The 142,199-nt window shown below is 47.8% G+C and overlaps 3 protein-coding genes and 1 pseudogene across 4 annotated transcripts; all 4 read left to right on the plus strand.

Annotated features, from left to right (window-relative positions):
- Window positions 1-12,074: 12,074 nt before the first annotated feature.
- On the plus strand, window positions 12,075-89,150 carry CORO1C (coronin 1C). Its single transcript, XM_052654316.1, has 11 exons — window positions 12,075-12,204; window positions 39,296-39,495; window positions 62,304-62,426; window positions 76,447-76,576; window positions 80,156-80,337; window positions 82,048-82,167; window positions 83,043-83,147; window positions 84,514-84,659; window positions 86,851-86,908; window positions 87,008-87,253; window positions 88,317-89,150. Exons 2-11 carry the CDS (start codon window positions 39,301-39,303, stop codon window positions 88,434-88,436), a joined length of 1,425 nt encoding a protein of 474 aa, XP_052510276.1. The 5' UTR covers window positions 12,075-12,204; window positions 39,296-39,300; the 3' UTR covers window positions 88,437-89,150.
- Window positions 13,812-21,360, plus strand: LOC128062114 (translationally-controlled tumor protein-like; annotated as a pseudogene).
- A 158-nt stretch (window positions 89,151-89,308) lies between the features above and the next one.
- SELPLG (selectin P ligand) lies at window positions 89,309-118,912 on the plus strand. 2 transcript variants are annotated; one of them, XM_052654314.1, is made up of 2 exons: window positions 89,309-89,426; window positions 117,260-118,912. In XM_052654314.1, the coding sequence occupies exons 1-2, from the start codon at window positions 89,321-89,323 to the stop codon at window positions 118,525-118,527; spliced, it is 1,374 nt and encodes a 457-aa protein (XP_052510274.1). In that variant the 5' UTR covers window positions 89,309-89,320; the 3' UTR covers window positions 118,528-118,912. The 2 variants fall into 2 exon arrangements, with proteins under 2 accessions (XP_052510274.1, XP_052510275.1); XM_052654315.1 differs by lacking the exon at window positions 89,309-89,426 and adding an exon at window positions 103,185-103,312.
- A 13,793-nt stretch (window positions 118,913-132,705) lies between these two features.
- On the plus strand, window positions 132,706-137,818 carry TMEM119 (transmembrane protein 119). The gene is given in 3 exon segments (XM_052655083.1): window positions 132,706-132,767; window positions 136,933-137,622; window positions 137,624-137,818. Coding segments are annotated over 2 exon segments (873 nt in total). The 5' UTR covers window positions 132,706-132,767; window positions 136,933-136,944.
- The last annotated feature ends 4,381 nt before the right edge of the window (window positions 137,819-142,199 follow it).

Here is a 142,199-nt window from a genome sequence, read left to right on the forward strand (position 1 = left end):
GTCTTAGTTGCTGCACTGAGTCTTAGTTGCAGCACGTGCGATCTTAGTTTTGGCTTGTGAGATCTAGTTCCCTGACCAGGAATCAAACCCAGGCCCCCTGCATTGGGAGGGAGGAGTCTTAGCCACTGGACCACCAGGGAAGTCCTGACATCGTGTGACTTTCAAGGCTGAGTTATAAAAAGCATTGCAGCCTCTGTCTTGGTTTCTTGAATCTCTAAGTCTGGGAAAGCCAACCACCATGTCCTGAGGACACTCAGTCAGACCTGAGGAGGAACTGAGGCCTCACACCAACAGTCCCCCTGTTTGTCAGCCATGCATGTGGACCAATTTGGGAATGGAAGTGGGGTCTCAGGCAAGCCTTCCACTGACTGCAGCCCTGGCTTTCACCCGACTTCAAACTCATGAGAAGCCCTGAGCCAGAACCACGCAGTGGAAGCTTCTTCCAGATTTCCAGTCCACCAGACATGATAAATGATATTTCAGTTTTAAGCCAACCTGTTTTGGGCAATTTGTTTCACAGCCATAGGTAAATAATATGCTGAACCAAAGACCAGAGCATTCTTTAGACACATGATGGAGAGTGCCATTTTTTTTTCCTTTTTATATTGCCAGATTGTCAGCACTGACTTTGACATGTAATTGACCTGATGATTGAAAGTGGCCTCTTGATAGGAGCTCCAATTAGCTCTGGAGATGTGGAGTATATTGGAAAGTCCCATATGTGACCAAAGCTTCCCAGGTGGCGCTAGTGGTAAAGAACCCACCTGCCAATGCAGGAGAATCAAGAGACGCTGGTTTGATCCCTGGGTCAGGAAGATTCCCTGGAGGAGGAAGTGGCAACCCACTCCAGTATTCTTGCCTGGAGAATCCCCATAGACAAAGGAGCCTGGTGGGCTTCAGTCCGTGGGGTCACAAAGAGTCAGACACGACTGAAATGACTGAACACGCATACACACATGTATGTGATCAACAGCCCTTTCCAGGCTGTTCCCATATGCAGATTGGTTTTTGATTTGTGGTCTTGAGCCCCTCCAGGAAAAGATGTTCACAACTTGCTTCTGTGCCCAGCTAAAACTTCTAATAACCTGAGTTGCACAGCAGAGAAAGCCCAGGCTGTTGTCAGTTAATTGCTCCTTGCTTTCTCTGGATTCTCAAAAGCTTTTGAAAGCGTCAAAGATAAAAACATCCGGCTCACGAGGACTGTTTCACCAGAGGACATACAACTCGAATAAGGGTTATTATGAGCAAAGTGGCTTCCATGCCTCTGACTCATGTGCTCTGAAGATTCCCCACATGATGTACAGACCTGGGGAACCTGCCTGAGCACTTGGAGAAATACCAAGGGCTGCATTCATTCGATCATTAATATGCTCAGTAAATATTTATTCAGCATCTCAGACACTGTCGAGACGATTCAGAGGCGTGTAAGTCATGGTTTTTGTGCTTAAAGTCATTCACAGAGACAGCAAACGGTGTAAAAAGTCCATAGTTTTAACTGGGTACTGGGTTCAAATCCCAGCTAACCTGTCCAACAAACTGTGACCCCGGACTGGTTTCTGCCCTTCTCTGAGCTTCAGTTGCCTCTTCTAAAAGGAAAAGATGATAGTAGTATCTGTTTGCAATGGTTTGAGGTTTACATGAGATATGCCTATGAAACAATTGGTTCTGGACCTAGAACCTGGCATGAATTAACAAGTACTGAGTTTTTTAACGGTTGGTAGTAAAAGGTCCCACAGGGCCTCGAATGAGCTCACATCAGGAAACACGACAGACTCATATATTTTTAATTTTATTGAAGTATAGTTGATTTGCAATGTTGTGTTAATTTTTGCAGTGTAGTAGAGCCATTTGGTTATACATCTATATATAACATGTATTCTTATTCATATTCTTTTCCATTATGGCTTATCACTGGATACTGAATATAGTTCCCTGTGCTATACAGTAGGACCTTGTTGTTCATCCATCCTATATATAATAGTTTGCATCTCCTAATCCCAAACTCTTTATTCATCCCTCCCACTGCCCCGTGGCAACCACAAATCTGTTCCCTGGATCTGTGAGTCTGTTTCTAATGAGTACTGACTTCGTTACTCTTGGTAATACAGTAATACAATGCCTCGAATGAACCCACATCACAAAACAAGACAGATTACTATTTGAATCCCGACTGTGTGACTGCACACACATGCCTGCAGCAGTCGGAGCCTCTATTCTTGATCTGTTGCTGCTGCTAAGTCGCTTCAGTCGTGTCCAACTCTGCGCGACCCCATAGACAGCAGCCCACCAGGCTCCCCCTTCCCTGGGATTCTCCAGGCAAGAACACTGGAGTGGGTTGCCATTTCCTTCTCCAATGCACGAAAGGGAAAAGTGAAAGTTAAGTCGCTCAGTCATGTCTGACCCTCAGCGACCCCATCGACTGCAGCCTTCCAGGCTCCTCCGTCCATGGGATTTTCCAGGCAAGAGTACTGCAGTGGGGTGCCATTGCCTTCTCCAATTCTTGATCTGTAGACTAGGTCTAATCAATGCACCTTCCCAGCTTATTGTGCAGATTAAATAAGACAGTGTCTGCATATGGACACTCAGCACACAGACCTGTATTGTACAGTAGCTATTTCTGTAGCTACTGTAGCTATGATCAGAAAAGCAAATTATTGCAATGCAGTTTTATAATTGCTGTAACCAGGTCTTTCCCATGGTTCTTGAGGACTGGGCATGGATTTCTGAGGAACCAGTCTGTAACCCATTTGTGTAGCTAGGAACTGACAGAGCAAGTCCTCACTTGACTCTGGGGCTGGAACTCTGGCTGCAGAGGCAGGACCCTCGGTGGCGGGCAGATGGTCCTGGAACTTCCAGGAATGATGGAGCTATTACGAGAGTTTGTCAGACCACGGTCCACAATTCTGCTCACCATCACCTAGCTAAGTGAAATTAATCAATGCAGTCACGTCTTTGAGCCTCAGTGTCTTCATCCATGAAGTCGTGTTAATGATGACCGTTGGCATGCACTGAGTGCCAGCTACGTGCTGGACCTTGTTTTCAGTGTTTATATTCATTAACTCACTTAATCTTCATAATAGCCCTATGAAGCAGCGGCTAGTATCACATTCCCATTTTACAGATGGGGAAGGTGTGGCACAGGGAGGTTAGCTCTTTCACTCATAAGTGGCCTGGCCAGGATTTAAACCCAGGCAGTCTGAGTCCTCAGCCAGCGTTCTTTTAACTCTGTGTGTGTGTGTGTGTGCTCAGTTGCTAAGTTGTGTCCAGCTCTTTGTGACCCCATTAACTGTAGCCCGCCAGGCTCCTCCATCCATGGGATTTCCCAGGCAAGAATACTGGAGTGGGTTGCCATTCCCTTCTCCAGGGGATCTTCCCCACCCAGGGACTGAAACTGCATCTCTTGCGTCTCCTGCATTGGCAGGCACATTCTTTACCACTGTGCTACCTGGGAAGCCCTTTTAACTCTGCAGCTTTATTTAAAAAAAAAAAAAAATAATATTTAATATAACATCCACATTCCACCTACTTCTCACACTACCGGGCTTCCCTGTTAGCTCAGCTGGTAAAGAATCCACCTGCAAGGCAGGAGACCCTGGTTTGATTCCTGGGTCGGGAAGATCCACTGGAGAAGGGATAGACTGCCCACTCCAGTATTCTTGGGCTTCCCTGGTGGCGCAAACGGTAAAGAATCTGCCTGCAGTGCAGGAGACCTGGGTTAGGAAGATCCACTGGAGAAGGGAATAGCTACCCACTCCAGTATTCTGGCCTGGAGAATCCCATAGGTGGAGAAGCCTGGCAGGCTACCGTCCATGGGGTCACAAAGAGTCGGACGTGACTGAGCAACTAACACAGTACTATTGCCAGGCACTGTTCTAGGCACCGGGAATACATCAGCTGGAAGAATTTCTGCATCCTGCAGACACAGAGGAAGAACTCCCTAGACCCCTACATCACACGGTTCCTTCCTGCTACCAGCAGTTTGGGAGGCAGAAGCATCTGTGTCTCAGAGCATTTGCTCTCCCATCTCAGCCTCCCTTTGGGAAAAGCCATTTTTCTCGCCTCTCAGAAATGGAGGGACACTTCCTTGGGAAAGAGAGATGATCCTCCATCCAGCTTTTTCTGCTGGGAAAGGTAGCCGCTGATGGGGACTAACATCAAAACCTGTAAAGAAAAAGGAAACAAATCCAAACCACTTAACAGGGGCTCCTGTGGCCCTGAGAACCGCAGGCTGGTATCATGTCCCTCTGCATGTTCAGGGAGTTCTGATTCTGTATGAGAGCACAGTACCCACTAAGTTCCAAATGCAGCCCTGAGACAACAGTGTTTGGGTACGGGGTATGGGGCGAGAAGAGTGCAGGTGCTGAGTTAGGAAAAATTTTTTATTTTAGCTGCACCATGCTGTATGGCATGTGGGATCTTAGTTCCCCGACCAGGGAGTGAACCTCATCCTTGCCAGTGAAAGCACGGACCCAACCAGGTCCCAACCAGGACCCATGGTCCCTGGTCCCAATCACTGGACTGCCCACGAATTCCTGCAACATGATTCTTGTTTTGTTTCTGACTGCACCTCACACCATGTGGGATCTTAGTTCCCCAGCCAGGGATCGAACCTGCATATCCTGCATTGGAAGTGTGGAATCTTAACCACTGGACCACCCAGGGAAGTCCCCTTCCTTCAACACGATTCCTGATTCTGCAAGATGGAGTCATAATCTCAGGTTTCCTGCTGAGCAGAAGCCTCAGTTTCTTCTTCTGTAAAATGGGCAAATAATGGGCCCTATCTCCTAGGTAAGCTATGAGGATTAAATGGGATCTTTCCTGTAAATCCCCTGGCCCAGCCAGACTTAATAAAGTTATGTGTTGGCTTCCCTGGTGACTGAGACAGTAAAGAATCCACCTGCAATATGGGAGATCTGGGTTTGATCCCTAGCTTGGGAAGATCCCCTGGAGGAGGGCATGGCAACCCTTTCCTGTATTCTTGCCTGGAGAATCACCAAGGACAGAGGATCCTGGTGGGCTGCAGTCCATGCGGTTGCCAAGAGTCAGACAATGCCTGAGCGACTAAGCACAGCACAGTACATGTTTGACTCAAGGTTTCTCAATCTCACCACTCTTGACTCCTGGGACCTAAGCCTTTTTTGTTGTGGGCTGGGATGGGGTCTGTCCTGTGCACTGCAGGATATCAAGCAGCATCTCTGATCTATACACACTAGATGCCAGTAGCACCCTCCTAGCTGTGACGACCAAAAATGTCTCCAGACAATGCCAGATGTCCCCGGGGAGGAGGTGAGGAGCAAAACTGCCCCGAGCCTGGTTGAAAACCTCTGGTCTAAGCCTTTCTTGTTGCTATTATGAACATTAGTTCCCTTCTCATGTGAGGCTGAGGCACCTGATTTGCAAGCGGAGGCCAGGTTGAGCTTTGGAAGCTGCAGCTCTTGCTGCTGCAGACTGCCTGGGCAGTTTGCAAGGTTTGTAATAAACCTCAATCTCAGTAATGAGATTGACGCGGATGAGTGATTTTTTTTTTTTTTTGACCAAAATTCATTTAAATTTTGGAAACTCTTTACAGGAGCATTGTCTAGAGAAATTGTTCCAGCTGGGGTTCTGCTGAGGTTGTCAGAGGGTGACACTGGGCTTGGAGTCTGGAGAGAACACCTTGAATTTATAGAATTTCTCCTTTCCCTTTAAAAAGGTAATGTTTTTCAAAATTTATATCATTGAATGAACTTTGCAAAAGAAGTAGAAAACTCAAAACAGGAAGTGCAAAATGGAAACTCACCCGTAACTGGGATCCTGTCACTCAGAGATAATTTCTATTGCAGTCTGTGTAAAGAAAATTACCAGCCAGTATCACTGATGAGCATAGATGCAAAAATACTATTACAAAATGTGTGTTTTATAAAGACAGGACATACTGTTTCCTGACCTGCCTTTTTCATCTAACAGCGGCTGGAACATTTTCATGTATCATTAAACAACAAATATTCTTCCATAAAATTTTTTTATTTTTCCTGCTTGAAAACCTCCTGTGGCTCCTGGCAGCCTGGAAATAGTCAGGATTCACAGGAGGAAAAGGATGAAGCCACACTCCTTGACTCATGTTGTCCAGGTGTTACCTGGACACATGGAGGCAAAGACCATGGACCCCATGAAAGGAGAGGGCAGTGGTTGGGTTCTGGGAAGTCATTTTTGCCTCCAGGGTGAGGCGCAGACATTTCTGGCTGCTGTGTATCGTCTCCAGTGCCTAGCCCTGTCTGTCTTTCTGATCGTGTCCCTCATTCATAGCCTTCTGTCCAGTTCCTACCCTGGAGTGTATTGATATTAATCCATCTCGTCTCACTGTTACCCTGGAGGGTTGTTTCCCTAGCAGACAGTGGTGTGATAAGCATTCTTCTGCATAAACAGTTAATCCTCATTATTTGTGGACTCTATATTTTCAAATTCAGCTCCTCATTAAAATTTGTGACCCCCCCAGAAAACCATACTCGCTGTCCTTTATTAGTCATTCGTGGGCATGTGCGCATACAGAGTGGAGAAAAATTTGAGTTACTCAATGCACAGGCTGCCAGCTGAGGTTGAAGGAGGTAAAAGCTCTGTCTTCTTGTTTCAGTTCGTACTGTAAACAAGTATCCTTTCCCTATAAATCGAGTACCACATTTTTAGCATTTGTGTGTTTTGGCATGATTTTGCTACTTATAATGGCACCCAAGTATAGTGATAAAGTGCTGTTTAGAATAACTAAGGACAAGAAGGCTGTACGGTGCCTTATGGAGAAAATACATGTGTTAGTTTCATTCAGGCATGAGCTGTGCTGTTATTGGCTGTCAGTTCAATGTTGGTGAATCGACCCCGTGCGCGTGTGTGTGCTCAGTTGCTCAGTCGTGTCCAGCTCTTTGAGACCCCATGGACTGTAGCCCGCCAGGGACCTTTGTCCATGGAATTTCCCAGGCAAGAAGTGGGTTGTCATTTCCTTCTCCAGGGATTCTTTCCAACCCAGGGATCAAACCCGCATCTCCTGCATTGGCAGGCAGGTTCTTTACCACCGCACCACCTGGGAAGTCGAATAAACTACACACACACACGCACACACACACTCACATATATATATTTCAACAATGTACATGTTAAATAAGATATCTTCAAACAGAAGCACACATAAAACCATGTTATATATTGATTGGTTGGCGAACATGTGACCAGAAGCCTATAGTTACCTAATATTATATTTCTCCCAGAAGCAATGATTCAATATTCACTAATTTAGTGTGTGTGCTGACTTTATAGAATATATCTCTTGAGTAATGAGAGTTGATTGTGATTTTGCATGTCACCATGATTATTGCCTTAGGTTAAATTTCTGAGAGTGGAATTACTGAGCCCACATGGAATGCCTCTACTGAGGTCTTTTCAGTTTGTATCAGTTAGTTCTTACTGCATAACAAACCTGTTTCCACCTCTGTAAAACACTGCTTTTTAAAAAGCCATATTACTTCCTGTCAGCTTATGAGGAATCAAAGAGGTAGTGTCTGGCAAGTTGGTTAACTCTGGGCCTGGTGAGCAGTATGTGCTTTATAAGTACAAGCTCCATCATAGCATTTACTTGTATTGAAGATCTGTAGCAGGTACGCTCCCAAACATAATCATAGGTTAATGTTATTTCTCCCCATTGAAGAGATAAGGAAGCTGAAGCCCAGGGAGGTAACACGACTTGTCCAAGATGTCCGAGCCAGGAAATGGCATGACCAGTCATTACATCAAAGTTTCTACCGTCAGCTCAGTCCAATAGGGCTGTTGTGCATGGACTCATTATGATGGCCTAAGGCTGAACCCACAGTATCTCTGAGGTCTGCCTGTACCATATGACCCAGCAGTTAAACTCCTGGACATTTTTCCAGGAGAAATGAGGGCCTGTGTTCACACAAAAACCTGTACATGAATGTGTATAGTGTTCATAGCAGCTTTATTCATAACAAATGATCTCAAACAGGAAACAGCCCAGATCTTCTTCAGTGGATAAAGGGTTAAACAAATTCTGCTCTCTATGGAATATTACTTAGTCATAATAAGGGACAAAAGAAAAACGAAAAACTAACAACAAATAGTAATAAGGAACAAACATATAACAGTCTCGGTGCATCTCCAGAGAGTTATACTGAGTGAAAAAAAGCCAGCCCCCTAGGGTTGCACAATATATGAAATCATTTGCCATTCTTTAAAAAAAAATATTTATGTACTTTTTGGCTGCACTGGGTCTTTCATTGCTGTGAGTGGGTTTTCTCTAGTTGCAGCAAGGGGGGCTACTCTTCATTGTGGTGCACAGGTTTTTCATTGCAATGACATCTCTTGTTGCAGAGCATGGGCTCTAGGGCCCAGAGGCTCAGTAGCTGTGGGATATGGGCTTAGTTGCCCCTCAGCATATGGGATCTTCCTGGACCAAGGATCAAAGCTGGGTTCCCCGCATTGACAGGTGGGTTCTTAATCAGGGGAATACCAGGGAAGTCCCATTTGTCATTCTTAAAATCACAAAGATTACAGAAACTGAGAACAGATGAGCAACTCGAGGTTAGGAGGGAATGGGGGCAGGAGGGAAGTGGGGGTGGCTGTAAAGGGGCAATGGCAGGGGTCTTCCTGGTGGTGGAAATATTCTGTATCTGGTATCAGGATATAGATATCCAGAGTGTGAGATTATATTCCAGTTTTGCAAGATGTTACCACCGGGGGGAGGGCTTCCCAGGTGGTGCTAGTGGTTAAAGAACCTACCTGCCAATGCAGGAGATGTAAGAGACACTGGTTCGATCCCTGGGTCAGAAAGATCCTCTGGAGGAGGAAATAGTAACCCACTCCAGTAGTCTTGCCTGGAGAATCCCATGGACTCAGGACCCTGGCAGGCGAGAGTCCATGGGTTGCAAAGAATTGGACACAGCTGAAGCGACTTAGCAAAACACACACCACTGGGCCCTAGAGCCCATGCTCTGCAACAAGAGATGTCATTGCACGTGATCTCTTTGAATTATTTCTTATATTTACATGTGTACTTACAATTATCTCAAAATCAAACATTTAAATTAAGAAAGGCATTCCAGACTATTATATATAGAATGGATAAGCAATAAGAACTACTGTATAGCACAGGGAACTATATTCAATGTCCTGTGATAAGCCCTAATGGATAGAGTATGAAAAAGAATGTATATGCATGTATAACTGAATCACTATGCAGTAGAAATTAACACATTATAAATCAACTATACTTCAGTAAAATACATTTTTGAAGAAGACATCCTATCCATTGCCAATCAATGATTCCTTGTTCTATTTTGCAGAAGGAAGCACTCCAAGCAGTGAGAATCAAAACTGATCAATGGAGGGTGAATTTTAATATTCCCCAAGTTTTGTCCCCTTCTGTCACTCAAGCAGGGGTCTTGCCTACTGAGATTATTCCAGTAATCTGAGATTACTTCCAGTCTTTCATTTAATTAATAGTTTTATCATTTGTTAATGCTTCCATAGGGCTAATCCAGCTCAGCTTCCATGTTGCCCTGGCAACCTAAGACTAAGGTCCCCATTTGCTACTAAGAGAAACTAGAAAAAAAGATTTTCTTAGGAGCTTCCAAATGCAGGTCTCACAGTTCTTTCTTCTTCATACATGAGCTGGCATGTGTATCATGTAGGATATGGGACCATTCTTCTTTTTCCTGATCACTGAATTCATCTTCATCTAGCATCTATCTTTTCAGGCTACTTCAGAAATCGCCAGCTTTTGAGAGCAGAAGACACAAATCAGTCATCTTACCTGCACCTAAATCTCTCCATCTGGGGCCAACCTGGGCAGACCCAAGGTTTCCTTTCGGACCCATGAAGAGGTTGCTATGGATTCAAGAACAATGGGATGATTTTTTTTTTTCCCCCTCAAAGAGTTACACAATTTTCCAGCTGCTTCTGGAAGCAGCAGCTCTCCACTGAGCACATTTGGGTCAGGTGTGGGGTGAGGTGGGGATGTGGCATTGCTTCTGGCTTTGGTTACTTTCTGTGCAAGAATCATCTTCTTCACCCTAAGGATAAAACTGGAAGACAAATGCCTTGGGATCCTTCTCAGTATATTTCATGGTTGTGATATGGTGGTGTCATCTGTGGGGAACTGATGTCCTAGGAAATTTTGCTTTAATTTTATCATTTATAGAACTGGGAGATGGGAATCAACACATTTTAAATAACTTCTGCATGCCAGGCACTATGCTGGATGCTTTGCCACGCCTTAATTCATTGAATCTAAACTCCTGAATCTTCAAAACCATTCTCTGAAGTAAGCACTTGGATGAGTCCCCCTATATAAAGGAGGAGAGCTGGGTGCAGAGAGGGGAAGTGACTTGCCTGAGGTCACACAACTGGTAAGAAGTGGAGCCTGGATTTAGAGCCAAGTCTGTCAGCATCTAAAGTCCATGTTTTTTCTATTCTGTCATGCTGCCAGAGAGGCATTTTAATGTTTAGCGAAATGACTAACTGAGGGCTTATGCCAAGTCAGTCTCTTTGATAAGTGTATTACTAACTGGGACCTCATGGAATCCTTCTTAAGGTGCGTCTATTATCTATCTCTATTTCACTGAGGCTTAGGTGGGCCAGTGGTTAAGGCTGTGGGTCCAATGTAGGGGGCGCTGGTTTGATCCCTGGGGAACTAAGATTCCATATGTTGGATGGTGCAGCCGGCCCCCCCCCCCCCCCCCCCCCCGCCCCAAACCCTGAGGCTTAGAGAGGAAACATAATTTGCTTTGATAGCTGTTTTGGTTCAGGTGGACCATGCTTTACATAACACACACTTCTGTGGCTGATACTGAAAAATTCCTCATTGTTAACTGCAAAGGTGTTTTGCTTTGGGAAGTAAATAGCCTACCCCATCAGAAGATCTGCTTTGTCAGTCCAGTTTACCAGGCCTGAAGATTGGCTTCCCCAGATCTTGACATTTCAGAGCTTGGTATTTGAGAAAGGGACTCTGGCTATCAAGAGGACAGCTTCACGCTACAGATCAGGAAATTCAGGTCCAGGGAGATGAAGGCAACTGCCCCAGGACACACAGCCTGACGGCAGCAGAGATGGACTCGAAGCCCTGCGCTCTGACTTTTTTAGGCCTGGGTCTCCCAGTTATTAAGTCAGGGACTTCGGCCAGGAGAAGAGAGGGAGGGGCCCTGTAATCCTTCATTTCCCCACCTGCGAAATTGGTCAAGATAGGCCCTCCTGTGTAGTGGTGGGGGATACGCGGGTGTGGGAGTCCGGGGGCCGCCACCTTGTGCTAGCAAAGTGACAAGGTGTAGTGGAATGAAGATCTCAGCCTCAGGAGTTCCCAGAAGCGGTGGGAGGGTGTGCTGGCTGCAGAGGCGGAGCTTCGGGAGCCAGAGGCGGGGATTCGAGGGTTCTGGGCGGAGCTTGAGATTTAAAACAGTTAGATGGGCCCTGGGCGGGAATTCAGTCGTGTCCGACTCTTTGCGACCCCATGGGCCGCACCACGCCAGGCCTCCCTGTCCATCACCAACTCCCGGGCGGGAATTGCGATGCCACAAATGAGGGTTGTTCGCCCGTGGGCGGGGCTTCTAGAAGTTGGGACTGCGTTTGTGACGCAGAAGGGACAGTTCTGAAGGGATGGGAGGGGAGCTGGGCTTAAGGACCCAAGAAGCCGGCGAAGGGTTCGGATGGGGCAGTGGGCGGAGCTTAGAGGAGCTGATGTTCCGGTTTTAAGGGACTCTGGGGGAATTTTTGAGGAGCCAGGGAATGTGGCTCGGCCGAACCAAGCAGGTCAGTGGGCGGGCTCTAAGGTCGCCGCTCCCTATTCTGAGGGGGCAGTGGGCGTGGCTCTCCGGTCACTCCGAGGGCTAGTGGGCGGTGCTTGCGCTTGGGCACCGCCTTCTTCCAAGGCCTACCTGCATCCCTCGGCGCGACCAGAGGAGGCGCTAGGGAGAGTGAGGCGTGGAACGCGGGGTGGGAAGCGGGCTTCCCCTCCCGGAAGTGGGCGTGGCGTGCCGCAGTGCGGCGGCCCTGGTTGGGCGCGGCACGGCGCGGGGCGGGGCCTGCGTGCGGCGGCGGGGGCGGTGGCGGCTGTCCGCGCCCCTCCCCCGCGCAGCGCTCAGTGCCAGGCGGGAGGCGGTAGCGGTTGGAGGCTTTGCCGGGCTTTGCGGTGGGGACTTCGGCAGCGGCGCCTCAGGCACCTCGGCCCTGGTGAGCTGCGCGCGCCCGGCAGGGCCGCTTGGGAGCAAGCGAGGCGGGTGGACGGATCTGTCCTCTCAGCATGTGCGGGCGCCGGCTGACAGGAGCCGGCGGGGCGTAGGGCAGGGCCCGGTGGAGCGGACAGGGCTGGGTGGGCGCGCGCGGCGCGGGTCCCTGGGTCGGGGGCCCGCCCTGGCCGATGTGCAAGGGGCAGGGGTCGGGGCTGCTTCGGGAGACTTGGGGTCCGGCGGGGCGGGGAGTTGGGGACCGAACCGCTCGGCCTGAGGAGAGTAAACCCAGGTCGCCTGTGGGGAAGAGGCTGCTCAGGGGAGACTTTTAGGGGTCCGGAACCCTCCTGGACGGGTGAGGAGCCGCGTGAGAATGGGGCTACCCCGGGAAGGTTTGTAGGGGTCAGGGCTCCGCCGGGTTGGGTGGGGTCTTGGGTGGGGTGGGGCTGCGAGAGGCCAGGGCGCTGAGCCCGGGGGCGCCAGGCCTGGGGGCGGGGCTTGAGCCGCCCTGGGGAGCGAGGAGGGGGCGGGTGCCAGGGTCCGGGCTCGGGTGGGGTCTGGGGGAGCTGGGTTCTGCTTGGGAGAGGTGAGGGCGGCGGTCTGGCCTCGGGGTGCCTGCTTTGGGGTGAGAGGCCGGCAGTGGACCCTGAAGAGCTGGGTTGGGGGTCGGGAAGGGCGGGGCAGGGCTGGGTTTGGAGTGATGTGGGTGGGGGCGGTTTGAGAGGAGGCTGAGCCGGGCGGTGGGAGCCGAGATCTGGGACTGGCGGGGGAGGGGCGAGGGGGCAGGTTGGGAGAGGAAGAATGAGGCAGGAAGGCGGCAGGGTCGGGGGCCTGGAGCGTCCGCGTGCGCTGGGTGATTCAGAGCTAGGCTCGGGTGAGAGCGGAGCAGCTGGCGAGGGACGCAGTTAAGACGGAGCGCGGTGCAGGTGGGGCTCTGCTGCGCCTAAATGACTGAGGATGAGCTCAGATGTAGAGGCTGGAAATACGGGAACCGAGCCCTCCCGCCTGTCCACACAGGCGCGCACACTCTGCTCTCCGTCTCGAATGATATGAATGTGTTGGGGGCAAGTGGCCGGCTGCGGGAAGAGCAGAGAAGAAAGGGGCTTCCTTTTGCAGGAGAGGCGCTGGCCCTCCCGTCCTTTTTTGGGAGTGTTCAAAGGGTTTTGATGGCTGGAAAAGGAAACGTAGGCTTTACTGCATCGCGGTTTAGAATCACATCCTATATTTGGCTTTAATGTAGGCTGTCCTTGTTTTGTGGTGTCTGAAGTCCTTGCTCTACATGTTGCAAACGTGGGATTCAGGGTAAGAAGCAAATTGCAAGTCGCTCATCTTCCCCAGGGGAGCAAGATACAGAGGCCTTTCTTTCGTATAAGACATTTAAGCAGAATTGAATATAGTGCGTGTTTGTAAACTGGTTCTGGGGAACGAAGGTATTTACTTTTGGAAATGGTTACAACAAAATAGCAGGCCCTCTCACTTAAGCCTTCCTGGCCAGGGTTCCATCCTCAAACAGCACTTGTAGGGCTGGTAGTCACTCTATAATAATACATTTCATTGTCCTTATCTGGCAGAACTCTCTCCGGACACCAGCCTGCTAGAATAGACAGAAACATGATTAAGTATAAGCAGTTGCTTTGTACCGTCTGCTGTTCAATTGTGAAGGCAAATAGATATCTGTTTATAGGACTGCGCTTTCTGCACTGCCTGTAAAACTGAAGACATGGGAAGACTCTATTTTGGACTTGATTCTATGTATTTCAGAAAATTAATTTAAAGGAAACATTTTTTTTTTTTTCTTTTGCCTTGGAGGTACATTTCAAATTCACAGCACCATGTTTGGATATGAAGCCTAATAGTAACTCTTGGGTCTGGGAGTTTGCATAAATAAATAGGAGGAGAAAGTGAAATAAAACTGGGAATTGTGTTGTATATTAGGCCTCCCGGTGCCATGTTCTGTGGTGGATGTTTGTCGTGTGTGTTGGGGATTGAACAAAGATTGGTATAAAGGTTGGGTACATACCTTTTTGACAGATCAGGAGTGTACCCTGTCTGTGTTTGTTTTCAGTTATTTGTGGAAGGTACATTAAAGCCTGATGGATTCTGATGGACACATACTAATGAGAGATCACTGCACAAAGTATTACATTTTTCATGATCATTTGTGTCTTTGCATGCAGATTGTGCTAATCAAAGGTTATGTCTATTACTTTATATATAGTTTGGGATCAGATTCAGGGTTGACAGACAGGACTTTTGATGTGTATGCTGCTTCATTTTTTTTTTTTTAATTAAGGTGTAATTGACATGTAACATTGTTTCATGTGTACAGCATAATGATTTGATATTTGTATACACTGAAATGATCACCGCAATAAACCTAGTTACCATTTGTCACCATACAAAGTTACATTTCTTTTTTCTTTGTGATGAGAACTGTTAAGATTTAGTCTCTTGACAGCTTTCAAATATGCACTAGGTTATTGACTGTAGTCACTGTGTTGACTGTAAAATCCCATGACTTACGCATGTTTTTACTAGAAGTTTGTACTTCTTGACTCCGTTCACCCCTGACATATAGCCCTTTTTAAATACTTGGATTTTTTGGTTTAAGTTTTATGCTTACCACAGCTGTCGCTGTTGAGATTCACTCCACCCATGAAGAGAGTCACTCAGATACCTACGAAATGGAATGTACAAAAGGAGAAGCGATCAGTTCTTAGTTATGTCACTGGGGGTGTGGAAATTCATTTCTGTAAGATGGCAGATTATTTCTTAATACTTTGTTTTGTTGCAAACAGTGTTTTAGAAATATTATATTAACCAAGTTGTTTTACCTTTGATTTCTTTTTCAGAGGTGGAACAATAAAAAATTTGGGGTGCTATTTTCCGATGCAGGGTACAAATCCAGGTTTGTTTTCCTTTGGATTCATCCTGTTCCTGAGTTATAAGAACTCTTTTCTGACATGTGTATGTCTTTTTAAACATAAGATGCCTTTTCTCTATTAAAACATGGAAATACTCATGAATATTTTAGTATGACCTAGTACCCAGAATGTTAAGTAATAGAATCTCTCTGGGTTTTCATTGCCCTAGTTCAGATCCTTTAAAATGAGTGAACAAGATTCTACACTCCTTTTGAGAGCTTATTTTGTATTTCAGTGGCACATAATGCAATCCTTTTTGTTTTATAACTACTTTATGGAGCTATAATTCACATATCATACAATTCACCCATTTAAAGTGTAGAATCCACTGATTTTTGGTATATCCACAGAGTTGGACAGTCATCATAACAATTTAGAATATTTTCATCGACCCAAAAGAAACCCTGTACCCATTAACAGTCTTACCCCCATCCCTCAATTCTTCTCCCTCCCCTGCTCTAGACAACTACATATCTACTTTTTGTCTCTATGGATGTCCCTTGTTTTGGACATTTTCTATAGGTAGAATCATACAATATGTGGTCTTCTGTGTCTTTTATTAAGCATAGTGTATGGAAGGTTTTTCTCTGTTGCAGCATGAGTAAGTACTTCATTCTTTTTCTAATAGTTGAAAAATACTCTGTTCCATTGCTTATCCATTCATCAGTTGATGGACATTTGGGTGTTTCTCCTTTTTGACTATTATGAATAATGCTTCTGTGAACATTTGTGTCCAAGTTTCTGTATGGACATATGTTTTCCTTTCTCTTGGGAATTACTGGGTCATCTTGGTTACTCTGTGTTTAACTCTTAGAGGAACTGCCATATTTTTCCAAAGCAGTTGCACCATTTTACAGTCCCACCCGCAGTGTATAAAGGTTTCGATTTTTCTGCATCTTTGCCAACACTTGTTATCCTCTGACTGTTTGATACTAGGCGTCCTAGTGGGTGTGAAGTGGTATCTCATTGTGGTTTTGATTTGCATTTCCCTCTTGTCCTCTGGGATCCGTGAAACCTTCCTTAGTCCTCGAAGGCAGACATTGTCCCTGTCCTCATACCTCAGACATTCATCACTCCCATCTGCTACAAGGAACTGTATCTGAACTTGAGCTCACAGTCTGAAAGGCACCTTCCTATAGAAGGCAGAATGTGAGAGAGAGATGCACATGGAAGGCAGATCGAGATTTGCTTGCTCACAGCACGCTCTCTAGTGCTGAATGATTATTTTTATTGAAGTTAACTGGAAAGATCCTGAGGTCAGTGGGTTTGTTTCTCTGGTTATTATTTATACCTTTGTTGTCTATGTCAAAATAACATAAAGTACAGAGGTAATTCCTCTCTGCCTTTCTGGCAGAGTCCAGCTCTTACCAAAAAATTGCTCAGATGTAAACTGAGTGTTTGAAACATTTTCCTGAGGGCAGAATATTCTCATCCAGGCTCTTTCCCCCTGATAAACAGTGATGACTGGCTCACAGCCTTCTCAGCAGGGCAGATGGCCAGGGAGCACATTTGGTTGGTATGATTTAGCCACACCAAGCGCAAGCAGGCTTACCCTGATGGTGTTGAGTCAGTCAGTCAGTGCTGGAACTGCTCGTGTGCACCCCTCATGGTGGGTGAAAATTGAGTTTTAAAGGCGCATACTGCCTTCCTTTTCACTTGCTCTTGCTTCTCTCAGAGCATCTGATTAACGCTTTAATTAAAAATACTCCAATTAGTATCTTCCTAAGAATTAGAAAAAAACCAGTTGGCCATTTGAGGTTATGTTTTCTTTTTTGTGTGGTCACTGAAGTGATTGGAGTGGAGTGAGGTAAATTTCTAGGACTTCCTTGGTGGTCCAGTGGTTAAGAATCTGCCTTGCAGTGCAGAGGTCATGGGTTTGATCCCTGGTTGGGAAACTATTAATAAGATCCCATACGCCAAGGGGCAACTAAGCCGAGGTGCCTCAACTACTGAGCCTGTGCTCCACAACTAGAGAGTCTGGAGCGGATCCCTCATGACGCAACAAAGATCCCGTGTGCTACAACTAAGACCTGACGCAGCCAGATAAATAAACAAATGCTTTAAAAAAATAATAATAAATTTCAGATTTGTTCTTTGTCTCATCAGGCTCAATGAGCTATCTGTTTTTACATTGTTTCTTGCTCTGAGAGTTTTGTCTTTAGAGAAATTGAAGCAACGAATAATGCAGACCTTTAGAGCCAGACTGAGGGGGTTTCACTCTCTACTCCTGTTTTTAATAGCTGCGATTTTGTCAATTACCTGACCTCCCTGAGCCTTAGTTTCCTCTTCTGTGATACAGAGATGCTAACAGTACCTTGCTAGGTTTTGAGTAGACTCTGAATAAATTTGTGTTCCCTCGGTCTTCACTCTTAAATGTCTGTTAATGAATGGAATTGGGGAGAATCAATGAGGGGAAGTTTAATAACATTTTATTTTTGATGTTAAGCTATTAGTGTATGGATTCTCACTCCTACCTCTGCATTTTAGACTTCATATCCAACTTGAATCACTGGAGAGGAAAAAAGTGTTTAATTTTAGGATAGGAAGGTAGTGTTAAAAATGAGACAGTTTTTGGCCATCCATCTGAATTGGAACTGTCTATTCAGACGAGCTTCTCTTATGCAGGCCCTAGGCTTGTATTCAGTCTGTGTATTTTAAGGAAAAAGGTTTAGCTACTGGCAAAAAGATTGGTCTTTTTAGGATTTGGAAGGAGATTGTGCTGCAGTGTGTGAGATGCTCACGGGATGGAGTACGATGTGAGTGGCAGTGTTGTGATCAAGTGTAACGTTCTGTGTGGGAATAGAGCCTCCGTTGTCTCATGGGATGTTAAATTAGGCCTGTCATTTGAATCTTACATTAATGACAAAAATCATTCCTTCGGTTTGCCATAGTCAAGAGAAATCAAATTAATGCGGAGGTTGGGGGTGAAGGTGTACTCTAAGTGGAAGTAGAAACGCTTGTGTTTTGCATGACTGAAGGTGGGAATTTCACAATACATATTTTTCCCCCTTTGGTCATGCAATTATCTCCATTTTAAAAAATTATGAGTAATAGATCGTAGTTTTAGCTCTGGTAGGTCACTGTCTTTTGACAAATGTATCATTTTAGTGGGTTTGGGAGATTATTTCTCAGGCCCAGAGGTCCTCAACTTGATGCCCGTGAGGTTCAGCTCGGTCAGTCCAGCTGCCTGGGCTCCAGCTCCCTGGTGACTCTGAATCACAGCTCGAGCGGAAAGTACCTCGCTGGCTTGTTCCTCATCTGATGACCAGGGGACTGTGGTCACGGGCGTTTGAGAGACTTGCCAAGATCAGGAACTTGACTGTCCCTCCCTTCTGCCTCCAGCTCCTTTCATGGATGGTGTAAGTTCATTTTTGTAATTGGTGGTGTTGATTTATACTATAGTGTGGATTTTTTTTTTTAACAGTGTGAACCCCGATGGGCTTTCCTTGATTTTTAGTCCTTGACACAATGCAGCAATTCCCTCTTAAGCTTCCACTGTGGTCTTTTGCCAAACTTACACACTGAGCCCCCTCACTGTCATTCACTTCAGTTCATCATCCAGATTGGTAGTTAGCACCAATTTCTTTTTTCCGCTTCTCATCTGCAGATTGTACATGTATTAAACTAGGAAACTTGGTCCAGATTTTCAGGGTTTCTTTTTAGATGTAGTTTGGGGAAACGTGAAAATACTTGGATTCTCTTGGATAGCCTTTGGTAGACGTCCTAGTTTCCATGTAAAGCTCCTTGACACTATTTTATTGACCCCTTTTTGTATCCTCAATCTTGTAATCTGACCATTATAGTATGTAGTTATGGTAAGGATTTATCTTGGGTGTTTCAAAGACCAATTAATATTGCAAAGGTCAGCCCCATTAGGCCATCCATACATGAAAGGGCTCATTTAGACAGGAACAAGATCTGACGGGTACTGGAACTACAGACAGGTGTAGTGAAAATCCCATGGGGCTGGCAGAAGTTGATCATTGCTTCCCATTGTGGTCATTATGTTTCTGGGGAACCAAGGCAACCTGGGCAGGTGGCCATTTGGTGGAAGAGCCTTTTTGGCCCCATTGTGAACTCCTAGTGTGTCCCATGTTCTGACAATTGCTGAGGTCTTCATCCTGTATGAACAAAGCCATAGTTTTTTCAGTTTTGTAAATGGCCGTAAACACACGTGGGAAAGAAAGTGTTGGGAGAGTGAAGCCTTTGGGGGTGTATTTTCCACTCTTGACATTATCAGGTTCTTGACAAAATTCACAGGCTCCCCCTCTGTAGGATGAATGTTTACTCACCATTATTTGCTTACTGCACATGAAAGATACTTAAATTCCTTTTCATAATGGTCAAGCATTCTTTTCTAGTTAAAGACTCTAATTCCTTTCATTCTTAGGAACTTAAAGAATTGAGGCCGATTTATTAATATAAGAACTCAAGCGCTGCCTGAGCGGTGACTGAGAAACCCATGTAAACTTGAGCTATCGTCTCCGTTGAGCAGAAGGATTTATTAGGAGACTAGTCACTTTACAAGCTAGATGATAAATTAATTTTGTGGTTAGTAGTGTCTTTAGTTTAACATTTTCATCCTAGTTTTTCTTGGCAAGCAGGCGAGAGGCCAGAGCCAACAAGTGTTGGCCATAGCTCTTTGGGGCGATACTTAATAAGATGCGTGTTGTCCCCTTAGGCTCCCTGTCTTTTGTGTGAACCGCTGTTGCTTACAGTGTTACAGAGGAAAAGGGAAATTGGAAGTGTGTATGCTTCTTTATTTTAACCCTGCGATGTCCTTGACCTTTTGCGGTATAGAGCTATCTTGCATGCCCTGGGCTGAATTACAATGTCAAGTGGAACAAGTGATATGTCTTACCTGCAAAGGATAGTTGTGAGTCACTCGTTCCCTGACCCTGAGCAGTTCAGCTGCAGCTTCTGTTCTGGAGGCAGCGTGTCCATTCAGTCCCCAGCCCAGGACTGGGTTGCATTCCCAGTCTAACTCAGTTATTTGGAACCGAGAAGGCATTTTTTGGGTATAGATTCAGTGTTAAAGCAGTGGGTAAGTTCCCAGCCTAGACTGAAGAAATCTGTTTAAGTCACAGCACAACTTTTAAAGTGTTAGTGATGATAGCTGAATTCCAGGCCTTGGGAGCTGGGAGTCGAGTAACGAAGGAACCCAGCTCTCCCCGGTGCCCAGCCCATGCCTGTCTGTGCAGGGACATCCTGCAGCCTCAGGCCACAGCAGCCCTCCAAGTTCAGCTTGCTTCTCTCTTGACTTGAAGCTTCCACTCCCCTGTTCAACTGATCTCCTTTAAATAGTAGTGGCAAAGCAGGTGGTTCAAATGCGTTTCTACTAACTAATGTGCTTCTGGAGGGCCACAGTTCCTACGAGACTACCACTGTTAGTGCGAGAACAACTGTGGCCCTAATTGTCTTAGCTTATTTTGTTCATGTCTCTTGCCCCTCTTAGAGATCCAGTATTACTATTTTTACAAAGGAGATTCCTTACTGATAAACATCATCTCTGTGAAATGTTGGCCTGTAGTCAGTGCAACAGAGTTTCAAGGGAAAGGTTGAGGGAATTTGAGCGGGCTCAGGCAGAGCCCATGTAGGAGGCAGCCCTGGTTCCTGGAATTGGGAAGAAGCCTTGTCTGCTTTGGAAAGGTTCCTTCTGGAGAGCAGATGATGACATACTCTCCCACATCCACAAGACCTGGGAGGTGGTGGACCGGCTGTGTCTGGAGGTGGAGGGGAATATGGTCAGTAGGACAGAGGGTAACACTGACGACTGGCTCGTTGGTGGCTATGCCTCTGCTGAAGTCCCCAAGGGCAAAGGTGCTGAAAACACAGTAATCACTGGTGTTGATATTGTCTGAACCATCACTTGCAGGAAACCAGCTTCACAAAAGAAGCCTACAAAAAGTACATCAAAGATGATATAAAGTCAATCAAAGGGAAACTTGAAGAACAGAGACCAGAAAGAGTAAAACCTTTGATGATAGGGGCTGCAGAACACATCAAGCACATCCTTGCTAATTACTGTCAGTTCTTTTATTGATGAAAACATGAATCCAGATGGCAGGGCTGCTCTGCTGGACTACTGTGAGCATGGTGTGGCCCCGTATATGGTTTTCTTTAGGGATGGTTTAGAGATGGAATATGTTAATACACTTGGCAGTTACTTTGGGTCTGTCACCTGTCGTCATAACTGGCTGGCTGCTGCTTTTCATTCACACAGCACCAGGGCTTAGACAAATGGGACTGATGTCATCTCAAGCTCTTCATTTGTTCTGAACGGTGATTTATTTGGCGCAAAGGCATTGTTTTTAAGAAAACATGTCATGTACATTGTCTAAAAATAAAATGCATTTAAACTCAAGAAAAAGAAAAGTTCCTCATTGAAAACAGTGAGTCTGCTCAGCTTTTTTTCAAAACACTCATGATCCTTTTTTTTTTTTTTTTTTTTCCTCTCTTTTCATTTGGGAACCGCAGCTTAAAAGGGTTTTAAGTTTTAGCAGTGACTTGGATTCTGGATTCTTAGAGTAGTGGTAGATCAGGTCAGGGTAATAATGGCTGTAAGTTGGGGTGACTTGTGCTGGCCAGAGCTGTGTGCTAGTCTCCACCTGTATTTCTAATTCTTTATAAACTCTTATCACAAAGCCCCTTCTTTCCTCAAACAAAGGGAAATAATTGATCTTTCCTTTTTGTTATTACCTCTTTAAAGGGTTTGGATTGTTTGGTTTTTAAAAACATCTTCAACATTTTATGAAACTAAGTATAATAAGGATTAGGGACTTGATTTTCCTGGTGCAGGTAGAAAAGACGTCTTCACAAAGTGTTAATGGCAGGCTTAATGTTTTGATTTACTTTTAAAATGTGTAATAGTTGTAAAAATACATTACAAGCTTCCTCTAGCCCCCAGGTATACAATTCTTGATGCTGAATTCTCTGTGTGGGGCCTGAGCCCTTTGGGGGTTGAAAGGACAGGGCGGTGGAGAGTCAGTGTCTCTGGGACACTGGGTTGAGGCCCTGCCCTTGGGTTTACGAAATAGCACTGGGCTGACTCAGGGCAGGTGTAACAGGGGAAGAGTAATGTTGACGGATAAGGCAGATGACCCAGATTGTCCAAGGTCATGAGAACAGAATACACGTTTATACAGTGCATTTGAGTAAAATGGAAGTATGGTTTAGCTATGGAGTTATAAATGTAGATGGAAATGTAAGTTATGGGTGTCACTAACGTTACTGATTTCTGTGCTAATAGTAATTACATTTTGAGCTAAACGAGTAGAAAGTTTAAAACAAGTAAGTGTGGAATTATTATTTTCCAGTTTGTGAAAGTGAACACTGGCACCACTATATGCCATGTTCCTCGAAGGCAGAGAAGTCTCACGTTTTTTGTGCCTTCATTGCCCAGTCCACTGCCGTGTGCCTGGCATACAGTAGATGTTCAGTAAATGCCAGTCAAATAATTGAACTTCAGTTTTGCATGTTATACTTGTGCTAGGGATTGTTAGTCTTCCTATTTTGCTAGAAGATGAAAGGAATAGAGGAAATTTTCTGTGGTGTAGAAGGACTGCTGATTGTAAACATTTGCTGGTTAAATTATCTCATGATAAGCTAGTCATCATTTTCATTTAAATGTGTTAGCATATATATACACATTTACTCACGGAAACATGTTTTATCTGTGAAGCAAATTTTGGAGTTCTAGTTATTTAAAGCATGAATTCTGATGAACTAATTTATTGAGTAAATTGAAAGTACTGGTAGCATGGAGTTCTTAGGGCTTTGATTTGTGGTTTGGTTAGCAACTTTGGGGCTTCCCAGGTGGCACTAGTGGTAAAGAACCTGCCTGCCAGTGCAGGAGTCACAAGAGGTACCGGTTTGATCCCTGGGTTGGGAAGATCTCCTGGAGTAGGAAATGGCACTGCACTCCAGTATTCTTGCAACTCTGACTTTAGAAAGAATCTGAAGAAACGTCCTAGTGGGAGTGTGCCTTTGGCTGGAGAGTTTTTGTCAAAACAGGTATGGGAAGAAACCTGATGTGTACCAAGGTGAGGATTTATAGTTCAGGTAGCCCTCGAAAAAATGGAGTTTCCTTTCCTTGTCTTTCTCCTTCTGTCCAGTTTCCTGTCCTTTAATATACTCGCTGTAAAGTGCCCACAGTGGGCACTGCAGGGCCCCCAGGCCAGCCCCAGGGAGTCACAGGGCAGGTCTCAGCTCATTTCAGTGGCTCCTAGATCTCCAAGAATTTAATGTGCTTGGGTTCATTTCACTTGAAAAATTGACAAGAACCAAGTACATTAAGGTAGGGTGAGTTGGGCACCCTTCCAGCTGTTGAATCATTTAGGAGTTCATTTGTGCAGTTTTAAAATTTGAAAATCCGTAGGCTTTGGTTTATATCCTGTTATAACATGTGATCACAAAAAAAGAATCATTTTGTAGCTGCATTTTTGTGTGTGTTAGTTTGGCCATTTTTAGAGGTTCCTGCAAACTAAAGTTTGTTATAAATGTAGTTTTTTAGACAAGTACTGTTAGGGGGTGGGACACCTCTGGTCTTTCCGCTGGCCTTCTACTCAAAATGCTTAAAGGATTCTTCCTGTTTTCATTTGAGGCATTTGAAAATTCTCTTTTAGTTACTATTATGTAGTCCAATTAATTTAACATAAAGGATTAAGGGCTATGATTTTCTTTTCAAATCATTATCCAGTTTGGAGGGAAATTGGATTTGGAATGGATGAGGTTACCGTTTCACCAGCTAAGGTTGGTAAAAGCTTCTAGTAATAGAGAATTCACTCCCAAAATACTTAGCCCAAATGAAAGCTCATTTTGCTTCTGAAAGTGAGCTTTGTCTCCATTTCCCTAGAGGTTATTAGGAGGTTTCCATTTTATTAGTAAAAGAAGATGTGTGACATTTCCCACTTAAAGAACTGAGACCTTCTAAAGGTATTGAGTGGAGGCAATGGCACCCCATTCCAGTACTTTTGCCTGGAAAATCCCATGGACAGAGGAGCCTCGTAGGCTGCAGTCCATGGGGTCGCTAAGAGTTGGACGTGGCTGAGCGACTTCACTTTCACTTTTCACTTTCCTGCATTGGAGAAGGAAATGGCAACCCACTCCAGTGTTCTTGCCTGGAGAATCCCAGGGACAGGGGAGCCTGGTGGGCTGCCGTCTATGGGGGCGCACAGAGTCGGACACGACTGAAGCGACTTAGCAAAGTATTTATTTGATAGTAATTACATTTTCCCTAGTGATGTTACATTTTACAGTTTCTTGATTGTAGACACTGATATTCTGAGTTTTTTGTGTTTCCCCCCTTTAGAAGAGAGGTGTGCTGATGAGGAAGTAGTTTGTAATTTTACCAAAAAGGATTAGACAAAATGATCTGTCCAGAGGTGCAGCAAGACTTCAGGAGTACAGGCGTGCTCACGCTCAGTTGCTCAGTTGTGTTCAGTTCTCTGCAACCGCATGGGCCGTAGCCCCCCAGGCTCCTCTGACTATGGGATTTTCCAGGCAGGGATACTAGAGTGGGTTGCCGTTTCCTTATCACACTTCACAGATAGAGTCTTTTCACAAAGTGGAAGGTTTGTGGAAGCCTTGCATCGAGAGAGTCTGTCAGCACCGTTTTCCCAGTAGCGTTTGCCCACTTCACGCATGTGTTCACAGTTTGGTAATTCTTGCAATATTTCAGACTTCTTCATTATTATACTCGGTATGACGCTCTGTGATCAGTGCTCTTTGATGGTCCACTGATGTTTTGGAGCATCACGAACCACACCCATGTGGGTGGTGAACTTAATCAGGGGGTTTTCTAACTGCTCCACTACCTGGCTGCCCCCTTGTCCCTCTCTCCTTGAGCCTCCCTATTCCCTGAGACACAACAGTGTTGAAATTAGGCCAGTTCATAACCTTGCAGTGGCTTCTAAGTGTTCACGTGAAAGGAAGAGTGTTAGGTCTCTCACTTTAAATCAAAAGTTAGAAATAATAAGCTCAGTGAGGGAGGCTAACAGACTTCTTGGGCCAGTTAGTCAAGTTGTGAATGCAAAGGAAAAGTTCTTGAAGGTCGCTGGTGAACCTGGAATGATAAAAGAAAGCAAAGCAATCTTATTGCTGATATGGAGACAGTTTTGGTAGTCTGCAGAGAATACCAAACCAGCCACAGCATTCCCTTAAGCCAAAGCCTAATCTCGAGCAAGGCCCTAACTCTCTTCAGTTCTGTGAAGGCTTAAAGTGAAGAAACTGCAGAAGAAAAATTTGAAGCTAGCAGAGGTTTCTTCATGAAGTTTAAGGAAAGAAACTGTCACTTAACATCAGAGTGCAAGGTGAGGCAGCAAGGCCTGATGTAGAAGCTGGAGCAAGTTATCCCGAAGATCTAGCTCAGATTATTAACGAAGGTGACCACCCTAGACAACAGATTTTCAACATAGATGAAGTATTCTTCTAATGGAAGAAGATGCCACCTAGGACTTTCATAGCAAGAGAGGAGAAGTCAGTGCCTCGCTTCAAAGCTTCAGAGGACAGGCTGACTCCGAGTGGCTAATGCAGCTCGTGACCTAAGGTGAAGGCAGTGCTCGTTTACCATCCTGAATATCCTAGGGCCCTTAAGAGTCACTCTAAATCTACTCTGCCTGTGCTCTATAAATGGAACAACAAAGCCTGGATGACAGCACAGCTGTTTACAACGTGGTTTCCTGAATATTTTAAGCCTACTGTTGAGACCAACTGTGCAGAAAAACATTCCTTTCAAAATATTACTGCTTGTTGCTGACATACTTGGTCACTCCAGAGCTCTGGTGGAGAGGTAGAATGAGGTGAATGTTGTTTTCCTGCCTGCCAACACAGCTTCAGCTCTCTAGCCCATGGATCAAGGGGTAGTTTCAACTTTCAGATCTTACTATTGAAGACATAACGTTTTTGTAAGGCTATAGCTGCCATAGATGGTGAGTCCTCTAATGGATTGTGGCAAAGTCTATTGAGAACTTTCTGGAAAGGACTTACCATTCTAGATGCCACTTGGATCATTCATGATTCATGGGGAGAGGTCAGAATACCAACATTAACAAGAGTTTGGAAGAAGTTAATTCCAGTCGTCATGGATGACTTCAGTGGAGGAAGTAACTGCAGATGTGATGGAAACAGCAAGAGAGCTAGAACTGGAGCCCCAAGATGGGCGTGGATCGCTGCCGCCTCCGGATCGGACTTGGGCGGAGTGGCTTCTCACGGGGGAGCAAAGAAAATGGTTTCTAGAGGTGGATTCTGTTCCTGGTAAAGATGTGAAGATTGTTGATATGACAACAAAGGTTTTATTTAGAATATTACATCAATTTAGATGATAAGGCAGCAGCCGAGTTTGAGAGGATTGAGCCCAATTTTGAAAAAAGTTCTGTCGTGGGTAAGATGCTGTCAAACAGCTTTGTGTGCTGCAGAGAAATCTTTCGTGAAAGGAAGAATCAATTGATGTGGCAGGCTGTTGTCTTAAGAAATTGCCATAGCCACCCAGCCTTTCGCAACTACCACCCTGATCTGTCAGCCATCAACCAAAAAGGATTATCACTCACTGAAGGCTCAGATGATAGCTGGTTTTTCAAAAAAGCAATGGTATTTTAAAATAAAGATGTATACATTGTTTTCAGACATTATGCTGTTGTGCGCTCAATAGACTATGTGCTCACTAAGTCGCTTCAGTTGTGTCTGACTCTGTGACCCTGTGGACTGTGGCCCGCCAGGCTCCTTTGTCCTATGGATAACGTGAACGGAACTTTTATATGGACTGAGAAACCCGAAAATTCTTGTGACTCACTTTACTTTGAGATGTGCTTTGTTGCAGTGGTTTGAACCTGAACCTGCATAATCTTTGAGCTGTGTACACCTGTGCACTTTCCTGTCTCTATAAAATGGCTGAAAATTCTGGAAACAGGGAGATTTTTTATTTTAAACAGTGTTAGTTTTGTTTTCAAATAACTTGTTCAGTATGTTTACCTTCAAGCTCTTGGGGCACCTCTGTGGGCAAACTACCTTAATTTTAAAGCCACAGATTGTTACTAATCTGAAAAGTCATGTAAGTAATTTAAATATTTTCCCCTAGCTTTTGCTGTTTTCAGATACCCTGCTTATAAAGAGAAGGCTCTTGGGAACTCCTCCTAAAAGGTGGTTCTTCACCCTGAATTGACTCCCTGCCCCACGTACTCTGCGTCCCAGCAGCACAGTGACTTTGGTGTGAATATTCGATCGCAGGGTCTCCTCCTGGAGACTGTCAGCTCCATGAGAGCCTGGCCGGTAGCATCATGCCAAGCACATGGTCAGAGCTCAGTAAATAGTTGGTGAATAAATGCATGATGAATGACTGGGATTAAAGACCTCTTCAGCATTCACAGTCGAGCATGTGTGTTATGAGTATAACCCTATGGGTGCTGGTACTCCATTCTCCTTGAATTGTGTGTGTTTTATGGGGGGATGTAGATTGCATCCTAGTGAAAGAAACGTTCTGTATAGACTTGGAGGCTTTAGGTTAACACGTTTGATGGTAATTGTATTAATAACAGCCCCATAGAAATTCTTTCAGTTCTTCCACTTGTAGATGAAGAAACAACCAACCATGGGCCTGAATTGATTTAGTGGTTAGGTGACTGTGCCAGGATAAGTTTATCTTGCATCCAGGCCAGAGTTATTCCTACTCTGCCTCCCTTGAACCAGGGTCAGGAGTGTGTTTATTTGATCACTGCTTGCCCAGGGTATATGGTATTAAAAAGGGAAGACGGCAGTTCTTCAGTTGAAGGAGATTAGTGTGTTTTTTTGACATTGCTACTTTTTCCTATGGCTAGCCTTATGAGGGTCTTCATAAAAATGCCTTTAAAAACCCACAGAAAGATCTGGGAGTCCGATAATTTCATTTCCTGCTCTAAGTATATTGCTAAAGAATTATTAAAATTTTATTCCAAGAGAAACTCCATCTCAGTAGTGCATACAGACTTAGCAAGTTTGAACAGTCATACACAATGTGCTTTCCCCCAGCTGTTGATAAGAAAAGTAGGTCAACAGTATAGAAAGAGCATTTCAAAACACATTCGTCATTAATTTTTAAGTGAGAGTGCTGGGCCAGTCATGTCGGTAAAGGTTCTGCAATTGGGATGAGCACTCTTGGGATTAATTTGGCTCTTTGAAGAGGGAGGCAGAACCAAGCTTCCGAGCCTGGTCTCCTGTGGGGCACTTTAGGGAAATGCTTCAGCTCAGAGGATTTTATTTGGTTCCATTGTGTTGTCTGGGCAGGCGGCACCTGTCTCTTCGATGGGGGATTCTTCAGCGATCCTTTCTTAAAGCTCCAGGGAAGCATGGCGTGGCATGTTTATGAAAATGCTGATGATAGCTGGGAGATACAGGGCCTGTAAACATGTCACCCTTATATGTGACCTGGGGGAGACCTGCCCTTCCTTTGATAAAGTAATAAAAAAAATTCTGCCATCGAAGAGCTAGAGATGGCCCTCGCAACCTTTTTAAAGTTCTTGATTTAGTAACTAAAATTCATGGCATGTCATTCTTCTTCATTTTAAGGGAGTTCCAGCACAGACCTCTTTGGTTGATGAAGGGTCTTTCTTTAAGACAAGCATGCGAGCGCTGAAGTGGGATTTTGAGGTTTCGTATTTAGGATCTTTTTCTGTCGCTCTTTTGCTGTTCACGTCATGCTCGTTTCTTTTTTAAAAGTTGCAGCCTTATGGAGTGTGTTGACGGTCAATTGTGAGACGGCTGCAGCCTGCCTCGTGATTTGGCGCAGGTCGATAGCTTGTTTGGGCTCTTGTCACTGCATTTTTTGCTGTCACTCTGAGCTGCACTTCCTACTCTGGGGCATCGGGGAGCGCCTATACTGATTATCATTTTAGGAACTCTTTGTAACTCTTTGTAACTCTTTCCTATGAGTACAGAGTTATAAACTGTAAAAGTAGGAGTTCTCTTCTTAGAAAGCTTTGAAAAGAGTAAACCTGTTCTTCGTAGCTCACCTTTTAGAAAGTATTCTTTTTTAAAGAATGATTGATCTTATTTTCAGCTTGTGTTAGGTCTTGGTTGCCGTGCAGGGTTTTCTCTAGTTGGGGCACGCGGGGCTCTCTCTAGTTGTGGTATGTGGGCTCTTCACCGCGGTGGCTTCTCTTGTTGTGGAGCACGGGCCCTAGGCTCGTGGCTTCAGTAGTTGAGGCACTCAGGCTTAGCTGCCCCAAGGCATGTGGGATCCTCCAGAATCAGGGATCGAACCCATGTCTTCTGCAACGGAGCAGCTCCCAGGGAAGCCCAGAAATTATTCTTGACATGTAGATCTCCAGCTTTTTATACATGCCCGGCTCTTCTCTTGGACAGTTGAGCACAGAGTCCCTTGACGTAAACCTAAGGGTTTTCAATCAGAAGCAAAGATGGGTTTCCTTCGGCATGCCTAATGTGCTGTGTCGCTTGTCTCAGTGTATTTAAATGCAAACAGCCAGCTTCTGTAGTTTATAAAGTGTGAGCCAAGTGTCATTTCCTATTTTAAAATGGCACCAGCAGGCCAAGTGGAACTGTGAACTGTGGAGGCACCGCATGAAGGAGTTCTGAGAGGCGTTGCTGGCTGACGTGGGAAACCCAAACTGTATGTGTGTGTGGAGTTTATCACTGAAAAAGTATGAAAGTTCAGGGGGTGAGAAGTTGAACTGCCCTGTACTTTGTGGTTTGAGGTCATCCTGTCTCTCTCTGAAGTCCTTTATCTTTGGGCAAGTCACGCAGTGTCTCTGGACTAAAAATGAAGGGCCTGGAGCTGATGACCCTTTTTACTCCAGGCTTCTTCTGTGGGGCCCGGTCTGGATACTTCTTGGTAAATCTTACTTGAATTTCTTTGTATTTTCTTTCCAAGAAGCATTTAAAAACCAAAATGTTGTAGGATTCTTGGGTCAAAGCAAAGTGCACTTATTGTTGGTATGCCTCATTTGTGGCATTTTATCTAGAACCTGAGTGGATGAGGGGATATCAGTGTTTGGAAAGCTATAATGAGTGAATTTTCACCCATTACTTTTGCCGTTTTTTTTAAGTCTTTTATTGAATTTGTTACGATATTGCCTGTTTTACGTTTTTTGGCAAAGAGGCCTGTGGGATCTTAGCTCTCAGACCAAAGATGGAACCCACACCCCCTGCATTGGAAGACAAAGTCCCAACCACTGGACCTCCAGGGAAGCCCTGTCACCATTCCTGGCGTCATGATGAATTGAACCAACATCAAGGCTGTTCCATAGTTGCAGTCAGTTGTCTTAAGTGGTCAGCAGTTTTTCTAAAAAAAAATTTCCAACATCTCTGGAGTGCAAACTTTCACCCTTAGCTGCTGTGTGTGAGGACTGTTGTGTGTCTGTCTGACTTTCTGCTGTGCTTTATATAAAGCAGACTGTTGCATGTGGTCTTTTTCTTCTTCCTTTGTAAAACAGCTTCTATTAAAGTAAGTAAATTAGGCTTTTTTTTTTTTTTGGAGGGTCTCATAAGTGGATCTCATAAGGGATTGGATGCAATAAAAGTAATTTGTTAGGTGAACTCTTCAGGTATCACTGGTGGGTTTGGTTTAAGGAAATTCAAAAAAGCCGAGCCATCTCATATCCAAAGGTGATGAATCTTGAATTTTTGTATTTAATCAGAGTACCTCCCGTATTTGCTCTTGGTGTCTGCTGTCTTACGAATGTACATCCTACATAGGCCTGCGTAATACCTTTACAACTTCTCACAAAGACTTTTTAACTGTTGGCACTGCCATTTAAATAGCGGATTTGGGGACCCTTGTTTCCTCCTCTGCTGTCCTGCTTGCCGCTTTCTATTAAATAACGTGTCTGATCTCTCCCCACATCTAAAAGGGCCAGAAAAACAGCAGCTCAGAGGGAACATGTCCTTTCCCTGTTGGGACACTCTGGAGTCTTCCTGTGGTTGCTGCTGCTCAGCCTCCTGAGGTCTTGAGTGATCTGGACTCTGGAATGGTCTCGGCACATGTGCCGAGCAGGATTTTGCTGCTAGTAGGGGTTTTCCTGTATGTGTTCCTAGCAGGATGTGCTTCCTTTCATACACACCATAGAAGTGCATCTGCTGGAATCTTTAAAACAGATAACTTTTCAATAAACAGGAAAATGTCAAAATTGTGGTCCCTTTTTTATGAGATTGATGGAAGCAGAGAGAATGGAGAAAAAAATGTAGTAACATTTACTCAGGTGTTTGAGTGTGTTTTATTTGGTGCCATTACAGTATTATAAACACCCTGTTTTGTCTACGTTTCCCCTTGTAAACACCAAACACATTTCTTTTATGGCCTTTGAAATAAATTTTCTCTGTTAACTTGACTAGGCATTACCGCAAGAAGCATGCCTTTACACTCTCGACGAGGTCGATGATGATCAGCTGATTGTGAGATGGAAGTTTTCTTCTGAGAATGATTTTTAGCAAACTTTGCTCTGATGCCTATAAAATAGGTCCTTAAAACATGGACCTTATTTTTCACAGTTTGTTCTTGGTTAAAATGTTTACCCAACATGTAAAGAAAATTTTAATAATTTTTTGTTTCCTTAGCTGAACTGTTAAGTATTGTGGGCATTAATAGTCAGCTTGTAGGTTTTCTCTTTTTAGAGTCTTTCTTCGCAGACCAGCTTGCTGTCTGTATTTCTGGCTGTGCTGGTCTCAGTTGCTGCGCTCGGGCTCTCTCTGGTTGCGGGGAGCGGGGGCGCTTTCGGCGGCAGCTCCTGTGCTTCTCTCCGTGGTGGCCTCTCTCGCGGCTCCCAGGCTCTAGCACCCTGGGTTTCAGCAGTTGAGGCGCACAGGCTTAGTTGCCCCCAGCATGTGGGCTCTTACCAGAGCAGGAATCAAAAACCCGTGTCCCCAGCATTGGCAGGTGGATTCTTAACCACTGGACCATCAGGGAAGCCCTAGATTTTCTTCGTGAAGCTGAAAACAAGAACATATTATCTACTGATTAGAAATTTGTGTGGGAATGTAAATTGGTGTAATCACTATGGAAGATGGTATGGAGGTTCCTCAAAAAGGTAAAAATCGAACTACCGTATGATCCAGCAATTCTACTTCTGAGTATTTATCCAGAGGAAACTAAATTATTGTCTTGAAAAGGTATCTGTACCCCTGTGTTCATTGCAATATTATTTACAATAGCCAAGATAATGGAAACAACGCAGATGTGTGACAGATAAATGGATGAGAAAGTGTAGTGTTCTGGAATATTATTCAGCCATTAAAAAGAAGGAAATTCTGCCATTTGTGACAAGATGGATGGATCTTGAGGGCATTATTCTAAGTGAAGTAAATCAGACAGAGAAAGGCAAATACTCTTTATCACTTACATGCTGAATCTTAAAAACGAAAGCCAACACAAAACCCAAACTCTCTAGGAAAATAGCACATTTGGTGGTTGCCAGAGGTGGTGGGTTAGATGGGTGGGTGAAATGGGTGAAGGGGTCTAAAGATACAAACATCTGGTTATAATATAAATAAGTCCTAATATATAGCCTGTCGACTATAAAAAGGATAAATGAATTAAAAAGAGGCTTGCCATGATGGCTGCTAAACAGTCAAAGACTTAACTTTTAGTCTGCTTGCTTGGCTTTCAATATCATCTAGAAACTTGGGCAGAGGAGATGTGTCTGTGAGAGTGTTTTATAGTTGAACCTGTGCTCTCAGCCTGTTCTTACAGTCTTTGTCTTTCAGAGATTCATCAGTTTTTATTATAATGAAAATCATTCTAGAACAGTCCCAGTCATACTGGAAATTTGGGCAGAATGATCAATTGCTTATTATAAGGCCTTACGTAAGGTTCATAATTCCCAACATTTTGTGAAAATTAAAAACCACATTGCATTTTTTCTATCTAAAATCAGTTTATTTTGAAATTTGTAAACATTGATTTGCTTAATGATTGCTACATTGTCTCCCTCTTTATTACCAGAGGCTCCTTAGTTACTGTGATCATTGGAAAGAAAAGGCCCTATGCAGTTCAAAGAACTTGACTTGAAAGACTAATGGGCAAGCAACCTCTCCAAGATTGAACTCTGATAAGATATTTGAAATTGAATGTATTCTATCCTTGGACTTTGTGTATTTGTTCAGGATTGTTTCATCTATTCTTTTTAATATAACTGAAAATTAAATTTACTTATAAAATGCCTTCATTTGGGGGATGCTTTAGTTGTGTAATTTGGGATATGATATTTAATAAAAGAACACCTAAGTTTGATGGTATGACACTTGGGAAATTTATAGCTGAACATTTAAAAAATTGGTGGAACACTAATGTGGTTTGATACTACTGGCTTCTTTCTCAAGAAGAGGTTTGTTTTTCTGTAGTAAACACCATGCTGACGTGGGAGAATATAAAATTTTGTAAAGGTTAGTTGATAACTGATGCTAGCTCATTAATGTGAAATCATACTTTTGGCTCATAAATTGGCAGAAAATTGACTTGGTTTTTTTCCCTTGGGGTAGGGAAACCTATTAGCAGGCTCTGAAGTAACAGTTGCAGACATTTATCGGACAGTGCTTACTATGCTTCAGATGCTATGCTAGGAACATTGCATATTTTTAAAAAACATTTTTATTGAGAGATAATTCACATAGCAGACAGCTCACCCTACTTAAAGTAAACAGTTCAATGGTTTTTAATATATTCACAAATATGTACAGCTGTCACCACAAATCATAGAATATTTTCATCACTTCAGAAAGAAAGGCTGTACTCTTTAGCTATAACCTCCTGTTCTGTGATACCCCTTCCTCCCCGACAGGTAATCACTAATTTGCTTTCTGTGTCCATGGGTTCGCCTATTCTGGGCCTTTGTGTGAATAGGAATCATAATATATAAGCTTTTGTAATTGGCTTCTTAGCATAATAAGGTTTATTTAAGTTGTAGCATGTATTAGTATTTTTTTAAATTGCCAAATAATATCCCTTTGTGTGGATATATGCCATTTTGTTTGTCCATTCATTGTCCAGTGGGTATATCGAGCATTTGAATTGTTTTCACCCTTTGGCTGTTGTGAATGTGCTGCTTTTAAAATTCTTGTTCAAGTATTTGTCTGACTACCTGTTTTTAGTTCTTTGGGGTAAGTTCCTAGTTGTGGAATTTCAGGGTCATAGCGTAATTCTTTTGAATCATTTCAGAACTGCCAGATTGCCCTCCCAAGCAGCTGCGCTGTTTTACATTCCCACTACCTGTGTCTGAGGGTTCAGATTTCTCTGCATCCTCATTGACACTTATTCTCTGGCCCGATTCTAGCCATCCTGGTGGGCGGAAAGTGGTATTTCAATGTGGTTTTGATTTACATTTCCCCAGTGACCAAAAATATCCAGCATCTTTTTTCCTGTGGTCATGTATGGATGTGAGAGTTGGACTGTGAAGAGGGCTGAGCGCCGAAGAATTGATGTTTTTGAACTGTGGTGTTGGAGAAGACTCTTGAGAATCCCTTGGACTGCAAGGAGATCCAACCAGTCCATTCTGAAGGAGATCAACGCTGGGATTTCTTTGGAAGGAATCATGCTGAAGTTGAAGCTCCAGTACTTTGGCCACCTCATGTGAAGAGTTGACTCATTGGAAAAGACCCTGATGCTGGGAGGGATTGGGGGCAGGAGGAGAAGGGGACGACCGAGGATGAGCTGGCTGGATGGCATCATGGACTCGATGGACGTGAGTCTGAGTGAACTCCGGGAGCTGGTGATGGACAGGGAGGCCTGGCGGGCTGCGATTCATGGGGTCGCAGAGAGTCGGACACGACTGAGCGACTGAACTGAACTTTGTTGTGTTTATTGAACATTTCTTTTTTGGAAAGATCTATTTAAATCCTTTGCTCATTTTGAAATTAGATTATTTGTCTTTTTTATTACTGAATTGTAGGAACTCTAAACTAGAGACAAGTGCCTTATCAGATATATTATTTCCAAAAATTTTCTCCCATTCTGTGAGTTGTCTTTTAACTTTCTTGATGGTGACTTTGAAGCACAAAGGTTTTTAGTTTCAACGCAGTCCATTTAGTATACTTTCTATTTTTGTTGCTTGTGTTTTTGGTGTCATATCTAAGAATCCTTTGCCAGATCCCAGGTCATGAAGATTTACTTCTGTTTTCTTCTAAGAGTTTTAAATTTTAGCTCTTAGAGTTATATCTTTGATCTATTTTGAGTTAATCATTTTATATTATGTGAGGTCAGGGTCCAGCCTTTTTTTTTTAAATCATGCGTTTATTATGAAAATATAACACATTTACAGAAGACTTGGAAAATACGGAACAAAGTTACATCTAGTTCCGCTTCCAGCTTCTTTTGTGTCTGTTCTGCGGTCTCAGCACCATTTGTTGAAAAAAAGAGGCTTATTCCCCACATTGAATCATGTTGAAATCTGTTGATCAAAGATGTAGAAAGAACTTTCAGTTCTATTCCGTTAACTTATATGTCTGTCCTTGTTCTGATTTTGTCAGATACTTTTTCTGTGAGATGGTCATGTGATTTTTGTTTTTTATTTGATTGACACATGTTACATTGATTGATTTTCAGAGGTCACACCAACCTTGCATGGTGGGAAAAGTCCCACTTGGTCACGGTGTAGATTCCTTTTCACATGTTGCTAGATTTGGTCTGCTAGTATTCTGTTGAGGATTTTTGCATCCATATTTATAAAAGATATTAGTCTAGTTTTCTTGGGATGTCTTTGTCTGATTTTGGTATTAGAGTAATACTGGCCTCATAAAGTTAGTTTGGAAGTAATTGGTGAAGAACTGGTATTGATTCTTTAACATTTGACAGACTTCTGAAGTCTGTCAAGTCTGTGAAGTCATCTGGACTCAGTGTGTCAAATACCGTTTTTAACTCTTATTATGAGGTATCATCTCTTTCATAGATGAGGAAACTGAGGCTCAGAAAGGTCAGCGGCAGAAGTGGAACATGAATCTGGGTTACCTTGTGTCGAGGACCAGGATGGTGAAGATGGCCGGTCTGCTGTGTGCTTGCCTCTGACTGTATAGGGCGCTTCTGCTGTGGTCCCGGTAGCAGGGGCTCGGCTATGGTCACGTCACCTTTGTGTGTGCTGTGCCCGTTTCCAGGCAGAGACTCTGACCCTGCAGGAGGTTATGACTTGCCCTGCTGAACCCCGACCAGGGAGGTCAACGGCATGCTCCGCACTCACAAGGCTGCCTGACTGGCGAGTCCGCCCCGTTCCCTGCTCCTCTCTGTTGTGTGCAGTGTGAGCAGCCGTACCACACGTGGGCAGCTGAGCCCAGATGAGGTTCGGCCTCGGGTGTGGATGGCCTGGCCCTGACAGCGCAGCACGGCCAAAGCCCTGGCCTCCCCCTCTCTGCTCTGTCGCTAACACTCTGCTCCATGGTTGTAGCAAAAGAACCTCTCACTCTGACTTCCTGTACTTGGGATGGAAATTTGTGTAACATATGTCACTCTGTGTAATACAGAAGTGACTTTTAAAGGTATTTTAGTATGTCAGACACCCAGCAGCTTTGTGAGATGTTTTCTAGTGAAGACATTCAAAGCATATTTATATTAATATTCATATTGTTGGTGAGATTAGATGGTATCCTGGCCTGTTTGAGTGAAGAGGAAAAACTGTCTCCATTTTTCAAGTTAGAGGGCTTCCTCACGTGTCTGTTCACGCTGACTGCTGGCAGCCTGAAAAGCTGACCCAGTGCCTGCGTGGGTGGAGGGGCTGGGTGGGTGGAGGACTTCCCAGAGGGCGGTGAGAGCTGATCTGGGGGGCAGGAGAGCGCCGTCTCGGCCTGGCAGCCAGTGTTCCTGGACCTGCTGGGACACCGGGGCTGGAGGCTCCCCTGTGCAGCCCCAGGCTGTCTGGGTGGCACTTGCTGGCACCTCTGCTCACTTGTGCTGTGCTGTCCTGTCCGGGGCCCCCGTGTGGCTTCTGGGGCAGGTGAGGGCAGCGCCTGGCTCTGCCACACGGGAGGAGCAGAGCTGGGTGTCTGGCTGCTCCTAACTAGGCTGTTGGTCAGTTTTCCCTGCAGCCCCCCTCCGGCCCCCAACACCAGTTTCCCTTCTGAGCGCTGGGCCTGGCGTCCTTCTGTGAGCTGCTCCTCCGAGACCTCCGCTGTGGGGAGAGCGCTCACTTCTGCCAGCTCCACGGGCTCAACAGCATTCCTCTTGCACAGGCTCGTGGTCCCGTTTGCTCTCTGTAGGCTCCTTTCCAGTGTCTGCTTCTCTTTTGGCGTTTATACCTGTGTTTATTCCTTTACTGTCATTTTATTAGGATTTCGGGAAGGAGTGGAGAGAAATGCCATTCATGAATTTCTTTTGTAAATTACCTTGTCCTGTAGTTCACGTGATTTCCCTTTGGGATTTTCATGTTTGAAATCTGTAAAATCGTTACTTAAGCGGGATCAACTCTTTGGCACACAGCGCAGGTCTCCCTTCCTCTGTGTTAACTGCACTTCTGAAATGCCTGCTGGACAGCCATGGCGGGGGTTCCGGCTTCTGCGGCTTGTGGAGGTGGTTGGGGAGGGAAGCGGACCCTGAGACAGGCTGACTGTACGTCGGTTTTTGTATGGATGTGCTTTTCTTTAGTTTCACCACCTTGTGGAAGCTGTCTTGTCTTCTCCAGCTTGAGATGAATTCATTCTGTTGCATGGATGGAGGGCCCTGGCCAAGTGGGAGGAAATAATTTACCGTCTCCTCACCGAGGGCTTTCGGCATCTGCTCTTCCTGGTCAGCTGGGAAGGTCTGGCAGCAGCTGCTCTGAGGAACACGGGTGCTCAGCAGCCTGCCAAGGCTTTGTTGCCTCAGCCCAGCCACATGCCCTGGGCTTCTGCACTTAGCAGTGGGCCCAGAGCCATGAGGAAGGGAATTCAAGGGTGGGGGCTGGTGGTAATTAGCGGCCGCCCCACATGTGTCCCATTTGGCACGCGTGGACAGGTATTATTTGCCCTCTTCTGTCCTTGGGGACAGGGGGACCAGTGTTCAGCTGAGTTGTGAAGGTTTGCCTGTGTTCCATCGTCACTTGCGTTTTCCGGGGGCTCCTTCCTCCCTGGCCAGCACGAATGGAATGTCCTGTGTTAACGGACAGGAAAACGACACTGCGGTGCAGCCCAGGAGGCCTCAGTCAGGCGGGGCCTGCTGCTCCTCAAGCCTGACCGCTTTCAGGGTTGGACAACCCAGTGGAATTTGGGGTCTGAAATGACCCCTGAGGAAGCCCGGGAACACCGGCTTGGTGTCCCTTCCTGTCCCCAGGTCCTCTGGGCTCCTTGGGAATTGGCTGTGCTGAGTGGTCAGCTCTGACATACTGGTTTCCTTTCCCCTCCCTGATTTTTTCTTTCCCTCTGCTCACAGCTGCTGGCACGATGACCCCAGGCCTTTCTCCATCATGGCAGCTTCGTAGCCCGGCCCCTTTCTGCCTAATCAATCTGGTGTGCTAGCGGCACCCCTCTTGTCATCCAATTCATCTCCACTTTTCATGAAAGCTTTTGCCTTGCTTTTTCTCTTCCTCAACCTGGTTTTGGCCCCATGATAGCGCAAGTAGTCAGACTCCAGGTAACAGCACCAGAGATGTGGTTCTTAGTTGCTCTGACTGTTCTGCTTGTGTTGGAAGCCTCTTGAAGGCAAGGGCGGTTTATTTGTGAATTCGCCACTGCTCATAGCTGGTCTTGTGGAAACATTCGTGAGGAGACACTGTTCTCAGATGGCAGAGTGCTGATGTCTGGGGAAAATGCTTAAAAGCGGAAAAATTACCTTGGCAGACTGAGGAAAAAGCCACAGCATCATAATTTGGGGGAGGAGGGGATCCCTCAGCTTCAAATCAACCGAATGACTTCGCTTTGGAGTCCCCTTATCTGTAAAGGGGTGGGGATCATAGTGGATTGTCTTTCCAGTCCCACCCAGCCCTGAAAGGCCACTTTCCTTCATTCTTTACCTTGATCTTTCTCTTAAAATTAAAACTAATGAGCTGTTTCTGGATCTCGAATTTGGAATTTTTCATTTCTTTGTAATTTTTTCCCTGACGCATTTTGCAGTTTTCTCTGAGTACGTGCTGCTAAAGGAAATTTGGGTTTGCCATTTGGCCACCATTTAGGAGAGCAGACAAAATGCTATACTGTTGTGTTTTTTTTTTTTTTTTCTCCTGACTTGGAGCTCTTCATTTCTAAAAGTGAATTTTCTCTCAGGGGCATGATTTTAACTTACTTTTTGTCCTCCCACAGACACGATGAGGCGAGTGGTACGACAGAGCAAGTTTCGGCATGTATTTGGACAAGCAGTGAAAAATGACCAGTGTTATGATGACATCCGGGTTTCTCGAGTGACCTGGGACAGTTCCTTTTGCGCTGTCAATCCCAGATTCGTTGCCATAATCATAGAAGCGAGTGGGGGAGGAGCGTTCCTTGTACTCCCTTTGCACAAGGTAAGTCATCTGACTTTCCATCCTGTGAGATGACACCCTCCAGTAATCTCTGTTTAGCCTGTAATGGATTGATTTGGAGACGGATAGTTCACTAAGCATTGTGTGATTTCTGGGACCATTAGACTCTGATGTAGTTGAGGTTAAGTTCCACACGCTTTACTAACCACATCAGTTTTTCTCTGACAGAGAATCATTAAACAGAATGGTGAACTCTGTTCTGGACGTGCTCTCTATGGATAGGAAAGATTCTTAGGGTGATGCTGTGAGCGTGGAGAGGCACAGGGACTTAATGATTTGGTTAGTAATCATCCGCTTGCCTTAAAAGATTCCCAAAGTGCAACTTTAAAAGCAGTAATGTTTTTAAATGGGCAGAAATTGTAAAAGATATATAAGAAACTCGTGTGTACGTGTGTATGTGTGAGTGATCATGAGGACTGAGACTTCTTGGTTTTGTTTTGTTTTTGAATGGTAAGTGCGATGAGAGCCCGAGAAAATGTCCTCAGACAATGCAGATTGCAAGTCTGTGCAGGAGTAAGTTTCAGCACAGGATCTAAACAGCGTTCACAAGTGGTAGAAATAAAGGCTCTCTACTGAAAGTGGGTCCATGTGATTTTCAGCCTTGCTGGACTTCCTAGTTCTCCCTTCTGACTTCATCCTTCCAGAGAACCCTCTCCAATATGTGGGAGCAGATAGGCGGTTTGTAACTTTCTGACCATTCTTGAAAATTGTAGATGAGGTCTGTGCGAGCTTTAACAGGAAATCCCAGAATTGCAAATAATGGGGGGGTGCACAGGCGGGAAACACTGAAGGGAGAGCCTGGAAAGAGTCATTTTCTGATTAGCTTTTGGGAGGAAAATAGGTTTGGTGAGCCCTGAGCCCTCATGATAAGGACGCAGAGGCTGGGTCACGTCACAGCTGTTTCCACTCTGCTGGGAACAGTGGGTCTCCCTGAGCCCGAGTCATGCCCGTTAGGGGCGTGTCTCCTCTTGATGGGCCGTGTGATTCTGAAATGGTTACGGTCCGTAAATTTCTGTCAAAGTTTGTTTCCCATTGTATTTTGGTGTTTTTTTCTTAGGAAGACTTTTGCTGGGAAAGCTTCCAGTTTTTTTTGACTTTTCATTCTCTCAGATGCTCGTGACTAAACTTGTTTTATTTTAGCATCTGATCTGCACCTCGGTGACTGGATTGATGTGGTATTATACAACAGAACCATCTCACTACAGAAACAGGACATGGATGCCTTTGGGGAACAAATCTGATATATGTCTCCAAATGTACTTTCTTATTGGCAAAGTTGTCTATCATTTTTTAAAGAAGACTCTTTTCGTTAAATTGAAATTAAATTTTGTACTCAGATACTTTCACTTTTGTGGAGAAAACGTCTGCTTTGGTGGTGAATAATTCATTCATTTCAGTTCAGCCGCTCAGTCGTGTCTACCTCTTTGCGACCCCATCGACTGCAGCACGTCAGGCTTCCCAGTCCATCACCAACTCCTGGAGCTTGCTCAAGCTTGTGTCCATTGAAGTCGGTGATGCCATCCGACCATCTCTGTCATCCCCTTCTCCTTCTGCCTTCAATCTTTCCCAGCAGAATAATACATTACCCTGTTACAACTGTACTTACCTGATTTTGGAGTGGGATTTGGAATCTGATGCCAGTAGTGCATTTGATTGCCACGACTTTTTAGTTGATTTGTCTACCAAGAGCAAGGAGCACTTGAAAACTTGACTTTCAGTGGTGTCTTAATGGTGGCTAGCTAAGAAGACACCTTAGCTTGTTAACCAAGATCAGGCTCTGAGGCACCGCGATCTCTTTTGAGTTCAAGAGGATAAATTTAAGACTTTGGTTTTTTTTTTTTTTGCTTCAAAGAAATGGAACAAGCCAATTAAGAAACCCAAAATCAACTTCCAAGTGGCTAATCTTCCCCTGAGTTCAGACAGTTCTCTTCAAGTCCCACATCCACAGAAGGCTTTATGAGTCCACCTTAGCTTTCACCAACCATGGGAAGCTTAGGGTTCTGCTTATACCATGTAAGGGAGACTCGTGTGCAGGTCCAAAGCCAGCTGGATCCGGTGCTTTGATTTTTAACATGAAGTGGTCAATAAGTAGATTTTACCATTTTGTTCTTTAAGCAACTGTATAGGAATTAGGATAGAATAAGTTGCTTCAGAAATTATCATGTTTGAGCAAAGTGGTGGTTTTGGAGGCGCCTCCAGGGCCTGTCTTTCCCAGGCTTGTAATAGCATTCTGTGTGGCTTTGGTCCTTAAATATTAATTTGTGTTGGAGGAGGTGACATTGGCATAAACTAAGCCCAGTGACACCCATTGGAAATAAAGCCAGTACTTGGGGCTATCACATTTTATAATCAGTGGGTTCACACATACTCTGGGGTTTTTGTGTATTAAAGCATGTGTGTTGCGCCCTTAGGATCAGCGTGGTGTTGAGGAAGGAACACGGGCCCGGGAGGCAGGAGCCGGGCGCTCAGTGCTGGCTCGGTCACTGACTTCTGGTGGGGCCTGGATTCCTCACTCTGTCCTTCTCTCCCGTTTCTCTGTCTGGAACGTGAAAGGCTCTGTATTATATGAAAGCGCCTTTCTGCTTTGGCAGTTCCAGATGATCTCGGAAGTATTTCCTGTCTCCCGTGGCACTCAGTGTTAATATGCGTTCTCATTTGGCTACCCAGAAGTCAGCAAGGGAAATGCTGTTGTTCCTTTTTTCCCTGCTTAGTGCCAACACGTAACTTTGCGAAGTAGGTGCCTGTTTACTCCTGGTTGCTTTTCTACCAAAGGCAAGGCTGAGCCAAGCAAAGAAAAGTAATCCTTGGCCCCTGTAGATAGTCCTGTGTCTCAGGAGCTCTTGAAAGGCTCTGCTAGGATGGCAGGGCCTAGCCCAGAGGCCTGGAGTGTCAGGTAACACTCCCCTTTCTTTTCTTCCTAAGACCCTGTCCCTTAACTACTTACTACCTGTGCTTTTAGAAAATAGAACTCTGCTCCACATTGTCAGGAAACCTACATTTCTGCAGGCTCTGTAGGGCCAACTGCCCCTGGATATCTGTTTCCTTTTAATTTTGGTTTAATAGTATATATTTGAATGAGGATCATAAGTTTTACGTTTTCACAGTGATGGTTCATTGTTGGATGTGCACAGTTGGTTAGGTGTGCATGTGATCAGTTGGTCTGATCGTCTGTAATCTCTGTCCTCCAGGAGTGCTGTGTCTACCTTTTGTTGTGGTCAGTTTCCTGCCACCCTCACCCCACTCCCCTGGAGACTGCTGGTGCTGAGATGTTTGTCTCCCCTTTAGAAGGGCAGCCTTGAAGGAGGAAAACACTCAGGACCCTGAGTGCATGTTGAACCCTTGATCCTGAACAGGATTCTGCCCTGGAAAAGAGGTCCTGCGACTTCAGTGTCTTGGCAACTTTGAAACAGTTTTATAATGAGGTGCTGCTTTTGTTTAAAGGGAAGGGAAAACCAAATTCCCACATGTAATATGAAGCGATGCTTGAAATGAAGATTGTAGGAAATGATGCTCTGGGTGTGTGCTGGACTCCTGTATGTGAGGATGGCAGTCTAGGATTTCTCTAAACATGAACCTAAGGAGATGCGTATGCTTTCAAATAACTATCTCAGAGATTTCTGGTAATGTGTGTTGCCCCCTGCTCCCCACCCGCCACGTCCTCCCCGCATGACCTCTGCCACTGCAGTTTTTACCCCTGGTTATAGTCAGCCAAGCTGGTTTTGGCAGTGTTTTGGGGGTTTTCTGTCCATATTAATATTGAATATGTGTGTATTGATCTTAAGATGTATTGTGACTCTTTCTGAAAGGCTCCCCATTTTAAAACATGGTCCCTGTGAGTTTCTCTTCAAAGTTAGTGTCAGCAGTACACTAACTGGTGTACTGGGACTTATTGTAGCCTCATGAGGCTTGTGGTTAGAGTCTAGGAGAATCATGGTCTCTGTCTTCCAGGACTTTAAAAATGGAAAGAGTATTAGAGACAAATACATTGATGTGTACACAGCAAGAGGTAAGCTTAGGAATGAATATGTTTATTTAAGTGTATTGGTTTATGAGGTTTTTATCCAGAAGATTTTATAGGATTTTAAGGGGTCACTCACTGCCAGGGGATTGTGGAAAGTACTGAGCCCTGAGGTGGGGCAATTTAGATGAGCACACGTGATTCAGGGTTTCTTCCTAATGGTTCCATCAAGCTGCGGCATGCTGTCCTGTCATGACTTCTCAAGGTGTGGCCTAGTACATGTTCTTGTTCTTTGGTCTTTCAGAGGATGAATAATAGCATTCTTGCCGAACAGAAGTTGGCTCTGTGGTTTTGGCCGTGGGGGTTTTTTCCCCACAACTGCACAAGCTGCCATGTCAGAAGCATAAAAGTCTGGCCCGCTGTGCGCTCTACCACGTGGGCCTGAGCAAGCCTTCCTCAGTGTGGGAGCCACACTCAGGACGTGGGACGGAGGCATTGCCTTCCCTCTTGTGAGCCACTGTGGCTTACATGAGCACGGCAGTGTTTGTGGGTAGGTGTGTGCATGCACGTGTATACACACACACTAAAGCTGCCGATCACAGAGAACCTGGAAATCCTAACCTAAACAGGGGTTGAGGAAGTTGGTTAGACTTCTTTGCTCGCGATCTCTTATCCACTTGGGTGTAGGATGCACAGTGGAGGGCTCCTGTCTTCCTTCCTCCCTGGACGGTTCTTACTTGGGAGGATTGACATGATTGCTGATTTCTTCTTCCCAGCAATTGCCTTGGAGAGCAGGTGTGCTCTTGGCCATGCCAGGGTGGATGTGGCTCAGTCTTTGCTAACCTTCTGGGCCTCTGTCTCCTTTCTCCTCTTGCTCCTCTGGTGTAGCTGTGTGCTGCCTTCTTATACATCGGTATGTTTCTCCCATATATTTTGTGGGAATCTTTGGGATCTTGCTTTATTTATGTCCGTGAACTATCTTTCCAACTCATTTGTAGCCCTTTACAACTGGAGTTTTGTGAAAGAATTCGGCCCTACAGAAATCATCTCAGTGAATATATTCTTAGTTCTCTCAAGGAACGGACATTGCTAAGCCTTGTAGATGCATAGGAAAGAAATTAATCCACTACATAGTAGCTGCCTTAGGGCGTTAGGACTTAATTCTTCCATGAACTCAGATTGGCAAGGGCTGCTTTAGAGTACTTTTCTGTCATATTTGTTGAAGAAGAAATTTGTTGAGGAAGAAATCTTGATTCATTGTAGTCAGTATTCTAAGTGCTGCTGCTTGACATTTAGTATCCAGCTCAGAGTTTACCTCTGATTCACTGAGACAGTGGAAATCACACTTTGGATTTCCTTAGCTGCTGTCTCAGGCTGCATCCTCACATTGTCAGGTAATTATACTTTTAGCCACCTAACAGATACAGGGAGGGTGATGGGGATGGTGTGTAAGCTGGATGGCTGTCTGTGCGGCAGGGCTCTCCATCGTCTCACTTGACCCACTGTGGCAGCAGCCTCCAGAGTGGCCGCCAGTGGTCCTCACACCGTCAGGCGGTTTCCTCCCACATTAAGTGGAAGTGACCTTTGTCGCCGCTAGGATATGGAGGAATCAATGGAGTGTGGCTTCCGAGACTAGGTCTTAAAAGCATGTTGACTTCCACTTTGTTTCTTTTGGAGCTGCCATGTTGTAAAGACCCTCTGGTTAGCTTTATGGAGAGGTCCTTGGGACCGCCTGCCAGTGGCCAGCACTGACTTACCAACCTCATGAATGTGCCATCTTGAAGGTGGATCCCTGCAGCCCTGGCTGACACCTTGACTTATGAAAACCCTTATGAAAACCAGCTAGAACCACCCAGATAAGCTGCTTTTGCACTCCTGACCCCACAGAAACTTTGTGAGATGAGAAATATTTATTGTTTTAAGTAGCTAAATTTTAGGATGACTCATTAAGCAGTCGAAGACACTTGGCCAACAAGATCAAACCAGACAGTTCTAAAGGAAATCAACCCAGAATATTCATTGGAAGGACTGATGCTGAAACTGAAGCACCAATACCTTGGCCACTTAATATGAAGAGCCAACTCATTGGAAAAGACCTAATGCTTGGAAAGATTGAGGGCAGGAGGAGAAGGGAGCTGCAGAGGATGATGTGATTGGATGGCATTGTCGACTCAATGGACGTGAGTTTGAGCAAACTCCGGGAGGTAGTGAAGGACAGGGAAGCCTAACATGCTGCAGTCCATGGGATCGCAAAGACCTGGACACAACCGAGTGACTGAGCAACAACAATTGAGCAGTAGTGATAACTAAAACACTGTACAGTTGACACTTGAACAACTAGGGTTACAGGCACAGACCCCCAGGCAGCCGAAAATACACATTTAAGGTTACAGCTGGTCCTCTGTATTCATGGTTCTGCATCTGTGGATTCAACCAACTGTGGATCTTGTAGTGCATATTCATTGAAAAAAATTTGCATCCTAAGTGGACCTGCCTAGTTTAAACCCATGTTGTTCAAGGATCAGCTGTATTCTCAGAATATGATGCTTACTTGACTCATAATGTTAGATCACACAATGGGTAAATAAATAACTCAAGATAGTCCTTTGCGTGCATGCTCAGTCACTTTAGTTGTGTCTGACCCTTTGTGACTCTATGGCCTGTAGCCTGCCAGGCTTCTCTGTCCATGGGGTTTCTCCAAGCAGGAATAGTGGCGGGGGTTGCCATGCCCTCCCCCGGGGATCTTCCCAACCCAGCCATCGAACCCATGTCTCTTACGAGGCTCAAAGGCCTTTTGGGTAATTTTAGATACTCTTTCCACCTCTCCTTTAAAAAAAAAAATCTATGTAGATAAATACATATAGATATATAGGATTCTTTAATAAATCTTAAATGAATATTGAGGGATTGTGTACAGTAGCAAGAGAAGTGTATGTTAGATGGCAAGATACTTTTATCCTATGTTCTGTGACTTTGTCATAACCTAAAAATGTGTTATAAGGTTATAGTCTGCCTTAGGTATAACTTCAGATTATGTTATTAATTTTGGGAGAAAACTGTAATGTTAACATAGATGGTGGGACTAAAGGTGATTTTTATTTTCTTTTTTATAATTATCTGTACTTCTTTCAAAATGTTTTATAATGAATTTATTACATGTAAATATTATTTTTAAAAAGCATTATCATTAATATTACCAAAGTGTATACGAAGAGCTAATTGTTTAAACTTTAATGAAAGCTAAATCAGTACTTTAGAAAAATTACATTAATTCATTCACATGCTTATTTATGAGACATTTGAGCACCTGCTCTGCCAGAACATGTGTTGGATTCTTGCTCTTAAAAAGGTTTTGCCGACAGTTGACACTGATCCCTGCAGTGGGGAGATATGTTTGTGCCTAAAGGGCTCTTGACACAGCTATGGGAAATGAGTTCTCACCGAGCCTCAGAAGTCAAGGAAGATGTCACAGAGAATATATACAGTCTGTGAAAATGAAGTCTTCCAGGATAGAATACTGGAAGTTGGGTTTCTCCTGAGCATGGGAGCCAGCATGAAACAGAAGAGGAGCCCAGCCAACTCACTAAACTCATGAGTGAGAAGAGGGGCCTGTCCCCCGGAGGGCAGAGAACCAGGGAGAGCCCTGTCCCTCCTCCCTGCATTGGGAAGACCTTTTCTAATGTTGGAGAAATGGAATGTTTGATTAGGGGGGAATTAGGAGGAGCTGTAGAACAGCCTTTTGGTAGAAAAATCTCACACTTTTGGGCCATTTTTTCCTTCACTTCCAGTGTAAATAGTGCAGAAGTGGAATTTTCCTTCACCATTATATGGAGGAAAACCAGAGTAAGCATTGCTCTGCATTTTAGGATTATTGTTAAAACTGGATCCATATAGCATCTTTGCACTGTTTCAGCTTCAGAAAGTGGTGGTGACTTCATGTCATATTCACGGCATCAAGAATGTGCTTGGCGGGTCCCATTCATACATCATGTCTTAGTTTTTGCGTACAGCAGGGTTGCTGTCATACACCTGTTCTACAGTTGCAAAAATTGAAACTCAGACCGAGTGACTGCCCAGAGCTCTGAGTTCTTCCATGGATTAGAACTTTGAGTCTCTATTTGATTTGTACATGTATATTTTTGATTAACATTTATTTTTTCCACTGAGGGTGAAAGATGTAAAAAAAATAGAAACCATGGCCTAATTGACACTTAATCCTTTGCGTTCTTTCTCTGGGGTTGGAAGGGTTAATAACAAAAAACACTAGCCTGTCAGGGCTCCGATTCTGGCAGCTTGAGAATTGTCTCGAGGTTTGGAAAGTGCTTGGTCTCCACCGTGCTTTGCGCGCAGACAGCGGCTGTGACGGAGTCGCAGCAGCTCAGATCATTGAAGGCTTCCTTTAAGTGCCAGGCGTCGTGCTGATAAGTGCCTTCTTTCATGGACTAGTTCAAAAGGAACGGCAGTCTCCCGATGGCGCTTTTCTCTGTGACCCTCAGTCACTGCCAGCACCTGCTGGATTTGCATTGGCTGCGACTCGCCCTGACTGTACGCCGCTGACAGGCAGTTTCCATCCCCACAAATAGCGGTGCCCTGTTTTGGAGAGGGCTGGCGATGCCGGTAGCCCTTTGTACAGATGTGGACGTTTGGCACAGGGTAGCTTTGGTATGACGGGCCGGAGCATTTACGCAGGGCCAGTGTCCTGATGTGTCCTGGGATGCCCATTCACTGCCTCCTGAAGTAGATGCTGCCTCCTGCCCTGAGCACCTTAACCGTCGATGGTACGGACAACTGTGAAGGGCCAGGGTGTGGGGGCCGGCAGTGGCGGTGGCGGCGGCAGGCACCAGGTGCAGAACAATGACTTCCAAACTGTGTCCCGAGCTGCCGGCCCCAGGAGCGCCGCACGGCCTCATTACCACATGAAGCGCCGCAGAAGGACCTTTGCATTTTCTCCCAGTGACTGTTGGGGGGCCAGGGGGGACACCCTCCTCACCCCCAGTTATTAACAGTGGAGCACAAAGTCCTGGCAGAAGGAACCTCACCGTGTACCCGGGGGCTATTTTTGATTAGAGCAAGTGGCTATGTCTCAGCGTATGCCCTGGCAGATGACGCCGCACCCCCCCACCCCGCCCCTCATCCTCTACCCTCCCCTGGAGATGAGCAGGCAGCCTGTCCTTTGTGTGTTTCCTTGGCTGGCCTCTGGCGCTGCTGCAGTTCACTGATATGTCCACAGCAGCCGGCCCGCAGGCCTGACAGGCTCTGACAGTGGTTTTTACCATATATGGCCATCAGAGCTCTGGGGCTGTCAGCCGGCCAGCATCGTTTCCTTCCTTTGCTTTGATTGGCTGCGCAGCGGGCTTGGAGAATGGTGGGATCTGGGAGTCTGTGGTGAGGGGAAGCCACTGAGTCAAGTGCAAAGAATGTTTAACTCTTTCCTGGTTTTCTGGAGCATGTGAGCCCGGGCTGAGCACACAGGCAGTGCTGCTGGCAGAAGCCTCTGTGTATAAACGTGATGATGACCCCATGTCGGGCACGCAGTGAGGAGCAGGTTTCTACATACCAATTATGCTGCTGAAATAGACTCCAGGTGCCGTAGACACATTCCTGCCATCCCTGCTTGTCCAGAAGCCTCTTTGTAGCCATATGTAGTAGACATTCTGCTCGTGCCAAGTTGAATTCCGCGCTGACTGGGGGTGGGACCTGAGCTGAGTCCAGGCTGAGCCGGAGGGCAGTGATGAGCACGTGTTGGCCTTCTCAGAGGAGCGGGGACTTGGGTTTCCTTTCTGGCTGAGCTATAAGTCGGGAGTAAATGATACAGGCTACTGAATTGGGTCTCTGCTCTGGTGCTCCTGCTTGTTTACAACCACTGCAAGATGTCAGCTGCCTTGGCCATGCAGCCCAAAGCATTTGCCTAAAGAAAGAAGGAAAAAAAAAGAGCTGTGATATTTTTCTGGTTTTCATCCCCACTTCAAGGAAGGGTGGGTTTCTGCTCTAAGGGCTGTGGGTAAACCAGTGCAGAGCTGGGATTGGAAGGGGTGGTTCTGGGGCTTTTCCTCATTCATGGAGGGTCCTGTGGGAGGAACCCCCAGGGGCAGGGAGATGACACTCAGGACAGGGGTTTGGCAACCAGTTCCTGTCCTTTCTGAGTGGGTATTGAATACTTTGTTTTAGTTTCCTGTAGTTGCTCTTACATTGATAGTTCTTTTGCTCTCCAGCTTTTCCTTTCAAGCTGAACTGTGTTTTGACTCATTTCTACTTCGTCATGGGTTCCTAGTTTTTCTTTGTTCTCAGACCAGAGGTGGTATATGGAATTATTTGTCTGCGGTGATGAGTTTTTGCTTTATAAATCTTCTGTTAAGTCAAGAAGTTAGATAGAGCCTCTCCGTTTGCTGTTGTATATTTAGGCGTGGCTGAGCCAGGAAATGCCAACTCTTCCACCTTTCTGCTTTCGAATGATAAAATAGCCATAGTTTTACAGTAACTGCTCCCAGAGTCTTCATGGACTTTTAAAATGGTCTCCTCTCTCTTCAACCCAGTTTTTAAAGAGGACATGCAGTGCCAGAATGGTTTGCTTGGCATTTTCACTTGTGCCCATAGAGACTGTTCCTTTTTGCTCACAGGCAGGTGAGGGCTCCCACACCATGCCTGGCGGCTGTAATGGCCGGCTTACTTTTCAGCGCCTGGTAACCCAATCTGTGTGTGCTCTTCCTGAGCCCCTCCTCTCAGCTCCACCTTAAGGTTCGCGTTTCTGGTTCCCTTAAGGTAAAACCTCCTCAGAATGTTCCATTCCTGGGCCATGAAGGAGCTGTCACTCTTGGTGACCGCCTGTCTGCAGGCCCTGTGTCGTGTGCATTGGTCTTCCCAGTCAACTGCTAGGCACCCAGCCTTGCCCCATGGACCACTCTCCCCTGCACCACCCCCCGCCCCCCCCCCCACCAGTCACTGTAGCTCCTTCCAGTGGAGGAGCAGGGCCTGAAGAGATTTCAGTAGAACGCATATCCACATAAATAATACTGCTCGAAGAAAAAGGAAGTTGAAAAAAAAAAGAAAAGCCCACTTCAATAGTTACCCTTTTTTGACTCCTTTGAACTCTGCACAGTGTGAATGGAGGCCTTATGCCCAGGCTCTGCAAACTTTTCATTTGCGTCCAAGCACATGTTTGACTTACCATTCTCCTTGCAGAGAATGAGTTTTGAGGGAATTATTCCAAGGCCGGTGGTGAGAGATGATCCGTGCCTCTGAAAAGATCTTCTGATGTATCAACAGTATGATAGTTACTGAACTTTGGACACGTCAAGTGATTTTGATCAGCATTTTTCCCTAAAATGAAAACCTGTATGAATATAAAGTAGGGATGAACAGTTTGGAAAAATCTTTGTTCCTTGAGCCAGGGTATGGGGGGAAGCTGTTTGGGCCTTACATCTGAGAATGGTGTAACCAGTCCAGATAATAAACTCAGATTATCATAATGGATTATAATGGCTGAATTATAAGAAGACTGCAGATGAGAAGTTTGGAGGGAAGTCGTGGGAGCTGCTTGTACTGGACTGACTGAGGGAGACTGCCGAGGAAGCAGGCAGAACCCACAGCCCCGGAACAGCTTGCATGTCTGACTGAATCCAGAGTGTAGACTAGGACATAGTGTGTGGAATACCCTCAGCATCTTAAAAGGGAATATCTGATTTGAATGATGGAACTAACGTGTCACTTTTTGACACCATGGGAGTTTTGTTTTGTTTTTTAAACTTTACGGAAACATGTTGGTTGTGAGAAAGAATAAGCCTGCCAGGTAAAGTGTTGTGTGGCTTTTACCGAAGGTCGCTTTTAGAAGTAACCAGTAATTATTAGATTGAGCCTCCTTGGCACCAGTTTGGTAGCATCTTCAATTTAATATTGAGCAAGCTAATGTGTGGATTGAAAGCAGTTACCATGTCAGGCGGTCTGTCTTAAATGAAGAAAGTCATCCTAAATGATTAATGCAACGGTCTTATGGAAGCGTTCCAGAGTTGTATTTTGAGACTTTGGGAGGGTGAAATGTCTGCACCTGTAAAATACACCATTAGCTTCCTTGAAAATACATCCCAGAGTGGAACTCCTTTATAGAAGCGTCTGTGACAAGACTTCTGTATGTGTCTGTTTCGTATGTATCAGAAGTGCTTTGATTGCATGGTAGTGTCTTCAGTGAAGGTGATGAGTGCACTTCCTAAACATGGATTCTTTTTTGAAAGGAGATATGACAGGTAAGGTCAGGAAGATCCTCTGGAGAAGGGAATGGCGATCCATTCCAGTATTCTTGCCTGGGGAATCCCACGAACGGAGGAGCCTGGCAGGCTACAGACCGTGGGGTTGCAGAGTTGGACATGACTGAGCAACTAACACTCCACTCTGTGACACATAAGTAAGACACACTGTTAGATGTAAGTGGAAGCAGTTGTGGTTTCCTATTCAAGCTAATGGGAAATACCTTTGCAATTAGAAATATTTTGAAGAGTTATGTGGAACTTGCTATGCCTAAGGAGGAATGTTTTTGCCAACTTATTTCAAATTGCATTCCTTCTTAGAGCAGTTTTACAAAGATATATTTACTAATGCTTAAATTTTGATTGTTCACCACCCCCCCAAAAGAGACAAGAAAGCCTATGGGAGGAAAGTGTTCCCAAACTCTGTGGGTTTAGTGAAGCATCAGTCTCCAGGAGCTGTGCTGAGGCTTGTAGCCACTTTGAAATATTTGAGGACTTTTCCCAAACCCAGAGTAAATGACAGCGCCAGTGTCCTGGTGGTTCTCAGGTACCAGGAGTGCTGGCTGGAACCTGTCAGAACCGTCAGCCTCAGCCTGGGCTGCCACGTGGAAACTGCTGTCCCAGCTGTCACTGGTGCCAGCCACACACGCACTTCGGAGAGCCATTTTACCCGGGGCTCATATTGCTGGGTCTCCGGCAGGCCACTGAGTCCTTTAGGTAATAATAGTCTGTAAGCCAGTGCTCTGACCTGTTTCACTGATACATCCCACAAGTGTAGGCGTGGGGTCTGAGCCAGAGCCTTTGGGAACCTTGGTGTTGGTCATTTTCTTCACTTGAGTTGACTTGCTAGTAATTCTCATCACTTGGAGTTTTAGCTGGAGAGGTACAATAGAAGTTGTTCTGTGGCATGTGATGGGGATAACTAGTAAGTAATCAGTATATTTAAACAATTATTCAAAGCAGGAAATTTATATCTGACTGGCTAGTCTCAGCTAAGCTTTGAATTCCATGCTAGCAAAGTAGTAATATTTTAGATGATGTAACTGAGGTGATGCATCCTTAATGAAACAGTGGACTGATTTGTTGGGAAATGAAATTATTCTATATATAAGCCTTGGGAAATTGATGAGTAGTTCTTAAATCACTGTTTAGCCAGAGACGATACTTTAAAAGCAGCTATTAAGTTCTTGTCAGTCTTCCTTCCATCCTCTGCATTCATTTAAATTTGCTGCTTAGATGAGCAGGTAAGCCATGTTGTCACCATGACTTGTAGTCATGTCTTTCTGAATGGCCCTTCACAATCTAGAATTAGACATGGATTCCTCAGTTTATTCACTGGATGATAAATGAGGATGTATCATGATTATGAATGAGAAGTGCATTCTCATTAGGTCCAGGCGCAGAAGGACTTTCTTAAATGATATGCCCTCATCTTTACCATATAAGGCCGTTATTGTATGGTTTCCTTCGGTTTCCAGGGACTTGAGCTCTCAGCAGTTTGTAATTGCCCAGCTCCGTCCTTTTAAAGATACATACTCATGGGTGAAATATGTTGTTGTGCTTTGGGTTTGATTTTATTGTGGGTAAGAAACTATTTGGATGTGCAAGCCCTTGGAATCAAGGGCTGATGCTTGACTGTGTTTGGAGAGCATCCTGCATGTGAAACCATCAGTGCACATTGAAAACAGCAGTGTTTCTCACACGTTCAGCCTCGTGTTCCTTTATCACTACCAGACATTGAGTCTATTCCCTTCCTGCTGTGCTGCAGAAGGATGTGACTTTCCCTGCTTTATTTGTTATAAGGATTTAGGGCGATGTTATAACCAGAGGAAGCAGCTGTTTGCAGGGTATCATTTTTGATTGACTTTGGGTTTCTGATGACCAGCTCCCAATAATTTCCACTTTACTCTCATGCCTTTTTCACAACCTCATGGCATAGTGGAAATTGTCTTTCCCTGTAGAAACCTTGTAGGATTGTCAGTGATATTTTCGATCTGTGCTTCTTGGCTTTCTCTGTTGCTATTTTTTTATCTAGAAAATGGGAATAATAGAGTTGCTATATCATGCAGGTAGTTGTGATAATGCAGATAAAAGATCTTCATACAGTTCTTAGCATGTAATGTAAGTCTTCTGAAAGCACTAGTGATTTTTATTACTGATTTTTTTAATAGAAAGGAGGGAAATAAGTGGCACTTGTCCTTTAAATGACATCCAAGTCCCTGTGAAAATGTTGGGTCCTTTAGTACTTTTATGGTGTAGACTTGTTGGAGCTGAGTTGAGAATGCAGAAATGCTTCTTACTATTCTCAGGTACCTTACTTAACTGAAGAATACTGGTAAGTAGCTATTAACTTTTGGCCAGGGTTGTGTAATTTTAACCTAAAAAAGAAAAGTCATTTAGTAAGCTTCTGAGTATATAAGAACAATTAGTTCCCTGGTGGCTCAGCCAGTAGAGTTAGCCTGCAATGCAGGAGATCTGGGTTCGGTCCCTGGATCAGGAAGATCCCCTGGAGGAGGGCATGGCAACCCACTCTAGTATTCTTGCCTGGAGAATCCCCATGGACAGAGGAGCCCAGTGGGCTACAGTTCATGGGGTTGCAAAGAGTTGGATAGGACTGAGCAATTGAGCACGCACAGCACAGTGTTAATGTACTCCCAGATTCCCCTCAAGATTGCTGTATACCTAAGAAAAAGCTCTTCTTAGCCCAGATTGAAAAAGATTATTTGGTGTCCTTAGCTTTTGAGAGCTTAGTGACTGTCCTCTACCATTAAGAATGCCACAAGTGGTTTGCTAGGGAGAGCCCCCGAATGCAGAGACCCTGAGATCAAATAAAACAATTCAGGTAGAAAAATTTTCTAAAGTTAAACATTTTTTAAAAATGTAAATTAATAGCAATGCATTAGTGTGTTTCTCAACTTTATTATATTTTAATTATTTTTAAAACTAGGAAACAAGTTATACATAATAGAACATTCCTGTGCTCACCCACAAGATTAAACAGATGTTAAAATTTTGCCATGTTTGTTTCATCTCTGTTTTTGAAAAACAGTAAAGCATAACAGATGTAGCTAAAACACCATTCCCCTTTTCATCTTTTTTTCTTCCCCAGAGGAATCATCTTCTCGAAGTTGCTGTGTATCATAAGTTTGTACTTTTATTACATGTACTGCTGCTGCCGCTGCTGCGTCGCTTCAGTCGTGTCCAACTCTCTGCGACCCCATAGATGGCAGCCCACCAGGCTCCCCCGTCCCTGGGGTTCTCCAGGCAAGAACACTGGAGTGGGTTCCCATGTACATACACCTATAACACAGACTGTTATTTTCTATATGTTAAACTTTTATATAAGTGATGCTTACTTATTCTTATACCAAAGGACAGTTAAATTGCTTCTGCTTTTTTCACTATTTCCAACAGTGCTGCCATGAATACCCTTCTTGTGCGAAATATGGGACAGACCATGTAGAAGTGGTATTGCCGAGGGGTGGGCATCTTCCACTCCAGTTGTTTCCAGGCTGCTCTCAAAGGAATTGCAGCAGGATACTCTCCTGGGTGCAGTTTTTATGAGTTCCCCTTTCCCAACATCTTTGCTAGCACTTGTATTTAGATTTCTAAATTCTTGCCAGTTTTAATAGGGGTCAAATATTATTACCTTATTTTATTTTATTTTAATATTATCAATTTTATTTAATGGTGATTCACTACATATCAGTCACTCTACTAGGTGACTTAAACTTTTTTTTTTTACTTTATAATACTGTATTGGTTTTGCCATACATTGACATGAATCTGCCACGTGTACCTGAGTTCCCAATCCTGAACCCCCCTCCCACCACCCTCCCCATATCATCTCTCTGGGTCATCCCAGTGCACCAGCCCCAAGCATCCTGTATCCTGTATCGAACCTAGACTGGTGATTAATTTCTTACATGATAGTATATATGTTTCAATGCCATTCTCCCAAATCATCCCACCCTCTCCCTCTTCCACAGAGTCCAAAAGTCTGTTCTATACATCTGTGTCTCTTTTGCTGTCTTGCATACAGGGTTATCATTACCATCTTTCTAAATTGCATATATATGTGTTAGTATACTGTATTGGTGTTTTTCTTTCTGGCTTACTTCACTCTGTATAATCGGCTCCAGTTTCATCCACCTCATTAGAACTGATTCAAATGTATTCTTTTTAATGGCTGAGTAATACTCCATTGTGTATATGTACCACAGCTTTCTTATCCATTCGTCTGCTGATGGACATCTAGGTTGCTTCCATGTCCTGGCTATTATAAACAGTGCTGCGATGAACATTGGGGTACACGTGTCTCTTTTAATTCTGGTTTCCTCAGTGTATATGCCCAGCAGTGGGATTGCTGGGTCATAAGGCAGTTCTATTTCCAGTTTTTTAAGGAATCTCCACACTGTTCTCCATAGTGGCTGTACTAGTCTGCATTCCCACCAACAGTGTAAGAGGGTTCCCTTTTCTCCACACCCTCTCCAGCATTTATTGCTTGTAGACTTTTGGATCGCAGCCATTCTGACTGGTGTGAAATGGTACCTCATTGTGGTCTTGATTTGCATTTCTCTGATAATGAGTGATGTTGAGCATCTTTTCATGTGTTTGTTAGCCATCCATATGTCTTCTTTGGAGAGATATCTATTTAGTTCTTTGGCCCATTTTTTGATTGGGTCATTTATTTTTCTGGAATTGAGCTGCATAAGTTGTTTGTATATTTTTGAGATTGGTTATTTGTCAGTTGCTTCATTTGCTATTATTTTCTCCCATTCCGAAGGCTGTCTTTTCAACTTGCTTATAGTTTCCTTTGTTATGCAGAAGCTTTTAATTTTAATTAGATCCCATTTGTTTATTTTTGCTTTTATTTCCAGTATTCTGGGAGGTGGATCATAGAAGATCCTGCTGTGACTTATGTCAGAGAGTGTTTTGCCTATGTTCTCCTCTAGGAGTTTTATAGTTTCTGGTCTTACATTTAGATCTTTAATCCATTTTGAGTTTATTTTTTGTGAATGGTGTTAGAAAGTGTTCTAGTTTCATTTTTTTACAAGTGGTTGACCAGTTTTCCCAGCACCACTTGTTAAAGAGGTTGTCTTTAATCCATTGTATATTCTTGCCTCCTTTGTCGAAGATAAGGTGTCCATAGGTGTGTGGATTTATCTCTGGGCTTTCTATTTTGTTCCATTGATATATATTTCTGTCTTTGTGCTAGTACCATACTGTCTTGATGACTGTGGCTTTGTAGTAGAGCCTGAAGTCAGGCAGGTTGATTCCTCCAGTTCCATTCTTCTTTCTCAAGATTGCTTTGGCTCTTCGAGGTTTTTTGTATTTCCATACAAATTGTGAAATTATTTGTTCTAGCTCTGTGAAAAATATCGCTGGTAGCTTGATAGGGATTGCATTGAATCTGTAGATTGCTTTGGGTAGTATACTCATTTTCACTATATTGAATCTTCCGATCCATGAACATGGTATATTTCTCCATCTATTAGTGTCCTCTTTGATTTCTTTCATCAGTGTTTTATAGTTTTCTATATATAGATCTTTAGTTTCTTTAGGTAGATGTATTCCTAAGTATTTTATTCTTTTCGTTGCAATGGTGAATGGAATTGTTTCCTTAATTTCTTTTTCTACTTTCTCATTATTAGTGTATAGGAATGCAAGGGATTTCTGGGTGTTGATTTTATATCCTGCAACTTTACTATATTCATTGATTAGCTCTAGTAATTTTCTGGTGGAGTCTTTAGGGTTTTCTGTGTAGATGATCATGTCGTCTGCAAACAGTGAGAGTTTTACTTCTTCTTTTCCAGTTTGGATTCCTTTTATTTCTTTTTCTGCCCTGATTGCTGTGGCCAAAACTGCCAGAACTATGTTGAATAGTAGTGGTGAAAGTGGGCACTCTTGTCTTGTTCCTGACTTTCAGGGAAATACTTTCAATTTTTCACCATTGAGGATAATGTTTGCTGTGGGTTTGTCATATATAGCTTTTATTATGTTGAGGTATGTTCCTTCTATTCCTGCTTTCTGGAGAGTTTTTATCATAAGTGGATGTTGAATTTTGTCAAAGGCTTTCCCTGCATATATTGAGATAATCATATGGCTTTTATTTTTCAATTTGTTAATGTGGTGAATTACATTGACTGATTTGCGGATATTGAAGAATCCTTGCATCCCTGGGATAAAGCCCACTTGGTCATGGTGTATGATCTTTTTAATGTGTTGTTGGATTCTGATTGCTAGAATTTTGTTAAGGATTTTTGCATCTATGTTCATCAGTGATATTGGCCTGTAGTTTTCTTTTTTTGTGGCATCTTTGTCAGGTTTTGGTATTAGGTTGATGGTGGCCTCATAGAATGAGTTTGGAAGTTTACCTCCCTCTGCAATTTTCTGGAAGAGTTTGAGTAGGATAGGTGTTAGCTCTTCTCTAAATTTTTGGTAGAATTCACCTGTGAAGCCGTCTGGGCCTGGGCTTTATTACCTTATTTTAATTTGCAGTCCCCTGATTACCAGTGAAATGGAGTGCTTTCCATACATCTGTTGGCTTTTCAGGCTTCCTTCCCTGTGGATCCTTGTTCCTGTCATTTGCCCCTTATTCTATTAAAGTGTTGTTGATTTTGTCAGATACACATTTTATGTATACATGCATGTAATAGTGTACAAATACAGATATTAAATACAGATATTTAATACAAATATTAAATCTCCCATTCTGCAACATATCTTTTTACTTATGTTTTTTGTGAACAACCTACACTGCTGAATTTAGTTTACATTTTTCCCCCATTTTGAGGGATATTTGCATCAATATTTATGTCCTGTAGGTTTCCTTCATGTTAGGTGGTACATTCCTTAGGTTATGGGTTCAGCAGTGTGCCTTGATTTTCTGTTCTCTGGGAATGTTGGTTGGATAAAACTCATCTGTACAGCCATCCAGGTCTGTTACGTTTGGAGTTTACTGACTGATTGGTTTTGTGCTGGTTCTTTTACGGTTCTGGGTCTGTCTAGGTTTCCTGTTTATTGAAAAACTTTTGATACATCACATATTTTCTAGGAGATGGCTTATTTTTTCTGGAATTTTAAGATTTGTTTTAGCTATATTCCACAAGTTTTGATATGGCATGTATTTACTGACTAGTTTTAACCTTTTTCTTACACTTTAACTTTTCTTTTTTTAACCTTTTTCTATTGGCTATTGGCCAGTTTTGATTTTCTATGTGAATTATTGAGTAATTCAGATGCATTGGAGATTTTTGGTTTATATTTTTCTGTTAATTTTTAATTGTATTGCATTGTACTCAGAACATGCACTTTAGGATATTGATTCCTTTGTATTTTTTGAGATTGACTTTGTGGTATCCTAATTGGTCATGTTAAAAATAAATATTTAATTTGTGTTTGGAAACGATGTTAATATGTGCCTTGTCTTACCTCTATTGCAGTTACTCATAATTACTACTGTTCTATACAGTCAGTGCTCATTTACACTGATCACATTTACCAGTTTTTTTGCTCACTGCTTGATTTGGGATCCCAGCTCTTTCTTTTGGTTAACTTTTATTTCCTGAAATAAGCCCTTGAACTTAATTCTTTGAAATTATCTTTGAAATAAGTCCAAGAACTTAATTCTTTGCATAAGAGTCTTTAAATGCTAAGTTTTCAGTATCTTTTTGTTTAAAATGTCCCATTTTTTTGGCCATCCATCACTTTTGAATGACAGTTTATCTGGGTATAGAATGCACAGGTGGTTGTTTTTCTTAGCATTTCCAAGATATTTTCCCCACATCTTTGTTTCTGTACTTGCTTTTGAGAAGTCTGCCCACAGTTGACCTAGTCACGCTCTCTCCAAGTAATTTGTCTTTTCTCTCTGGCTGCTTTTGTTTGAGATTTTGTCTTTGTTTTCGGTGTTTTGGAATTGCACTAGGATGTGAATAAATGTGGATTTGTTTTTAGTTGTTCTCCTTGGGACTTGTGCCTCTTCAATCTGAAGACTTCACCTTCAGTTAAACCGGAAAAATCCCCCGCGTTCATCTGCCTTTCCTGCATCCCCTCCTTCTGCAATGTCTGCTGCAATGTATCAGATCCCACCGTGGGGCTCATGTCTCAGAATGTTTTAAATTACAAAATGTCACACATTCAAGAGAGTAACTACTGTATAGTTTAAATAATGATAATAATGCATAATATAACGATAATAATATTAGGAAACAAACACGAGTGAGTTCACCGCCAGCACCTTGAGCAGTAGACTGTTACCTGGGGCAGGAGCTCCGGGGAGGAGTACTCACAGGGAGAGTCAGGTTGGAAACTCCTGGCTGAGGTGCTTGGTGACAGTTCCTTCTTTATGGAAGGGTATGGTCAGGGATGTTGATAGAGTGGGTTCCAGCAGTTGAATTCTGGCAACATTGCTGGGACAGTACCGCATGCTTTCCCTTGATTATGTCAGTCAGTTCTCACATCAGTTCTGGAAGAAAGAACTGTAGGGTTCTCGTTTTACAGGTGAGGAACTGAGGCTTGGCCAGGGCCTCAGGGACAAAAAGGCAATGCCACACCCCAGCCCTGGCACCTGGTCCCTGACTTTTGCTGCTCTGTGGCCCGTCAGTGACCCACATGGCTTCTCATATATGACCCAGGTTCTCTATAATACTGATTCAGGAGACCCACACTCTGGGTTGCATTAGTTTTGCAAGAGAAAGGGGCAGTGTGTGAAAAAACCCAGGCTTCAGGTCTGTAGGCTGGTCCATCTTCACCCCTCAGCTGAGAACTCAGCTTTCTCAGCAGAAAACCCTCCCAGAGACTAAGCCGACACCTCTGGTTGAGCGTCCTCCTGCGTCCCTGCCGCCGGGCCTCCTGCCGCCGCACATCTCGTGCTGCGCTGTAACTAGAGCTCTAGATGGACTCCACGCTCGGCCAGGCCAGGCCTCCCTGCTTACCTCTGTCTCCAGCACTCAGCTCAGTGTCTGGCCCAAATTGCACAGATAACACATTTGTAACTCTTAATGATGGAGTAAGTTAATAAGTTATGCAGGAAAAACTAGCAATAAGTGCCAGTTTTTCATTGAGTGTTTACTGTATTCCAGTACTATAATTTTTTTATAGATGTTATATAGATCATTGTAATGCTGGGCTATGATTTACCTCATTTCTCATTTCCTCTTCATGGTACTCCTCCTAGGTAAGTATTATTATTACTCATTTCACAGGTGATGAGCTGAAGCTTAGAGAAATTACTTGTCTGAGATCATATGCTATTTAACCAAGAGAGCCTGGGTTTGAACCCATCTCTCTCTGACTCTAAGCCTGTGATCTCTGCTTTAGCACACTGCTTCCCTGGAGATTTCCGTAGTCAGTGAAGAAATCCAAATTTACTGATCTTAAACATTTTCCAAAAAGCCTGCTCCTGTGTTGTGACACTTGGCCATAACAGGAGAGGTTGGTTTACACTGTGGTGATCCCTTTCTGTCCACCTGTGTTTAGCACATGTAGAAGGACCTCAGAAAGGACTGGCACTAACCTTTTAAAAAGGAGCCAGCTTTTATATACCTGTTGTTGTAAGAGCATTTGTCTTGGTTAACACAGAATTGGTCCAATAAGCCACATTGGCTTGTTAGGTTCAAGTGTGTAACATGAGCACCTTGTGATGGTTGCTGTGACCAATCTTAAAAGTTGTGTTCTTAATGAAATGTGGATCTGGGTAGTGCCTGAGTGCTAAAGTGGTAAATTAGAAGGCCCAGCTGGCATTTCTGTTGATTGAAGACAGCAGAGACCTTGGCACATCCTATGTCCTTCAGCCCCCGAGTACTGGTGAAAGCTTTTCTTTGTATTACCGTCACTTGCTTGCTCACAGTGCCATCCACTTCCAGAGCTGTTAATTTGTATATATTCAAGGGTATTAGCTTATTATATTAAAGGTTATATTTTACGCTTTGAGTAATACTAGTTTTTTTTTTTTCTAAACAGTAGAAACACCTATAATTTACAATTCAGCTATTTGTTAGAATTGTGTTTTGGTAAAAAGTTTTTCTTTTTTGCTGTGTCTCTTTATGCCATTGATTAATTAAATCTCTGGTTCTGGAAATGTAGCTCCTTTGTTTGATTGAGTGTCCTCAGTAGTAACTTGGAGAAGGCAGTGGCACCCCACTCCAGTACTCTTGCTGGAAAATCGCATGGACGGAGGAGCCTGGAAGGCTGCAGTCCATGGGGTCGTGAAGAGTCAGACACGACTGAGCGACTTCACTTTCACTTTTCACTTGCATGCATTGGAAAAGGAAATGGCAACCCACTCCAGTGTTCTTGCCTGGAGAATCCCAGGGACAGGGGGAGCCTGGTGGGCTGCTGTCCGTGGGGTTGCACAGAGTCAGACACGACTGAAGTGACTTAGCAGCAGCAGCAGCAGCAGCAGTAGTAACTATTTCTAGAAATGGAAGTTGACAGTTCTTATTGGTTGACGTTGGCTGATCTGAATGAACATGATCATTGGTAGAGTGTTGAGAGTTCAGGGTAGAGGTAATAAAGGAAAAATGGATCTGAGAAAACATACAGACTCTGTGGCCTTGATGATACCTACTAGGTATGTTTCTCTCTCCTTTCAGACTGGTCGAATTGACAAATCCTACCCCACAGTATGTGGCCACACAGGACCAGTGCTGGACATAGACTGGTGCCCACACAACGACCAGGTCATTGCCAGCGGCTCGGAGGACTGCACTGTTATGGTAAGTCCCCGTGGTATGGTGGGCACGCAGGCCAATGAGGAGGTTTGAAATGCAGAAAATCGTGGTAGCTTTGATTGTCCATTGTATTATGTAAGAATTTAGCAATATCAAAGTTTAACTTTGGTAAACCATTTTACAAGCCCTTATATCAAGGAGTTGTACTCTATTGTCTTTTTTTCTTCTTTCGCATGAGAGAGAGAGAGAGTGTGTGTGTGTGTCTTCTTCCTTGTTAACAGTTGACACATCTGCATGGTTGGGAAGATTTTAGAAAAGATAAAGTGACTTTCAAATATTTCCATGAATGCCATTGGACAGCATAACCTTCCTCCCCACCAAAAAGGCAGAGAAAATTGTTAGCATGAATTGCATATTCCAGTGAAATATGATGCCAGAGGTTATACAGATAAATGGGACATGAAACAGATACTGAGAGATACTAATGAGTTTTTTGCAAGTGCTTATTTCCAAGCTAATGTTTGTGGACCCTGATTAAGAAAGTCCTTTCTCTGCAAACATCCAACTTGAAAGATTTTTAAAGTAAGTTCTTTATGTGCCCTAGGTTCTGAAAGTAGGTTATGTGTGAAACCAGGCTTTGGTGGAAGGAAGGAGTACTTTTGAAAGTGAAGCTTCTTGTTCTTGATTATGTTCTTCTTAGCCTTCAAATGTAATTATGGGTTTGGATGCATTTTTAACCCTATCCCAACATCTGCTGGAAAGGTTGAGCCTGAGTGCGGAAGGGGAGTCCTGAAGTCAGGTCTGGATGGGAGCAGGTCTTCCCTAAGGCAGCCTCTCACTTGGCAGTGGAGAGCTGCAAGAACCGTGCTCGGGTAGCTCCCTCTTGGGTTTCTGTGCACTGAACCAGACCTAGAAACATTGTTTGGAAGGCTTTGTTAATTATAATTATTTTACATAAACACAAATTAATTCCTGAACTGTGCCATTTAAACATTTACCAATTTTTCTCATGGACTTTTGGCTGAGGATAACTCCTCCTGTGATCTCATGATTTTGGCAGCCAAAACATATTAAAGAAATATGCTGCTATTAAAAGGAATTGTTCCATTTAACATGCCTTGCTAAACTGATCATTTGAATGGCTGCAGATACATTTTGCTAAGGGAGAGAAACAGTGTTCCGACCCAATGCCAAATCTTAATCTAAGAAACCTTAACCTTTCTTAGAGAAGGGTGTTTGACCCTTCTCTCCTCATCTCCAGCATTATTGGTCATGTTACCCTTTAAAACACAAACAAACAAACCACCTTTGTGTTATAAAACACACTAAACAGTTAAGTGAAAAAGTGAATTGAGAGATTTATGAGAGTGAACATCCTGTGACCACCACCCAGGTCAAGAAGTGGGATTCTCCCAGCCCTCTCAGACTCTTCCTATGCCCACCCCAATCCTGAGCCACCCCTCCCTCCACAAGTAACCAGTAAATTCACCTCTTTGCCTGTCTTTGTGGTTTTAATCATGTAAACGTGTATCTCTGGATGATGCTAGAGCTCAGTCTTCCAAGTTTTAAGAGCTTGGTAGGTCTTTTAAGTCTTTCCTAGTCTACAGGAGGAGCTCCTCCTCCATCCTTTCCTTGTTGGAGATGCCTGACCTTCGACCTGAAGCTTCCAGCAGTCTAGATTCTGCTGATTGCACCCTCATGGTCCAGTTCAACCTGCTTCTCTGTCCTTCAGATTCCCTGCGAGTTGGCAGCTGCATCCTGGAGTGTGATTAGATTTAGATTCCAACCCTTTGACAAGCCTAGAGCTCCAGCCCTGGTTTCCCTCAAGGCATGAGGTCTCAAGATGCCTGTTTTTTTTTTTTTCTCTTTTTTAAAATTTGCATAGTTACTGGATATCAGTTGTTTTCAGTTTTCAGCTGGTAAAAGTTGTAAGCTAGTCCTCCCTCTTATCTATGTAGTTACCCAGGAGTATATAGTTCATACAGGAAAGCAGGGTAAACATTTGATTCTTTCCTTTTATTTACCAAGTTTTCAAGATAATGAATTGGTTCTCGGTCTTCCTCAGAAGGTGACCAATTAGTTTTTCCTTTGGAGGTTTTCTTCCCCTTTCATTTCATATGGAACTTATGGATTTGAACTTATTTCACAGTTTTTGATCCATTACAGTTCTTCTTTCAAAGCTCAGCTCATTCAGTCTTTGCTAATGGGAACCTGTCTGTAGTTCCCGAGTCCTTCTGACATGACCCTGCTTGTTTCTGTTGCTTCCTTACTCTTTGGTATGTCGAAGTGTCCAAGGCCCATCCTGGACATCTCTAGCCACACACCTCGAATCGGCCTTTCTCTCAGAAGCTCTGGTTTCTTTGAATGGAAAATAGAATTTCTCGGTCACCGTCTGGGTGCTTAGGGATGCTCATTGTTACTGTGGTGATCATTGTTTATAAGACCGTGTGGTAAATTTGTTCAGAATATACATATATATTTAAAGATATGATACCTTGTGACTTAGTTTTAATCTTGCTAGTTCAAAGTCAGGACTATAGAGTTTTTATCTGACTTCTTTAATAATACATCTCTGTCTCCTTTCTTTCATACCCAGAATCCTGGTTTTCAGGGAGTCAGGATGAATTAAAATATTCTAATCTATCTCATTTGCTGTTTCACGGTATACACACAGTAGTCTCACACTAAAAATACCAATAGTATCACCACTGTCATGATTGCTGAAAGGAGTTAAAAAAACGTCATTTGGATCATCTGACACTCCTCCTCTGGTAGATTGTAGACCCCAGTTCTCTGGAAACCAACCTGAGAGGGCTCCCTGCTGGGATGGGCTGGATCCACACTGAGGAGCAGTTCCAAGGGACGGAATCAACTAGGAAAGGCTCGTGGGAACACGTGCTCTAAACTCTTCTATATTGACAGCGGCTTGTTGTGACCTTTATCAGTTCAGTTCAGTCGCTCAGTCGTGTCCGACTCTCTGCGACCCCATGAATCGCAGCACGCCAGGCCTCCCTGTCCATCACCAACTCCCGGAGTTCACGCAAACTCATGTCCATCAAGTCAGTGATGCCATTCAGCCATCTCATCCTCCGTTGTCCCCTTCTGCTCCTGCCCCCAATCCCTCCCAGCATCAGGGTCTTTTCTAGTGCGTCAACTCTTCTCGTGAGGTGGCCAAAATATTGGAGTTTCAGCTTTAGCATCAGTCTTTCCAATGAACACCCAAGACTGATCTCCTTTAGGATGGACTGGTCGGATCTCCTTGCAGTCCAAGGGACTCTCAAGAGTCTTCTCTAACACCACAGTTCAAAAGCATCAATTCTTTGGCGCTCAGCTTTCTTCACAGTCCAACTCTCACATCCATACATGACCACTGAAAAAAACCGTAGCCTTGACTAGACAGACCTTTGTTGGCAAAGTAATGTCTCTGCTTTTGAATATGCTATCTAGGATGGTCATAACCTTCCTTCCAAGGAGTAAGTGTCTTTTAATTTCATGGCTGCAGTCACCATCTGCAGTGATTTTGGAGCCCCCAAAAATAAAGTCTGGCACTGTTTCCACTGTTTCCCCATCTATTTCCCATGAAGTGATGGGACCAGATGCCGTGATCTTTGTTTTCTGACCTTTATACTTGAAGGTAAATTTTTCTGGATATAAAATCCTCGCTCACAGCATTTCCTTGAGTATTTAAATATCTTATTTGGGCATAAAGTGTTGCTATAAAAAACCAGATGATGGTGTAATTTTCTTTTCCTTACAGAGTATGTTCTTTTTGCCTAGATGTTCATAAGGTTTTTGTTTTTTTCTTAAAATGTAGTAAATTTTGCTAGACTATTTTTGGTTATTCTGAGTTGGTGTTTCTGAGTATGTGATGTGCTCTTTCAGTGTAGCTTCAGGTCTTTTTTTTTTTTTTTTTTTTTTCTTCCCTCCAGGAAAGTTTTCCTGACTTAGAAGTCTTCAAAATTTGTTCTTTTGCTTTGGTTTTTTCCTTCAGGGACTCCTGTTATCCAAGTGCTTTATCGTCTTTCTTTGATGTTTGATATTATCTATCTAGCTTTGATATTTATCAGTTTCTCTCCGAACCTTTCTTCTTCTTTTTTTAGCATTTGCAAAGATGTTTAATAGCACTCCTGTCTATTAAAGAAAACACAAAGTTCAGATGCCCAACAGTAATTATGTTTAACACTTGGTATATACATTTGGATAAAGAGAAACGCTGCTGAGTAGACACTGGATTTAAATAAAGGTGTTGTAGGTATAATTCATTATAATTTATATTATGAATAAATTAGAAAAAAAGGCTGAAAAAGACAGTAGAGGTTTATTTTTCACTATTCTTTCATTTGGACCCAAACACACCATGCCCCTGCCCCACCAAGAGCTTATTACTTCCTGCCATTAAAGCATAATGATGACTCTCCACCAGGCAGTTACAGCACAGAACCAGCCCCTGGTTCAGTGGAAGCAGTGTTTGGGTCTACAGTTTATATGCTAACTTCGCCCCAGCTTGAGGAGCACAGACTCATGCCTTTGGTCACTTGAGACTTTTTAAAAAGCACCAACTGATGGTGTTAGCTGATTTGGACCTGAAATGCCACTGTCCACCAGAGAAGAGGCTCTCATTAGATTCCGAATCTGTTATTTATTTTTCAGAAATCAAAACAAGAAGAAACTTATGAGAACAAGGCCATCCTAGGAATGTTCATAAAACCTCTCTTCAGCTTGTGACTGATATATGAAATTACAGATAAATAAATATCCCCTCCCCAACCAGGTGTGAGGCTTAACCAGCAGCTTCAGAGGCCTAGTCTATCTATTGTGTTCAGAAAGAAACTTTGCCTTAAAAGGTCAGACCAGTAACACTGCAGCCCCAGCAGCCTCTGCAAAGAGCCCTTGCCAGCCACCAGCAGTTGGACACAAGAGTGTCCAGCACCAGTCCCCGGGCCTCTGTCCCCAGAGTTTCACAGGCAGGATCCATGTGAGGGGAGCAGCCCGTACTGCTGGAGGATGGCCCAATACTCCCCAGGGCACAACCGGGCAAAGGATGCCAGACTTTCCATGCACAGGCAAATCGACCACAGTTGAGCCTAGTCAACCTCAGGGCTCTGGTTGTCCCCAGTTGGTCCCCAGTCAATCACCAGGGACAGACAAGGCCAGAGGTCTTGGAATTCCTCGACATTCAGAGAGCTGGCCTGAGGGCTGAGGTTGGCGCTGGTGAAAGCAAGTGGTCCCCCAAATGCCTGGGCTGAGTCGGGCCTGAAGGGCGTGGTCAGGAACCCGGATACCTGCAAGAGGAGTGGAGAGGTTCGGATCCTCCGAGGGTTCCATCCCAGGGTCACTGGACCTGTGGGCAGCGGGTGGCTCAGGAGCCCCTCGGGTGTGCACACATGGCGGGACCTGCAGACTTCAGCCACACTGGGGTCTGCGGGCCTTGGCCCCCTGCATGGGCGTACCAGAGGCATCCCTCTTACTCATTTCTTGTAGGCTAAAATTTTTCTGCTTTTTACCTTTTATTTCTTTGGGGTTGTTATTTGTGTCTGTTTGCTCTTAGTTTCTTTGTTAGCCTTTGTTTCTAAAGTACTTTTACTTTGAGATCTAATTTTTTCTTGGTTTCCACCACCTTGTTCTTGAATTTTTCAAGTTCAGACTTACAACGTTTCCTGTCTTATTCTTTTAATAATGTCTTTTGAAGCGTGTGTGATAGTATTTAAATCGTTTTTTGGCGCAGATCTTGTTAGTGTTCTGCATTGTCTGTCGGGGTGCTATTCTGTACCTTATTCTCTTTTTTTCTCGTAGTTTTGGGGCCTTTATTTATTTGTTTATTTGTTTATTTTTGCTCTCTCTTATTTTTATGTGAATTTAGTTTTTCCAAAGCTTTTGAAAGCTGGCTTGGTTTATAAAGCTATTCAAACTTTGCAGAGCGCCCTCTTCTGTCGTTTTCAGGTAGTGCTGGGGAACACCGTGGCTTGGTGTGTATTTCCTGACCTGCTTTTAATTTGACCTTTCTGATTCCTTTGTCCATCTCACTTAGGTCCTGCCCAGCTTTGCTTTGATTTCTTGGAATTGCCTCTCAGTGTGGGCCTGTCTCAGAAGGGAGTCCTCTCTGGCTGGCTTCTAGAATACTGGGGTCTAGCTTTCTCAGCCCCTTCAGACCTTTGCTGTTTCAGGCCCCTGTTCTCGTCCACTGTTGGGGAAGGCAGAGCCCCTCCCGTTTCCGTTGTGGTCTCGTAACAGCCTGCTCTGCTCAGGTCTGTGGGCCCCCCGTTGCTGCCCCATGAGTTTTTCACACAGAGGCCGACAGCACACAGGTCGTGTGGCTGTTGTTGATTTTCCTCCACCCGCTTGCATCTGGGTCGTCGCCTCGTTTTCTGCAAATGTGGTCCCTGTATTTTGTTTTGTCATCTGAGTGCTCTGTGTTTTTCTGCAGGGACTCGGGGAGATCTGCCGCTGACACCACTGTCTTCCCAGAATCCTCCCGTGTTGCCCCTTGATTGGTTTTGCCAGAGTGAACATTTTATAAATTTGGGATAAATCTTCCTCCAGCTTTTTTTTAGTCCCTTAAGTATGGGGCTGGTATTTTAATCGCTTAATTTGCCTCAAATCATTTGATATTATTGGGCTAATTACAAAATGCTTTAATAACTCAGCAGTTGAAAAAAAAGTTTTTAAGAAGTATTTGATCTACCCCACCTGCTTCTTAATACGTCATTTTCCACTTGTTCTGAAGGTAAAAGAACACCATACAATAGATCAAATAATTTCAAACAGCAGCTTTTATTAATTAAAAAAAGAAGAAGAAGAGAAGTTGGCTCTAGTTTCCTCCTGGTGATAGCCCAGGAGCTGCAAATGCTATCAGGGCCCAGCTCTTGTAGAGAAAGGATGCTGAGAAAGTCCCAGGCCACGTATATATATTTATCTATGCTCTCAGCCTTAGCTACCTTACTTGTTTCAAAAACTAAATTAAATAAATAAACACACAAATACGCCAATTGAGAAGATCAAGGAAGGTATAAATATATAATGAGTTATTTTTCTTATAGTGAGTTTTGATGTATACTTACAGAGGATTCATGGCAGTAAGAATATCTTCAGCAGATAATTCAGTAGAAAAAAATACAACAAAACCAGTTTACCAAATGGTAAATGATTAAATTAGTTTTAAAAACTGCTTCTTGTATTTATGGTGTAATTCTGCGATGTCCTCTGCATTTAAGTGGTGGTTAATTCATTGCATTGATTCTGTGACACTGATGTTAGTGTTGATTGCAGTTTTCGAGAAGGAATGCCAGCCTTATGGTACATCCCTTCATCATTTAGAGATGGCTTCCTGAAGCCACCTGAAGGTAAATTTACAGGCGTAGTTTGCCCTTGATGTGCTGTTGTCTTGTCTTCTCATGTTTTGGCCACTCCACTTGGCATGTGGTGTGGGATCTTGGTTCTCTGACCAGGGATCGACACTGTGTTCCCTGCAGGGGAAGTGCACAGTCTTAACCCCTGGACCTCCAGGGAAGTCCTGGTGGACTGCTTCTTGAAGTGATGTTTTGTACAAGCAAATAGCAATGATATAAACCCTGCTCCGGGAAACTATACTCTGCTCCTAGGTTTTCCAGATTTTTTGATACTGTGAGTTCTTTTCTCTAACAAAATCTCCTCACAGAGAGTTTGAAAGATTGCAGCTGTTGAGTGTTTTATTTGGGAAAATTTTAGCTCCAGGAAAATAACAACACCTTATATAATACAAATAGCAACCAAGGTAGGTTTAGTGAATGGTGTCGATTCAACACTGTCCCTTATCTGCAAACACAAATGCAAAAGAGCAGCTGTCCAGACAGTGGGGCCGCCTGGTTGGCTCTTCCAGAGTCTGGGAGAGGGGATGTTCCCGCAGGAGGAGCACTCTTACTTGTCTTCAGCTGGAGGTTCTGATGGTCCCAGATGACGAGGCTTAAATGGCCACTGTTCCCTTTTCCCGAATCAGTCTTAACACTCCTGTGGACATCAACAGTGATCAGCTCCCTAGTTTAGCCAGTTTTGCGTCCGTTGTAAATTTTCCTATTGTGGGCTTTGCCTTGAAATAAAGATGGAAGTGACGTGGTTGGTGATGAGAGCGCATTCCCCAGGGCTCCAACCCCTCTCAGTCATTCAGCAGGACTTGTTATTTCCATTCTGTCCAGATTGCATCTGGGCCATCGGCCAAGTGGCTATTCCTTGGCACATCGGAACCCCACTCTCAGTTCTTGATTTTCTCAAGACCAGCGTTGTTCTCAGTGTCACGGTTCGTGAGGGGTGTCCTGCCCGCGGGGGTGGTTGGACGGCGGCTTCTGCCGGGGCGGGGGGTGGAGGGCGGTTTGCTGCTCTGCAGCGGCTGCAGTCTCAGCCTCTCCCTGTCCCTTCAGATCAGCGCTTTCCTTCATTCTGCCTTTGGAGTTGATTTCTTCTGTGTTTAAAAAACGCAGCCTTTGTGGGGAATCCTCCTTTTTGTGGCCATAACTGCAGTAGCTGGCCCGGTAGCAAGTTCACGACGGGTAATTAAAGCAGGGAAGCGGTGTCTGGAAACACTTTCTGTTTGCTTTAAATTTGCGCTGTGTTTGAGAAATAAAACCGTCAAACAGATACACTTTAAAATGATTGCTTTGAGAGAAGTCCGCTTTTCTTAATTTTCCTCACTTTTTTCCTGTTAGAACTGTTCTCTGGACCTGTCTTTTTTCATATTCAGAAATTCACGTGGGAAAAGGAGGCCAGTTATTCCTGAACAGGGGCTTAAAGTTGTTTTTTTCCAGAACCATGTTGGCTTTTCACTCACTGATTCACTTTTTCATCTGAAAGCCCTAAAGACTGGTGGTGTTTTTTCCCCCTTTCTTTGGCTCAGAGGTTAAAGCGTCTGCCTCCAATGCGGGAGACCTAGGTTCGATCCCTGGGTCGGGAAGATCCCCTGGAGAAAGAAATGGTAACCCACTCCAGTATTCTTGCCTGGAGAATCCCATGGACGGAGAAGCCTGGTAGGCTACAGTCCATGGGGTCGCGAAGAGTCAGACACGACTGAGCGACTTCACTTCCTTTCTTTCTTTCTTTCAAAACGAAACAAGATAAAACATTGCCTTAGTAATGTATCATCCACACAGAAAATGCCAGGAATACGCAGTATTATTTTAAAAAATAAGAAAAAAGCCAGGAGGTGAGGGGATAGCTTGTAGTGGCTGCCAGGCTGAATGCCCGCTGAGGGTTCAGCAGAGGGTATCTGAGGCCTCTTTTCCTCGCTGCTCCCCGAGTATGAGTCTGGAAGAGCGAGTGGTATCAGAGTCCTTGCCGAGGCCACGGAGCACAGAGGAGCTAGCGGACCAGCCTGGAGATGAGAGCTGATCTTCTCTGTGCTGACTGGCTGGGCGTGAACTAGAGCTTTCACACATGGGATATCTTGGACATAAATTAGGCAGTTAGGTACAGGGCTGAATTAATTTGAAGACAAATTAATTTCATTGCCAAGAATCCTGCTGTTCAGACTTAAAATTACATATTGGGGTCTTAGGGGTCACAGTTCCAACAAGAAAAATAATCATGAACGTAGATCCTTTTTATTTGCCAGGCGCTGTTTTAAGCCTTCATGTGGTGATTGTATTTAATCACTGTTAACAGCACAGTGAGGCAGGAGCATGTCCCATTTTACTACTCAGGAAACCCAGGCCCAAGAGAGGTGACAGTTTAGTCAAAGGTCACTCCGTTTGCAGTAGTTCACCTTTGGGTGGTGCTTAGGGGTGCAGAATGTTTCGACGTGTTTGACCTTTCCAGTTACCCTGAGAGGGCAGAGCTGCTGCTGTCCCTTGAATCAAACAAGGAAATTGAGGCTCCTGGAAGTGAAGCCCCTTTTTCATGCTGACGTGGCCAGTTAGCGTCCCAGCTCTGGCGGAGACCTGGTCTCTGATATCCTGGCCAGCGTCCACACCAGCCTGCATCCCAGGTCGTGCGCAGGAAAACTAAACATAGACTGAATGGGACTCCCACGACCTCTCCAGTCCAAACTGGAAGGCCGCTGTGGCGGTAGCAGGCAGCCCAGCAAAGGGCAGAGAGCCACGTGCCAGCGGGCCTGTGAGCCAGCTCAGCGGGCACCACGCAGGGCTGTGTCCACTTCGTGTGGAAGGACCTATAGGTGTGCCAGGCCTTTCCCGAGTCCACCTTCCTCCCTGCAGAGGCTGGAGGGCTGCTGTCTGTGTCTCCTCGAACAGGAGTTTCCCCACACAGTCATTGTCCCCTCCTGCTGGACTCTCCTGCCAGGGTTATCTTCTTACTCTGCTGTCTCCCAGCCCCTCAGCCAGCCTCTTTGGAGCATCTACTCTTTAGAAAATTGCTCCCTACAGCTGTTTTCTTTTAAAACTAGATCCTTGATTTCCTTCCTTCCCTCTCCCCTTCTTTCTTTCCTGCTTCCACCTGTCACCTAACTCCTATTCATCCTTAGAGGTGTCTCCTCAGGGAATCTTCCTGGATGTACCAGACTCAGGTGGCAGGAAGGCAACCTCGTGACACTTAATTTTCACTCCACTTAGCTCATATCAATGTCGTGTTGGTAATGTAGACTCTGTGGTTTCCTAGTGAAAAAGACAAGTAACAACTACAGCTAACACTTACCCAGAGCCTGCCTTAGGCCAGGCGTTGTTCTGAGTGCTTTAGATTCATGTTGTTGCATTGGTCTCCGGACAACCCCAGTGAGAGCAAATTCCTTACTATTCCCATTTTATAGGCGAGGAAGCTTGAGGTCCAGATAGGTTAGGTGAATGTCCCTAAGGTCATACAGCTGATATGTAGAAGAATTAGGATATTCCTCACCCCTGCACTGTACTGGGGGCACTGACTGTGTGTCAGGCACTGTTCCAGGACTTTCTCACAGCACTAAATGAAGTCTGACCCTTTCCTGTGCTGAGCCCTTTGACCATCACCGTAAGAGGCCTGGGCTGGAGTGGAAGGAAGATCTGTTTGGCTCCCAAGCCCATGCTCCAGCTTTCTGTTCGACTTTGCTGTCTTTGACTTTCGGTCTCATAGACCGACCACTCTGCTTTGTTAAGACTATAAACCTCTTGAGAGCAGGATCTAAGTTCAGTTGTCCTTCTCCTCCTTGCCTGGTGGTGGGCCTGTGTTACGGTGGCTACTCAAGGAGAGTGCTCTTGAGTGAGTGACCGAGGTAGTACGATGGGTTAGGTGTCTGCGTGAAATGCATAAGCCTTGTTGATGGAACCATGGGTCTGCCAAAAGTTAGATAAAGAAGAGACAAAGAATTTCCTCATTTTTAAAAGTATATAATAAATATTATGCTCCATGACTAAAATCTCCTTGCCATCCAAAGAAAAGATGGAGGAAGAAACTTGAGAAAGAAGAGATGAAGTACCGTTATGAGCTCTCATGTTTAAGACAGGAAATGCTGATTATATCCAAAGCCACCCATCACTCCACGCCTCATTAGGGATTTAGAAAATGCACTATTTAATCGGGGTCAGTCAGGCACTGAAGGTTTTATGATCCTTGTGGGAAAACCCGGCAGCCCGTGGTCACAGTGCCACCTGGAGACAGCATGTGGAATTACATGCTTTCTGTCCCAAGCCTGGTCAGAATTCATTTTGCAAACTGCATTTCCTGTTGAGTCATTGAAGTCCCACTTCCTAACTGTTTCTCTGCCGACTTTGTGCTTCGATTAAATCAGTACTTGTTTTCTGTTCAAAATTTCTGTCCTGCTTTACTTTCAAATAGCCAAGTTCAATGTGGAGCTGATTTACTGATCATAAACCCTTGAATAAAAACAGGGGAAAGCAAACAGGTAACACTAGAGGGTAGCAGATACCCACACTCCAAGAGAGGGGGCCACAGGCCAGAGTCTGTTTTGTTCGGAGGAGAGAAGCCTGGTCTGGGTGATGGGTGGGAAGGAGCAAGGTCGGTGCCCCTTGCCTTCCCATGCTGGTTCACATCTGCCTTAAAACCCGCTGAATGATGGAGCATTCAGGGGAAATTAGGTGGTTTTCCTAAGCCCTCAGAAGTCAGGTTTATGAATAATCCCATAATTCACGACTTTCCTGCAGTCCTCAGACTGGCACCCTTTTTGTTCTGATTCTTTGCAGGACAACAGAACCGAGCTGAACCTTAACCACTCCTAATCCAGACTCTGCCTCCACTAAGCAATTGAAAACAGACAGTTGTTTGTCTCCTCCTTAAAAATCCCCAACAAAGGAAAATTCTGTTTCTCACTTGTTCCACTGTTGAGCATGATTTTTTCCACTGGCAAGTTCTAAATTTGTTACGAACTAGTTGCATAAACTCTTTTATGGCAGAAGATTTACTTAATCTTCATACAGAAGAAAATAATTGTTTTAATCTTCTCAAAAGTTTAAATGTTATTTAATATCTGGTTTTAACAGCTTTATTGAGATTTAATTTACATATAGCTCACCCATTTAAAGTGTACAATTCAGTGGTCTTTAGTGTATTCACAGATATGTGCCACTTATCACCGCAGACAATTTTAGAATGTTTTCACCACCTCAGAAAGAAACCCCATGTTCTGAGCTGTTGCACACGCACACACACACCCCCAGCACTAAGCAACCACTAATAAACTTTCTGCCTCTGTAGATTTTCCTTTCTGGACGTCTCATATGCATGAATCCTACAATATGTGGGTTGTCATCACTGGCTTCTTTTACTTAACCTAACATTGTCAAGCTTCCTCCACGTTGTAGCACCTGTCAATGTGTGCATGCTCAGTTGTGTCCGACTCCGCAATCCCATGGACTGAATCCTGGCAGGTTCCTCTGTCCAGGGACTCTTGCCCACCCAGGGATCAAAGCTGCATCGACAGGCGAATTCTTTACCACTGAACCCACAGGGAAGCCCAGGGTGTCAGAACTTCATCCTTTCTTTGGTCATATATTCCTTTGTGTTTCACATTTCTTGTATTTGTCAGTTGCTGGACATTTGGGTTGTTTCCGCCTTTTGGCTGTGATGAATAATAATAGGTTTATGGTGCAGAACATATATTTTCCTTTCTCTTGGGTAGATACCTAGAAGTGGAATTGCTGGATCATAGAGTAACTTTGTGCTTGATCTTTTGATGAATTTCTAAACTGTTGCCCAAAGCGGCTACACTCTTTTTCATTCTAGCCAGCAGTGTATGAGGGCTCTGAATTCTCTACATCCTCCCCAATACTTGTTGGTATCTGTCTTTTTAATTCCAAACTTCTAGTGGGTATGAAGTGATATGTTGTTGTGGTTTTGATTTGTGTTTCCCTGGTGGCTGATAATGTTGAACAGCTCTTCATGTGCTTTTTTGCCATTTGTATATCTTCCTTGAAGAAATAGCTAGATTTCTTGCTCATTTTAAAAAATGGGATTACTTTTCTTTTCTTATTGCGCTCTTTATATTGTCTAGAAAAACTCGTTTTTCAGATATATGACATAAATGATTTTCTCTCATTCTGTGGGTTGTCTTGTCCCTTTCTTGATGGTATCCTTTGAAACACAAAAGTTTTTAATTTTGATGAAGTCCAATTAAGGTTTTTCTTTTGTAAGAACATTTCTTCAGTATTTGTTATAAAACTCTTAGGTATCTTTTTATTTTCCCAATGTAAAATTATAGAAAATATGATGTTTGAAAAACTATGCCGCCACCCAAGAACCTCTGGTGGATAGAGTTTGCTTTCCCCTCAAGACCATGGGCTTACCTAGGGGTTTTCACCCCAGTGCTTCTTTTTGTGGGTGCTTGCTTCAGTCATTTTTTATTTTTCTTTCAATTTTTTGGTGTGGTTCTAACTGGAGAGTTTTTAACTTAACAGTGAATATAAAATAAAATCTCCACTAATAGTAAGTAGAAGCCAGAGAGGCCTACCATTTTTAGAGCTTATGGATATTTTGTTCTTTGTTATCCTACTCCATTTGAAAAACAGCTATTCATGTTTCACCACATTCTACCTTTCACCCGGAGACCACTGTGCGTTCTGTTTACGCACAGTGAGGCTTCCCACAGGATGGTCACAGTAAACGTGATAACAAAAGCCGACCACTTTCATGTGGATCACCTTTCTTCCTCTTCCAACAGGTATGGCAGATCCCAGAAAATGGACTCACCCTTTCCCTGACCGAGCCCGTGGTCATCTTAGAAGGCCACTCAAAGAGAGTTGGCATCGTAGCCTGGCACCCGACGGCCCGCAATGTGCTTCTCAGCGCAGGTAGGAGCTGAGCAGCCTCTGCTTTCCTCTCCCCCTCACTCCCCACAGCCCCGTGTTGGGGGAGCAACAGACATGCTCCGACTGTGCTGGCAGCTGTGAAATCAGAAGAACCCAGGGTGGGGTGCAGGTGTCCCCCAACCCACGTGCGCCCGTGTATGTGTGTGTCTGTTAAGGCCACTTGGGCAGATCCAGTGGAAGCTGTGGAGTTCTTGTCTAGAAGCAGGAACGGACATGCACTTACTTAGTGTGTCTAGCACTTTGTGACGCTAGTGAACCTCAGCAGCCACGGTTCCCGCTGGGGCCCCCACAGCCCTCTGTTGTAGTTACTCCTGATGTGGTAGAAGGAGCCCAGGGAGGAGTCAGGAGCTCTGGTATTGCTGCCAATGTTGAGTTGATCTTGTTAGTTTAATATGTTCTTTCCTTTTAAAAATACTTCCATGTTTCTCCTTGTCGTCCATGTATATTATAGAGAATATATGTAAACAAAAAGGAGAAAATAAAAATCACTTATAACCCCATCACCCAGAGGAAACATCATTATTACCCCATTTTGATGTTTCCAGAAGATATTTCTGTGTGCATAAATGATTTTACGCACAAAGAAGGGTTCAGACTCTTTCACGTGACCTGCTTTCTGCACTTGCTTGTACACTGTGGTCCTTTTCATACATACTGTGTGATATTTTTAATGACTTCATTAATAGTCCATTGTCTGGATACCTCTGTTTATTTAGTTAGTCCTCTGTTTTTAGACATTGAGGTTGTTTCTGCTTTTTTACTGTTAAACAGCGCTGCAGTGAATCTTGTGACCAAGTCCTAGTTGTTCCCTACTGCTTTCCCACTTGCATAGTTTCCAAGTTTCATCTTAAAGAAATCTTTTTCTTTCTTCAGAAATGTCAGCATTTATCTACTATCATAGAAGCAACACAAAGGACAGGAAGGAGCTTTGTTGGGTGATGGAAATGTTCTAGATCTCGACTGTGATAGTGGCTAGATGAGTATATATGTCTGTCAAAACTTAACCAATGTATACTTAAAATGAGTGCCTTGTATGCAAACTGTACCTTAAAAAAATTGGCTTATTAAAAATGCAGTGGTAATGTTAGTGGTAGAACTTTAAATTCTTTCACTTTACCAGTGAAAAGGAGGGGAGAAGTCCAGTTTTTAAGTAGGAATGAAAGGTATTTGTAATATAGTACGTTAATTTAAAAATCTAATGCCTGGTGCCTATTGAAACCAAGAACTACTTTAAAAAAAAAGGTTCTGTTTTTTTAAATCACAATTGACTATAACTGGGAACGCTTCCAGCGTTTTACTCAGAACCTCAGTCTGATAAGGAGAAAAAACAATTCCAAAGGTGGAATTCCATCATGGAAAATACCCTACTGCCTGCCTCATCAAGGTCAGACCTAGGGTATCATCGGCAGACCAAGCCCAGTCTTTCTTGTACAAGCTGAGGAGAATGGTTGATTGCAGCATTGTGTATATTTTAAGACTACATGATCCATCCACAGTGGCTGGAGCTACTTATTTGCCTGTGATGAAGGAGGAAGAAGACGGGTCAAGTCTCCATCCCAGAATTTAGTGCCAGCTCTTCATACTGTTGCGCAGCTTTCCCACCCATTTCCTGCTTCTAAAGAGACGGGACTAGCAGAGCACCTGACCTGCCTCCTGAGAAACCTGTATGCAGGTCAGGAAGCAACAGTTAGAACTGGACATGGAGCAACAGACTGGTTCCAAATAGGAAAAGGAGTGCGTCAAAGCTGTATATTGTCACCCTGCTTATTTAACTTCTATGCAGAGTACATCATGAAAAAAACACTGGGCTGGAGGAAGCACAAGCTGGAATCAAGATTGCCGGGAGAAATATCAATAACCTCAGATATGCAGATGACAGCACCCTTATGGCAGAAAGTGAAGAGGAACTAAAAAAAGCCTCTTGATGAAAATGAAAGAGGAGAGTGAAAAAGTTGGCTTAAAGCTCAACATTCAGAAAACAAAGATCATGGCATCCGGTCCCATCACTTCATGGCAAATAGATGGGGAAACAGTGAAAACAGTGGCTGACTTTATTTTGGGGGGCTCCAAAATCACCGCAGATGGTGATTGCAGCCATGAAATTAAAAGACGCTTACTCCTTGGAAGGAAAATTATGACCAACCTAGACAACATATTAAAAAGCAGAGACATTACTTTGTCAAAAAGGTCCATCTAGTCAAGGCTATGGTTATTCCAGTAGTCATGTATGGATGTGAAAGTTGGACTATAAAGAAAGCTGAGCACCAAAGAATTGATGCTTTTGAACTGTGGTGTTGGAGAAGACTCTTTTTTTTTTTTTCTTTTGAGAAGACTCTTGAGAGTCCCTTGGACTGCAAGGAAATCCAACCAGTCCATCCTAAAGGAGATCAGTCCTGGGTGTTCATTGGAAGGACTGATGTTGAAGCTGAAACTCCAGTACTTTGGCCACCTGATGAGAAGAGCTGACTCATTTGAAAAGACCCTGATGCTGGGAAAGATTGAGGGCAGGGGGAGAAGGGAACGACAGAGGATGAGATGGTTGGATGGCATCACCGACTCAATGGACATGAGTTTGGGTGGACTCCAGGATTTGGTGATGAACAGGGATGCCTGGCGTGCTGTGATTCATGGGGTCGCCAAGAGTCGGCGACTGAGTGACTGAACTGACTGAACCCTTAGGTAACTTAGCTGTCCTGGTTATCAGTAGCTAATTTTTCTCAGTGTTTGCAGAATTGGCTTATTGACAAGAGTTTTGCCTTCAGGATGTCCATCCTTCATGTTGCTTCCTCCTTGTGCTAATGTCCTGGAAGCAGCAAGTGGTACTTCTTTTTAAAGGGGCTTCGAGGACAGGGGGCTGACCATGGAGGGAAGATGGGTTGATGAGCTGAGGGGCTGTGGCTCAGTTGACCTGTGGCCTCTTCGGGGATCACATTCTGAATTTATGTGCCTATTTAATGGTAGTTTGTGCTTCTCAAACCAGGCCAGTCTTGGCCTATTTTTCTTTCCTTTTTGAAGATAAAAATCTGCTATGAGCAGATGGCTGGGCATTTCCGTTCACTTACTGTAATTTACATGCTTTGGTCCAAGACTGTGTCTTACAGCACCATTGATTGCAGTAACCTCCTACCCAGTCTTTGTCTTGAGCCTCCTAAACAGTTATTTAAACCCTTTATTTTTAGTTTCTCCGGAAAAGAAAGAAGCTATATTCGTTCTGATGCATGTTTTACTAGAAAAGGAAACTTACAGTGACTCAGGGTCCACCAGCCCAGTTAACTCTATTTTCTTGCAGTTCTTTGTTTTTGTTTGCTTGGTGTTCTTGTTTGTTTCACGTGAACCCAGACTTAACAAGCTGTATTTTTCCTTTACCATGTTTGTTTTACACAAATCTCTTTTTTCTATGGTCGTTTCAGGCTTTGACTCCTGGCAAGTGGGGCTTCTTATAATTAGCATCTTCATTTCAGTACATATGTGTATTTATCCTCCCTGTGCTTATGGTTTTCACAGACGTGTTGTTGTGCAGGCATTTCTCATCCCTGAGGGTGTGGTTCTGCTTGCTTGCAGGCTGTGATAATGCCATCATCATCTGGAACGTGGGGACCGGGGAAGCCCTGATAAACTTGGACGACATGCATTCAGACATGATTTACAATGTCAGCTGGAACCGGAACGGTAGTCTGATCTGCACAGCCTCCAAAGACAAGAAAGTGAGAGTAATCGATCCGAGGAAACAGGAGATTGTTGCTGTAAGTATTCTTAGGACAACAGCTGCTGTATTTATAGTGCTCCAGTGGGTGAGAGCTTTCTGCTTTTTAACACAGACCAGAGAGGCTGGGCTGCCAGTCCATGGACCCTTGCTGTGTACAGAGACCCAGCTGTGAATCAGAAAAGGCTTGTCCGGGCTTCTGTCTCCCAGTCGCCCTTCTCTGCAGAGCTGTGCATATGCAGCTTTTACCCAAGCCTTCCTGGTAAGACTTCCTTGGTGGCTCAGATGGTAAAGCGTCTGCCTGCAATGTGGGAGACCTGGGTTCAATCCCTGGGTCGGAAAGATCTCCTGGAGAAGGAAATGGCAACCCACTCCAGTATTCTCGCCTGGAAAATTCCATGGACAGAGGAGCCTGGTAGGCTACAGTCCATGGGGTCGCAGAGTTGGACACAACTGAGCGACTTCACTTTCTGTTTTTCACTTTCTCCCTCTCAGTTGGCAACCATTTCTCACAGACAGACAATTTTTAAAAATCAGTTTGCTTAAGAATTTGCAAGTCTAGGGCTTCCCTGGTGGCTCAGTGGTGAAGAATCCACCTGCCAATGCAGGAGGCATGGGCTCAATCCGGATCTGGGAAGAGGCACATGCTGTGGGTCAGCTAAGCCCACACACGGCAACTGTGGAGCCCGTGCTCTAGAGCCTGAGACCGCAGTGCAGGAGCCCGGGCCCCTCAGCAAGAGAGGCGCTGCAGTGGGAAGCCTGCACAGCACAGCTAGAGTAGCCCCCTCACCACAAGCAGAGAAAGCCCTCAGGCAACAGCAGAGACCCAGCACGACCAAAAGCAATAAGCAAGAAACATTGAGTTGAAGATACAATATCACCCTTAAAAAAAAAAGACTTGGCAAGTCTAGATTAGCTAACCCACTGAGTTTTAACCGCATGCTGGCCTAGGACTACAGGTAGCTCAGTGGATTCCCTCCTCTGCTCCTCAGTTGGTTGTTAAAGGGCCTGATGACGCCGAGTGTTCTTCCCTCAGCAGAGCATCCTTTGTCCTGCCCTCTGAGCTAGGCCTCCGCAAAATCACACATTATGACAAAGATGGACGGGCAGGCCTTCAGTCACTTCTCCCCTACTCTGTGCCCCGTCACAGCCCTTCTCTGAGAAGGTAGCTCTTGCCCGGCATTGCTTTTTATGAGTCAGGCGACAGGCGTGGCCGGTGCTTATCAAGGCCCTGTGCGTGTGGTTTCTCCACTAGACCCTTCCATAGGGCAGAGCTGGTGGGCTCCCACTGAACAGATGAGGCCAAGGAAGGGGTTAACCAGACTCGACTTCCTGTCCCATGAAACTGCTGGATGCCATAGCGTATACCCACCTTTAGGTTATTACCATACTTTTGAGAAACAAATGTTTGGCAGAGCCCTTTCACATGTTTTTGCAGAGGCTGGACTGGAGTTGGTGGCAGGGGCTGGTGGAGGGCTGAGGCCTTTCAGTCCAGGCCTGGCGTGCTTGCTCGCTCTCCAGCCGAGGGGCCTCGGCCAGATCCCTCGGTGTCTCTGCTTCCTCCTCCTTCAGGGAGGGGAGGTGGTCAGCACTGACGTGTGCATATCACACACAGGTGCGCGCACACAGTCACACCTTTGATGTGAGTGGCATGTGGGGTGTAGCTGGGTTCACTGAGTCCCCGCTCTCCCTCACTTTTCCTTCCTGCAGTCTGACTATGTGTAAAGTGCCTCTTTGCTTTCTCACCCAGGAGAAGGAGAAAGCACATGAAGGAGCCCGACCCATGAGAGCCATCTTCCTGGCCGACGGCAATGTCTTCACCACTGGCTTCAGTCGCATGAGCGAGCGGCAGCTGGCTCTCTGGAACCCGGTACGTGCCGTCGCGGCCCTGCCACCCCTTCACAGCCTCGAGCCTTTCCTTTTCTGAGCGCGCCTCGAGGTGGGTCAGTAGATGGTAGGGTTCTTGGTGTCATATGCTGAACTCCCGCTCATCTTAAATTGGATGTGACGTTCTCATCCTCACTGGAGACTTACTGCTGAGTGTGTTTTAAAAATGCATTCTTGATGCTCCCAAGGAGTCCATGTTTACTGTTGTTTTTTGAAAGAATGCATGAAGAGTCCACTGTCTCAGACTTGGGAAGTAAGTTCTAAACTTAGTTAAAATGTTTTCTAAAGAGCGTGATCAAATGTCTAGATCAAAGTAGTCCTGCTTGGGAAAATGTTCCTGACAGCACAAGTGGGGAAAGTACTGGACTGCGTGTAGGGTGTGCCCCCACTCTGTGTGTGCTCGTGTGCTACAGGAAGTAGGCCAAAGCAGTCGTCACCCCGCGCTGGACTGTGGGGTTATGGCGTATGCAGTGAGTTTTGTATTTTTCCTGTACCTTGTAACTTTCTAAAGAACATGAGTTTTTTTTTTTATAAGAAAAAAGTACTTTAAAAAGAAAGTAGTCACAGAAGAGAAGGACTGTCTTGTCTCTCATGGGATCACACTGATGGGTGCATTAATTATGCAGTCAAGTCAACACACTTCAGTGAGCTGGATCTCATATAGTATTCTTACTGGTAATTACACATGAATATTACATGTGTGTTGTTTAAACTTTCATGATTTTAGGGAAATGGCTAACTTAGAGATGAAAGAATGTACCATCTTATGAAAATTCATCTTTTAAAATGTGTGTGTATGTACGTGTGTTTGTGTGTGTATACATATATGTGTGTGTATATATATACTTTTTCTTCCAGAAAAATATGGAGGAACCAATTGCTCTTCATGAAATGGACACTAGCAATGGGGTTTTGCTACCTTTCTACGACCCCGACACTAGTATCATTTACTTATGTGGCAAGGTAAGCAGTAGTTTTCCTGTTTGATCTTAAATTTAATCCTGTAAGAAGAAAAGTTTATCCTTCAGAGCTTTAGTAGATGGGCAATTGTATAGAGCACTTTGTAGGTACGAGCTTTTGACGGCCTCAGAGACTCTCCAGAGGGTTCTCACTCCTGGAGTTCTGTTAAGAGCCAGATCTTGGATTATGTGGCCCAACTCAAGCGTCAGAAGGTGACATTCATTACGGGAAGACCCCACACGAAACTCGGAACCCCTCTCTGCTGCCTGCTGATCTCTGCCTAACTGAAGTGCTGGCAGCTTTATCTTCATTACTGTTACATCATTTTAGAAAGTGGTGGCCTCAGCATCCCTTCTTTTTTTGTAGGTTCAATAATCATAAAGAACTTTTGTAGTTGAAGTAATTGAATTCATAAAAATAAATCTGTGGATGTGTTCCCTTCCCCAAACCTGTCAGATAGTCCCTCGCTGGGTGAAGCTGGGGGTGTCTTATTATTACTTCTGGTTCACAACTGATGGAGTGAGCTGCAGACCTGCTTGACATTTTCATAGGTCAGTTACTTAGAAACTGAGATCTTGTCTGTTTCCTTGAAAGTGGTACTTGTGATGTTAACAGCATCCATAGACCACGTCGTCAGCCAGATGTTACTAGCACTGGGTGGAAAGTTATTGTGAGTATGTGGAAAGCAGTGTGTGATTAGCTTGTCTTCACTGCTTTAGATAGTTACGTCATTGAAACAGATGGAGATCATGGGAAAGGAGAGGAGGGTGGAGCACTGCCCAGCTCTTTATCACTTCTTCCACAGACCTCTTCTGTCCCCTCTGCCAGGCAGGACTGCCTTCATTCTCAGTTTCATGTAACTGCGTGATAGTTATTTATACTCAGGCTAGTGTACTCAGGTCTTCAAAACACTCTGGACCATCTACGCAAAATGATCACAGAACCTGACAGATGGCAGTGAGATAGCATTCCAATCTGAAGTTAAAGGGTGCTCGCTGAAACTAATGTTTCTTCACTAGAGAAATCTTACTTCTTCTCCTGTTGTCTGGTGTTAGTGCCCTCAGACCTGTGCCATGAGGGAATGTTAAAATCATTCCTTTGGGCAATGAACCTTTCCTCCCCGACTGCCTCAGTGTCAGATGCAGCGCAGGACAGTCAGAGCCCTCAAGAAGAGGCTGTTTGGAGGGCATGCTAGCCTTGCATGAGCAAGGGCTTGTCCTGCCAGAAAGCGAAACCATCTGAGGCCAAGCCTCGTAAGGGGAGGAAAAGGTCAGCACTGTAGCGGAGTCCCAGTCAGTGCTGAGTTCAGGGAGGAGTCAGACGCCCACCTAAACCAAGTGTTTTGGCTCACGTCTCCTGTTTCTCGTAGGGTGACAGCAGTATCCGCTACTTTGAGATCACGGACGAATCCCCTTATGTCCACTACCTCAATACGTTCAGCAGCAAGGAGCCGCAGAGGGGGATGGGCTACATGCCTAAGAGGGGACTCGATGTCAACAAATGTGAGATTGCCAGGTAAAAGAATTGATCTTGGAGAGCATTTCGAAGGCTTACGCCGGTCGTGTTCTGTGAGAGCTGGTGATTCTGCTGTGCCCAGTCTTTCTACCTCTGTGTGTGCAGTAGAATCGTAGAACTAGTGTCTCATTTCCTTCTTAGAAACATGGGATTTGAGAGCAAGAAGGAACCATTCAAAATCATTTACTCCAACTGTGCCCTCCCCGTCCTCCAGATTATAAACTTGAAACACAGCAGTCAGTGGCTTCGCTGGGGTGACCCACACCCTGATTCAGTGACATCTTTGTCTCTCATCTGCAGGCTGCAGCTCGGCCAGTGCCCCTGGCAGGCAACCAGGGAGCCTGTCCCCAGGATGGAACTGAGGGGTGGTTCTCCTGCCCTGTGGGGGGACCTGCCAGGGTCCTAACCGGCTCATGGACCCCATGGATCTGAAACTAGAGAAGCAGAGATCCATAGCCGGCGTTAGGTTAGTTGGCTTAGGAAGCTCATCTGTGTTGTGTAACATCTGCCTCTCTCTGCTACTCTGTGGAGTTTTTAAAAATGCATATCCCATGATGCTAGTGACTTTCCTAAGGGGCAGGCTTTTTCCTCAGTACCAACCGACTGCTGGCCATTTTAAACAAAAAAAATAACTAGCACGACATTAGCAAGCATATGATCATGCCACACATCTTTATAACACTGCGTTTACGAAGTGTGCTAAGCTGGCCGCACAGATAACTGACACATCTGTAAAAATAAAAGAAGTTTTTATGAGCCCATTTTTATATAATCACTGCAGGGTTTTGTTTTTTTTTAATACTTCAACTCTATAGCTAGAATAATGAAGCTGTCACAAATACTTCTAAATTGCGGTTTAAAGTAATCAAAATGTGGTTCAAGGACTTCCCCCGTGGCCCAGTGGTTTAAAACTCTGTGCTTCCACTGCAGGAGCCACGAGTTCAATCCCTGGCCAGGGAGGCAGGCATGCTGTACAGGGCAGCCAGAGGCAAAACGTGGTTCAAGACAGGCTGAATCTGAACTTTAAAATTACATTCAGGATTTGGGAACGGGTTTATGCTACTGTCATCTAAAAGTTTGAAGATACCATAGTCAGCCCTTGGAATTTGCGTGTTCTGAATCTGTCGATTGAAAATACTGAGGGGCAAAAGTTCCAGAGTTCCAGAAAGCAAAACTTGAATCTGCGGCATGTGGGACACAATTTACTTAGCATTTGCGCTGTGTTCACAACTGTTTACCTAGCATTTACGTCATCCTAGGTGTCATAAGTCATCTAGGATGATTTAGACTGTAAAGCACTGCACCATTTTGTGTAAAGGACTTGAGAGCAATGGATTCCCGTGTTTTGGGGCATCCTGGACCCGTCCCCCGTGGATACCGAGGAGCGACCATTTAAGTGGGTCAGTCAGGACACCTCCTGTTTACTGTTGCTGGGTATTGTTGCGTGTGGGGCACTGTGTTAACCACATGGCCCAGGTCCCCTTTCCACACCGTGAGGTGGGTGCGGGTATACCCCCTTCATGAATGAGGAGCTCAAGCCGGCTGAGATGGCCACAAGCCCCGGGCTGGGAGTGGAGCTGGCCGTCCAGCTCAGGCCCGTCTTCCCACCACTGAGCTGACTGCACAGGTTTGGGGTTTGGTGTTCCTACTCTTCTCACGCTCTGAATAAATTCCAGATTTTTCTTGAGTGTTACCCCTGATGTGGTTTGCTCAGATGCCAACATTTAATTCCTAGGATTATTTTCATTTCCTTTTTAAAAACCCTGTTTATACTTATGAATGTTCACCACCTCATGTTGGCAGAAGACCTGGCATCCAGGTCACAGAGACCCTCAGAGTGGTGGGTGTCCATGGTCTCCTGGCTGTTGCCTCGGTGGTTTCCTCACAGGCGGTTCCTCATTGGTGATGTTGACCATTTCCCCACAGCTCGTCGGCCCCCGATAAGTGGCACTTGACTGTCACCGTAGCGCATGGCCTCTGCCCCTGGTTCACGGCCCTGTCCGCCGTTCCCCGGCATAGCTCCTCCCACTTCCCTTTCCTCCTCTGTGGATGGGAACACTGAATTCTCCCTGCTCACCAGGATCCGTCAGATGAGGCAGTGGGCAAACGCAGCATGTACAAGAATGCCTACTAAGCCTGTTACTTGGCCTGTTTCACTTAATACAACTTTGCCTTTATCTCTCTTTTGAAGATTCTTCAAACTTCATGAGAGGAAGTGTGAGCCTATTATCATGACTGTCCCCAGAAAGGTAAGTGCCCAGCTGTCTGGGCGACCTGTGTTTAAAGAGCGCTTTAAGCATCCCGCAGCTTTCTTCCTCACCTGTGAGTCCCGTCTGTGTCTCCTGTAGTCCGACCTTTTCCAAGATGACTTGTACCCTGACACGGCAGGGCCTGAGGCGGCCCTGGAGGCGGAAGAGTGGTTCGAGGGGAGGAACGCCGATCCGCTCCTCATCTCGCTGAAGCACGGGTACATCCCTGGGAAGAACAGGGACCTCAAGGTGGTCAAGAAGAACATTCTGGACAGCAAGCCCACGGCGAACAAGAAGTGCGACCTGATCAGCATCCCGAAGAAGACCGCAGATGCGGCCAGTGGGGTAAGGCCCGCCGGGCCTGGGGGGTGGGCTGGCCCAGCCTGGTCCTCCCAGAAGCGCCTGCCAGCCCTGGACGTCTGCAAGTACTGTCCCCACCGGACAGGCAGGGCTCAGCTGTGATAACAGGCACTGTCTGTAGGAACTACCTTGACCACATGGCATTCATGGGTTTGATTCTTTTAGTTCTTTTTTTTAATGATGACTGGGTTAGAAGTCAGCCTGTTACTGATGCTGGGGAGAGGAGGTCCTGGAAGGAAGGAGGTCCCGGAAGGAAGGAGTGGTGAGAGAGTGTAGCAGTTGCTGGGTGTTCGAGTGATGGAAGGATCTGGAGTGAGTGGGACTTAGAGGCTGAGATGACCCTGGGTGTCTTAGCAAGAGTCATGTCAGGGAGCAGAGGCTGGCAGTGAAGACCAGTGTGGCCCCGGGGAGGGCAGGGGTGAGCCAGGGAGGGATGGGGGTAGGGTTCTGGGGGCCAGGAGGGCCGGGTGTTGTTGATGACGAGAGGAGTGGCAAGCAGAGGACAGGTGCCCTCAGGCTGTGGCCAAGGAGGCTGCTTGAGGCACCGTGACTTTGGAGACAGCAGGGTTTCCTCCTGAAGAATCAGCTCCACCAGGGTGAAGCTCAGGCTCTTAGAGGAGCCACAGGGCAGGGGATGCAGTTCCCAGGAAGGACCTTCTGCAGGAGCTGATGGGTGCTCGGCAGCCTCTAGAAGGTCACCCTCACCCTGGCCGCATAGAGGGTGTTCCTGCTTGAGGAGGGTGACAGGGGTGTCTAGAATGTGGGGCAGCCTTGCAGGCTTGCCCTGTTGGTTTCTTCCGACGACTTAACTGTATCCCAAGAGTCCATCCAGGCAGGTGCACAGGTGAGGGGCCAGGAGTCATGTTGCACAGTTGCTCTGCTGTGGGGGTCAGGGGAACAAGCCGGCGCTCATTGCGTTCCTATGAGGCCCAGCCTGCGACCTGCTGCTTCCAAGTACAACGTCCCGTTTGCGCCCCGTACGTGCTACCTGTGCTGAACTTCGCTGCCTTAGTCACCCTCTTCTCTCCCCCCTTTTTTGTTTCCTTAGCAAAATGAAGCCAAGTTGGATGAGATTTTAAAAGAGATCAAATCTATAAAAGACACAATCTGCAATCAAGACGAGCGTATTTCCAAGTTAGAACAGCAGATGGCGAAGATAGCAGCTTGAAGGTCCACCCCACCCCCAAGATGGGAGCAGGAAGGTGTGGTCCCGGGGAGGGCGAAGGGAGGCACTGCCTTTGGAGACATTCCATTTCAGATCTGTCGACCAGCGACAGGCCACGTTCCAGTAAGAACTCAATTCGTCTCCCAAATTTGCAGAAACAAAATGTGATTTAAAAGCTGAGCTTTTTACCAGAAAACTTTTTTTGATGTTTTAAGTGTTATGTGACTTGTGAACTTCTAAGACAAAAGTGCTACTTTGAAAATCCCAGATATTCTGAATTTTAGAAACCCAACCAATTCTGATTCAGTGTCCTGCCCAAGTACCTTTTCTTTCCTTTCTTTTTTTTTTTTTTTACAAATAGGGACCAATGCCACATTGCTTTTTATATTTCTTTTTTTTTTAATGTTGCCAAAACCAAAAGTAGCTTTTTTTTCTTTATATTTTGCTACTTTGCAGTATTTGTGTGTGGGGTTTTTTTTTTCTTTAATTTGAAAGGGACAGCACTGTGTATGTTTATAAACTAAATGAAGATAAGATATTATTTTGTATAAACATTCATCTGAGAACAGAGCCGTAGCCACACGGTGCTGACTTCTCTGCAGCACAAACCTGGTCATCTTAATGACTGTACAAAAGGAAGACTTGAAAAATCACGTGGATTCGTATTCCCACCCTTCCCCTCCCATTGAGTCTTCTGATCAAAAAAAAAAAAAAAGGCTCATATTGAATCATTTTCTTTCTCTTTTCTAAAAATTGGGTGGTTGTACCAGAATGGAATTTTGCTTCTTGGTTATCCTGTGCTTCAGATGATTATAATCTAACCTAAACTAGCATGTGTTTCTGCGGTTTTGTTACACACATAGAAACTGTTGCCTTCATCCCTTTTGATGTCATATTTCAGGTTTTGGTCAATACTTGACAAGGGTGCCCAGGACAAGGAGCCACAGATGCTGTGGAGTGTTCCTTCTTGTCAATTTCAGCAGCTTACCCAAGGTTAGACGGGACACAGACCAGGGAACCCGGGGGGAGTGTTCGCCCCGCGTGTCGCCCTGCATGGTCCTCTGCTTTCCCGCCTGTCCTGCACTGGGCAGCTTCCCACCCCCACCCCCAGCCAGCATCCCTGCAGCTCCTGCCCTTCCTTTCTCCCTTCTGTAAGTAGCTCTCCCTCTCAGGGCTTCCCTCCTCTTGCGTTTCGGTCCTAACTGCATTCTGCTAAGCTGCGGCCAGAGGGTGCTGTTGAATACCGAGACTGAGAAGGGCCAAGAAGGAAGCAGACATCTGCTGTAGCTTTGATGGTGTCGTTTGTCCCTGTGCGCCCTCTACACAAACTCAGCCGCGCCCCTTGCAGCGCCTCCAAGGCTGGGTCCGAACCCAGAGGCTGCCTAGTCCTGGGCCAGACATTGAGCTTCCAGGCCTGGCCCGCTCCTGGGTTAGCAGGAACCCCTCTCCATTTCCATTTTCTCAGAGCACATGCCTGAGGAAAAAAAAAGGTGTAAGGAGCCCTTTTAGAAGAGCTGAGTGATGGAATAGGAATCGTGCCATGCCTTTGGGACCACGGCGGGGACGCTTGGGTGTGTGCCTGCGGGTGTGGGGCCGGGCCGGGACTGGCTGGAATAGTTTGTGAGCAGGGGGCCAGGCTGAAGCAGAGTGTGGCGTCGGTGGGGTGGGACACGTGTCCAAGCTGTCCATGTGTCCACGTAGAAAAGGTACCATGTTCTTAGCCAACCCTGGGATTGCTGTCTCCACAGTTTCAGGGTATTTGAATGTTTGGTGTGGTTTTGTGTGTACGTGTGTGCTTTAAATACTCAAGTGGATAATGAGATATAAAGAAAACAATAATTACAGTGGTTTATATTCAAGCTTGTATGTGTTTCTTTATCAACACAATCTGCTGAAGACCTCCATTATTAAGATTCAGAAATGTTCTAAGGTTCTGATACCCAATTAATTAAGTGAGCAAAATTGTTGTTGGTGGTGAAACACTGTCGGGAATATGGTTTGGAGAGACAAGGAGGCAGGAGCCGGTTATTCTGACCTGAGTGAGTAGCTTATGGCTTATGTAATGAACGGATTCCCCGCCAGGCTCAGAGTTGGTGTTTGACGCTCTGTGGGTTATTTTTCTTGTTTTGTCTTTTTTCTTTTTTTAAACCAATCTATCCGAGAGAAGACCCAGTGAATTACTCCTAGATCGGCTCTTATAGAGCAGCCATCGTATTCTGTCGAAACACTTGCTTCCATTTTAAAAGATAAAAGAAAAAAATTGATTACAAAACAGTGTCTGTGTTTATTTCACATGTCCGCTGTCTTTGAGGCAGCGAGTGCCTTGCTCCCTGACACAGTGTTTCTGACTCAGTGGAACCTCCCCGCCTCTCTCGGAGGGTAAGTATGGGGCATGTATGAGTGGGCCCCCTGGCTCTGGAGGTGGAGTGGTGTTCAGAACCCATCTCCAGCCTTCCCCAGGGGTGGATCTGGGGCAGACTGCCTAGTCTTCCTGAGCCCCTTATTGTGAAGGAGGGACGAGAGTTCAGGGGAAATATAAGCTGTGTCTGGTCACCCAAGGAGCCCTCTGCACAGCCACGACAGTTCCTGTGACGAGCTGATTCCCTGGGAATCAGGGCTTAGGAAAGCATCTCTTTCTTGTAGAAGCCCAGTACCCTTGGTTTGACTGTGATTTTTATTCCAACAAAAGGTTTTCAAGGTCATTTGGATTTCGTGGCCCTCTCTCAGCTCCCCTTTCTACACTGGAAGCATTATCCCATGACATTTCAACGATCATAGCAAAGAATTCTCACTGTTTGGTTTCTCTAAATGTCTGTGACTACGATGACCCATTGGCACGAAGCCTCCCCTCCTCAAATTCCCTCTCCCAAAGTTGCTGTAGTCTGTGGGGAGAACAGAGGCTAGGGCCGTGGTCTGCACGTCCGTCTGTATCTGCAGGAAGTGAAAGTCGGCCGCATCCGTCTGCAGCCCCTCAGCGCCCCCCGTCAGGGTGCAGACTCATGGTGCAGGGTGTTTATGACTGACTGGTTTTCCCCACTTGGCCGCCTCGCTTCGTTGCCAGAAGACCAGAGTGTTAGCCCCAGACAGCCAGCCAGGCCCTGTCAGGGAGAGCTTCTGGTTTCGAAAGGCTACTTCCCTTGCCGCTGTTCTCGGCATTCTGTGTCCAGAGGAACTTCTGTTGGCGCTTCAGACTCTCTTAACCCTCAGAGGCCCTTCTCTTTCCGCCAGCACATCCCCAGGCCCTCAAGCCATCATGGGGTCACAGACATGAGTCATGGTCAAGGACGCCCACCTTTCCTTCTGTGGATGGGCTGAAAAGTTTTTCCTCCACTCTTGGAGAGAGTGTATGTAAACTGGTACCATTGCCAGGTTGATAGGGTATATCAGAAGCTTTAGATGTTTTCACCTCTGGAAATTCTATCCCAAGGAGGCTAGCGGGAGGCATGTTTGGGAATTAGAGGAGTAGGAATTAGTTGAGCAGCTTGGGTTCATTATTACCCACCCCAGAATAGGTTGTTTTTGACAAACCCTCTTAAGGATATGGGGGCTTCCCTGGTAGCTCAGCTGGTAGAGAATCTGCCTGTAATGTAGGAGACCCCAGTTTGATTCCTGGGACAGAAGGTCCTGGAGAAGGGAATGGCTACTCACTCCAATATTCTTGCCTAGAGAATCCAATGGACAGAGGAGCCTGGTGGGCTACAATCCATGGGGCCACAAAGAGTTGGACACAACTGAGTGACTAAGCACACAGCTTCGGGATACGTATATATGTAACGAATATCTATATGTAGGATAAAGACCACAAATGTTGCCATGTAGGGTAGCAGTTGTGGGTAATTTTTCATTAACTGGATTTTTTTTTCTGAATTTCTCAATTTCCTATAAATGTCTTTATTCCCAGGAAGAAGTTAATAATGTACGAGTGATAAATTAATACTCGTTAAAGCAGGAGGCATTGTCACTCAGTGATGGAACATTAAAGTTGCACTGAGGGCAGGGACTCCTTAGGGCCTCCCAGCAACACCAGTGTCCATGCTTCACGGGGTCCATAGTTAAAAGGAAATTGTTTTGAAAATTGGATGATTGCTTTACAATGTTATGTTGGTTTCTGCTGTTTAACCATGCAAACCAGTCATAACTATAGATACAGATAGAGATACACTGGAGTGGGTAGCCATTTCCTTCTCCAGGGGATGTTCGCGACCCAGGGATCGAACCTGGGTCTCCTGCATTGAGAATACAGGCAGATTGTTTTCTGTCTGAGCCGACAGGGAAGCCCAGATAGAGGTCTATATATATTCCTTCCCTCGTGAGCCTCCCTCCCGCACATTCCACCCCTCTAGGTCATCACAGAGCACCGGGCTGCTCTGCCAGGGCAGTACAGCAATTTCCCACCAGCTGTCTATCATGCACGGTAAGTATGTGCATGTCAGTGTCACTCTCAACTCGTCCCACCCTCTCCTCCCCCCACCATGTCCGTGAGATCCTTCTCCATGTCTGGGTCTCAGGAAACTTTTCTCTTTTCAAATTTAGAAGGAAAAATAAGTCCCTTCTTATCTAGACTTAAGAATGGGTAAAAGATTTTAAATCCTAAAGCAATAGAATGAATCACAGAGGAAAAGGCAGATTGGCTGCATAAAAAGCAAATTATATATTCAATACTTGGCATAAAAATGAAGGCCATGGAAAGTGGGAAATATGTTTTCAACCAACACGATATGGGGTAACATATTTTAATGTGCTTAATGTCAGTCCCAGCTGCCACCTCTGTCTGGACAGGGATGGTTCCACCTCCCTGGTGGGGCATGTCCAATTTTATTAATAAGTCCAAGAGGGTTATGATGTGCAGGTAGCAACAGTCTTCGTCCCATCCCCTGGAATTTTATCCACCACCTACTGGCTTAACACAGACGTAGAAGTGGAAGGGGTTTGTTATGAGATGCTAGTCAGAGAACACTTGATTGAAGTTTCTGAAAGAGAAAAGTAGAAAGAGAAATTACTCCGGATATAAAGATCTTTGGGGGTCAGGTAGCTGCCAAGTTTGGTAGCTGGGTTGCAACGTTGAGGAAGCTGAGTTGAGAGAAGCTGGTGGGCTCTGTGAGATTCAGTGTAGTTTCATGTTACTGCATGGAAATGAAAATGAGAAAGCTGTTTTTCAGAGCCTGAGTTCATGAATGGAGGGTGGCGAGTGCTGGGGGGAAGAACCCAGCTCCCCTGAGTGGAGAGCAGTGCTTGGAGCTGGGGTCAGACCAGATGTTAATCCACTGAAGCAGTCAGCTCAGGAGATTGAAAAGCAAGTGGACAGATTGTTATCCAAACCACTAGGTGCTGAGGGTTGTTTTTGTTTTTGTTTTTTTTAATGGAGGCTTCCTCATGGTGATCTGAAAGACTCAATATTTTTGGAAAATATGACATGGTGGGTTTGGAGCAGCACCGGGGAGAAATGATTCAGACAAAGGCCTGCAGACAGTTTCGGGTATAGGAAAAGCTTTGGGTTGAAAGAGGTGAGGAGGGTCATCTGTGTCTGAAAGGGGAAGAGCAAGTAACTGGTCTGGTGTCGAGTGCTGTGTGCGAGAGCTTTAAACACCAAGTACCATCCCAAATTCACGGCCGGCTAGTCTGGGGGGTACAGACAGATCACAGTGTGAAGGGGTCACACACAGGGTCCTGGGGGCCCTTAGGTGCTGCAGCAGCTGAGGGTGGGGCGGGGAGCAGGGCAGCCTTCACCTTCTTTACAGCCCTGCTGTCTTCTCATTACTCATTTCTAAACCACCCCTCCCCACCATGGTTCCATTCATCTTGGCATTCACTGAGGAAATACTGATTTTTATAGTGAGAGGTTTTTAAAGGGCCTGCAGAAAAATTGGAGTAGAGCTAGTAACCAAGCGGCCCAGCCAGGAAAGGTTGCTTAGTGCCCCGTGGGTCAAGAAGTCAATCTTCAGGGTTTTAGCAACAAAATCCCAGCTCAGGGGCTCTAGTGATGAGGCCTGAGAGCTGGGAAGTTGCCCCATAGATAACAGGAAGTTGCTGCATATCATTTCTGTGCCAAGATGCTATTTGGATTCTAAAAGGTAAGACAAAGCACCTCCTGGTCAACACACTTCCATCCTCAACTGCAGTTTCCCAAAGTGAGAAGCCAGTTCTTACAGCCTGGGCAGCTTCTACCAGGGCAGTAGATTAAAATGTCCCCAAAGACTGCAAGGTAGATATCCGCATGTAGGCCCTGAGCACCTGATTTCTTACCCCTCTTACAGGGTGACCAGCCATTTGAACAGCCTTGTAACTGGTTCCTCTACTTCTAACCCTACCCACCTCTTCCCTTTTTTGCTTCCAGAGTGACATTTCTCAGAATAGAGTCTGTCAAGGTCTCTGGGGGAGACACAAATGGTTCCCCCCTTGCCTCCAGCTCTTCAGCCCCCCTGTATGAGAGACCCTTTGACTCACCCCTGCCTCCCTCCCACCCATCCCACCTGGCTCCTGTCTCCTCTCACAGCCCATAAATCACTCATGTCAGCTCCAGCTTGAAAATAACCATATTCCAGCTACTTCTCACACCGCCACTGTAACCCTGGTAAATCATGCCCCCTTCCTCTCTGAAACGAACTGACCTGTATTATGTTTTCCCAAGAAACAGAACTAACGAGACGTGTTCATAAATGTATATAGTGAGAGGTTTATCAACAATGGGCTCACATGATTGCAGAGGCCAAAATCCCCATATCTCCAGTCAGCTGACTGGAGACCCAGTGTTTCAGTTTTGAGTCCAAAGGCAGCAAAACAGTGCTCAAAGTCAGGCAAGGAGTTCGGTCTTACTCAGCCTTTTCTATTCTACTCTGATCTTCAACTGATTGGATGAGGCCCACCCACACTGGGGAGGGCAATCTGCTTTCCTCAGTCCACCGATTGAAATGTGCATCTCACCCGGAAACACCTGCACAGACACACCCAGGATAACACCTGACCAAATATCTAGGTACCCTGTGACCCAGTCAAGCTGACACACAAAAATTAACCGTCATGCCTTCCTCACCAAGCTTCCTGTTGTCCCCCACTTTAGTCTGTTCTTGGCACCGCAGCCAGAGTAACCTTTTAAGATATTAAGGCAGGGTTGGGTAAACAAAAGCCCACAGGCCATATCCTGCCTGTTGGGAGTTTCTGTATAATCCACAAACTAAAAAGTGGCGGTGGTTTTTTTTTTTTTTTTTTTTTTTTTGCATTTTTAAATGGCTGTAAGAAAACAGCAAACACACAGAAAAGAACAGTGACAAGTAAAAATTGTATCAAATTCAAGTTTTAGTGTCCCTAAATTTTATTCGAACGTGACCACACCCTTTGAGCAGTATCTGTGGCTGTTTTCACTAGACATCCTGAGTTGAGTAGGTACTAGGAGACCCAGTGGCCACAAAGCCTGAAATTTGCAGTCCGGCCCTTTTAGAAAAAGTAGCCTGACTCCTGTTTGTAGGCTCCAAACCCTCCATGGCTTTTCATCCCACTCAGAATAAAAGGCTGGAAGATCCTCAAGGCAGGCCCGTGGCTTCCTGACCTCCTCTCTCCTAATGTTCTGTTTGTCAGAGGCCTCCTACCTCTGAGTTTCCACCTGTGCTATTCTCTCAGGACCACCCATCCTTCCCCAACCCCCAGTATTTGCAGAGCTCCTAGCACCACCAACTCTATCAACTCTTTTAAGTTTCTGTCTCTCCCAAATGGAATGAGGACAGGACCAGTACTTGACGCTGGTATCTCTAGAATCTGGCATATGCTGTTAATAAACATTTGTTGAATGAGTGAATTGAAAATACAGACATGGAGATGAAGGTGCCTAGTGGAATATCTGGGCAACAGTACTTTGCTTCCAGAATATGACCTTCCCCTGACCACAGTCCACCCCAGGCTGGACCAATGAACCCACCACCTTCAGTGGCAGCAAGTCCTTTACAAAGGAGGTGGATTTGGGGTTCGGGGAGCAAGCAGGTGGGGCAGAGGTGCAGTGATGGAGAAAGCACCCTGGTTCCCTTCTGCTCCCTGAGTCCATGCCTGAGATCCAGCTTTCCGAAACACTCTAGGAATCCTACTGCTGCCTAAGCCAGTTTGAGGTGAGTTTGTCTGCAACCAAGACTGCTTCTTCATACGGCTCTGTCTCCCCCATTAGAGCCCCTTGAGTTCTGAAGTCCAGAGTTCATCTTCGTACCTTTAGTGCCAAGGAAGGCCCAGGGCTTGGGGTGGCTTGTTGGAGGCATTGATTTCTTCAACTGCTATGTTCCTTGGAAAAATCACTGAGTCTGCAGCACCTTTTTAAGATTTGATTGCTGTCTGGCCTTCCAGTCTGGGACCAGCCCCTGTGCCAGCCAGTGTCCACCCTAAGCTGATCCAGTGAGCCCTAGAGAGTCCCTCTTCACTCTGAAGGACTGGCTTACTCTGTAGGCTTCCATCAAAAGCAGCCAGCTCCTGGGGCTGCCCGGAGATGGAGCCAGAATCAGGCTGAAGGTCAACTCCCCGAAGTTCTGCTCTCGTTGAGAAGGGGAATTGTTGCAGGAAGAGACCCCTTCCAGGGCCCAAGAGTCAGCTCTTGTCTAGCACTCGGTAGTGAATTGTCCTAGGAGACACAGGTGCTGATGAAGAGACTTCATTGGGAAGGGGTTCCAGCTCCCCAGGTGGAGAGCAGCAGGGTAAGGGAACCCAGGAGAACGGCTCTGCTAGGTAGCTGACAGTCTCAGGTTTTATGGTGATGGGGTTAGTCTCTGGGTTGTCTCTGGCCAATCATTCTGACTCAGGGTCCTTCTTGGTGGCAGAAGGACCACCGAGATGTGGTCCTTCTTGGTGTGGACCTAGAGGCCAAGGTGAATTCCAGCAAGAATGCTGGGAGGTTCATAGGAAATATGGACTGGCGTCTCCTCTCTCCTCTTCACCCTTCCCGAATTCTCACTGGTGGTGGCTTGGTAGTTCTGTGTTCATCATCGGAACCTCCTGTTGTAAGATAACTCATGCAAGTGGTTACTATCAGGCCAGGCCAGGGTGGGCAGTTGCCGTCAGTGTTTCCCCTAACAATGATGTCCTGGCTCTGGTGGGCCTTAAATTGGCCATTTCCCCCTTCAGACATTCAAATCAGCAAATGGCATTCTGTGAACCCTCCTTTGTGTCCACGAGGGTGTTGGGGAAAGGGGAGGGGAAGGGCAGGCGTTTGGGTGTAGTCCCCTCTGCCTCTCCAAGGCAGGACCTTTTATTACATTATCTCTGTTCTCTATTTTAGGAGACCTTTGTTTTCACTTGAACCAAGGGTCCCGTGGCAGGTAAATTTGAAAACTGCTGCGTCTCCAGCTGTGCCATGCTCAGTCACTCAGCCGTGTCTGACTCTGCAACCCCGTGGACTGTAGCCTGCCAAGCTCCTCTGTCCATGGAATTCTCCAGGCAAGAATACTGGAGTGGGTTGCCATTTCCTATTCCAGGGGATCTTCCCGACCCAGGGACTGAAGCTGCATCTCTTAATGTCTCCTGCATTGGCACGCGGGTTCTTTACCACTAGTGCCACCTGGGAAGCCAGACTCCTCTTTGTCTGAGAGGAAGCCAGAGGCTTTGCTATCTGGCCTACCTGGGCTCCGATCCCCTGGGCCCTTCCCTGGGCCCCAGTTTCCTCAGTGGCACAATGGCCACTTAGGAAGGCAGGCATGATTCTATGAGACGCCACCCCCATTTTCCTGAAGTTTCCTCCATTTTTAGGGAAATGGACGTAGGGTCACGCAGGAAGTGGACATCTTCTGGGGGAGGGGCCCCAGCGAGTTCCCAGCAAATTGCGAAGATGATCAGATCTCAGCTACTCTTGGCCTTTCAGATACAGTCCCTGCTTCTCCAACATATTTCCAGAATTCCACAAGTTTTGTCTGTTTTTCTTTTCTCGTTTTCCTCAATAAGTGATCAGCTTACGTCTGGTAAATACCAGGTTGAGGCTAAATTCTGCTGACTTTGGCCACCTAATGCTTCCTCTCTGTCTCTGTGGTATTGTTTCGTAAGAACGGTGTTCCACACCCTAGTCCCCACCCAGAAAAAACTAAGGGACCAAATGCAATCATACGATACTCCTTGCCACAAGCAGAGCCGTACAGGTGGCGGTGAGGCTGCTGGGACGGGGTGCCCAGCGTGTGACTGCGGCCATCGCCACGTGGTAGCTGCAGCACCCTCACCCATCACCAGGGGCAACACGACCACATTTAGCCCCCAGATGAGTATTTAGGAATGTCCCAGTGTAAGAAGGTTGCGGGCTGTTTGGATAGCAAATCCTTAGTTGTTCAGCTGGGGACCCAAGGAGCCATGCCATTCACTTTAAGACAAGGCTGCTCCAAGCTTTAGTTAATGTTCAGGGACACATTTTCCCCAGAAGACCCCTAAATGGGCCTTGGTTCCCAGTCTAGCTCACCCCTGCACTCTGACAGAGGAAATTAACACTCAGTGGCTTTCCTGGTTGCAATTCCCGCCCCACACCCCCGCCACTCGTGTCTTGGTGAGGAGTGATGGGAAGTCCTGCATGCCCTCTGCCCACCTCGGTGGCCCTGCCTGCTGTCACTGTCAGGCCTTGACGGAGTCTTTCCATTGCTTGGCACTAAGCATTCAAGTCTCTGTTTTGCAGATGAGCCAGCCTCAGAAAGCTCACGTGAATTCCTTAACGCCACACAGCAAATGTGAAGCCAAGACCCGGTTCTCCTGATCCTTAGGCCTGTGTTTTCTACTAGGCCACGTTTAGTGCCCCTGCCTTAGGCTTTTGGCCTGACCACTAACCTGAAGGCCCCAAGACAACAAGGACAAGTATGTTCCCTGCTTGTGGCTCATCCCAGTGCCTGGCGCTTGTCAGGGCTCAGTAAATGTGTCCAGTACTGAGAGAGCCTGAAGCATAGACTTAAGTGGACCAATGTTTCATTCTGCCCATGGGTGGGGACCAGGTGGGGCCCTTCTCCAGTCTGGCTCTCCTTATAGCCAGTGACTTCTATTTTTCTAGATCAGGAATCAGCAAACTGCAGCCTGTGTGACGAATCTGGCCCTGCATCTGTTTTTGTAAATAAAGTTTTATTGACACACAGCCATGCTCATTTGTTTGTATATGGACCATAGCTGTTGGACAGATCCACAAAGCTGAAAAGCTTTGCTTTCTGGAATTTTACAGAAAAAGCTCCCTGATCCTATTCTAGGGAATGAATTGTTCTCTGAGAGTTTAGTCTGTGATGTGAGCAGGTCCCTAAATCCTCTCCAGAGAATCTTCCGTGGAGATCTTCCATAGTCAGGCTGAGGAACATTTCGAGAATGTCATTGGCCCCATTGCTGCAGCCAGGGGGACATTGGGGAACCTGACAAACAAGGTTGGGGGGTGGGAGGAACTGACCCCCAAAACCCCATAAGGATATAAACAGTCAAAAACTGCATGCAGCTTGTCTAGCCATCCTGAAATACAGGGTGTCTGTAAAGTCCTTGTACCATTTAGAGCCTATTTCCTGATAATAAAGCTGACATATACATCATTATATACGCTTTTCTATTTAAAAATACAGAAAAAGAAAATATTCAGAAAGAAAGGGCCACTGTTAGGCTTACAGGGCGCTGTAAGCTTCTTTTTCAGTTCATCCACTAAGCAACCACATCCAGTTGAAAGTATGCTGTTTGTACACTTCTTACACCCCGTCCTTTTCACCTAACAAGGTACAAGTGCTTTTACACACATTTAGCATAAATGTGTCAGACTCTTTGTGACCCCATGGACTGTAGCCTACCAGGCTCCTCCCTCCATGGGGTTCTCCAGGCAAGAGTACTGGAGTGGGTTGCCATTTCCTTCTCCAGGGGATCTTCCTGACCGAGGGATTGAACCCGGGTCTCCTGCATTGCAGGCAGACGCTGAGCCACCGTAACTTTAACCCCTGCATTTTTATCCCATCAAAGGACAGGTTTCCATACTGTGGGACTTGTGTGTTTCTTACCGATATTTCTCTTAGGTGAAATGTCATTGCTTCGATCTCTGAAGACATTTGGAGTACTTTTCTGGGTTCCATCTGTAGAAGTGGAAACCCACTCACTTTGCATGCTTGCATCTTGCTGGTGTTTAGGTGCTGCAGGGTATGCTTCTATGGTTTTCGCACAGACGCCGAGAACCAGCACGCTGTTATTACTGTTTGCTCCTCTACCAGGCAGACCTAGCAGCACGAGTCTTGCCTTGACGTAGCTTACCTGCTGCTGAGTTACTACTGTCCTCCTTACATAGAGCACTTGCTGGGTGTAGAGAAGATTCACCAGCACTCTAATACTCAGCCGGCATGAACACAAGCCAGGGGTGTAGACTGGGCGCTTTTTTCGGGCTGCCTGGACTCTGCCACTGACTCTGTGTGACCTTGAACAAGGCACAGCTTTGCTTTGAGCCTCAGCATCCTAACCTCCAAAGGCTGCTGTGAGCCTACAAGCAGATAGATGCACAGAGTCTGGTGCTTAGCAGAAGCCAAGGTAATGTTAAACTTCTGTATTTTAAGGCTTTGCAGGAGAGGAAACTGAGGCTCCAGAGAAGTGACTTGCCTGGGTCACTCAGCTTGTAAAAGGCCAGTTGCCAGGCCGCTGGTCTTGTGAGTGGTCCCCTCTGGGTCACTGCTCCTGGATGGTTTTTCAAAGCTTACAGGGGCGTAAGGGCCCAGGGCCAGCCTGTGGAAGAATTTACTTTTCTTTCAGCTGTGCCAGAATCTTCTGAGAAGCAGCTTGAAGCTGCACAGGGGCCAGGGAGGAAAGGAGGTGTCTGGGGGACGTGGGGCCCTGCCTCTGCTTGCTCTGGACCCCCTGGCCAGTACTCCCACCCCAATTCCGCAGGTGGGGCCAACAACCTCCGGCACCCCATTCACAGTTAAACAAATGACCAGGTCCTCTGGCCCTGTGGCTTGAGAGGGCTGCTCCCTGCTCTAGGATAATCAACTTATCCCGGTTTAGCCTGGGACTGACCCAGTTTTAACACTAAAAGTCCCACATCCCAGGAGCTCCTTCAGTTCCAGCAGGTCTGCCTCATTGATCACCCTCTGTGTAGACTGTCATCCCTGAGCCAGACTCTCACGGGGTCTTTCCTGCTGCAAAGTCAGGGCTGCTCCCCTCTCCACCCCGGCAGGTGGGCGATTGCCCCATTGTTCGTTCCCATCAGAGCCTTCTTCCTGTCTCTCTGACTTGGCCATTAGCATCCGCCCCTAGTTCTTGGACAAACTTCCATCTTTGGAGGGCTTCCTGTTTTATGGATCAAGCACTGGGGCCTGGATGGGGGAAGGCACCCTCGAGTCACACAGGTCTTGGACTCCTGGGCAGCACTGTTCCCTTGACCTCTGCGTCTTGAGGACCTCGTCATTGACTTCATACCTGTGGGCCAGGTGATGGGCTCTGGTTCGGGATGACCTGGGGTTTGAAGTGGACATCTGGGGCTGAGCCTAGCAGAGGGACTGCCCCGCCTCCAATGGGCTTGTGAACCCCGGCCAGAAGAGATGTATTAATATCTGGAATGCTTATGATCGGGGCATGTCCTTCCTCCCCTGGGTGAGGTGTTCAGAGTTTCTCAGCCCCTGCCTGTGAGGGCTGGCTGTTCCCACACCTGCTGGGGAGGAGCAAGAATCTCTGAGTGTCTCCCTTCTTCTTTGGGGGCTTCAGGTTCCCTGCCTGTACAGACTGAGTGTGTTTGGGTCCCCTTCTGGCTGTAGCTTCCCAAAGTGATCAAGATTCTGTCATGTGAACACCCACTGGGGCTCTGATTTTCAGTTTAAGACAAACCAGAATGTGGTCCTCTCTGTGCATGTGTCCTGAGCCCCACCTTGTATTAATATAAAGGCACTGGGCAGACCCTGGAAGGCAGCCCTCCCTGTTCCTTGCCCTCCTTGAGAGTCTGCATTCTCAGGCCTCCCAGCCTGGGCTCCCAGCTCTGCGCTCTCTTTGGGATGTTGCCTTCTCCCTAGGCTACTTGTCCTCTCAGTGGCCACTTCTCCTTGGAAGAGTCTCATGTCAACTCCCTCCGCTGCCCAAGGTAGGTTTGAGGCCCCTCCCTGGCTCATCCAGGGGTGGCATGACCACACCACTCTGTCCTAATGATCTGTTTACTTGTTTACTTGCTGGCTTTCTCATCAGATGAACAGCCTCAAGAAGGCCAGAGCCCAGAATTACTTGCCTTAGGGTCTCAGAGCAAAGATGGTGGGGTGTCAGAATTGGCTAAAGAACCCAAACAGGAAAGGGAAAACAGACAGAACCTGCCCTCGTGGATTTTGCAGTCTGTCTCCCCAGAGAGGTTCTTGATTACAGCTAAAAGGACCACTTGGGCACCTTCGAGAGATTCTTGGATCTCCAAAGAATGGTTACATTTGATTTGCAAAGCTCAGGAAGATCTGTGATTTGAATCTCCCCCACCCCCAATTCTTTTCTTGGCCAAGAATCGAGAAACATCCTCCTTTGCATCTGGTCAATCCCTCCCTTGCAGGGCGGGGTGCCTTCTCATCCCCACCCTCCATCCCTGTGGTAATACTGTGGCCCTTCTCAACTTGAGCCTCCTCCCAACTACTCCCCCACAAGTTCCCATGTGGTTCGAGGTGCTTTCACGGTTACAGGAACCTGAGAGTGACCTCAGGCTCCGAGGGGCCCTGTCTCCCACTCCCCACCAGGCTTGATCAACGTCTCCGGAGCTGTCACAAACAAGGGGGTGTGGGCTGTCATGTGGCTTTGAGTAACCACACTCTCGCTTCCGTCTTTTACACACGGCCATTGGGGGTTGGCGCGATCCAAGGCCACGGCAGGGGTGCCACAGCTGTGCTCGGCAGCACAGGCTGGGTCCTTGTCGCTAAAGCAGAGGAACCACTTCTCCTGGGCCCACGAGGTGGCTGTCCCATGGTCTGCTGAGCACGGTAAGTGCCAGCTTGCAAAACCACGGGGAGTGGCTGGGTGGTAGAGTCCCCAGGGGCCAGCAGGCCTGCCTGACAGACAAGGGCAGGGCGGGGGCCAGCCCCAGGCAGGGCCTGAGCTGCAGCCGCTGGAAAGGGCATCCCAGCACTCTGGGCACTCGGGATTGAGGTGTGCATAGAGTTCATAGCTTAATTCTGCTGTCTCTTCTGGGTCCTACCCCCCTCAACTTTCATCTGTCCCTTCCCACGAGTTTTGCCAGCAACTGCTGGCTTGGGGGTTACTGTGAATTTTTTTTTAATGGAGAAATCAGGAATGTTTCCCTAAAAATCATCCTACCCCTTCATGGGTGGGAAACCAAGGCCCAGAGAAGAGATTTGCTCAGGCTGTGGATCCATTTAAAATAGCATTTTTCAGACCTGTGTTCTTCACATTTTTATAGGACTGAGGAAGGGATGCGTGTGCACAGCAAATTATTAAAATATTAGAATTAAGAAACTACTGCTAGCAAAAGAGAAAGTCAGAATAATGATGAGAATATTCCTGTTTTGTGTCTGGAGTGCTTTAGGGGCATATAAGGGCATGGTGGGGGGCTGGTGGCTCAAGCAGTGTCCCCCTATATACAAACATACACAGAGACAAGGAAAGGATCAGGGCCGGTAGGCTCTGGTTGCCTGGAAATCTTTTTTTCTCAGAATGTGGCTCCCCTTGCCTCAGGCCGGCCACACCCTGCATGGTAGACGTCTTCCTCACTGGGCTTGGCCGGTAGACCCGGGAGACTGAAACTGAATGGGCTGGGCTGCAAGGTGAGCACCGCCTGGGAACCTCAGCCTTCAGAGGGGTCAGGGAGTCATCTGAGAACTCCGTGCCCCCTTTCAACAGATGAAGAAACCAAGGCTTAGGGGGTGAAGCAGCTGCCCTTGGCGGCACGGCTGGGAGGTGGCTAGGCTTGCACTTGTGGTGGCCCCATCTGGGGCCCACAGAGATCCCAGGTTTTGGTCTCGGTCTCCTTTTGCTGAGCTGGAGCAGGCAGAGGGTGGGGGTGGACTCCGACTAGAAGGAAATAGGATTGTTACCGGTTGCACTGCTCACTGCAGGACAGGACAGTCCATCGAGAGACAAGGTGTTGGTATAAGGAAGAGCAACTTTATCCGGAAAGCCAGTTGGCTGAGAAGATGGCCCACTAGTGTCCCAAAGAACCATCTTACCTGAGTTAGGATCCAGGCTTCTTTTATACTAAAAGGGAAGCAGTTGGGTGGCTGGTTGATGCGAACTTCTTGGAGTTGGAATCCTTTGTTCTTGCAGCTATGCACAGTGGTTCTGGTTACGGTGTTCCTATAAACCTCTATCAAGACAATTGTCATTTTTTGTTCGGCAACTTTTTAATCTCTATATGAATGGAAAACTGTTGTACCTTTAAAGGTCAAGTCTGGGAGGCAGAGCCTTGAGAAACAGTATGTGTATTTCTGGCTATAGGTGACGCTTTTTTTTTTTTTTTTCTTTACAAAAGTGCAGAGCCAGAAGGCCTAACCAGAGGCAACCGAATACAAAGGTTAGAGCTAAAGGAATAGATCTAACGTGGAGTCAGGTCTGTTCTCCCCTGTTACAGTTCCCTACTGTCCATGTCCATTCCACAGTGTTGGCAGCGGTGGGGGTGGGGAGGGTGGGGGAAGGGTGGGGGTTGGGGGAGGGGAGGGTCAAGTTGAGAAAGGCCACAGTACTACCACAGGGATGGAGGGTGGGGATGAGAAGGCACCCGGCCCTGGAAGGGAGGGATTGACCCTGGCTACTTCCTGCTGAACAAGAGCAAGGAAGGGGTGATGGTGGAATGGAATGTATCACCTTGAAACTGGAAGTGTTCCCAAGTCCTAGGCCGAGCATAAGCCGTTTGCATCATGAGGACACTGCCCCGCCTTTTTACAGTTCTGCCACACTTAGACAAGCGGACTTCCCAGGTGGCTCAGCCTGCCAGTGCAGAACCTGAAGGAGACGTGGGTTTGATTTCTGAGTTGGGAAGATCCCTTGGAGGAGGAAATGGCAACCCACTCCAATTCTCTCACTTGGAGAATCCCATGGACAGAGGAACCTGGCAGGTTACAGTCCATAGCGTCACAAAGTTGGACACCACTGAGTGAGCGTGTATGCACACTTAGACAAGCGCTTGAACACACGCACGTGTGTGTATATATGTATAATTCCACTTTACCTATATATAAACTCTACCACTTGAGGGCACCGAGGCTGCTCTGCCATGTGCTATCTTTGTATATTTCCCCTGTTGGCCACACGTGGACAGAGCTTGATTAAAGCATTTCCTTTCCAGCAAGTACCAGTGAAATGAGAGAGTGAAGTCCTCATTACTTATATGGTAGGAGGCTGACTTGAAACAGCAACTTAAGATCTAATGGATTGCAAAGCCGAGTCTGTGGACCTATTGGCTACAGTCTCTCCTGGTCAGGAGAATACCAGGAATCCAATATTTCAAAAGGGCTTAATTTAAGCTTGCTTCTGGGAACCACTCTAATCCATTGCAGGGCAACTGGCAAGGCCTTATCCCTAGGTACATGAGTAGTTTCCAGTCAATGTGATACTTGGCTTACATTTGTAGATATAAGCAAGCGCTCTGTCACTGATGTTAGGCAATACAGATTGGGGGATAATTTGCCTTTCTTGGGATGCCATTGGCCCATACTTCTGGTCTTACCTTTCTGTAGACCTCAGGAAGATCATCTAAGTTTTGTCCATTTTTCTGAGTTTTCTAGGAGAGTCCTCTGTAGGTTTCAAAGCAGGTTTTGGTGGGACTCTGATATCTAGTGGTCCTGTCGGAAAATGTCACTTGCGCATTTAGTTTACAGAGGTGATCTTGGCCTAGGATGAGGGTAAGGAATTCAGGCATGTACAAGAAACTATATTTTAATATCAGATTTCCTAGTTGGCCTTCCAGTGGTTGTGAAAATGATCATCTCTGTACTTCCCCTGACACCCCAGTGACTCAGGTAGACTGGGAGGTTCTCTGTGCTAACTGAGGGTTTCAGTTCAGTTCAGTTGCTCGGTCATGTCCAACTCTTTGTGATCCCATGGACTGCAGCACGCCAGGCCTCCCTGTCCATCACCAGCTCCCAGAGTTTACTCAAACTCATGTCCATTGAGTCGGTGATGCCATTCCACCATCTCATCCTCTCTCGTCCCCTTCCCCTCCGGCCCTCAATCTTTCCCAGCATCAGGGTCTTTTCAACAACTAAACTGAGGGTTTACTATGGAGTTTGTTTCCCCCGTGTCTACAGAAAATCAACCAGTTTGCTACTCATCGTCAGTTTTACCCAGGGCTCCTGTGGGGATATCTGAATTGAGGAGCCTCAGGCCTCCTCATTCATCACCTGAACATTCTTCCCTCTCTACCGTCCGTCTGATAGACCCCACTCCTATCCTTTCCTATCCACTTCTGCTGTTGCTGCTGCTGCTAAGTCACTTCAGTCGTGTCCACTTCTAGCCCTCCTTTAAAAACTTTTTTTTATTGAAGTATAGTTGGTTTACAACATTGTGTTGTTTTCAAGTATATAATACAGTGATTCAGTTATGCATATATTTGTCTATATCCTTTTCCAGATTCTTTTCCGTGTATAGGTTATTACAAAATACTCAGTATAGCTCTCTGTACTATACAGCAGGTTCTTGTTGTTGATTTTATATATACCAGTATATATAAATGTTAATTGCATATTCTTATTCCTTCCCAACCCCCTTTCCCTTTAGTAACCATAGATTTGTTTTCTATATCTGTAGGTCTATTTCTGTTTTATAAAAAGGTTATTTTGTATCTTTTATTTTGAGATTCCACAAATAAATGATATATTTTTCTTTCTCTATATAGCTTACTTCACTTAGTAGGATAATCTCTAGGTCCATGCATATTGTTACAACTGGCATTATTTTGTTCTTTTTTAATGGCTGAGTAGTATTCCATTGTGTATGTGTGTATGCAATACACATGTACACACCACGTCTTTTTTTTAAGTAATTTATTTTTTATTGAAGAATAATTGCTTTACAGAATTTTGCTGTTTCTGTCAAACCTCAACCTGAATCAGCCATAGGTATACATATATCCCCTCCCTTTTGAAACTCACTCCCATCTCCCTCCCCATCCCACCCCTCTAGGTTGATACAGAGGCCCTGTTTGAGTTTCCTGAGCCAGACAGCAAATGCCTGTTGGCTATCAATTTTACATATGGTAATGTAAGTTTCCATGTTACTCTTTCCATACATCTCACCCTCTCCTCCCCCTCCCCATGTTCCTAAGTCTGTTCTCTATGTCTGTTTCTCCATTGCTGCCCTGTAAATAAATTCTTCAGGACCATTTTTCTAGATTCTGTATATATGTCTTGCTGCTGCTGCTGCTGCTGCTCCTGCTAAGTCGCTTCAGTCGTGTCCGACTCTGTGTGACCCCATAGACAGCAGCCCACCTGGCTCTCCCGTCCCTGGGATTCTCCAGGCAAGAATACTGGAGTGGGTTGCCATTTCCTTCTCCGATGCATGAAAGTGAAAAGTGAAAGTGAAGTAGTGTCCAACTCCTAGCGATCCCGTGGACTGCAGCCTACTGCAGGCTCCTCCATCCATGGGACCTTCCTGGCAAGAGTACTGGAGTGGGTTGCCATTGCCTTCTCCAGTTTATATGTCTTAGAATATGGTATTTATCTTTCTCTTTCTGACTCACTTCACTCTGTATAATAGGTTCTAGGTTCATCCACCTCATTAGAACTGACTCAAATGCATTCCTTTTTATGTGTGTATGTATATATATGCACGTGTGCGCACCACATCTTTATCCATTCATTTGTCAGTGAACGTTTAGCTTGCTTCCATGTCTTTAGCCCTCTTTTTCTTTAATTTCAGGCTTTCTCCTCCCCAGTGTCCTTTCTCTTTACAATAAGTCCATTGTTTCGTACGTAGTGCTGGCTTACCTTTCTTAGAGCCTCCTGTCTTCCAGGAATCCAACACAGGCATTAGAAAAAGAGCATTTCACCGTGGTCTTCTTCTGTCTGTGTTGGTTCTCTACTGGTGAATACCTCAAAAGCAATGTCTACCAACTGAGGGTTCATTCTAAAGGCACCGTCTAATTTTTACAACTTTCTCCTGATATCTGGGGCACGTCGCCCCATAAAGTTTCCCTTTTCCTTCATTTCTAGTGTTTTCGGGGCCCTCAGGATTTGCATCTTTATAGAGTCTGATAAATTCTTCCACCAGATTTAGAGAGGCCTTCATTTGATTTGTGCTGAATTTCTTGAACTTTTTCAAACTCTTGTTTCGGGACCCCTTTATGAAGCCCTGCAGAGATGCACTTACGGTAGAGCTCTAATAAGGGGTTTGGGAATCCCTGGGGGCTCCGTCGTCAGGACTCAGCGTTTCACTTCTGTGGCTCCGGGTTTGATCTCTGGTCGGGAACTAAGGTCCGCATGCTGTGCGGCATGGCCAGAAACAAGCAAAAACGGACATTGCTCCCCGGCTAAGGCTCCCAGTCTGGTTCAGCTGTGGGTGCTGCCAAGCAGGCTTTGGGTGCACCATTCGGGTCCATCAGGTGGAGCTGGTATGCTTCTTCCCTGGCCTGATCAGTGACCTTTCTCCTTTCATCGCCTATGAAGATCATATTGAAAAGACTGTGTATGTCTGTTCAAGTAGGGTGGTTAATGGGTAGCAAAACAATTCTGTCATTTGGAAAGAATCCTCCCTATAAAGAGGGTTGTCCAATTAAATAAATCCAAGGTTGAGAAGGGTCTGTGCATCCATAGAAACCCAGCCAGCTGGCCTTTTTCATTTATGCCCTCTATGGGGTAATTGCCCTGCTCTGGGAGTGGCTCCCGGTCCAAACTGGGTGCCATGTTGGGTCTTGGAAAGTGACACCAGACCAGGTTCCAGTGCCCAGGAAGATAACTGATCCCTTTAAGGAGAGGGAACCAGTCCAACCACTTCCCGAGCCTTCCCTTGTTGGGAAGTGGGGCTGGAGCAAGAAGAATAGGGGGCAGTGGGAGTGGATATGTTGGCATAGTGGCTGCAGCGGCTGGGACAGCCAGCTCCGCCAGAGGAGCACTTCAGGTCGGGGGCAGCATGGCTTCCGTCTCCTTCGTTTCCTTTTCTTCCTGTCACACAGGTTTCCCCTTGGGCTTTTTTTCAAGCCTTTGAAAAGCCTGTATAAGGCAACAACTGTAGGACTTTTCTCATCCTGATACAATTGTTTGCACAGAGGGGATTTTATCATTCTTCCCCACTTCTTCACAGAATGGCTCTAATTTCACAATTGTATTGTAATTTAGAGAGCCATTCAAAGGCCAGTGTTTCTCAGATTCTAATAGGTACAGTGGCCCCACACCATTACAGTACAATGTCCTCTTCCTCTTAGTCATAGGTTCATAGCTGTAATCCAGAGAAGGCAATGGCACCCCACTCCAGTACTCTTGCCTGGAAAATCCCATGGACGGTGGAGCCTGGTAGGCTGCAGTCCATGGGGTCACTAAGAGTCAGACACGACTGAGCGACTTCACTTTCACTTTTCACTTTCATGCATTGGAGAAGGAAATGGCAAGCCACTCCAGTGCTCTTGCCTGGACAATCGCAGGGATCGGGGAGCCTGATGGGCTGCCGTCTGTGGGGTCACACAGAGTCGGACACGACTGACGCAACTTAGCAGCAGCAGCAGCGTAGCTGTAATCAGACCACTCGCTTACCCAAAATGCACCCCCAGAATACTCTTTTTGGAGATATTTGAAACATCCCCCATCTTTTAAAGGCAGACAAGGTGGAGTCAGGCTTGTTCTTCTGTTACAGGATGGCTGGTGTGTGTGTGTGTTCGTGTGTTGGTCCGTCTGTCTGTCTATAGATAGCCTCTGAAAATTGTCAGTTCTTAAGCTAAAACCAAGTGTAGGTCTCAGTGAATTCATTTGTGGAAGGACCTCACTTCCTCTGTTACCAGACCAGCAAATCTGGGTACGACAGTTGAGACTTGAGGTTTCTTTTTTTTCCATTTTTTTTGTCCACACTGGAGGGGCCTGTGGGATCTTAGTTCCCCAACCAGGATTGAACCCACGCTGCTTGCACTGGGTTGGAGTCTTCACCACTAAAACCACTGGGGAAGTTCCCAGAGCTGGGTGTTTTGGAGGATGAGAGGAAGGCAAAAACCAAACCTTAGATGTCACCATGGTTTGTGTCCCTGTAAAGGTCCACATAACATTCACCAGGTATGAAAAAAAATGAAAATGTTAGTCACTCAGTCGCGTCGGACTCTTTGTGACCCCATGGATTGTAGCCAGCCAAGCTCCTCTGTCCGTGGAATTCTCCAGGGGATCCTCCTGACCCAGGGAAGGAACTGGGGTCTCCTGCATTGCAGGCAGATCCTTTACTGTCTGAGCCACCAGGGAAGCCCGGCTGCCCCCTTCGGTATTCTCACCTGGAGAATCCCATGAACAGAGGAGCCTAGTGGACTGCAGTCCGTGGGGCCGCAGAGTCGGACACAGCTGAAGCAACTGAGCACACGTGCGTCATGTCTTAATAGCACTGGGGTAACTGATAAGAAAAGGTTGGGAAGTGCAGGATGGCACATGTGAGGCCAAAAGCCTGCAGAATGCACGTCCTGTGCAGCTGCGAGCCTGTTCCCAGGTCTCACTTCGGTGTCCACTCCTGCAGCACGCCTTTGATGAGCCCCCAGGGTGCCAGGCCTGTGGGGACTGGGCATCCACTGGAGACTTGCAGTCTGAAGGAGGTGGCCGGCCATGCTGCCTGCGCTCCGAGGGACCAATACCACAGCACCTACCAAGCACCTGTCTGTCTGCTAAGCCCTGGGCATGTAGCATGAGTCATAAGAGTCTCTGGTTCCTATTTAGCATTTATGGACTGATGGGAATGAATGTTTTGAAAGTAAATAAGCATTTTTTAAAAAAGGTTTAAACACCCAGACTAATCATTCCTGGGCAATCTGGGAGGGCTTCTTGGAGGAAGCAGCATTTATTCTGGCTCCAGAGAATGTCCAGGCCTGGTTCACAGGTGGTACGGAGCTGTGACTATGAGGTGGGCTCTGGAGCAAGACCACCCAGGTTCAAATTCCTGCTCCTTCTCTTACTGGCCATGTGGTTCTAAGCACCAGGTGAGCCTCAGTTTCCCCACATTTCACATGGGGTTAATATGAGGAGGCTGTGGGGCCTGAGTGAGCTAATAATTCATGCATAGCTCTTAGAACAGTGCTCCGGGCGTTGTCTACACTAGGTACATGTGATTCACAAACCACAGGAGACTGACGCTGTGTAGGGTACCCAGGCTTCAGGGGCTTCTGGCCCAGGCTCTTTCTGACTGACAAGGTCAGAAGTGTGTCACAGCTATCCCAGGCTTGCAGATTTTTCAGGGATATGACCTTCCATGCAGAATGATGATGACAGCAGCTGGCCTTTAGTGAGCGCCTACCAGGTACTAAATGTTCAACCTGGACCAGCTCACTTCAACCTGTAACAACCCCACAAAGCATAGGCGCTACTGGAATCTTGTATTCCAGATAAGGAACTCACGGCTCAGAGAGGTGGGTTCAGTTGCCCAAGGTCACACAGCTTGTATGTGACAGAGGTGGGACTGGATCTGGTTTGATACTGGATTTGATCCTGAGCAGGGCCAGGGCCTGCCTGTTACCAAAACTGGGGTCCGCTGTCTCGTGTGCAGTCAAGCCAGTCTACTGACACCATGTTGTTGGGGAGGAAAAGGCAGTGTTTACTGCAGGGTAACAGACAAGGAGTCTAGGACAGCTAGGGCTCAAAAAGCTGGAACTCCCCTATGAGCCTTTGCAAAGCACGTTTATTTTTTTAAAGATCTTTTTTGGTGTGCACCATGTTTAAAGTTTTTATTGAATTAGTTACAATGCATGCTTCTGTTTCTATTTTTTAGTTTTTTGGGCTGCAAGGCATGTGGGATCTTAGCTCTCCAAGGATTGAACCCACAGCCTCTGCTTTGAAAGGAGAATCTTAACCACTGGACCACCAGGGAAGTCCTGCAAAGCATTTTTCAAGGCCAGATGAGGGAAGGAGGAGAGTTGCACAGTTCTGATTGGTTGATGGTTAGGTAACAGGGCAGCATCACAGAGGTTAACATCATCAAGCCTCAGGTGCCAGGTCTGGGGGCTACGTGTTCATCCGCCTGGTGGGAGAAGGGCTAGCCTCTGTAAAACAACTCAGGAAATGTGCATCAGGTACTGTTATCTAGGTACTTCAGGGAAGAGCTAAAGCAGAGAATTTCCGGGGGGGGAGGAGGGGTGCGGTGTATGTCCTAAGAAGGCCCCACAGTGTCCTCCTTGATCACATGTCCAGTCCAGCAGGATTCAGACCTGAGCTGGGATATCGGGGTGTGTGTGTGTGGGGGGTGACGCCTGGGCCTCCACTGGATCCCCTCTCTTGAGGCTGCTCAACCCACACCCTGAAATGTTCCATCCTTCAGATCCTCAGATTTCAAGCTTTTGAATGCTGGTATTCAGGATTCCAGCTGGGAGGTCCCAAACTTCTTGAGTCCCATGAGCGTCTTTCCTGAGTGGTCCAGAGCAGCTGTGCAGAGCGTGAGGATGGGGTGGGGGTGGCCCCCGGCAGCTCTCTAGTCTGCACTGCCTGAGTGCGGCTCAGGCAGAAGTACCCCAGTTTAGGGTGGAAGGAAACGGGCAGTGTCTGACCGCCTCCGTCGGGCAAGCGACAAGACAAATAGGATGTGGCATCTCTCTGCCCCTCTCTCTGTGCCCCACCCACCCCTCTCCGGTGGTAAGTGACTATTTTCCTGCCATCAGAGGAGAGAAGAGGCAAAAGGTGGGGGCTGAAGGAAATGGCTTCACTGCCCTCAGCCTTCCCTTATCTGTGTAACAGGAACCAGAGCGGCCAGCGCTGGGGGGATAGACGAACGGGCCCCCAGATGATGAGGTAGTGAAACGATCCGTCCACAGTGGGGGTTTATACCACGTTGCTTCGTTAGGGTACACATGTCCAGGCAGGGATGAAAGTCATTATTCTACCTGCCACAGATGGTGCTTGCACTCTGCTCCTCTCCTTGTTACCCGCGAGGCTCTTTGGAGTCACAGAGCCCTGGGAACCGTGTGGGTTTCAGTCATATGGGTGAGGCCTGCCCAGCTGCAGCCTGGCTCCAGGCTGCTGTGTCCCCGGTAACCTTTCCCTTGAAGCCAACAGTATGGTAGGTCCCAGGGTCCTGGATTGCCTGAGACTGATGGGGACGAGGGATGGTCAGTGCTAACACTGGGAACATTTGGGATGAGCTGGTTGGCTTAGGCCCAGGCAGGGAGATACTGGCTTTTCCCAGTGCTCCCTGTTGCATCCCTAACAGGCAGGGAAGTCTCTGCTCTCACATAGATCTTGGCAGCTTCCGTAACATAGGGAGGTAGGGAGGTCGGGAGGTCGCCACCTCCGTACCCTTCCTGAGTCAAAAGGCCCTCCCCCACCACTTCTCTGTTCCTCTGTCCGTAGCCCCCTGCTGGATGCCAGCATCAGGGGACCTTCCTGCAGCATCTCGTTCGGTTCTCATCTTTGAGACAATACTACCCATCTTACAGAAGAGGAAACTGAGGCTCAGACTTGGTAAAACGATCTGCTTAGGTTATACAGCAGCTCAGTGGTCTCTCTTCCACCCCAGGCTGCCTCCGTGTGAAGGGATGGGTGCAGGGGGAGAGCCCACCTTGGGAACCACAACTTGGCCCCTTCCATGGCACCCTCCCAACCTCCCTGACTCACTCAGGTCCCTCCCTGACCCAGGTGCCAGTGGGTTGGGTCTTCTGCTTTTGCTTCTCCCTTTCTGCTTCCAGGAAGTAGCTGAGAGCTCTGCCTTCCAGGAACCGAGCACTGCCCAAGTGGGGATAGTGGGGGTAGTGCGCAAGCTCATAGTTACGAAATATGTCCTAAACATGGCTTCTTCTTAAAGTCCCCTGCCATCAGGAAAGTGGGGCCAAGGTTAGGCCATATACTCTTTCCCAAGGTGCAAAGAATGTCTGCCTCCCAAAGGCAAATGCAGAGGCAAAGACTGTGTGTGCGCGCACGTGTATGACACACTTATTAAGCATGAGCTGCAAGCTGGCATTTTTGAATTCATTATCTCATTGCATTCTCCCCAAAACCCAATGAGATGGGTGGCATTTGTTGTTCCCATTTTACAGATGATGAAACTGAGGCTCAGAAAGGCAAAGATCTGAGTCAAGGTGATTTCACTTGTAAGGGACAGAGCTGAGACTTGAACATCCTTTTGTTGGACCTCAAAATCTGTGCTCTCAGCCTTGTGCCCTGCACAGTACCCAGTACAGAGAGCACCAACCTTTCTGGGTGTTATGGCCTTCAAGGTCCTCCTGATTCCTTTTTTGCCCTCCCTCTCCTAACTGAGTCCCCAGTGGCAGGCACAAACCCACCAAGCTAAGCTGTGTTCCAAGCCTTTGCTCCTTCTGCCCTCTCAGCTAGGTCTCTCCACAAAGCCTTCCTGAGCTCTCGCTAGCTTCGAATCTTGTCTCCGCGACTTGGCAGCTGTTTGGGCAAGTTGCTCTACTTCTCTGAGCTTCATCCCTCCTCGGTAAAATGAGGATATCTGTGACAGCCAGATGTGTCTGGTGCAAATATCATTGTTTAGTTTAAGAAATTATTTTAAAGTAAGATCAGACTGGTATTTTAGGAACCATCGTAATTTTAACGAACATGGGAGTCTAGAAGCAGAGGGTCTATGAGTGAGTTACAGACATTCAACAAACGATGAACAACTGCTCTCTGCTCTGAATTACATGAAGTACAAGGAAAGCACAATGAGAAAATGCTTTGAAAAAATAGATATATGTATCGACAGATGTATACTGGAATCACCTTGTTGTACACCTGAAACTAACCCGACATTGTAAAATCAATTACACTTCAACTGAAAAAAAAAAAAACAAGGAAAAGTTTTGGAAATTATCCAGGCTCTGCTCCACTCTAGGATGAGCTGGTCGGCTTAATCCCAGGAAGGGAGATATTGGCTTTTCCCAGTGCTCCCTGTTGCATCCCGAACAGGCAGGGAGGTCTCTGCTCTCACACAGGTCTTTGCAGCTTCCCTGACGTGGGGAGGTAGGGAGGTCGCCACCTCCGTACCCTCCTGAGTCAGAGGCACCCCTCATCTGCTCTGCTCCTCTGTCCGTAGCCCCCTGCTGGATGCCAGCATCAGGGGACCTTCCTGCAGCATTTCATTCAGTTCTCATCTTTGAGACAATACTGCCCATCTTACAGATAAGGAAACTGAGGCTCAGACTTGGTAAAGCAATCTGCTCAGTTTACACAGCAGCTCAGTGTTCCCTCCTCTGCCCTGGGCTGCCTCTGTGTGATGGGGTGGGTTGGGGGGAAAGTCCATCTTGGGGACCACAACCTGGCCCCTTCCATAGTACCTTAGATTGCATATTGCTGAAGGGTACTATGTCAGGGAATCGAGGAATCTCACCCCAAAACACAGGTGTTGGTCACCACAGGATTCTCAGCTGCAAGATTTTGAATCCCACAAATACCAGCCACTGCCAGGGGCAGAATAAGGGGAGAGAGAGAAACCCAGGAGGCATGAGTGTTCACAAGGCCAGGAAGAAAGACCAATCAGACGGCCAAAGAGAGAGGCACTGACCTTTCTGGCTCCCTGGTTCGGAGGGAGGCTGAGGGGTGACATGAAGACAGACAGTCACTTTTGCTACCCACAGGCAAACGAGATGACTGTCAGCTCCCTGAGGACAGGCTGTTCACAACAGATTTGAGTTTTTCTCCTGGCCCCAGATAAAGCAGTTGATGGCTCTGAGCCCTTGAGGACTTACAGGATAGATTTACCCAAAGAACCAAAGTAGCTGCTATTTGCAGAAGCTGGAGATGGGAGCAAAACGCTAAGAGCTTTCTAGGTATCACCTCATTTTTATCCTCACAGTAGTCTACAGGTAGGTGCTGTCATCTCCATCATGTAAGCGAGGACCTACCCAAAGGGAACTGGATCAAGCCAACACATTGAGAAAGGATGGGAAGACTGAGAGTCTGAGGGACGGGCCAGGGTTGTGTGGGATGGGAGCCAAGATAAGGGGAACTGGGACAGAGGGGTGCAGAGAGAGGAGTCAGCGTCACACTCCAAGAGGCCTCAGAGGGCCAAGCGAGCATCTTTATCCTGTAGTCCCGTGGTCACCAAACTCTTGCCCCATCGATGGACAAGATAGGTACATTGCTATATTTACAAATTGTATACAGGTACCGCTGTGCTCATGAGACACTGTAAACGTGTACAGAAATAGAAGTTAAGTGACATAAAAGTTCATGTAAGTAGAAGAGCTAACGTTATCTTTCCACGCCTCAGTAGACTGTCTTGTCCACACTGCACGGGGTCTTTGCTGCCGCACGTGGACTTTCTCTAGTTTTGACGAATGCGGTCGGGGGGGCTGCTCTCCAGTCGCGATGTGCAGGCTTCCCGCTGCGGCGGCGGCTTCCGTCACAGAGCACCGGCTCTCCGGCTCGCAGGCTTCCGCAGACGTGGAGTGTGGGCTCCGTAGCGGTTGCTCAGGGGCTCTGGAGCACAGGTTCAGTAGACGTGGTGCGCAGGCTTAGTTGCCCAGTGGCGACATGGAATCTTCCCAGACCAGGGATTGAACCTGTGTCTCCTGCACTGGCGGGTGAATTCTTAACCACTGGACCACCAGGGAGGTCTGAGGCAAATATTAATACATTTGTGTGCACTGGGTCAAGGGAGTTGAAGAGCGCCCCCAGATGGATTCACTGATGCTGGTAAGTAGTAATAGCTGCTATTTGTGGAGGGGCATCTGTGCACCAGGCATGTGCTGGGGGCTGAGGATGCCCCAGACCAGATGTGTTACCAGCTGTGGCTGTTCAGGGTCACAGTCAAGGGTGCTTGGTGGGCCCAGGGTGTAGCTCTCCTGACGTCCCGTTGTCCATGTCCCCCTCCAGGTGCCATGCTTCTGCAACTCCTGCCGCTTCTGGCCCTGCTGGGCCCTCGCAGCAGCCTCCAGCTGGCGGAGACCAGCAAGAATGAAGCCATGAAGGCCCCAGGCCCCCTATACCCAGGTGATGATGGGGGACACCCAGAAGACGATGAATCAGACTATGACTATGTAGTACAAACGGACCCTCCGGAGATGCTTGACAATAGCACCAAGGTCCCCAACTTTCTGCCTATGGTGGCGACGCTGGGGCAGAGAGAGTCTGCAGGGCCTACGACACCTAAGTCATTCATTCTAGAGATGTCCACAAGGGACTCTGCTGTCCTGAATGCCACAGGGGCAACCACTGAGAAACTGAGCCCAGAACTGGTCACACTGGTCTCTCTGACCAGAGAACTGGTCACTGAAATCCCTCCCAAAATGAAGGATCCGTCCACAGAGCTGGCTGCAGCCACAGAAGCCCTGTCCACAGAACCCGCGCCCACAGAGGCCCCGTCCACGGAACCCAGGCTTACAGAGGCCCCGTCCACGGAACCCAGGCTTACAGAGGCCCCGTCCACGGAACCCAGGCTTACAGAGGCCCCGTCCATGGAACCCAGGCTTACAGAGGCCCTGTCCACAGAACCGGTGCCCACAGAGGCCCTGTCCACAGAACCCGTGCCCACAGAGGCCCTGTCCACAGAACCCACGCCCACAGAGGCCCTGTCCACAGAACCCAAAATCATAGAGACTCTGCCCACGGAACCAGCCACCACAGAAGCCCCTTTCAGGGAGCCCACTACCATACCAGCCCTGCCCACAGATCCAACCACTGTGGAGGCCCTGCCCATGAGACCTGCTACCACCAGGGGCCTAACCACAGCCCTTCCCGTGGCCTCTGATACTCCCAAGGGCACCACTGTGGCAGCTGGCGACTGGTCTGATGACTTCACTGGGAGCTCTGTGGCCCCGATCCCCCCAGAGGGCCTGCTGGACCCGGGCCCCGTGAAGCAGTGTCTGCTGGCCATCCTCATCCTGGCCCTGGTGGCCACCGTCTTCCTCGTGTGCACCGTGGTGCTGGCCATCCGCCTCTCCCGCAAGAACCACCTGTACCCCGTGCGCGATTACTCCCCCAGCGAGATGGTCTGCATCTCGTCTCTGCTGCCCGAGGGGGGCGAGGGGCCCGCTCCCACGCCCAACGGGGACCTGCCCAAGGCCAAGGACCAGGGCCGGAAGGCAGGGCCGGGGGAGGACCGTGAAGGGGATGACCTCACCCTGCGCAGCTTCCTCCCTTAGCTGCCGAGCTGCTGAGCCAGGGCCCATGCCGAGGCTCTAAGCTGCGGGTCAGACTGCCTTGGATCCCCCGGGAGACAGGAATCTTCAGGGCGGGGACCCGGGCTGCCACACACAGGACTGAGAGCAGCCAGGCTCCAGGCACCGAAGCAGGCCTGGCAAACAGAACCCCCAGTAGAGGCTGCAGACGACCCCCCAGCTCCCTGCCCAGCCCCCGTGTGTCCTGGGCTCCCTCTAATGCCTCCATTCCCCGGCCGCTGGAGTCTCACGCTCACGCACCCAGGGGGGCTCAGAGTTTGTCCCTGCCGCCATGCCCGCGACCCTTTCTTTCCTTCCACGGCCACAGCACAGGAAGGTGGCACTCGGCACTGGATTCCTTAGTTCACTTCCTGTCGTCCCCCCTCATTTGGGGAATCTCTTGGGGAACCCACAGTGAGTTGTGGGGGCTGGGCAGGTTCCTTAGGGGACTCTGGGGACCTACAAGCTGTTGTCTAGTGACAGCCTAACCCCATCCTGGCCTCCCTCGCCTCCCCCCGGGGTCTTGAGGTGCTCACAGAGGTCTCCGGGGCCCAGCTCAGGGCCCACGATGGCACAGACACTCAGTAAATGTTTGGTGGTGAACAAGTGATGGCTGAGTTAATGCTTCAAGCTGCCTCCTTCAGGTGGGGAGTGGGTCCTTTTGCTGTTCCCCCAGCCCCAGGGCCCTTAGGAAGCCCCCTGCACAGGCTATTAAGGTTACTTCAGGGGGCACCTTGGTGTATCCTTGGGCGCTGGGCAAGGGGTTCAGGCTGCTGGCCCCAGGAACCACTTTGCCCAGTGCTACACATGACACAGTTCAAGCCTGCAGAATTTGGTCCCCCCGCACCCCAAATCTCTGCCAGATACCCCCTCTAAACATCAATGCCATGCACCCCAGAAGCCCACCCTGACCCTTCTCTGTTCTGCATGAGGCTCATCTCCCCTTAACACCCAGTGGCCCCCTCCTCACAGGGGGAGCCTGGCTACACCCCACAAGGCCTTCCTACAACTGACTGGTTATCTTACAGAGTTTGAAGAAGTGAAGTGAAGTCACTTCAGTCGTGTCCGACTCTTTGCTACCGCCTGGACTGTAACCTGCCAGGCTCCTCTGTCCATGGGATTCTCCAGGCAAGGATACTGGAGTGGGGTGTCATTTCCTTCTCCAGCATAGAGAGTCTGGGGCCCCGTAAACTTTTTCTTAAAGGGCAAGATCATAAATATCTTAGGTTTGGCAGCTCACGTGGTCTCTGTTGCATCTTCTCAACTCTGGCATCCTGGCACGAAGGCCACGATTGACTCTGCGTCACGGATGAAGGGGTTTAGCTAAATTCTATTGAAACTTTGTTTAAGGCAGCAGGCTGGGTCAGGATCTATAAGTTAGCTTGTCCCTGACTTCAGTGTAGGGTGACCAGATGTCCTGAGACTTTCCTGGTTTCAGCACTGAAAGTCTATATCAATGGGATATAAGGCTTTCAGCTCCAGCAGATTAGGACAGCAAGTGGCCCTATTTAAGCACTGAAACCCAGGGGGACTCTGAGGGTCAGATCAGGAAGCCAAAGCCTTAGAGAGGAGAAGGGTGTGGTTTACTTCCTGACATGGCTGAGCCAGGGTTTCAGACTTTTGATCTTTGCTTCCTAATGCCTTTTAGTCATTTCTGTACACGGGGAAGGAAACACACACACACACACACACACACACACACACACACACACACACACACACACACACTTCTACCTTCTAGAACATTCATCTCAGGGGACTTTTTCTCTTCTAGAAAAATGCCTCCAAGGGCCTCTTTGGGAATTCAGGACCTCCTCCACTCCGTGGCATAACCTGCAGAGAATGAATTCAACGAAAAGATCGAACTGGGGCAGGGGAAGCGGGGGTGTTGGCTGCAACTCAGAGAGAGGGATGGGGGGAAAGGCAGCAGGAACACGAAAAGCAACAGGGCCATAGGGAACAGAGTCAGGGATAAGCGGAGAACTGCCTGGTTCTGTCCCCCCTGCCCCCTTGCCCTCGAACCTCTACGACAGCTGTGATACACCGGAAGGTGTGTTCAAGGTGCTTTGGTTGGGGCGCTGGTGGAGCGGGCTATCCGCCATGGGCGGGGACAGAGAACCCTGCAGAAGGCGGGTTCCTAAGACAGCAACAGTGTTTCACTTCCCCTTTATCAGGGATCAGAAAACTCAGCTGGTGGATTCCACATCACTGGGGTGGGGCCCCAGAGGCTGGAGGACTTGGGGGACATTTCAGCAGTTCCTCTGGGACTTTGTTACCCCGTCCGTCTCGGCAAGGAGCAGGTCTCCGGGCTCCCTTAAAGGCCCCGGCGAGCGCCTCTGCTCCCGCACGTTGGTTTTCCGTCTTTACCGGAAGAGGACCGCTTCTCTGCAGCCCTCCCTTCAAGGTGCAGGATTCGTCAGCAGCGGAGATGGCGAATGCTTGACGATGCCACCAGGGGGCGCCCACCACCAGCTAGTGGAGCCAAGGGCAGCCTGGCGCTTCGCTTGGTCCAGTCTCGGAGGATGAAGGAAGGATGGAGCCAGATCCGAGCTCCAAACCCAGTGGGGTGCTGGTATATATTTACCAACTGGCTTCTCAGGTGGATTGGTGCCCAAAGCACGATTTGCAGTGCTTGCCAATTTATTTGCTGTAAGTACTCCCATGGCTGATTTTGAGCAACCAGCCATTTATACGGTAGGTCATACAAAAAATGTAAATAATTCCAATGGCGTAGATAGGACGTAGTAAGATCATGAGTAAGCGATGAGTTTTAAGCATTGAAGACCTTGGTTTTCAGCATAATGTAATTTAATTTTATGTAACAACTGGTTCAAATAATTCTGAAAATTTGACAGCTGGATCTGAGACTGATAGAGGCCGGCTCCTGCTTCCTAGTGCGTCCTTCCACTTGTCTGGACCTCCCTTCCTTGCCCTTGAACATCACCCCGTGAATTGCCCCATCCATCCACTGAGCACGAATATCTGCTGTGTCTCCATGGATCCCCTCGTACAGCCTACGAAGCAGGAACTGGGATTCTTGCCATTTTACAGAAGAGGAAACTGAGGCTCAGAAAAGTGCAGTCACATGTCCCAGATCGTACATGAGGATCTGAGATTGGAATCTAGGCTTGAATCAGAAAGCCACATTCTTACCACTAAGTCACGTGGTCCTTGAGATCATAGCGGGGCTCTGGGGGAATCCCGTGCCCCAAACTCCCACTCCTGCTGACCTGTCCTGGTGTCTGGAAGTCCCCCTCAGTCACCCTTTGTGGCTCCCAGTTGCTGAGAGAAGGCATTGGGACCTGTTAGTTAGTGGCTCAGTCATGTCCAGTTCTTTTCAACCTCATGGACTGCAGCCTGCCAGGCTTTCCTCTGTCCCTGGGATTCTCCAGGCAAGAATACTGGAGTGGGTAGCCAATCCCTTCCCCAGGGAATCTTCCTGACCCAGGGACTGAACCTGGGTCTCCTTCATTGCAGGCAGATTCTTTACTGTCTGAGCCACTAGGGAAGCCCCAGGACGACACAGTTAAACCCAGCTTGCAGAGAGCAGGCACACAGCAGACCTGGGATGCAAGACAGAGAGAGGTGGCTGCAGCAAGGCGCTGGCATTTCCTGGGCACTCCGTCTATACCCAGCCCCACGTCAAATGCTTTATCTGCCTGATCGCATTCAGGGCTCACAACAGCCCGTGCGGTGATGACAATTATTACCCCACTTCTCTGCTAGGGAAACTGAGGTTCAGAAAGCTGGACCACTGGCTTCAGCAAGTTGCACTGCTGAGAAACCAGACTCCGCTGACTTCAGCTCTGGTAGTAGGGAAGGAAGGAGGGTAGACAGGAAATGGGGGACAGGGGGTGGCATGCTAAATTTACTCTTGTCCCTTTGGAGGGGGGTTGCTGCCAGCCCTGCGGGTGCTTCATCTGGCAGTCATTCTGGACAAAGGCTCCCCAAACCCTCCTCCATACCCCACCCCTGCCTGCCACTCAGCCAAGTCTTACCTGATACCTAAGCACAAGATTCATCCTCCATAAACTGTAGTTTTTAGGATTATCAAATACAGAAAAATGACTGGAAGGAAGTACACCGAATCGTTAAGAGAGATTAGCCACCAAGCGTGGGATTATAAGTGAATTTTATTTGGTTCTTTGGACTTTCCTGTGTTTTCCTAATATTTTTCAATGGGCGGAACAAAATCATATTTAGGAAGTCTGGGGGTCCCAGGTCTCCCCAGCTGGTGGGTAAAATCATCCACTCTTTAGCTATGAATGCCCACACAGGAAGGCTCTGAGCTGGTGGTCCTGACCCGGGGGCAACTTTGCCCCCCCCCCCCCAGGGGACATCTGGCAATGTCTGGAGATAAGCTGGTTGTCAGGACTTGGGGGAGCATTGCTGGCATCTAGTAGGTGGTCAGGGACCCTGACAAACATCCCGCAGTGCACAGGCCAGTCCCCCGAGGCAAAGAAGGGCCTGGTCCAAATGTCAGTGGTCCTGAGGTGGAGAAATTCTGCTCTTCCCACTTGGCAGTGAGGGCCCGTTGGAGTTCCCCGTCTCCAAAGTGTTTGGAAACCCGAACTGTGTGGCCAGGAGCTGGATTGCTGAGTCTCCTCTTGGTGGCTGGAAGCCTGTAGCCATAACTGCTCAGGCTTTTGCCCCCTGGGGTCCCACAGAGCCAGTGCCCCATGCCTAAGCCTGGCAAAATAAGGATGCTGTTGCTGAACCTGGCAGGGGGGCAGCCTTGGAACTGCTTTTCCGAGGAAAGGAGCAGAAGGGCATAGGCCTAGGGCAGGAGACAGGAGCACCAGAGGGGCGAGGGTGCAGTCCCTTTCCCAGGCACATGAACCCTGCCAGGGGTGAAGCATGGTCCCCTCCTGTCTCAGCACTGCTTCCGGGCTGCCCCCTCCTTCGGGGCAGTCCTTCCGGGAGACCGATTGTTCTGCCTTCTGTCTGGCCTCCGGACCCCTCCGGCCTTCAGGGGATGTCCCCCAGAGCTTCAGTGGCCGGCTCAGCAAATCACTGGCTATAAATGAATCTGTAGGACGGTAGGGTGCCTTAATCCCGCCAGCAGCCGAAGCTTCTGGAAGCCAACCCTGCCTGTTTGAACCCCCATCTCACCCACTGACAGACATGTTGGCTGGATAAGGGCAGGAAAGCTGTCACCTCTCACTGTCACTTGGCTCCGGCCCCAAGAGCCTGCTGGTTCCTTCTTCCTCGCACTCGCCTGCCCCAGGTCCTTGGCACCTGCCGCTTCTCTGCCTAGTGCCCTCTCGCCAGAGGTCTGCGGGACCAGCATCTTCTCACCCTCGTGTCTCAGTGTGAATGTCGCCTCTTCAGAGGGACCTGCTCTGCGGCCCTGCCCCGCTTTTGCTTTAGGACAACCCCCTGCTCCCCTTCAGGGTGGTGGTGGTGGTGCTCGTGCTGCCGTGTCCGACTCTCCGTGACCCCGTGGACTGTAGCGCACCAGGCTCCTCTGCCCATGGGACTCTCCAGGCAAGAATCCTGGCATGGGGAGCCATGCCCTCCTTCAGGGGATCTTCCCGACCCAGGGACTGAATTGCATCTCTCACGTCTCCGGCATTGGCAGGCAGGGGTGGGGGGTCTTTACCGTTAGTGCCACCTGGGAAGCCAGGTGACCGTGTGGATGTAGGGATTTTTGCTGTGCAAGGGTGGGGCCTCTGCCCCTCACGTCACTCTCTCTATGACTGCACAGTGCCTGGCAGCCCACAGGGGTTCAGAAGACATTGACTGCATTGACAAATGGGTAAGGGAGTTTGGCAAGGGGGTGAAGATGCAGGGACAGCGGTGGGCCTGGCAAAAATCTAAGCACCAGAGGCAGAAATCAAAAGAGCCTTAGGTTTAAGGCTTAGGGCCAGGCCTGGCTTTCAATCCCTGCTCTGCTGCTTCTTTCTGGATGTCGGGCAAGGCTAACCGCTGGGAGCCTCAGCTTCCATACCTGTGAAAGGGGGAGAAAAGTCCTTGCTATTCCACAGCTGTGACGTGGCTGGCACACTTCAGGTGACCAACGAGGGCCCACGTTCGAGAGACAGTCCCTGGCTATGCGAGCAGGCGTGGACCCTCTGAGGGGTACCGGGGGGCCTCCACATCCCCCCATGCCTGGAAGTCCAGCCCCCCTGTGGTTTGGGGAGCAAGCCCCCGCCCTGCTGAGCGCGCCGTCTTTTGGCCTAAAATTAGCTCACAAATTCCATGGCTGCCTGGTCAGTGCTTCCAACTGACAATTCAAACCAGATGTTTCCAGCTGTTGGAGCCCTTCCCCCCTGGCCAGCGCCTGCATGTGCCCTGGGGAGGTCGGATGCTACCCGGGGGAGATGGATCGGAGCCCGCACTCGGGGGCCCTGGCAGGAGCGGGAGCCAGCCTGGGCCTGTGGGCTCACTCCTCTAAGGATGGGGGCACCCTCACCAGCTGACCTGCCAGCGAGTGGGGGCTGGGGTGGGTAACCCCTCTGCCTTTTTCCATTCAGGAGCCTTGTGGAGCGCCTGGTGTATGCCAAGCCTCTGTATTTGCTGCTGTCCAGATACTGTGAGAAAGAGTCCGAGGCGCCGCTTGTGTTGCTGTTGTTATTATTAGCGTATGCATTTAGTGCCAGGTGGCACTACTGGTAACCCTCCTGCCAATGCAGGAAACTTAAGAGACACAGGTTCGATCCCTGAGTTGGGAAGATCCCTTGGAGGAGGGCAGGGCAACTCACTCCAGTATTCTTGCCCGGAGAATCCTGTGGGCTGAGGAGCCTGGCAGGCTACAGTCCATAGGGTTGCACAGAGTTGGACACGACCAAAGTGACTTAGCACACACATATGCACCAAGCTTATACGGGCTTCCCTGCTGGGCTCAGTGGTAAGGATTCCTTCCACCTGACAATGCAGGAGAGCCAGGCTCAATCCTACAGTTGGGAAGATGTCCCGGGGAAGGAAATGGCAACCTGCTCTGGCATTCCTGCCTGGAAAATCCAATGGACAGACGAGCCTGGTGGGCTCTAGTCCAGGGAGCCACAGAGGAGCTGGACACGACTTAGCGACTAAACAACAGCAAGGCTCGTTATGTTCTCGCATTAACCCGGGAAAGTGTCACTAGTGCTCCCATTTTACAGATGAGGGAACTAAGGTCCAGAGTGGTGGAGGAACTAGCCCAAGGGCTCTCGGCTCTGAAGCAGCAGAACCCAGAGGCCCTGAAGGGTAGGTGGTCTCAGCTCACCCTGGCTGAGTTTCCCTCCTTGCTGTTACCCCCACGGGGCCCTTTCCCTCCTGGTGGATGGATCTGGGGGTTGTGGAAGACCCTGTCTGTGAGGCTGTCCCTGGGCTCGGGTGCAGAAGATGGCTCACAGCAGCTGCCAGGAGAGGAGGTTCATTAGGAGGCCCCGGGAGCCAAGTGTCGGGTTCCAGCTGAGTCAGAAGCCGGAGGCTGGCGGAGGGGCTGTGGGGATCTGTGTGGGCTTCACGGGGGCCTTACATGGAGCCCCTTCCCCAGCCCCAGAGGTGGGACCCAGAGCCCTTTCTGAGGGTCCTCGAGAGAAAAGGTAAGTCTGTACATGCATGCATGTGTGTGTGCACGCGCGCGCGCGTGTGTGTGTGTGTGTGTGTGGCATCGAGCATAAAGAGGAGAGGGGCTTGATGCAGGGAGGAGAGGGCTTCACGCATGTGGGGGGACCGTGGTTGGCCTTCACTCGTGGTAAGAGCCAAAGCCCCCTGCAAATGCCCGCAGAGATCTGGCAAGATCTGGCGCCAGTGCCCCCTGACCTCACCTCCTCCCACCCTCCCGCTCACTCACTCGGCTCCAGCTTCACCGGACACTTTTCTTTTCCACACCTTGAAAACGCCAGGCAGGGACTCGCCTAGTGGTCCAGCCTCTGAGCCTCCGCACTCTCAGTGCAGAGGGCCCGGGTTCCATCCCCGGTCAGGGAGCTAGATCCCACATGCTCCAATTAAAACTCCTGCTTGCTGCAAGGAAGGTTGAAGATCCTGGGTGCCTCAACCAAGACCCAGTGCAGCCAAAAAAAAAAAGAAAAGATTCTCTATGATATCTCTTGCAAGCCTCTCACTGACTGGAGATAAATTAAAAAAACACAGCCCAGCACCCCCTACATCAGGACCTTTGCACTTGTTCTTGGCTCTGTCTGGACCACTCTATCTCTGATCATCTCCCTGACTCACTCTGCCACGTCCTTCAGGTCTTTGCTTGAACATCACCGTTTCCCTGCTTTGTCTTCCTCAGTACCCCTTATCACCATCTGTCATTCTGTATGTAGTTACGTAATTACTAAACTACCCTCTTTTTTGGCTGTGCTGGGCAGCATGTGGGATCTTAGTTTCCTGACCAGGAATGGAACCTCTACCCCGCTGCCCCCGAAATGGAAGTGCAAGTGTCTTAACCGCTGGACCACCAGTGAAGTCCCAGTGTTATCTTCTCAGGTATTTATTCGGCTGTTCTTAGTTGTGGCACTCGGGTTCTTCGTTGCGATCTTTCACCGAGGCGCGGAGACTCTTGAGGGCATGTGGGATCATAGCTCCCCATCAGGGATCGGACCTGCATCCCGTGCATTGCAACGTGGAGTCTCAACCGCTGGACCTCCAGTGAAGAAGTCCTTCTGCTCCCACCAGAAGGCAAGCTCCCCGGGGACAGAGACTTTTCATCCGTATTGCTCTCTGCTGCAGTCCCAGTGGTGGAAAGTGTCCGACACATTGCATGTGCTCAGTAAGGACTGAGAGGGACAGAACAAGAAGGGAGAAAGGAAGGGAAGGATAGGGAAGAGGAAAGGAAGGAGGAAGGGGAGAAGAGGAAAGAAGGGAGAGGGAGGGAAGACGGGACAGATGGTCTTAGTGTAAAGGGAGGGGTCGCAGAGCAGGAGACACACAGGATGATGAGCTGTTTGGGTGACTTCAGGGCCCCGAAGTCCAGCTCTGAGCCTTCCCCACTGTGCCCCTCTGCCCCTCTGCTCAAAGATGGGCAGCACCCACCTCCCCCGCCCCCGTCCCCTGATTTCCAACAGTGCTGCATAGACAATTCAGGAGCACCATCTCAATTCCTCTTCCTGATGGAGGGTGGGGCGGGGCAGCGGGGGGCTCCTGCAGAACGGCCTGCCGGAGGGCACCTCACCGAGGGCACCCCATTGGCAGCTGGCAGAGCGGGAGAGCCAGGCCAGCTCTGCAGCCAGGGGTGCGCGTCTGCACCCCTACCCTCTGACACGTGGGCTCCCACATGGGCTGCACGGAGCCGCTGCTTGCGCTGGGCTTGGGGAATGTAAATGTTTACAAGGCTGTGTGCAGCTGGCCAGGTCACCATGGACGTAGGAAGCCAGAGATCCTACTGGCTCTGGTGCCCCCACCCCACCAAAAAAAAAAAAAAAAATGAGAGGGAGGCAGGGCTCTTAATTTTTAAAGACAACTTTGAGTCATAACCTACGTAAAGCATAACCATCTGAAGTGTGAGGCTTGATTTTCCCATACACATGTGCCCACATAACCGCCACCCAGACATTGTCCGGCTCCAGCCCGAGAAGTTTCTCCGTGTCTCTTTCCAGTCAATACCGCCCCCAAGGGTAACTGCCTTCTTTTTTTTTTTTTTTTTTTTTTTTAACAAATGTATATCTTTCTTTATTCAGCTGCACCAGGTCTTAGTTGCGGCATGTGGGATCCAGTTCCCTGACCAGGGATCGAACTCCGGCCCCCGGCATTGTGAGTGTGAAGCCTGAGCCACTGGACCACCAGGGAAGTTCTGGGTAACGGCTCTTCTGACTTCTGTCTCCATAGCCTGGTTTAGCCTTTGTTCTAGAACTTGTAAATGGAATCACCCAGTCCGTGTTCTGTGGAGTCCATTTCTTTTGCTCGGTGTGTCTATGAGATTTGTCCAACTGCCTGCCTCCCATCTATCTCATCCTCCCACTGGGGAGGAGTGTCACACGGACCACAGTCCGTGCATCCATTGTCCTGCTGATGGCTATCTGGGTAGTTGCCAGTTTGGTGTGTTTCGGCTCTTACGGATAAAGCGACATTCTTGTCTGCATATGAACGTGTGTCGTCATTTCTCTTGGGGAAATACCCAGAGAAGAGCTTGCCGGGCCATTGAGAAGCGTATCTTTAACTTGATAAAACCCGCCAGACTGTTTCCAAAGTGGCGACGGTATTTCTCTCCCTACCGCGGTGGTGGGTTGTTTGCTGGAGTGGGAAATTCACTTAGAATCACACAGCAAAAAGAGTTCAGAGGAAACTCGGCTGACTCCTCCTGGTGTGGGAAGGGAAACTGAGGCTTGGCTCACAGCAGAGCGTGTGGGAGGGGCAGAGCTGGGAGTGAGGAAGGCAGGTCTCTCGGTTTCTGAGCTTGAATGACTCCTGGGCGAGAACCAATTCAGCAGCCCCTCTGGTTTCCCTATAAGACACTTGGTGCCAAGCCCTTTTCCACCGCAGGGCCTTTGCACTTGCAATTGGCTTTCTTGGCCATGGAAGCTGTTCCTCCTGCCTCTTGAGTGCCTAGTTCCTCTTATCTGCACATGTCAGTGCTGATACCTCTTCCAGGAAGACAGCCCTGACCACAGTCACTAGAATAGATGACCGGACACCTGCCCCCGCCCCTTTCCAAGCTACTTCCTGTTTCCTCGGCCTTTTTATCTCCTTGATGGCATTTTGCAGTGTTAGGGTGTCTTCTTGAATTGCCAGTTGACTTGCTTCTCAACCAATTCCCCTGAGAGGAGCTCCTTGAGGCGGAGCAATATTATGTCAGTGAATCCCTTCCCTGGGCCTCAGTTTCCCCATCTGTAACATGGGCAGGTTGGACGAGAGCCATTCAGCCAGTGGAGGGCATTTACTGAGCACCTACTGTGTTCCAGGCACTGGTGCCAGGGATATGGTGACAGAAAAAGCCCTTATTCTGGACCTGAGAAACTGACAGTCTAGAGACACATAGAAACAAGTCCTTAAAGGGCACCAGGGGTGCAGGAACATAGAAGGAGCTGCTCATCTCCCTCCCTAGAGGCTGGGGTTCAGGGAGGGCTTCCTGGAGGTGGTGATAACAGAGATGCAAGATAGGCAGGCGGGTCAGGCCAGGGGGCACACGGAGGACAGTGCTTCAGGCGGAGGGAAGTCACTTCAGCATCTGTCTTATTCACAGTTCTCTCCAGGCCCCGGGCAGCTCCTGGCTCACGGAGACACTTGGTAAAGAGCTATGGAATGAGTGAACGTCTCTAGTTTACAGATGGGGAAGCTGAGGCATGGGGAGGTTTCACAGTGCGCCTGAGCCCTGGCCACTCCACCTCCTTGGAGCCCCTCACCAGGGGCCACTCCACGGGTGTCCACCCGCAGGCCAGGCCTGTGCTGTGATGGGGCCGCAGCCCAGGTCTCTCCAGCCACATGAAAATCTTGTGATATTTTTGCCCAGAAGGCAGGCCCCAGTGGCTTCGGGGGCTGTGTAATTAGAAGTGGCTCTGAGCCCATGAGAGGCTGGAGCTGGGGGCTGCGGTGGGCCAAGCAGCTTGCCCAGGCTCAACCGGGGAGCATTCTGGCAGGGACTCAAGCCTGGGTGAGGTTTTCCCTCCTCTTTCCTGCCTCCTCAGTCCTGGTTGGTCAGTGGGGCAGGGGTGGGGGTGGTCACAGCTGCTAATTGCAGGCTAGGCCCAGGGTGGGGGCTCTGAACTGCTTCAAGGCTGGGCAGAGGACTCTTTGCTCTGTTTCTGAAATTGTGGGTTGCAAGCGAGTGGCCTGGCCCCCTCCAAGCCACAGGCCTGCCCACCCCGCACCCTTGGAGCCATGCATGGCGCTGGGGGCCGTGGGATTACCCGGGCCAGGCCCTATCGTGGGTCCTGGAGCTGGAGAATGTGGACCGTGAGTCCCTCAGGATGGATGAGGAGTGGCTAGATCCTAGGAACATGAGCGTGGAGGGCAGAGTGGTCACTGACATGGTCACAAGCATTTATTGAGCACCTACTGTGTTCCAGGGACCACCCTAGATGCTGGAGTTACGGCCACTCACAAAACAGGTAGAGTTCCTGGTCCCCCCGCAGGCCTCCGTTCATGGACTTCTGCTTGATGATCAGAAACTGCTCTGAAGGCGCTGGCTTCCTGTCTGTCCCAGGGCCTTTGCACATGCTATCCTCTTGCATTCTTGCCTTCCTAAACACCTCCACCAGTAGCTCTACTTCCACCTCCTCATGGAGGCCCCCATAAGCCCCAGGACCAGACTAATGCCCCCCAGATTAGCCTCTCACAGCCTCGGAAATGCCCCATTCCAACTCTTAGCACAGTTTGCAGTTAGATATTCATTTCTTTGTTGACTTGCTTATTGCAAGTCCTCTCTCTCTGAGCCTGTGTCTGCTCATTACTGTCTTCCAGGGCCTGACAGTGGCTGGGTGTAAACTCAATGCTCAAGAAAGATTTGTAGACTGAATACAATTTAGAATGTCACAGCGTTGGAACTTCAGAGCTGGCAGGCTTGCAGCGGGCATCGAGCAAAACCCCACATTTAGCTGCGGCCCAGAGAGGGACAGAGATTTGCCCAGCCACTCACAGCTGATGAGTGAGCTGGGGCTGGAACTCAGGGATCTTTTTTCCTCCCATTGGTGACTGACGTTTTTGTTATTCTGTCCTTAGATTGTGTCGGGATATTTGGCTTAAGGGGTGTGTGGTGTGTGTGTGTGTGTGTGTGTGTGAGAGAGAGATGGTCTGATAGCTGTCTAACAGGGTCACTGGCCTGGTAATTTCCCTGGTTTTATTTTCTAAACAGCTGGCTCCTCTTTGGGGAGGCGAGTTGGGGCTGCTGGGACCATCAAAGGGAATAGCTACAATCTAGGGCCCTGGTTCCTAAAAGGTAGGCACGATCTGTTGATTCTTGTACTCTCCATGCTCCACACCTTCCCTGGCTCCCTGTTGCCCCTGATGAATGCTGTTCTGAGCCTTTAGCCCCGCTCTTCCCTCGCCCTCCTCATTCGCTCCTCCCTTTAATCTGCTTCGTGCTCCAGCACCGTTTCGTCACAGCCCCCTGTCCGTGTGTGGCATTCTCAGCCTCCTGCCTTCATCCACGCTGGGCTTTCCTCCAGGAATGACCTTCCTGGGTCTCGGCTCATTCACAGTCACAACCTCTAGGACAACTCCCCTGCCTCTTTCAGTGGACCTCTCTCTGTCCTGGGGTTCCCTGAGCTCTTGGCTTCTCTCCCGCCGTGGACCCATTTATGTTTTTTTTTTTTTAAAGCGGTTAATGTATGTGTGCTTCTGCTTGGAAGTCCGTGAGCTTCCTGAAGGCTGGGCTGTGTCTGATTCACCTCTGAAACCTGCTTAGCACCGGGTCTGGTGCACACAGGTGTTCATTAAGCACTTGATGGACGAATGAATGAATGAGCGCAGGAATAAATGAATGCAAGGACTGCTGACTCACTGGATTCCTCAGATCAGCCAGAGAGCCTAGTTCCAGTGCCCACAACTGACTTATCTCAGTTCCCTGGTGGAGCCTCTTGAATGTACCTTGCCTCACTTTCTCAGTCTGTGAAATGGGGCCATGAAAACCTGTGTTCTGGCCGCTTTGTTTTGGGGTATTGCGAGGCCGTGGATCTCAGGATGTTAAGAGGGAACCCACAGAGCTTCCCACCCACCCCTGTAAATGGGGAAACGGAGGTCTGCGGAGGAAAAGGCTCTGACTTCGGGTGTCTGAATTCCCTCCCTGCCTCAGGCCTGACCCTCCACGAATCCTTTAAGCCCAGCTCCCACTCTGCTCCCTGAGCTTTGGAAAACCTGAGTCACAGCTGGAACCAAGCACAGGGAATTTTCCTCCTCACTTCCAGGGGCCTCGGAGCCTCCCTGACCTTGTCCTCTTGGGCTGGGAGGCAGGATCCCTGCTTGCTGGCCCAGGGGTGCTCGGCAGGATGGCCCTGCTGTGTGTGTCTGTCGGCCTCAGTCTGCCCTGGGGACCCGCGGTCAGGGAGGAAATGCCACATCTGGTGTCCTGGGCTGTGGAGGGGGCACCCGTGGAGGAAAGGGTGTCCGCGAGTGTGAGCGGGGAGGGGGACTGTGTGTGGCCGGGCTTGGCCCCGCCCCTCCTCTTGTCCCCACCCCAAACCCACTTAATGAAATCAAGCTGGACAGGGGGAGGGAGTGAGGGAGGGAGGGAGGGAAGGAGGAGGCGGGGAGGGCCAGGGAGGGCGGGTGGCAGCCCAGAGCCGCGGCCACCGGGCACCGCCACGGACTCTGACTCGCTCTGCTCCACCTGGCGGGACACCCTGTGTGCAGAGGAACCGGTGAGTCCTGGGGCCCCCGCCTCTCTCGGGGAGCCCGGGCTGTCTTGGAGTTTAGGGGGCCGGCGTGAGTGCTTTCGGGGGCTTCTCTAAGTATGTGTGAGCCTTGAGTGTGTGTCGGATGCTGTGTACGTGTGACCTGTGTTAACAGGACGGGTGGCCAGCTGTGTGTGCACTGGGACGATGCGTCCTGAGCGCAGTGCTGTGGCGTGTGTGTGCAGTTGGGGCCTTGCTGTAGGGGGTGTGCTGGAAAGTGGGCGCCGGGGTGGGTGTTCCCGGGGTCCGCAGGAGGGTGGTGTGTACGGGGTGGTCCCATCTGTGGGGATCCCCAGCGGGTCAGGCGGTACATTGTGCAAGTGTAGCGTGCATCCGTGTGTGTTCTCTGTGTGTCTGGGCTGGGGTCCGTGTAGCCATCCGGGGTGTCGGGACTCTGTGCATCTGTCTTTGGTGCCTGTGTTGTGTGTCTGTACTGTGTGTATGTGCGTGGGTTTCAAGACTTCAGGGAAAGACTCCCGTCCTTCCCCAGGCCTCCCCTCCAAGGGGCCCAGGGCCCTGTCCTTGGCTGCCCTGGAGCAGGGGCTTCAGAGCTTCAGCCAGAACCCCTCCCCCCAAGGCCACTAATTGAAGCCAGGTTTCTGTGGGCTCCCCTCCCCCTCTGGCCACCAGTCCCTGAATGGGGGCGGGGCAGTCCCTGGCCCCTCAGCCTCAGGTCTTGGCAGGGTACCCTTAGCCTTAGGGATGGATTTGAAGTATCTGCCTATTCCTGACCTCAAGTGGGGGCATCACATTTGAAAACAATGAACTGTGAGTGAGATGGGCTCTGGAGAGGGGCCCTGCTCCCAGCCTGGAGTCCTGGATAATCACGTGGTACTACTAATTGACATCTCCACCGCTATTTCTTGTCCTAACAGTAGTCCAGGAAGGTGACCTTCTCCCCATCGTAAAGATATGGAAACTGAGGCTCAGAGAGGTGCCATGCCTGACCTCAGGACACACAGCTGGGAAATGACCTCCATCCGGGTGTTCAGAGCCGCCTCTCCAGTCCGGCTCCGTTCTGACCGACTGTGTGACCCTGGGCAGGCCTTTCCCAGTGTCGGGCCTGGGTTTTCCTCTTGGATGAAATGAGAGGGGTTGGCCTGACCCCACCTCCTCGTGGCCCGTGAATTTCTGCGTCCTGGAAAAAAAAATGAGGAGCAGGGAGGAGCTGAGGGCAGCTGATGGGCAGGACAATCATGTCAGAGCAGCCCAGGTCAGCGCACCCATTCTACAGACTGGAAACTGAGGCCCAGAGAGGTCAGGGGGCTTGTCCAGCAGGGTCACACAGCCATCTCCTGTGAAGCCCCGCCGGCTCCCCGCACTCAGCCTACATGTTTCCCAGGGAGCCCCGGTGAGAGGGGCGTATGAATGGACTCAGAGAGTCAGGGTCTCAGTCTTTAAGAGCCAGAAGTAGTTTGCGTGGCCTCTTTCCTTATCCTCTGCCCCAGCCCCCAAGGCTCTTGGGGAAAGGAACACTTTTACTCTGTCTGACTCATTGCTGTGCGTGTGTGTATGTGTGAGTGCGTGCGTGTGTGTGTCTGGTCCCAGATTCCTCGTTGGCTACAGCTTGGGGAGATTTCACTCAATGAGGTATTAATACAAATTTGGTCTTTCCTGGACGATGGGGGGAAAGAGTGAGCACATTTACATGTCAGGCAAGGATAATCATCATTTGTCCACGGGCGGGGTGGCAGAGTGCCCGCTGGTCTTGGATCTCTGCTGGGGTAGAAATTCGGCTGCTTCTGAATTCCATCTCCTCCCGCCCCCGCCCCCACCCCCTCCGTACCAGGCGTTTTCTGAACTTGTGGTCTCATCTGATCCTAACAGCTCCAAGAGGCAGGCCCTGTGCTCACCTCCTTGCCCTGCCCCCAGTTTACAGATGGGGAAAGGGAGGCCCAGAGGAGCCGGGCAGCAGAGCCAGACTCAGATGGAACCAGGATCCTAATCCCGGCCTAACTGGCCTTCTCAGTCCGGTGCCTGCAGAGCTTCAGGGCGAACCTTGACGGCCGCCGCTGCAGGGAAGACCCTGGTCTTCAGGCCCCACCCGGCTAGCAGTTTACAGCGAGAAGTTTCAGCTGCCATCATGAGAGGTCATTCCAGGGCTTACTCGAGGCAGCAGGCAGGGAGTTGACTGGTGAGGGAGGGGCAAATCCGCCAAAGATCAAGGCTGTCTGTAGGAACCTAGGCTAACAAGTACCAGGGGAAGGCTCCTGAAGTTCATGGAACTGCTCAAATCCTGGTCCCAGCTGACAAGTCAACCAGGGAGTGTGAGCCCATTCCTGGGTCAGCCGGGGGCACATCGGAGTGTGAGTGTGTGTGTGTGAGTGAGTGTATGTGTGGATTCTCAGAATCACAAAGAAGGAAGGTTCAAATCCCAGCTCTAACACTTAGCATCTGTGTGTCCTCGGGCAGGTCACTGTCTGTCTCTGGACTCCAATTTCTCATTTGAGAAATTCAGACAATACTAGTGTTCTGGGTTTCTTTGGAATTGCACCCACAAAAGGGGCTCAGATGAGCAACCTTTGGTAAACGTACATGGTGACCTACTCATTTAAAATGAATCTCTTGACTTCCCTGATGGTCCAGTGGTTAAGACTCTTGCTTCCAATGCGAGTTTGATCCTTGATCAGGGAAATAGGATTCCACATGCCATGGAGCCCCCCCGCCCCAACAATTTTTTTAAAAGAGCCTCTGGGTGAGTGTTGCCTTGTCTGATATCCTGGGAATTTCTTTTGTATTTTGCGATCTGAGCCAGTCTGTCTACATTCATGTCATATTGGGAAGCACCAGGTCACTTGGAACAAGCCAGTCAATGGCCCCATGTCATTCCTACATCACCTCCTGAATCCCCAAGTCACCACGAGCTGGTACCATCACCTGCTTTGCAGAGCGGGGCCTGAGACCTGGGCTCTCATGGGTACCTGCTGCAAGATGTTGGGCACTTGACTCCTTCAGCCCAGGAACTCGCTGTGTGGCCTGAGGCCTGCCCCTTGCCTTCTCTCGGCTTCTGTCTCTCTCAACTGCATCCCCGAGAGGGGGTGCCACAGTCAGGGGCGTGTGAGGCTTTCCCATCCTGGCACATGCAGCCTCATCCAGCATCACGGTCCTGGGCCCTCTGCTGGGCCAGGCAGGGACTCTCAGGGGGCGGCCTGGGGGGCATAAAAGGGGTCCCTGGGTTGTCTGAGAGGCCAGGCCAACTCACACCAGCTGGAGAGTTAATGCTTTAGAAGCCAGGCTCCTCCGTAAAGCTGGGCCATAAGGAATTTATTAGTCATCCGGGCTGTCTGGGCCAGGGAGGGTCTGGGGGTTCATGTCGGGAGCAGCCTTCCCGTGGGGGAGGGAGGTGCGGAGTTCATCTGGATCCCATTTGGTGGCGGCCACAGGACTCCAGCTCCAGCTTTGTTTCAGGCACAAGGGTTTCCCCGGGGGACTTTGAGGTGGCGGTTAGCCGTGGGGCACATGCTCACTCAGGCCCCTGCTGAGCTCAGAATCTGGATGCTTCAAAACTTATGAATCTTTTGGTGACAGGACAGCAGATAGGCCAGGGGCAGTGGGGAGGGCTTCCTGGAGGAGGGGGTCAGCTTGCTCAGTTACTCACTGAGCCCTCCCTTGGTGCCTGCATCCAAACTCCAGCTCTTCCTTAGCAAGTTTTTGAATCCCTCTGAGCCTCAACTTCCTCACCTGAAAAAATGGGGAGAATGTAGTACTACCGCCAGCAGGCGGTTCCCAGGAGTCAAGAGAAATTTCATCTAAGAAAGATAAAATAGGGCCTGGCACATGGCAAGCGATGAAAGAGTAAGTTCTTCTTATTCGTTGAGCCAAGTCCATCAAGATGCATTTATTGGGTGCTTACTGTGGGGTCCAGGACCCAGATACAATGCAAAACCCTGAAGTTGCCAAGACGAGTAAGATTCAGCCTGTGCCCTCTAGAAGCTCAGATTGAGGTGAGTCGTTGGGGGCGGGGGAGAACCGACGTGAACCCCGGGATGGGGTCCATTGCACAGTGGGGAGGCTCAGGCCCGGGAGGGGAAGCGATTTGCTAGAAGAGGTTCTGTGACCCCTGCACCTCCTCGGGGTCCCCTGAGGCCCCGGGGTCCCACCCTGACGTCTCTCCGGCCTCCCTTCCGCACAGGTTCCCGGCAACATGGTTTCCGCAGCGGCGCGCAGCCTCGCCATGTCTCTGCTGCTGCTGCTGCTGCTGCGGGTCCTGCCCACGGCGTCCCACTCCATGTCCCTGCAGGCTGGCTTCCTGGAGGACACGGGGGGCAGCGGGGAGGCCGAGGGCTCGTCGGCCTCCTCCCCGAGCCTTCCGCCGCCCCAGACCCCGGCCCTCAGCCCCACGTCGGTGGGGCCCGAGCCCACGCCCCTGGCGGGCCCGAAGCCCCCCACCAACTTCCTGGACGGCATCGTGGATTTCTTCCGCCAGTACGTGATGCTCATCGCCGTGGTGGGCTCCCTGGTCTTCCTGCTGATGTTCATCGTCTGTGCGGCTCTCATCACCCGCCAGAAGCACAAGGCCTCTGCCTACTACCCCTCGTCCTTCCCCAAGAAGAAGTACGTAGACCAGAGCGACTGCGCGGGGGGCCCCCGGGCCTTCAGCGAGGTCCCCGACCGGGCTCCCGACGGCCGGCCCGAGGAGACCCTGGATTCCTCCCAGCAGCTCCAGGCTCACATCCTCGCCGCCACCCAGAACCTCAAGTCTCCCTCCAGGGCCGCCCCAAGCAGTGGAGACCTAGCCAGGGCACTAGAGGTTGTTAGGTCAGAGGACGAGGAGAAAGGCCCCCGGGAGGCGGACCTGGAAGTCCAGGGACGTGCGCTTCCGGGGGGAGAAACCCGAGGTGCCTCCTCTGCCAGAGGAGCCCTGCTCAATGGAGGTGGACGCAGCTGCAGGTGCGGCGGCAGCCACTGAAGGTCAAGGAGAGCCAGACGTGGCTCCCTCACTCACCCAGGAAGCCGGGGGCCCAGCTGGTCCCCCCGAAAACCCCTGTGCTTGCGGCAATGTCCCCCCCAGCATCTAACTGCCCCCTCTCAAACTGCGGGCCCTGACTGTTGGACCCCTAGCGGTCACCTCCTTGGGCATAGAAAGGCCCTTGGTCCCTACCGCGCTCTGACCACCCTGCTTCCCCCGCCACTCCCCGCCGCAGATCCCAGCGTGTCTGACCCTACCACAATGGGCGGAGATGCTGGTCTCTGTCCCACCTCAGGAATCTCACCGACTTCCAGAACATCTTTCTTCGCAGCCCCAAGGGGCTCATCCGAAAGGCAGAGCTCCTCTGGGGGCTGGCGCTGGGAGGCGGGTGTCCCAGTCACAGACACATCCACTGAGAAACAGAAGTCTCAGGTCCCTTGTGACAGTCCCTTGTGACGCCGCTGCTTTCCATCAAGGCAGGAAAGAGAAACGGAATAACTAGACATTTTGGAAGAGGTTGAATGAATGGGGAGACGCACAGGGGCCTGGAGGTACCACAGAAGATCCATCAGGAGGTTTCTGTGAGGGCCCCTGCACTCAGCGCGAGCATTTCCCAAACTGGCTTCCCTGGAAGAAGGACTTTGAGGGCCAAGGAACGAGTCGACAAAACATTGCTTCTCTGCTCTGCGCACCGCCTCTCCCCCAACCCGCCCAACTGAAGTCCTCCAAGGCTCTGACAAGTCCTGCAGTAAAGGCGCCCATGGAATCCGGTTTCCCTTAGCCTTTCCCAAACTGCTTTTGACTGTGGAGTACTTTTGTTTCTGTTTTACAGCTACACAGTAAAATCCTGCAGAGAACACTCTGGAAGTTACTGCTCTAAATGTTCCACGGGGTGCCCCCTCTCCAGTTTCCAGATGGTCCAGGGTGAGGGTGGTAGGGTTTGGGGTCTCAGCCTCTCATCCTGCTACTTACTCCTGTGGGGATGGGGCAAATGAAGTTCACCTTTCTTGCCAGGGACTCCAAGCAACCTAGAAGCCGGCTGGGAGGTGCTGTGTGTGAGGGGACCCCATTCTAGGACGGGTCTGAAGGTATGGGGGAGGGTTTCCGACACCCAGGCTGGAAGCAGGGGTCAATGGCCCCCCACCCTTCACACACACACACACACACACACACACACACACACACGCCTGGCAGCCTATGCCCACAGCATTCTTTAGTCTTCAACAAGGGAGCCTGAGCTTTGTCCAGGATTTGGGGAGGCCCTGTGAGGGGGTTCTTGTTTCTATCCCTCCGTCCAGGCTCCCCCACCTCTGCACAGCTGTCCAGGTGCTGGAATATAATAAACCAGCACAATAAACCTTTATTCAGGCTGAGCATCCTGGTTTTCTGGGGGTGGGGAGAAGGAGTCTGCTGGGAGGTTGGGGGCATTTCCTCTGGGCTGTTCTGTGGGGGTGGGGCAACTTTCAGGGGGGTGGGACACATCGACCTGGCCTTGGGGCCGGATGGGTGTGGGAAATGGAGGGAGGGGTGGATGCCCCATGGGAACAGGGTCCAGAGTCTGTGCCCCAGAAGCCCTGGGCTCATGGCCACCGAGGCAGTGTCCATGCGCACCTCTGCGGCTTACGGTGTCTGCAGGAGAACCACCCACCTCTCCGTTTCCCCCAGGAGAGAGGGGCCATGGAGGGGCTTGGGGCCAAAGTTTTAGTTCCCCCTCTCCCTGCAGAATGGCTGAGGACCGGTCTGGGTCTCACGGACAGCGCCACACTGGCCGCACCCTTGGCCTTCGGTGCTGGGGTGGAAGGCAGTCCCTGCCTTTTGTCTCCTCGCCCACCAGGCTCCTCCTTGCCTTTGATGGTGATTCCTGTGACCACTGCTCCCCCAGCTGCCAGCTGGAATCCAGACATGGCTGGGCTGGGAGCATGTGCTGAATCCCTGGGGTGATGGGGGCAGGAGGCTATCCCCAACCCCACCCCCTGCAGCCCCTCTCCTCCTCTGACCCCACATCCATCTGGAGGGGGCGGGGGTTTGGGTTTGGGTTTCAAAACACACAATGGCCACTGTCTGACTCAGTGGGGAAGGACCCTTCCTATCTCAGCCCAGACAGGTGACCGCCCAAGGACGTAGGGAGAATTGAAATACAAATACTGAATACCAGGATGCTGTGTGTCTAGGACCAAGTCATTCCACCTCTCTGGGTGTGACGAGCCCTCTGCTTGTTCCTGAGCTCCTGCGGGGTCCTAGGCGCAGGGGTGTGGCTAGGAAGTACACGAAGCTTCCCCAAGTCAGGCAAAACCCAGGTAAGACAGCAGCAGACATTGGAGATCCCTGGGGAGCGGGCAGGGCTGGGTCTCCGATCGGCAGTGGCCTGGCCAGTGGCTTCTATTATTGTCCACTGGGCCCTCCAGAGGACGTGGGGCGTGCGGTTTTAGCCACAGCCTGTTTCCCCAGGGACTGGGGAGGAGCTTAAGGAGGGGATCTGAGCCCCAGTGCAGGAATCAACCTCTCTTTCACCTCTGAGCTTTTACAACTACTATTCCCACTGCCTAAGACACTCTTCCACCCCCTGCCTTGCTTTGCTAACTCTAATTTTCTGTTTGGCCATGCAGTGCGGCATGCGGAATCTTAGTTCCCTGACCATGGATTGAACCCTGCAGTGGAATCTCGGAGACCTAATCACTGGACCACCAGAGAATTCCCGTTAACTCTCATCTTTTAGCGTCTGGCTTAGATATCCCCTCTTCCCGGGAGTCTTCCCTGACAACCCTCCTCCCCCCGCCCCCCTTCCCAGTCTCTCTTCTACAGTCCTGTGGGCTCAAGGATGACAATAATCGCTTAGTTAAGGAGTATCTGTTATGTGTCAGGCACCGCTCTAAGCCGCGGACATCATCAGCTCATGGCAACCCAGGCACTGTTCTCATCCCCGTGTCACAGTTGGGGAAACTGAGGTCCAGAGAGAGGAAGTCAGCTGCCCAGATCAGAGCCAGGATTCCAGCCCCGCGGTCTGATTCCGGAGTCTGAGTTCTCCGCCGGGCTCCACTGCTCTGTCGATGAATGAACGAGTGATTGAATGAAGGACGCCCTTGGGGAGGACAGAACGGCCGCGCGACCTCTAAGGCTTGGAGCCCCTCCACCCTGCCCCCCGCTTCTGTGATGGAGTCACCCAAGAGAGGCCTCTGATGGGCTCACATCTGGCCGGCATCAGCGGGCAGTGAGCCGCGGAGGGGAGACCACGGTGGGGGTGTGTGTGGCGCGTCCAAGGGAGGGGGAACCAGCACGGCTTAAGGGAGCGGGTTGGGGTGAGGGGTTCCAGCGTTCCCAGGGATCCCGGCGTCTGCCAGGGCAGAAACAGGCCCCCACTGTCCCGGGCCTTGTAAAGCCCCGCAGCTGCCCCCAGTCAGGGAGTCTGCCCCGGGGCCAGCCGACAGCCGCCTTCGAGGGGGAGGGGGAGGGGGAGGGCGAGCAAAACCAACCTGAGACTAAACCCCAGCTGGTGTGGGAATGGGGCTTCAGGTGACGCGAGGGGGGGCTGGGGTGCTGAAGAGCCCCTTCCCCGTGTCCCGCTCTGCTCTGATCATCTGCCAGGCTGGGCGTACTCTGGCTGGCGTTTTGTTGAGAACAGGAGTGACAGAACCCACGCCTGCCGGGGTGCTCTGTGCTGGGCTCATCATCTTTACCGCTTGGGGTGCTCACCGTGGTCTGGGCTCTCCGGCGAGACCACCTGAGTCAGTGCCAGCTCCACGCTTGCTTTCCTGGCTGTGTGGCCTTGAGGGAGTCGCCTCGCCTCTCTGGGCCTCTCTGGGCCTCTGTGGATAAACAGAAGATGAACCCGCTCCAGCCTGCAGTGTTCTCCACCTGCCCAGCGGGGTTACCTGGGAGCTTTGAGACTCCTTTTTACCTGGCCCCCACCCAGACCAATGAAATCAGAGTGTCTGAGGCTACAGCCAGGCAGTTGTCACAGCCAAGATGCAAAGTCCCCCGGGAGAGGGGCCGGGGGTCTGAGCACCACTGTCTCCCCAGCACTCAACACTGCCCCTGGCACATAGCAAGCGCTCTGTGTGTGCGCATGCGTGTAAGGCAAAGGCGAGATGGTGCCCGCACATCCATAACCACATCTAATCCTTCCTACACTCTCCACGGAGAGAGGACCAATATCATTACCCTCCCCCCATTTTGCAGATGAGAAAACTGAGGCTCAGAGGGGCGTAGTGACTTACCTAAAGTCACACAACAGGGCATAGCTGGTCTTCGAACCCAGGTCTGTCTGGCTTCTCAGCCTGGACTCTTCAGTGCTGAGCCTCCCACCTCATTTTAGAACTTCGTGGTCCAAAGGCAGAGCCCCTTCCCTGATGGTGGGGTGGGCCCGAGCATTTTGTATCCATTGCATTTCATCTTGAGTCCCCCTTCCTTGTTCTGACCCCACCCTTCCTCCTGGGGTGATGACAGTGACTGCCAACTGCCTGTCTTTGTTTTCATTCATAGATTCTTGGAAT

The sequence above is a fragment of the Budorcas taxicolor genome, chromosome 17 (genome assembly GCF_023091745.1).
Source record: "Budorcas taxicolor isolate Tak-1 chromosome 17, Takin1.1, whole genome shotgun sequence".
NCBI lineage: Eukaryota > Metazoa > Chordata > Mammalia > Artiodactyla > Bovidae > Budorcas > Budorcas taxicolor.

What these genes read in the sequence shown, in the direction of transcription:
- CORO1C (XM_052654316.1), top strand. Translation starts at nt 39,301, where the DNA reads ATGAGGCGAGTGGTACGACAGAGCAAGTTTCGGCATGTATTTGGACAA. An exon ending in TCATTTACTTATGTGGCAAG is followed by an intron (nt 83,148 to 84,513) that starts GTAAGCAGTAGT and finishes TGTTTCTCGTAG; the next exon opens with GGTGACAGCAGTATCCGCTA. An exon ending in AACAAATGTGAGATTGCCAG is followed by an intron (nt 84,660 to 86,850) that starts GTAAAAGAATTG and finishes TCTCTTTTGAAG; the next exon opens with ATTCTTCAAACTTCATGAGA.
- SELPLG (XM_052654314.1), top strand. Translation starts at nt 89,321, where the DNA reads ATGTCATATTTCAGGTTTTGGTCAATACTTGACAAGGGTGCCCAGGAC. An exon ending in ATTTCAGCAGCTTACCCAAG is followed by an intron (nt 89,427 to 117,259) that starts GTTAGACGGGAC and finishes GTCCCCCTCCAG; the next exon opens with GTGCCATGCTTCTGCAACTC.